Source organism: Ovis canadensis, chromosome 9 (assembly GCF_042477335.2).
Source record: "Ovis canadensis isolate MfBH-ARS-UI-01 breed Bighorn chromosome 9, ARS-UI_OviCan_v2, whole genome shotgun sequence".
Taxonomy (NCBI): Eukaryota; Metazoa; Chordata; class Mammalia; order Artiodactyla; family Bovidae; genus Ovis; species Ovis canadensis.
Genome location: NC_091253.1, coordinates 66793197 through 66937375, shown reverse-complemented (window position 1 = coordinate 66937375; position 144179 = coordinate 66793197). Strand labels below are relative to the sequence as shown.

The 144179-nt window shown below is 39.7% G+C and overlaps 1 protein-coding gene, 1 long non-coding RNA gene and 1 other non-coding gene across 3 annotated transcripts; 2 read left to right on the top strand and 1 right to left on the bottom strand.

Annotated features, from left to right (window-relative positions):
• The first annotated feature begins 31966 nt into the window (after positions 1 to 31966).
• Positions 31967 to 54749, top strand: LOC138446230 (uncharacterized). The gene is made up of 4 exons (XR_011259236.1): positions 31967 to 32355; positions 44076 to 44184; positions 45523 to 46573; positions 54334 to 54749. It is a non-coding gene; the product is annotated as an uncharacterized lncRNA (long non-coding RNA).
• Positions 54750 to 74988: 20239 nt separating this feature from the next.
• On the bottom strand, positions 74989 to 104068 carry ZBTB10 (zinc finger and BTB domain containing 10). Its single transcript, XM_069601083.1, has 6 exons — positions 102984 to 104068; positions 92470 to 93358; positions 80101 to 80199; positions 76993 to 77169; positions 76620 to 76792; positions 74989 to 76392 (listed from the first exon to the last, which is right to left on the bottom strand). Exons 1-6 carry the CDS (start codon positions 103947 to 103949, stop codon positions 76087 to 76089), a joined length of 2610 nt encoding a protein of 869 aa, XP_069457184.1. The 5' UTR covers positions 103950 to 104068; the 3' UTR covers positions 74989 to 76086.
• Positions 104069 to 130255: 26187 nt separating this feature from the next.
• On the top strand, positions 130256 to 130326 carry TRNAE-UUC (transfer RNA glutamic acid (anticodon UUC)). Its single transcript has one exon. It is a non-coding gene; the product is annotated as a tRNA-Glu (tRNA).
• The last annotated feature ends 13853 nt before the right edge of the window (positions 130327 to 144179 follow it).

The following is a 144179-nucleotide window of genomic DNA, read 5'->3' as shown; positions in this document are numbered from 1 at the left end:
CCTGCCTCCAATCCCTCCCAGCATCAGAGTCTTTTCCAATGAGTCAACTCTTCGCATCAGGTGGCCAAAGTACTGGAGTTTCAGCTTCAGCATCAGTTCTGCCAATGAACACCCAGGACTGATCTCCTTTAGGATGGACTGGTTGGATCTCCTTGCAGTCCAAGGGACCCTCAAGAGTCTTCTCCAACACCACAGTTCAAAAGCATCAATTCTTTGGTGCTCAGCTTTCTTCACAGTCCAACTCTCATATCCATACATGACCACTGGAAAAATCATAGCCTTGACTAGGCAGACCTTTGTTGGCAAAGTAATGTCTCTGCTTTTCAATATGCTATCTAGGTTGGTCATAACTTTCCTTCCAAGGAGTAAGCGTCTTTTAATTTCATGGCTGCAGTCACCATCTGTAGTGATTTTGGAGCCCCAAAAGATAAAGTCTGACACTGTTTCCACTGTTTCCCCATCTATTTGCCATGAAGTGATGGAACCAGATGCCATGATCTTCATTTTCTGAATGTTGAGCTTTAAGCCAACTTTTTCACTCTCCTCTTTCACTTTCATCAAGAGGCTTTTTAGTTCCTCTTCACTTTCTGCCATAAGGGTGGTGTCATCTGCATATCTGAGGTTATTGATATTTCTCCCGGCAATCTTGATTCCAGCTTGTGCTTCTTCCAGCCCAGCATTTCTCATGATGTACACTGCATATAAGTTAGCCACAAAAAAGAATGAAATCTTGCCATTTGCAATAACATGGATGGACCTAGAGGATAAGTGAAATAAGTCAGAGAAAGGCAAATACTGTATGATTTCCTTTATATGGAATCTAAGAAACAAAACAAAAACAGACTCATAGATACAGAGAATGAACAGGTGTTGCCAGAGGGGGAGGAGGGTTGGGAGAGAAAAGAAATAGGTGGGAAGGTTGAGGTACAAGCTTCCAGTTTCTAAATATATGAGTCCTGGTTATGACAAGTACCATGTGGGGAATTCAGTCAATAACTATGCAGTATCTTTTTATGGTGACAGATTGTATCTATACTTACTCTGGCAATCATTTTGAAATGTATAGAAATATTGAATTACTATGTTGTGTAACAGAACTAACATAATATTGTAGGTCAGTTACGCTTCAAAAAACAAACAAAAAACTCATAAGAAAAAAGATCAGATTTATGGTTACCAGAGGCCAGAGACCTAGTGAAAGGAGAGGGCTGGGTGAAGGCAGTCAAAAGGTGCAAACTTCCAGTTATAAATAAGTTCTAGGATATAATGTACAACAGGATCAATATAATTAACACCACTATATGTTATACATGAAGATTGTTAAGAAAGTAGGTCCTGAGTGTTCCCATTACAAGGAAAATATTTTTTTCTTCCTTAATTTCACAGCCATGAGATGAGATGAGATGGTAGATGTTCACTAAACTTTCATGATGTTTGTAAGTCAAATCAAGCTTCCCAGGTGGCGCTAGTGGTAAAGAACCTGCCTGCCAACGCAGGAGACAAAAAAGGCGCAGGTTTGATCCCTGGGTTGGGAAGATCCTCTGGAGGAGGGCATAGCAATCCACTCCAGTATCCAAGCCTGGAGAATCCCACGGACAGAGGAGCCTGGTGGGCTAGAGTCCACAGGGCCGCAAAGAGTCAGACACGACTGAAGCAACTTAACACGTGCACACACACACACACACGCACACACACGTAAATCAAATCGCTACACTGTGCACCTTAAACATATACAGTGCTGAATGTCAACTCAGTAAAACTGGAAGGAAAATTCAATTAATTAATTTTTTTTAATTCTTCAAGATTCAAATAAATGAATGGTACCTTGATTCACGTCGACACTCCAATTCCCTGGGATTCAGGTGACAGAGGGAGGAACTCTAAACTACCCCCTCAGAGTTAAATGAAACAAGATGTGTGAGCTACACCATCTTCTTCCAGGAGCAGAACTCCACCTGCCACCCTGGGCGGGAGCTGCGTCATTTAGCAGCTCCAATAATTCAACATGCGCTTTGAGTGAAGGTGTTAGTCTCTCAGTCATGTCCAGTCTTTGCAACCCCACGGACTGTAGCCCTCCAGGCTCCTCTGTCCGTGGGATTCTCCAGGCAAGAATACTGGAGTGGGTTGCCATTTCCTTCTCCAGGGCATCTTCCCAACCCAAGGATTGAATCTGGGTGTCCTGCATTGCAGGCAGATTTTTTACCATCTGAGCCACCCAGGAAGTTTTTGAGAGCTCTCCCAAAAAAACAATAAAACAGGGACTTCCCCGGTGGTCCAGTAGCTAAGACTCCGTGCTCCCCAAGCAGAAAGCTCAGGTTCAATCCCTGAGCGGAGAACTATATACTGCATGCCACAAGTAAGACCCAGCACAGCTAAATAAACAAATATTTAAAATAATAATAAAAGAGAACTGAAAGTATATTTTGTTTGACATGGACAGTTCTGTTTTCTACCATTTTCCATAAACTGAAATGCCCACAGGAGGGGTTGTTGCTGTTTCCCAGAGTATAGGTGATCCCGGTGAAGTCCAGAAAAGAACACAATTCACCCAAGGAACTGATGCTCCCTGAGCCAGCTGCTCCTCCTCACTGCCACTCTCGAAACCATCTTTTCATCCCGTGTGTAAGTCAGGCAACAACCACAGCATGGCGCTGGAGCAGAATGACCGTAGCTGAGCAATTGCCTCTCATGAAGACAACATCTCGCTGTCTCCTTGTGGATTCCTGATATAAGAAGTCATCAATCAGTCAGCTGTCTTCATCATTTGGGGTTAAAAGTAAATAAAATGTTTCTCAGTATTGCTTGTCTTCCTCTTATTAGAATGTTATGAAATATTTCCACCAATTACCCACAGTCCTGTTAACCAGGCCACAGTCTGCCGTTCACATCTGGAGGGGAGGATATTGGTGAGAAGAGTTTTAATTTAGTTAAGAGTTTTCTTTAATGAATCTCATTTTGGCAGGAGGAAGTCATGACAGGCATTATAATGCCATCTAATCTGCCACAACCATTTTCAAGTTGCGTTTTTCCCTTTCTTCAATCAATTCCATTATTCCTTTCCGTTCAACATCCCCAAAGGGTCAAGCCCCCGTAGCTAGAAAAAAATAATATATTGAGCTGTTAGCTTTTCTTTAAATGAAAAATGTTTCATGTTGCTTCATCTTAATTTACTGTTTTTTTCCTTCTAAATTATGCAACTTGTGCCTGGCTAAATGTAGCCTAGGTCTAGCTTAAATGCAATATTTAATATACACAGTCCTAAGGCTTTGCTGCAAAGCAAATTAATTTTCCAAGGAAATTGACAAGACTAATAAGTCTCCATTGAAGCCACGTTCCAATAAGTGAAGCTGAAATCGGTTATATAGGTCTCTTGGTTTCTTCAACTCATTTCTGTGTTGCTGAATTTGTTTTTGTGTGTGTGGAAAAAATTTCTTTTTCCAGAAATGAGGTTTCCTCAGATAGAAGAGTAAAAAGCAATGGTATGTTTTAAATACCACTCAGCTGCTTTCTTGCTTGCTGTAAAACCTGGACAAGTTGCACAAGCTCTATAAACCTCAGTTCCTCACTAGTAAAATGGGGCTAAAATAGTACTGACGTCATGGGGTTATCGTGAGCATTAAATGACAGCAGATCAGTATCAGGCTGAGTGCCACACTCAACCTCAGAATAGTCATTCAGTAAGGTTACTGCTGATAGTCTATTATTATTATTCTCTTTAACACTAATAAGGGAGGGTTTGGATTAATTAAAGGCAACTATTTTCTTTTCTCTTAATATTCTTTACCCTAAATTGTCAGATCCTAGCTTTCGGCTTTATATAGGCTCTTCGGCAACTAGATTTTTGGATGAATTTGTAGGGTGGTTTATAGAGACACAGACTTGCTTTGCCGGTTTAGGAAAGAGAGCTATTATTCAGGGAAATAGAGCAGTTCATGCACTGGTAGCATACCATTGTACTGTACATCAAAAGAGAAATATTTTTTCTGTAATCCTTTCTATAAAAGCAAAATAACAGTGTTGAAGCATTAAAAGTATTATAGAAAACATCACCCCTTTAATCATTTACCAATGTCCCCAAACTAAGGGAGGAGGGGGACAATCAAGGAGCACGAAGTCCTGAGTCTGAATTCCATTTCTGCTTCTAATTGGTGACCTTGAAAAAGACTTAGGACTTCCCCATTTGGGGGTGAGAAATTGTATTAATGTATTTGAAAGAAAGCTATAAATTTTAAGTTATAATATCTGAAAGAAATGTGACTTTATTAACAAGTATGATAATTTGCCACGGCTTATAAAGAGAGTAGGGCTTCCCAGGTAGTGCAGTGGTAAAGAATCCACCTACCAATGCAGAAGACACAAGAGATGCTGGTTCGATCTCTGGGTCGGGAAGACCCCTAGAGTAGGAGATGGCAACCCACTCCAGTATCCTTGCTTGGAGAATTCCACATATAGACTGGCAGGCTACAGTCCATGCAGTTGTAAAGAGTCGGACATGACAGAGTGCACACACACACACAAAGAGAATAAAACTATTTTCCATGTTGATGTTGTCTCAGATTTTTGCACTATATTTCAAGAGGAAGATGGCTTTGCTGTGCACAAGACCATGATGCCCAGGGTTGCCTGAGCCATCGATCTAAGCAGATGGAAAAGAATTAATGGATTCTCAAAGCCAGCTTCACCACTGCAGGTGTCATCAGGAAATTTGCTGCTGCCTAAAGACAGGGACAAAGATAATAAAACAGAGAGAAAGAGAGAGAGAGGAACAGTCAATACTCTTAGGCCACCTCCTGGGGGCAGATAACCCCCTGTGTTATCTGGGTATGAGTGCAATCTGTTAATAACATTCCCTAGGTGGTAAGACTGAAATTGTGGATTTGTAAAGAGTGTTAAAATGGAACTCCCTCCAACCCAGTTTAAGTTTAATTATAATAAAATAATCTCTAATTTTTTGCATCATTCAGACTCACACAGACATCTGTGTTTCTATAGCAGTTTCTCTATTTCTTCCTTTAAAACACTCTTCACTTATTATCAAATCTCCCTTAGGAGCATATGTTGGCTTCCTAAAGGTATTTCTTTGACAAGGAAATTTCAGTTTAGTTTAGCAAACTGCTTCCCAAACTCTCACCTAAAAAGAAATTCTTTTTTTTTTTATAAAAAAGAAAATTAAAGGAAAATTAGTCCTGTAATGAAGTCTAGAAATTACAGTGGTATTTAAAATAACGTCAGACAGTTTGGTTTTCTTCGTCAAGGAATGAATATTTCATGCATCATTGTGACTCTGAAGAAAATATACAGTGATCCATAAGGCCAGATCAAAGTAGTCTATGTGTACCTTAACTTATATCATATTGCACATCAACTATACTTTAGTTTTTAGTGGATTTGTACAAAGTAGCTTACATGGGAAAATGACAGAATGAAAAGCTTGCGAGCAGTCAGAAAGATCAGTAGGTGTGTGTTGTAACCAGCGGGTAGCCAGACCTCATGGCCACCTGAACCAAAGCAGCTGACTCACTGTCCTCACACCTCCCAAGCCTGAACATCCATTTGAGGTCCTACTAATAATAACTTCAAATGACAGTGGCTCTTGGCATCCCCGGTGTGATGCCAGGATGCTACTGCTCCTCCCAAATCTTCCCCGGTTATTTCTGGGAGCCTTCAGAGTGATGCCTCAGGCATGTCCTATCAAATCTACCCACATTTCCCTGGCCCTGCGGTCGCTTCAGGATGTCATAGGTATCATGTCATCCTTTGCTGCTCCCCAGTGTGGGACCAAAAAAGGCCATGTCAAGACCTTCCCAGAACCACAGTGCATGAGATATCATGTCACTGCTGGGTCCTGGGGGGGTGGGGGTGGGAGGAGGGCAAACACGGCCTCTTGTTGATTTCAGGGCACCTCTCTGTCACTCAGGCCTGAAAACTTATGGCAAGATTCTCTTAAAATCACCTAAAGAAGGGTTCTTTCAGCTTCCAGCTCAACTTCTTTCTCCAGTGGGGCCTTCCAACTAGGACAGGGGCCTAGATGGAGAATAGACATACACCAAGGCCATCTCTTTCCACCGTCCTTGTTTTCATCCCTCCTTTCTCTCTGTAAAAGAAGAGAGAGAAACAAACAAAAACTCTCTCCTCCTTCACTTAAAAAAAAAAACAACAAAACGGCTCTAGAGTATCAACTCTATCAGTAAGGATAGGCCAAGTTGTACAGCAGTAACAAACCAAAATTAACAGTGGAGTGGCAGCAAAAGTGTATTCCTTGAGCCTCCTGTGTGTTCACTGCAGGCAGTCAGGGGGTGTCTCTGCTCACCTGGGTTACCTAGGAAACCAAGCTGATGGAGGTATCGTCTTAACATGCTCCCCTGGCTCCTGCGGCCCAGCAGCTGCTCCAAGTGACACAGTTCAGTTCAGTTCAGTTCAGTTGCTCAGTCGTGTCCGACTCTGCGACCCCATGAATCGCAGCATGCCAGGCCTCCCCATCCATCACCAACTCCTGGAGTTCATGGACTCAAACTCATGTCCATCGAGTCAGTGATGCCATCCAGCCATCTCATCCTCAGTCGTCCTCTTCTCCTCCTGCCCTCAGTCCCTCCCAACATCAGAGTCTTTTCCAATGAGTCAACTCTTCGCATCAGGTGGCCAAAGTACTGGAGTTTCAGCTTTAGCATCATTTCTTCCAAAGAAATCCCAGGGTTGATCTCCTTCAGGATGGACTGGTTGGATCTCCTTGCAGTCCAAGGGACTCTCAAGAGTCTTTTCCACCACCACAGTTCAAAAGCATCTCTAAATGCATTTCATCAGCCAAAGTGTCATGGATGTGCCTGAACTCAAGGCAACAGGAAAGTACAATCTTACCATGTGCTTGGAAAGAAGAGGAGCAGAATAGCTGTGAAAAGCCTGATACCATCAAGTAAAGCCATTCAAATAGCTGTTGACCCCCTGTCAGGGGCACACACAGCCAAACTCTGAACCCAGGTTGGGGCTCAACCAGAACCCTTGCCATAGTGAGGAGATTGGGGAAGTCACTTACTTTGGGAATTCCAGAAGTCACCCTGACTGTGTAGGTGCCTGTTTTGTAGGCCCTGTGTAACCTGTGGGACCAGGAGGGCCCCATGAAACTGGGAAGAGAAACCCTGCCATATTCAAAAGCTTATTCTCAAAGCCTCCCCAAAGTACAGATGTTTTATTTAAAAGTAGAATTTTATCCAGAAAAAGCGATGTATTTTTTTACTTCCTAGAGCATGTAGCGAAGCCGTCACACAGAGACTTGTGAGTTATCACTCTGTCGTCCAGCATCTATCAAAATCCAGGCACTGTGGTCAAGTCTTTAATTACACCGCCTCTTATCTTCTCGACTACCCTTTAAGGAAGATACCCCATTTTGTGGTTGAGAATTAAGGAAATTAATAATTTGTTCATGGAGCATTCCCTGGTGGCCTGGTGGTTATGATTCCACACTTTCACTGCCACAGCTTGGGTTCAATCGCTGCTCAGGAAACTGAGATCCTGCAAGCCTAATAATAATAATAATAATAATAATAATAAATTTGTTCGTGTTCATCATCTCGTGTCTTGCTTCAGTTTGCTCTCATGGGTACATTTTGTCCTTCAACAAGCCCTATTTTGTTCTTCCTTTCTTTCTCCCTTGGTCTCCCCATTTTATTTGTTACTGCTTTTTGCTTGCTTGTTGTCCAAAGCACAAATAACCCCACCAATCCCAAGCTTTCCTCTTGATTGATTGGCATTTTCTTCTTGGGCCTCCTGTTTGACTCCACCCACTTCATCCTGATAGTGCAAGTGAAAGACACCTTCTCGCCATCAGCTGCCTCAGAGCAGGTCAGCCTCAAGTCCACCAGGCTCCCTTGCGTGTCAGTGGGACATCTAAGGTACAAACACTTGAGGTGAGCAGGCCAACCACTAATGTCTAAAGGGCCAGCCAGGGATTGAAATGGCTCACCAAGCTGTCAGTGGCGAGGACTTGGGAGTAGGAAGGAGGGGAGGAGGTCTGGCAAGCCCACAGTGAACCCAGAGAAGGCAAGACTGATGGCGACACAATAGGAAATCCGCACTAAGTGGCCAGATCCAACTTTCATGAAAAGTCATAAACCCAGACTGTTATATATGAAATTCCTCAATCACTAAATATCAGCTTAAACTTAAAAATATTTACACATGTCATTTTGGAATGTATACCATTGTTCTGGGTAACTTATTCAAAATAAAACAATATTTTAAAATATATCTGGTAGAGAATGAACTTACGGTTGCCAAGGGGAAGAATGAGAGGAGGAGATGGTTGAGGAGTTTGGGATGGACACGTATACACTACTATATTTAAAATGGATAGCCAACAAGGACCTACTGTATAGCATATGGAACTCTGCTCAGTGTTTTGTGACAACCTGGATGGGAGGGAAGTTTGAGGGACAACGGACATGTGTATAGGTATGACTGAATTCTCTTACTGTCCATCTGAAACCATCACAACATTGTTGATCGGCTATACTCCAATATAAAATAAAAAAGTTTTAAAAAATATGTCTGCAAGTAAATGTTTGACTCTCCAACTTTCAGTGTGCGGCTCCTCTTTTGAGCAATGAACAAATGATGGAGTACAGGCACACATACACACATACTTGAAAACATCCACAGCAAGAAGTCACTTAGGACATTTAATAACAGAACAGGGTTTTAAACATTACCCATTAGAAAAGAAAGTAAAATAAAAGTTAAGAGGTATGAGGAAAGCCATTTCACAGAGAGGAATAGGAGATCAGAAACTCAGCAGCCAGAAGCGTGAATGCTGACCCTGCCAGGACACTATGGGGCCACAGAGAAGTGGCAGGGTGCTACTTCCTCAATGTCTTCATCTTGAAACAGGTTTTTTTTTTTTTTTAATTAAGACCAACTTGCCACAAAGGGTTTTGCAAAACACAAATAAAAACTTAACCGGACTTTCACATCAAACTTCCTCAGATTGATTACAAAAGCAACAGTTCTTGGAATTTTAGACAGTTAGGGGTGCAAAAGACCCTCATTGGAAAAGACCCTGATGCTAGGAAAGATTGAGGGCAGGAGGACAAGGGGGCAATAGAGGATGAGATGATTGGATGGCATCATCGACACAATGGACTTGAGTTTGAGCAAGCACCATGAGATGGCGAAGGACAAGGAAGCCTGGTGTGCTGCAGTCCACAAGGTCTCAAAGAGTCGGATAGGACGCTGCAACTGAACAGTAACAACAAAGGGATGCAAGGTCTTAGGAATCACCCTGAACCATGTACTCATTTTACACCTGAGGGACACAAGGCCTGGACCAGACCACACTTCCGGAAACCGTACAAGCTTGCCAGAGAGAGGGAGCAGGAATAGAACCAAGATGGAAAGGGCCTGGAAAAAGAGCCTCAGGGGATGCAAATGTGAAGGCTGATTCACCCCTTACAAAGAGTATAGCTCTCGCTGTCTCCTCCCCTGAACATCATGGGGAAAATACCCTGTCTCAGCCTGCAGGTAGGAAAACTGCCAGGGCGAGAAGAGATAAATGGAAGAGAACTTTCGCAAATCGGAAGGCATTATTCAGTTACCAATTTAGCTTGCTTCCGTTGTCTCCATTGAGCTCCCACCCGTCTTGCTCAACCACAGCCTTTATCCCCCTGTGCTAAAAATGCCCATCAACCTGCACATCTTCCCCAAGTTTCTGAGCTCTCTCAGGGCCAAGGGCTTCATCTAATTGTGTTTAGTGCAGCCAGAAGTCCTCTGATGAATGTTTGCTGAATGTGCTGTGCTGTGCTAAGTCGATTCAGCCATGTTTGACTCTGTGACGCTATGGACTGTAGCTCACCAGGTTCCTATTTGCTGAATGTAGAAACCTCTAAATTTCCAAATTTGCAACCCCAAAGACCAAAGTTAAACTTAAAAAGGGTGCGCTTTTACAGTCTCACTATTAATGTGATTCTTCGCATTCCCATTGGGCTGCACCCCTTCAGGTTCCACTGTCCCTGGGATTTCCCAGGCAAGAATACTGGAGTGGGTGGCCATTTCCTTCTCCAGGGGATCTTCCTGACTCAGGGATCAAACCTGCATCTCCTGAGTCTCCTATATTGGCAGGCGGATTCTTTATCACTACTAGCGCCACCTGGGAAGCCCCTAATCATAAATTTCTAAGTAAAACCTGTCTGAGAAATATTCACAACTTATAGATCTATAACACAATAGTCATTTTGTGGGGACTCTAAGAGTGATGTGGAGGGGTTAAGGGGTGGAGGGGATTGGGAGGGAGACAGAGAAAGAAATGACTATAATTCAGGATGTCTCAAAGCCCCTAACTTTCCAGGTTCCTGTCTTTTTGAAAATTATAGATCCACCTAGAATTGAGCTTTCAGGTCTAACTAACACCTGTATGTCTGTGGAGTTAGTCACCTGACATGATGACAATTCAGACATTCACTCCAGTGTCCAAGACCTGGGTTTCTGATGGGAGTCCCAAATTAACCTGCTGCTAAGTATGGACATTTGCAAAGCTCCCTTTTATGTAACTAAGCATTAACGCCTACTTTATCTCCTACCACATCATCTGCCACAGTCAAAAAGTGGCAGCATAAATTCAAATTTCAAGGAAATTAAAAAATATATTGCACAGGAATTCCCCTTTAATGCATGACCTTAAGAAAATTCTTTTGCCTTATGTCTTCTGGATAGGGTAAACGGGTAGAGAGAAGAAAGAAATGATTGAATTTCTATGGCTCCAAAAGGCCAACAAAGATAATTTGGGTAGGTACTATCCTGTACTTACTTTGGCCTCCTGATGTGAACAGCTGACTCATTGGAAAAGCCCCTGATGTTGGGTAAGATTGAAGGCAGAAGGAAAAGAGGGCAACAGAGGATGAGATGGTTGGATGGCATGACCGATTCAACGGACATGAACTTGGGCAGACTCCAGGAGATGGTGAGGGACAGGGAAGCCTGGCGTGCTGCAGTCCATGGGGTCACAAAGAATCGTACACGACTTGGTGACTGAACAACGACAACTATCCTGTACCCTACACATTTTGCAGCACTTCGAATTCAAAGATCTTGGTAATTTTTCAGATTCAAATTCTGAAAGTTTGAAATTTTTATTAGTATTATTCTCACATCGAAAGAAGCAATGTTTTCTTTACCAGAATATATGTAAAATCCTCCCTCTCCTGCAAATTTTCTGCCCATCTAATAATCAGCTTTTACATAGTACCTATTTATATGTTCTAGACAAATGTTAAACTACTTCGAAACCTGGAAATTTTTTAAAAACGTAAGAAATAATATTTATTCCAAACAGACAGCAGTTTCCACTGTGAGCAAATGCAAACCATGATCTTTAAATCAGAAGATAAAGGGAAAATTGATACAATTACATTCTATCCCAGGGAATTTGGGCTTTATGCTGCTGCTGCTGCTGCTGCTGCTGCTGCTGCTGCTGCTGCTGCTGCTAAGTCGCTTCAGTTGTGTCCGACTCTCTGCGACCCCATAGACGGGGCCCACTGTCTCTGGGATTCTCCAGGCAAGAATACTGGAGTGGGTTGCCATTTCCTTCTCCAATGCATGAAAGTGAAAAGTGAAAGTGAAGTTGCTCAGTCGTGTCCGACTCCTAGCGACCCCATGGACTGCAGCCTACCAGGCTCCTCGGTCCATGGGATTTTCCAGGCAAGAGTACTGGAGTGGGGTGCCATTGCCTTCTCCATTGGGCTTTATAAATAAGCCAAATAAGTAATATAAACCTCCTTAAAGATTCATCCAAGGCTTATTAAGCATCTACAATATGCCACTGTTTTGGATGTGGAGGATTAGCAACAAACAATGCAGACGAAAATTCCTGCCCTTATGGAGCTTACATTCTAGCAGCAACAGAAACAAACTTCTGAGTAAACTTATAAGTGAAATAGATACTATAGCAGATGTTAACAAGAGCTGTGTTTGACCGCATTCATGGCTCTAATTCTTTACCCTACCTCTATCTGTTCCCTCTGTCCTGTTTTCTGCAGTGAGCTAGGCTTCCTTCTTTCATTGTGACTTGATTTGATCAAGGCTGGCCATGTGACCTGATTTGGCCAGAAGAATAAGGTAGAAGTAACAGGGTGCCAGCTCCTGACTCTAGTGAAACACAGACCACCAGAGTCCGTGATTCCCACTCCCTTCTTGCTCCTCTGTCATTGCCATGGAAGAAGGTGCCTGAGATGGTCTGCCAGTCTCAGAAGGATAAAAGACATGGAGCAAAGCTGTTTCAGCTAAACTTCTTCAGCCAAACTTAGTCTAAAGCAGAGCTCCAGGAGACCCTGAGGTGCATGCTTAAGCTGAGCCAGCATTAGCAGGGCCACCAACATGCCCGACCTAGAGGAGCTGACCTTTTATGACCCACAGGTGCATGAGCTATACTAATAAACAGCTGTTTTTCGGTGTTTTGGGGGGTTGTTTGTTATACCTCAATAACTAACCAATACAAGTACTAACAGGTAGTCAAAGTAAAGAGCGATAAGAGTATGTATGTGGTACTAAGGGGGGAGTCCATTTCAAATAATTTTCTTGTATATAGTTATTTTTAAAATATATTATTCTAAAGACACTCCCTTTCTAAGAATTGAGAGGTTCTTATATTCATTACCTAATATCCTCATCACATATTTGGCACTCTCATCTTAGTACCACTTGGGTCCAAGCAAATAGGAGGCAGAAAAAAAACATTGCTGCTTTGTTTGGTAGGAGAAGCAGAGCAGAAATTAACACCCATTTCCAGTTCCAACCCAGCTGCACATTCTTGGTATTTCTCATTTGAAGTACAGTGTGTGAACTCATATTCTTCTTTTATGTGGCATGCTATAGCTCTTCTAAAATCGTACCCAGAAGCACTCTTTCCTAATTTTTCCCAGTCACTTCAGGTTTAAAGGCAGAAGTTTTTTTCCAACATAAGTCTACCAGCAAGTTTAGCAGATAAAACTCTTCCAACACAATCCTTGAAGTAAGGAGACCACGTTTCAAAGGTTGTTTTCAATGTTTTTTTGGAGCATGTAGGGTCTTAGTTTCCCAACCAGGGATCAAATCCACATCCCTTGTACTGGGAGTATAAAGTCTTAACCACAAAGCCTTTCCAAATTAGCTATCCTACCTTCTAGCAAGGTGAACACTGGTTCCATTGATCACTTTGGCCTTCTTCCTGAAAAGGTGACCAGAGGGTTCCTGCCCAGCTTTGATTTCCCATTTCATACAAATTCTAACCAGTCCCTTTCCATTTCATCACAAAATGAACACTCTGATGGAAATGAAGTCACAAGTTTCGGTTCAGGGTTCAGGAAGACTCTAGTGGCTAAAATTGGCTCCAAAGCCCTGTGACTTTCCTGGTGGCTCAGTGGTAAAGAATCTGTGTGCCAATGCAGGAGACACTGGTCCGATTCCTGGGTCAGGAAGGTTCCCTGGAGAAGGAAATGGCAACTCACTCCAGTATTCTTGCCTGGGAAATCCCATGGACAGACAGGCTAGTCTATGGGGTCGAAAAAGAGTTGCACACGACTTAGCAACTAAACAAGAACAACAGACTTGAGCTGAAGTTGATGAATGCAGGCAGAGGGGAAAAAAATTCCTCTCCATTCCTTGTCTTCTAGGGAGTTACCTGTTGGTGGCTCCAGCGGACTGGTGGAAAGGTTTGAGAACGTCTTGATTAAGGTATTTTCAAGGGCTCCTAAATCTACTGTCTTCGTTTCCTTTTCCTTCGTTGAGATCATACTCCAAGAGTTGTTAAGATCTTAGGAAAATCACTTAACCTCTCTGAGATTTAAATTCCTTACTGGTAAAATAAGAATTGAAGGTCCTCTCTGGTCTTAACAGTCCTATCATTTAAGTATACATTTAAACTACTGATCTCAAACTAGCAACAACTTTCAGTTTGCTACAGGCTATAGCAGCTGGCTGAGTTATTTTAATAAAGTGAATTAGATTAGATCTTTCATGGATCATTTTGAAGTCCTAGCAGTCCTCCTCACCCCTATTCTTATGTTCAACCTTACAACTTTGACAAGGAACAACCAAAAAGAACAGTAAGGATTTCAAAATTCTCTTCAGGTCCAACTATTGGGCTTTTTCGATTTCCCAACAAAGTGATAAACTATGAGTTCTCTAAGAGAGGATCCTAAGTCTTCAGCAGGACACTTCCATTCTACCATCTTACTGTTGTGCCCAGGCTGATAAAAATTTCCTCTGTGAACTGAGTTTCTGAAAGCCTGACCTAATAGCTACCGGTTCTCAATCAATTGCTATTCACACGCAAACATCTGCACACATCAAGTCAATTTAAACATCACGCTGTGGGGTCCTGACACGATGACAGAACCACCAGCTGTCGGGGCACCGCCCTGAATTGGGGACACAAACCCCATTTTCCTATGTAAATTGGCCTGGGCGCTGCTTCGGCCCCCCAACAAAAGGGGACGATCCTTTTAAATGGGGCCATCTGGCTGTCCCCCGGCCTCAGAGACACCTCCGGGATGGGAGGTAGGAATAGGGGGAGCGGGAGTGATCTTCTGGGGGCCACAAGGTAGGTCGGTAGCACGCAGCTGTCACCCCGACCCCTGGGGTCCGATCCCCAGAGGTTGCGGACCAGCAGATTCGCCCGCCGGGTCCGGGGCGTCTGAAGGTCTGGCAGCGCACTCCCGAGATGGGGGAGGGCGCGCTTTGTTCCCGGGCCCCAAGGGCGCGAGGCGCCACGGCCTCGGGCAAAGTCACCGCTCCGTCCCCGGGCCCCAGGGCAGCTCCCGGCGGGCGGCTAGCAGCCGCGGGCGCCTCCATAGCAACCGCGTGGGAGCTCCGCGAACCGGGAAAGAGGAGCCGGGGAGGAAGGCGGGGAGCAGAGGAGAGGGATGAGGGGGGAGGAGCGGAGAGGGGAGGGGTTCCAGGGAGGAACCGAGGAGAAAAGAGTTGGGGAGGAGGGGTCGAAGAAGGCGCGGGCGGGGGGAGCCCAGGAGGAAGAGGGAGGGATGGGGAATGGGCGAGGATAGGGATCTGGAGGAAGAGAGGAGGGGAGCGGGGAGGAGAGGGGAGCAGGAAGAAGGGCCCAGGCGAGAAAAGAAGGAAGGGAGAGGGAGCGTGGGTGGCGGGCAGGGAGGAGTGCGGGGAGGAGTCCGGAGCCGCCGGGATTGGGCGGGGGGGGGGGGGGGGGCGCTGGGAGGGGGAGGCCGGGAGGAGGGGAGCTTGGAGGGGAAAGGAGCCGGGGAGGAGGGCGCGGCCCAGCCCTCCGGGGCACAGTGCCCCGGGGAGCTCGGCGGCCGAATTCCTGCCCCCGCGCCTCTGGGCAGGAGGAGGGGCTGGAGCCAGCGGCTGAGCGCTGGCGCGGGCGGGGACAGCGGCGGGTGGGCGGGAGGCCGCGCGGGGAGGAGCTCCAGGGGCTGGGGGTCCGCCCACCCCAGCCCGCGAGGAGCGCCCCGGGAACGAACCAGGACTCTCCCCTTCCCCTGAGGCTAGCGGGCCCCTCTCCAGCTGCGCTGACCTTCCCAGCCCCCGAGAGCCGCCCGCAGCTCCCCGGCCCCAGAGCCGCCCGCAGTTTTCCAGGGATGAACAAACCCTCTTCCCCAAGGGCTGTAAACCTGAAGCGCTCTCCCGAAAACAAAGTGCTTAGCTAAGACTTGCTCTCACCCAGGGTTCTCACCAGAGAATAGTGTGTTACAAAACTATTAGAAAGTTGATGCGGAGCTTAGAGTCCTTTTCTCCCTACCCCAGCCCCCACCCACACCCCCAAAAGGAGGGGCCTGTTGGAAAGGATGTATTAAGGAAGGAAATATTAAGCTTGAGAAATTGACAATCTGGATGGAATGCTGACGTCCAGCTGAAAAGTTTGGGGAAAAGCCAAGTCACAAACACATCAGCTTTCTTAAGTACTCTGCTGAGCACCAGCTTGTACGAGACATTTCACAAAGTTGGCAGAATGGGCTTGATCCTTGCTCTCCAAAAGCTAACCACAAAAATGGACTACCATTACACTCTGAGAAGCATTTGTGAATAGTGAAAAGCATTTTGAATAATACGTCTCATGACGGAGCATTAAATGTGCAAAAAAGAAAAAAATTTAGACAGTATTTCAAAAAAGTCAATAGATATAAGTGCTGTATATTTTAATTTTAAAAACCATTATACAAAGGAAAGGAAAGGAAAATAAACGTTGGGACATTCTCAGCTAACTTGGCCTATGGGAAAATGAAAATAAACCTAATTGAAAAAACAGTGCTCACCATAAATAGGTTTAGCTTTGCAGGCAGGGAACATGGTTTAAGAAGAAAAAAAAAAAAAAGCCAGCAGAAAATTCACCAATCAAATGTAAGATTGTCCATGTTTCATAAAACAAAGGTCAAAGAATCCTGTCAAGCCTTAAAGAACACTTTCTGTGTAGATAGCCAGGATTTTGGTTTTGTTGTTTGTTCTGAAAACCCTAATCTGTAACTCTTGTTTTCAGGTATTACTCAGAGGAATATTCTTTGGTTTCTTTTACCCACATATTCCCAAATTAGGTATCAAATTAAAAGAAACAGGAAAACTTGTAGGTTTGTAATTGTACAATATCCCATCTGGTTTCAACTCTTTGACCAAAAAGAAAAGATGAAAACGTAGGCAAACTTCCAAGTATGTCTATTCTAAATGCTAACTTATTTTGACATAAAACGAATGACTTCGAGTCTTTACTTCCCAGCTAGTTGGTATGTAATAGTTTTTGAGAGTTCACTGCATTCCAGGCATTATTCTCAGCAATTTATAGACATTAGCATTTTATTTAATCTTCTTAAACATAGAAAGTAAATATTAATATTATCCCATTTTATGGATGAAGAAACTGATGCTTAAAGAGGGCATAAAACAGGTGTAGATCCTGACAACTGTAGTCGGAAAGGTTGGGATGAAGACCCACCAAGCCAGCTGTCACTGAGCAGTTTGTTCCCTGACCACACATTCCTCACGGGTGGGATTTCTCTTACATCTCATCTAGAATAAGATTGAATATAACTACGGATCAATATGTGTATGGGTTAACTGAATTTCTCAATTTCATCTAGTTTTTCTGGCATTAGATAGGTAAACTCACAAGTTATTATTTTCTTTATTTCTTAAGTGTTCGTCTAAAAAATCTTGGTACTATATTGTAAACTTCAGAAATATAAAAAGCAGCAACCTACCAGGCCCAAACCTACTAAGTACAAATTGTTAATGTAGTTTCACATGAGCACTTAAAATTGTGGCAATATGTGAAAGCATATGTTCTGAGTTTAATGATAAACCAAACATTTTTAGTTGTTTATACCCTGTTGCTTATACTTTTTTTTCAGTAAGGAGTTTGATGTCCTTTATTCAAGAGAAAACAATCCATGAATCAAGGAGTACTGTGCCTCATAAGCAGAGGAATATTGCTTTCTAGAGATGTGAGACAAGAGGGAGTTTTATAGAGAGAAAGAGGTGATATAGAAACACTGCATGATTAACTAGGAGATCAGGGATTTCCTTAGAAAGCCTGAAAGTCCTGTTTTCTAGGGTAAGTTAAGCTAGCTAAAGCTGGGTTGGAGGATTATGATAGATATATGTTAGGTTTCATTAACAGGGGTTTCCTGTAAGTGCAGGCTGACTTAAGTTTAGGTTTGTGACATGGGCTGGGCCACTGAGTTGGCCTCCATTTTATGGGTGCCAATATTCAAATTAACTTTATCAATTCCCCCTTTCGATCAATTTTCTCAGTTGTAGTCAAAGTTTAAGGTATTACTGCCACTTTGAGCTACAACTTGTTGATGTTGGAGTCAGGTTGAATCTCCAACTGGAAAAAAAAAAGGTTGGAATATCAAAGTCTTATTCTCTTAGTTGACTTTCTTCATCCCATTTTTGGCATTCTCAGCAGAGGGAGATCATTTGGTCATCAGCAACAGCATGCATGCATGTAAAGCTTTCGAGAGAATACAGCAAACCAGAAAGATGATTACAAAGACTATACGCAGAATAATACCCAATGATTGGAGGGCACTCTCAAGGCATGGTCCCAATGACCCAAAACAAGCAGATCAGAGAAAAAGTCTGCTGAAGGAGTCACTTTTTTAAACCAAGTGGCTTGCTTAGTGACTTTATGTAGCTTGGTCTCAACGTCTCCAGAAACGTAGTAGCTGTTGATCACAGCACAGATGGTTACCTCTGTGCTCAGCTAACAGAAAATCAAAGGCTATCCTATCATCAAGAACAACTTTAGCTGGACAGTCTAGGGACTTTTATTTGCTTTAGCAGCAAATTCTTCAGTATCTTTAAGAGTTAAGGAAAGATTGCTGATTATAGCCTCATTTCACTTAATTTTCTATTCAAGGGTGGAGGCATCTAACAGAGGAAGTGAATTTTGAATCATAAATGCCCCTGGTATTTCCAGTTTGAGTCTGTGGCTGGGGGCTAGAAAGATGACAGCCATTCTTGTTGTTATATCATGCTCAGTTGTGTCTGACTCTTGGCGACCCTATGGACTGAAACCTGCCAAGCTCCTTATGGAATTTTCTCCAGGCAAGGATACTAGAGTGGGTTGCCATTTCCTTTTCCAGGGACAGCCGTAAAAGCCAGTAAAACTTAAGGGTATATAGACCACATAGGTGGTTTTATTTTGATTACCCTTGCCTTAAGTTTCTTTCTTTATCTAAAACCTGGATGGATGCAAGTTTCCCCACATTTGGGGTTGTCCTATTACTTATACTGACTTGTTTATTTTTCTATCTAAGGTTTGACAACAACCTTAAATTCTTAGTCATCTGCAAATTAGGAGAAATGGATAAGCATCACCTGCACACTCCAAGACATTCAGAGTCTTCTGCTGAATTTAGCCTTTGTCAGGAGATAATGAGACTATACCCACTCTTAAAATGTTTTGCCTCTGAAATCTTTTCTCTTCTTCTGTGTGAATCAGTCCTCCAGTCTTCACATGACCCATCTAGGGAAACAAAGGAAGGAAAGGAAAGGAAAGGAATACAGAAGAAACAAAAGTGGAACATTTGCCACAGAAGTAAGCAAAGACCTTACTTTTTCATATGCTGGTTCAGCAATGCTGGACTCTAAAAATGGGCAAGACTTAGGATGGAGGAGAGATGGGGAATGAGGTGAGAACTAGTAAGAAGGCTAAGGTCCAATGTTTAGGCTAACTAGAAGCAAGAGCTTCTTTTTGGGCTTGGCTTAGAAGTCAAGCTTGAATTTCGGATGACTCACCAGAGGTGAGATAAGATGTCTGTCCAAGAGGCCAGGCCCTAGAAAGTTCAGAGGGTAGAGCTTACTCTCTTTTTCTTTCAGTTCAGTTCAGTTCAGTCGTTCAGTCATGTCCGACTCTTTGTGACCCCATGAATCTCAGCACACCAGGCCTCCCTGTCCATCACCATCTCGCAGAGTTCACTCAGACTCACGTCTATCAAGTCAGTGATGCCATCCAGCCATCTCATCCTCTGTCGTCCCCTTCTCCTCCTGCCCTCAATCCCTCCCAGCATCAGAGTCTTTTCCAATGAGTCAACTCTTCACATGAGGTGGCCAAAGTATTGGAGCTTCAGCTTTAGCATCATTCCTTCCAAGGAAATCCCAGGGTTGATCTCCTTCAGAATGGACTGGTTGGATCTCCTTGCAGTCCAAGGGACTCTCGAGAGTCTTCTCCAACACCCCAGTTCAAAAGCATCAATTCTTCGGCACTTAGCTTTCTTCACAGTCCAACTCTCACATCCATACATGACCACAGGAAAAACCGTAGCCTTGACAAGATGGACCTTAGTCGGCAAAGTAATGTCTCTTCTTTTGAATATACTATCTAGGTTGGTCATAACTTTTTTTCCAAGTAGTAAGCGTCTTTTAATTTCATGGCTGCAGTCACCATCTGCAGTGATTTTGGAGCCCAAAGAGATAAAGTCTGACACTGTTTCTACTGTTTCCCCATCTATTTCCCATGAAGTGATGGGACCGGATGCCATGATCTTCGTTTTCTGAATGTTGAGCTTTAAGCCAACTTTTTCACTCTCCTCTTTCACTTTCGTCAAGAGGCTTTTTAGCTCCTCTTCGCTTTCTGCCATAAGGGTGGTGTCATCTGCATATCTGAGGTTATTGATATTTCTCCCGGCAACCTTGATTCCACCTTGTGTTTCTTCCAGTCCAGTGTTTCTCATGATGTACTCTGCATAGAAGTTAAATAAGCAAGGTGACAATATACAGCCTTGACGTACTCCTTTTCCTATTTGGAACCACTCTGTTGGTCCATGTCCAGTTCTAACAGTTGCTTCCTGACCTGCATACAGATTTCTCAAGAGGCAAGTCAGGTGGTCTGGTATTCCCATCTCTCTCAGAATTTTCCACAGTTTATTGTGATCCACACAGTCAAAGGCTTTGGCATAGTCAATAAAACAGAAATAGATGTTTTTCTGGAACTCTCTTGCTTTTTCCATGATCCAGCGGATGTTGGCAATTTGATCTCTGGTTCCTCTGCCTTTTCTAAAACCAGCTTGAACATCAGGGAGTAAGATTTATTTTTTTATTTCTTTGTCTGCACTGGGTCTTAGTTGTCGTATGCAGGATCTCTGATTGCAGCATGCGGGAACTTGAGTTCCAACTTATGGGATCAAATTCCTTGACCAGTGATTAAATCCAGGCCCCCTGCATTGGGAACACAAAATCTTAGCCCTCTGGACCACCAAGGAAGTCCTAGGATTTACTCTTCCTTATTTCTTCTGCTAGACACGATAAACTGTGGAAAATTCTGAAAGAGGTGGGAATATCAGACCAATTGACTTGCTTCTTGAGAAACCTATATGCAGGTCAGGAAGCAACAGTTAGAACTGGACATGGAACAACAGACTGGTTCCAAATAGGAAAAAGTGTACATCAAGGCTGTATATTGTCACCTTGCTTATTTAACTTCTATGCAGAGTACATCATGAGAAACACTGGACTGGAAGAAACACAAGCTGGAATCAAGATTGCCGGGAGAAATATCAATAACCTCAGATATACAGATGACACCACCCTTATGGCAGAAAGTGAAGAGGAACTAAAGAGCCTCTTGATGAAATTGAAAGAGGAGCATGAAAAAGTTGGCTTAAAGCTCAACATTCAGAAAACTAAGAACATGGCATCCGGTCCCATCATTTCATGGCAAATAGATGGGGAAACCATGGAAACAGTGGCTGACTTTATTTTGGGGGGCTCCAAAATCACTGCAGATGGTGACTGCAGCCATGAAATTAAAAGACGCTTACTCCTTGGAAGGAAAGTTGTGACCAACCTAGAGAGCATATTCAAAAGCAGAGACATTACTTTGCCGACTAAGGTCCATCTAGTCAAGGCTATGGTTTTTCCAGTGGTCAAATATGGATGTGAGAGTTGGACTGTGAAGAAAGCTAAGTGCTGAAGAAATGATGCTTTTGAACTGTGGTGTTGGAGAAGACTCTTGAGAGTCCCGTGGACTGCAGGAAGATCCAACCAGTCCATCCTAAAGGAGATCAGTCCTGGGTATTCATTGAAAGGACTGATGTTGAACCTGAAACTCCAATACTTTGGCCACCTCATGAGAAGAGCTGACCCATTTGAAAAGACCCTGATGCTGGGAAAGATTGAGGGCAGGAGGAGAAGGGGACGACAGAGAATGAGGTGGTTGCATGGCATCACCGACTCAATAGACATGAGTTTGGGTAAACTCCTGGAGTTGGTGATGAACAGGGAGGCCTGGCATGCTGTGGTTCATGGGGTTGCAAAGGGTTGGACACGACTGAGCAACTGAACTGAACTGAACTGAACTGAATTGAGAAACTGGAGGGGAAAAAAGAATGTTTGGTTGTGGCCAGAGCCACTTTCCGTGATGACCTGTCCCAAGGAAGGGGGAAGGGGGGAAGGAAAGAAGGGGCCGATGAGCTCTACCCGAGCAGATGCTATGGGCCAGTTCTGTCCTTCTGCTGAGTGACTGCAGTTTCAAATCTTTGTGCTTCTTTTAATTTTCTAAAAAGATTTTCCTTTTAGGAAAACACTTTTTCATTAACTTTAGTCCAGGGGGTAGTTTTTTGTTTTGTTTTGTTTTTTTTCCTTTTACAGAATTTAGCGGTGAGGGAGAATGCCCTGTGACTCTTTTTAACATGTGTGAGAGAGGTTATTATCTCTTTGCTTAAAAATTCTGATATTCCCACCACTGGCAGATGACATTTCTCAAAACCAAAAGTGAAATTTCCCAATAGAGTTTCAAGTGTGAATAACAATTATTAGAAAATAAGATTGAAGGGATGGCGGAGGAGAGAAAGATGCTTAAAATTTTTCACAGGATTCTAGTTTTTGTCTCAACAGAATTAATTTTGATTGAATTTATAAACAACATTTCGCCATAATGTCATTGCATGCCTTACTTTTTCTTTTATACTCACAGCTGAGGTCAAACAAAAAGAAGACTATTTAATCAATATAGAGTTTGGGTTAACCAATTCAAATTAACTAGATGAAAGTCTAGGATTAAAGCATTAAACATCCACTGAACAGAATACCTAATTAGTATTGATCACCAAATAATTCTAAGCACATGTGCTATTTACATAGAAAGGAAGCAATATATTTTCTTAGAAAAATAAAAGCAACAACACTATATGTGGACCTCATTACCATGAGGAAGAGAGGAAAAACTTATAAAATGGGGCTTGGGACACTGTCACACTAGAAAACAAGTTTATTGGGCAAAACACATTATTTGGCGGAAGCTGTAATAGTGTCCAGAGACAGAAGATAAGACTCAGGATGAGGGCTACGCTAGGAGAGAAGTCTGAGTGGACAAGAGTAATAGAGTGAGTGTCCACATGGGCTTCTCTGCTTGGATAAAAAGAAGAATAGCTGGCATTTTTTGTGTGTGTGCAAGATGCTGGGCAATAAAGTTACATATATTATCTGCCATCCTTATATTGACCTGTAAGACTCTCTTACCCACTGTATTACTACTATTGCACAATTGTATAGGCTGCCGTGGTGACTCAGACAGTAAAGAATCTGCCCACAATGGGGAGACCACGGTTTGAACCCTGAGTTGGGAAGATCCCCTGGAGAAGGGAATGGCTACCCACTCCAGTATTCTTGCCTGGAAAATCCCATGGACAGATGAGCTTGGCAGGCTACAGTCCATGGGGTCCCAAAGACTTGGACACGACTGAGGACTAACACTGACCCATTGTACAGGTGAGGAGTCTGAGGATGGCATAAGCTGGATAACTGACCCCAGCACACCCAGGACACAGATGGCAAAGATGGAATTCCCTCTCCTTTTTCCCTCTTCACCTTCTGTCCCAGTGATTAGTGTGCGTGTGTTGGGGGGGTGGTGGGGAGGTGGATGGAGACCCCCATGGAAAAGAACACAAGCACAAGGCACTTTTCAGCTATTTAGAGCTCTTAGTCTTGTACTTTGTGTTCCTCGTATCACTAGGGGAGGCATCAGAGCTGGGGGTATTGCTAGCTTTCCTTATGGAACGAACTTTTTAGGTAATATCATCTCTTTTACCGAGAATTGGGTGGAAAGCAGAGGTTATCTCTTGAGCATCCAAGACATGCTTAGAAAAATCCAGAAGACTGACTGTAGTTTTCAGTATTGAACCAAAAGTTTTGGCTGACCTAATGGAACTGAGAGGGTGATGACTGCTTAGGAGTGAGTTGAAGAAGAATGGGAGAGAAACATTCGTAGCTAATCTACTAGCTGAAACTTGAAATAAGGATGGAGGATAATGTTAATAAGTTTATTATTAAATCTAATCAAACGATCCTCATTTTGTGGTATGTGCTTATTTGGAAATCATTAGTGTATTTCTTTATGGTCTGAGGGAAAATCAGGGATAGAAGCACTGGGATGGAGGAGGAAAGTTCTCCCCGAGGTGCTGACTTTATTTAGCAGCACCTCCACCTGTCTTTAGTGAGCTTCCCCTGGGGCTCAGATGGTAAAGAATCCACCCCTGCAATGCAGGAGACCTAGGTTTGATCTCTGGGTCGGGAAGATCCCCTGGAGAAGGAAATGGCAACCCACTCCAGTATTCTTGCCTGGAGAGTCCTATGAACAGAGGAGCCCAGCGGGTTACAGTCCGTAGGGTCGCACAGAGTCAGATGGAACTGAGGGACTAACACTTTCACTGGTTAAGAAGGTGCCAACCTTGAGGAGAGCTGGGAAGGAAGAGAGATGGGGAAATGGGGGGTGGGGCTGGTTTGAGGCAGCTTGTGCAAAGACCTTGTGAAACTGACAGCTTCAATTTTTCTGGGATTCCACCCTTTCCTCTGCTGTCTAACAACCAAACTTCCAGAACAAGGACGTGTTTTATCTTTACTGATCTTCCCCATTAGCCTAAACTAGACAAGAATGTTGCCGCCCCCTTTTATATGATGCCTTAACAATGTTTACCCAGGGAGTTTACTGTTGGGATTCAGGGCCATGAGCATATTTCATGGCACCCAAGGGCAGGTGCACCCTGGCCCAGAAAGGACTTGGTTCCAAACTCAAAGATCATCAGGAGTGAGACAGAATGCCTTCCCCATTTCTGCCTTTTGTTTCTATTTTTCTTCAGGAGCACTTACCTTTTCACCTCTGCAGAACTGTTCTGCTGCTCCTCTGAGCATGTGATCAGTGAAGTCAGAGAAGAGTTTAATTTACATCACCTTAGTTCCAGGAACACTACACACTGAATCTCATAGCCAAATGTGAGGGCAAATATGAGACTGATCAACTCAGTCACGTGTCCACCCCTGAGCCAGTCACCCAGAGTTGAGGATGACGATTTCATACAGGGAGGAAGGTCCCTCTCTGAGAAAGGGCTTTGAGATGAGCTAGAAAAGCAGTTTCCTACACAGTCCCCACATCATGTTTTAAATCCTCATATCTTGACTTCCATCTTCTAAAAAGTATGCTTTTTTCCCCTTTTTCCATGTTTATTGCTATTCATTCTCATTATTTTAAAAATAATAATAGATGTGTTCTCTACTTTCCATAGCCTCAATTTCACAACACTTTCATCCTTCCATGAGATAGACCACAATCTTCCATGAATCCCCCCTCCATTCTTTTTGTTTCTGGCTTAAGGGGCAGAAGGAGAAGAGGGCGTCAGAGGATGAGATAGCTGGATGGTATCACTAATGCAATGGACATGAACTTGGGTAAACTTTGGGAGATGGTGAGGGACAGAGAGGCCTGGTGTACTGTAGTCCATGGAGTCGCAAAGAGTCAGACACGGCCAGGGGACTAAACAACATAAGGAGCAGCAAGGAAGGCTGAATTATGGCAAGGCAACCAAGTACAGTTCAGTTCAGTTGCTCAGTCATGTCTGACTCTTTGCGATCCCATGAACTGCAGCATGCCAGGCTTCCCTGTCCATCACCAACTGCTGGAGCTTGCTCAGATTCATGTTCTTTGAGTCACTGATGCCATCCAACCATCTCATCCTCTGTCATCCCCTTCTCCTCCTGCCTTCAATCTTTCCAAACGTTGGAGTCTTTTCTAATAAGTCAGTTCTTCTCATCATGTGGCCAAAATACTGGAGCTTCAGCTTCAGCATCAGTCCTTCCAGTGAATATTTAGGGTTGATTTCCTTTAGGATTGACTGGTTTGATCTCTTTGCCTTCCAAGGGACTCTCAAGAGTCTTCTCCAACACCACAGCTCAAAAGCATCAATTCTTCGGTGCTCAGCTTTCTTTATGGTTCAACTCTCATATCCATACATGACTACTAGAAAAACCATAGCTTTGACTAGACAGACCTTTGTTGGCAAAGTAATGTCTCTGCTTTTTAATATGCTTTAAGTTTGTCATAGCTTTTCTTCCAAGCAGCGAGTATCTTGTAATTTCATGCCTGTAGTCACCAACTGCAATGATTTTGGAGCCCAAGAAAAGCCTTCCTCAGTAATCAGTGCAAAGAAATAGAGGGAAACAATAGAAGGGGAGAGACTGGAGATCTCTTCAAGAAAATTAGAGATACCAAGGGAATATTTCATGCAAATATTGGAACAATAAAGGACAGAAATAGTATGGACCTAACAGAAGCAGAAGCTATTAAGAAGAGGTGGCAAGAATACACAGGAGAACTACACAAAAAGGATCTTAATGGCCCACATAACCACAATGATGTGATCACTCACCTAGAGCCAGACATCCTGTAATGTGAGGTCAAGTGGGCCTTAGGAAGCATCACTACGAACAAAGCTAGTGGAGGTGATGGAATTCCAGTTGAGCTATTTCAAATCCTAAACAGTGATGCTGTGAAAGGGCTGCACTGAATATGCCAGCAAATTTGGAAATCTCAGCAGTGGCCACAAGACTGGAAAAGGTCAGTTTTCATTACAATCCCAAAGAAAGGTAGTGCCAAAGAATGTTCAAACTACCGCACAATTGCACTCATCTCACAAGCTAGCAAAGTAATGTTCAAAATTCTCCAAGGGAGGCTCCAACAGTACATGAACCGAGAACTTCCAGATATTCAAGCTGGATTTAGAAAAGGCAGAACCAGAGGTCAAATTGCCAACATCCATCGGCTCAAAGAAAAAGCGAGAGAGTTCCAGAAAAACATCTACTTCTGCTTTACTGACTATGCCAAAGCCTTTAACTGCGTGGATCACAATATACTGTGGAAAATTCTTCAAGAGATGGGACTACCAGACCACTTGACCTGCCTCCTGAGAAATCTGTATGCAGGTCAAGAAGCAACATTTAGAACCAGACATGGAAAAATGGGCGGGTTCCAAATCAAGAAAGGAGTACGTCAAGGCTATATATTGTCACCCTGTTTATTTAACTTATATACAGGGTACATCATGCAAATGGAGGGCTGAATGAAGCATAAGTTGGAATCAAGATTGCCGGGAGAAATATCAATAACCTCAGAGATGCAGAAGACATCACCCTTATGGCAGAAAGCGAAGAGGAAGTAAAGAGCTTCTTGATGAAAGTGAAAGAGGAGAGTGAAAAAGCTGGCTTAAAACTCAACATTCAAAAAGCTAAGACCATGGCATTTGGTCCCATCACTTCATGGCAAATAAATGGGGAAACAATGGAAACAGTGACGGATGATCCCTGGGGCCGGGAAGATCTCCTGGAGAAGGAAATGGCAACCCACTCTGATATTCCTGCCTGGAAAATCCCATGAACAGAGGAGCCTGGCAGGCTACAGTCCAGTGTCACAAAGGGTCAGACACAACTGAGCACACACACACACAAGCTTCTGTTGTTTTTTTCTCATTTATCTTAGAGATCATCTAATCCAGTCTATTAAGAACTAAAGGTGTTAAGTGCCTTGCATGGGGTCACACACCTCACATGTGGCAAAACTTTCTGTACAGATGTTTTTCAGTTGTAGCATGCTGCTTTCCACCCAAGTGTATCAGGGACCAAAACACAGGGCAAAAAAAAGGAAGAGCAGGAACCTCACTACCAGTGTATGTCTCAGCTCAGGGCGGGCAACCTTTAGTGATGGGCTAACTCTGCCGTGGTGACTGTGCCATGGTGCCACAGTGCCGTGCAACTGTACAGATGTTTCCAAGGGCAGGACTTGGGATGATCAGGTCTCAGCATGTGGTGTTCTTCTAAATCTTCTGCTTTCTGGAGAAGGTTTGTTCCAGGAAAGGTCAGTGATGGGTGTCTGGGCTGTGGTTCACTTCTAGGGCACAATGTTCCCTCTGCTAAAAGAGCTGCTGCAGCATAGAAATGAGATATCTTGGAGCAATCACATGAAAAATGACTCTCTCTCTGGGTCACCATTACCAAATGAAATGGTTGGATAAGAACTAAGGGACTGCCATGACCACTCACAGGTCTAAAATCCCACCGTTCCATGATAAATATATTAAAAGAATAGGAGAAATTCATCAATAATAAAATGCAAAAGGGGTAGATAGTACTCGGACTAAATGCAATTTTTAAAAATCCAGGATATTTCAAAACCAAAGCCTACATAGTGAACTGCTTAAGAATTGTAAGAAAATGCTCTTGTAACCACTGTGTAAAGGAAAAAACAGTCTTAACAATAAATAATTTTTAAATTATGAAATGAAACACTCTATGTTAAATCTTTAAGACATAACCAAGTTATACTCTTCTATAGTTTACGGAGCTCTTTAAACATGGATTATCCTATGGTAGTGATCCTGTTCTGAAGCAGACAAATACCCTTTTTACAAGCAAAGACAGTGTGAGTCAAAGAATTATTTAATATGTCTCAGGCAAAATACATGCTGATGTGTCCATAACCCAAGGTTTCAAGAGAAGGGCAAAACTGACATTTTTTTAAAACAAGAAAAACTGTTTTCTCCAATAAGCCTACTTTTATTTTGATTTTTCAAAAAGGCTAGCCAGGAAATCTCAACTTTATAGTTAAATGTTAAGGCAGTTATGCAAATCAAGGATATATATGATTTTAAAATTATACAGTTTTATGCTGACATATTTGAAAAACATGAATAAACTTATTTCCCTCAAAATTGCTATTAAATTGACTAATATTAGGAAATTCTGTAGGTATAAAAATTGATAAATTTTCTTCCTGTTTGCCAATTTGAAAAGCATCCATTTTGAGAATGCATGTTTGGGAACCTGTGTGTGCCTGTGTTTGTGTGTGTTGTTTCTCAGTATGTGAATGTATCTGCGTAACCATGTTGATGGGTGGGGCTAAGTATGACTGCTACATGGAGCAATGAAGAAAGATCTGGCTTTCGTTATGTAAGAAAATATATCTCAGTCTTTTAAAAAATGAGAAAATCCCAATGTATTTACTTTCTCATGAAGAAATTCTTCAGAAGGAGTCATGAGGTATAGAAAGGGTATGATTTCTAGACAGCATTTTCAAAAGTGTAGTGGGGTAGATAATCTCATGTAGCATATAAATAAAATTTTTATTGACGTGTATCATGAATTTACAATGTTGTATTATTTTCAACTGTACATCAAAGTGATTCAGATATATATATATATTCTAATTCAGATTGCTTTCCATTATAGGTTATTATAAGATATTGAATATAGTTCCTTGTGCTATACAGTAGGTCCTTGTTGTTACCTAGTTTATATATAGTAGTGTGTATATATTAATTTCAAACACCTAATTTATCTCTCCACTGCCCCTGAATACACTTTTTATGTGAATAATCATGCACAGATTTTTATCATTCACCCCTCCATACACCCACGTCTTATACTCTTCCTTGGTCACTGGTTTTATTTACAGCATTTATTTGGTCCCTCATGTCTATCACCAGAATCCCAAGCCCCAAAGGTCACTTCTTGCTCCCTACTCCCTACTGAACTCTCTGCACCATCTTTTCTGAGCCCATCTCCATACCCTCCCTAACTAGGGGAACTCTTGCCCAAGTCCTTAGCAATTCACAATAATGTATCAGCCAGAAATCCATCTAGCTGTCTTTTCTATAAGGCAAAGCCACTCCCTATGAACCCAGAGTTATAGGTGACCGTGAATTACTTGCTTCCTATTTTGGTTACTTCATGCTACAGAACAAATTACCCCAAACTTAGTGACTTAAAACGGCAACCACTTTGTTTGCTTTCTAGATATTGTGGGTTGACAGTTCAACTGGCAGTTCTGTTGGTCTCTTTTGGAGTCATCCAAAGGATGGCTGGAACTGGAGGAGTGGGGAGACAGCCCCCTCAACCCAGGAGGCAGGCAGGCAGGCTGAGTCTCTTCTCTCTCCATGCAGGTGATATGGTCTCTCTGTGTGATAGTTGGGGCTCCCCAAAGGAAATACAAAATGGAAATCACCAGGCCTTCGTAAGGCCGAGGCCTAGACCAGGCACATCCTCTCTGTGCATCTTGTATTAATTAAGCAGTCCCAGAATTAGCCCATGGGGTTTCCCAGAGACTCAGCAGTAAAGAATCCACCTGCAATGCAGGAGATGAAGGAGACTTGGTTCGATAGCTGGGTCAGGAAGGTCTCCTGAAAGAGGGCAATGGTAACTCACTCCAGTATTCTTGCCTGGACAATCCCATGGACAGAGGAGCCCGGTGGGCTACAGTCCACGGGGTCACAAAGAGTCCGACACGACTGAAGAGACCGAGCTCACACACACATGCACAGTCAGTCTGTAGTCAGGGTAAGGGGAAATAAATTCCACCTTTGAGGGAAGGGAGGTGATGACAGAATTTACAGTCATCTTTAATCCACCACAATTTCTCAAACAAAAGAGCTTCTTTCAGTTTCTATGCAGAACAAATACTTTGAGAGTTTCAAAACCTATTTACTATTTTTGGGAATAAACTTTAGTTTCTTTGGTATCAAAAGCACGACATTTCCCAAAAGCAGTGTAAAACTGAGGTTAAGAGCTGATTCAGACAGATGGTGATTATAGAGTAATGTACACATGAATACATGGAAATACTACTTGCCTTTCAAACAACACTGAAATCCAAGTTTTACCACCACGAACCTTACTTTATAGATACTCTCAAATTCTCCAACTTCCTAGAAATTCAAATTAATTTGAAATTTTCTGATCAACCGCTTCTCAGCCTTTTGGCTAAGATCAAGTGTAAAAATTTCTGATTCGTGAAAACATGTTGCTGTCCACACTTCTAAAAGTTAGAAAACAGATAATAAAAGAAGTATCAATAAACTGGTTATATATAAATAAGGGAATTCTTTTTTCCACCTCAGAGTATCAGGATACTTTCAAGATAGGTACCTCTTCCATCCTTTTAAAAAATTAATTAATTGATTTTGGGTCTTCATTGCTGCACATGGGCTTTCTCTAGTGATTAGCAGGAGCTACTCACTAGTTGCGGTGTCTAGGCTTCTCATTGTGATGGCCTCTTTTCAAGGCTCTAGGAACTCAGGCTTCAGTAATTGCATCTCCTGAGCTCAGTACTGGTGGTACATGGGTTTAGTTGTCCCAGGGCATGTAGAATCTTCCCAGACCAGGGATCAAACCCACGTCCCCTGCATTGGCAGGTGGATTCTTAACCACTGGATCACCAGGAAAGTCCTCCCTTCTTTTTATTTAACCAAAATGCATAAACTTACTTTAGGTAATGAAAGAGAATCTACGAGAAAGAACAACAGTGAGAACAATTCAAACATCACTCACATTCAATTTGGTAAATATATTGTACTTATGTTTTCAATAGCTGGCTGTATGAGAGTGGTTTCCAAGCCCATTCTTTTAGCTGTGTGGTGGAAAACTGCCAACTTTGCTTAAATTCTCCTGAGTGGTCACTCCCTGCAATTCTACTCAGGGTAGAAATAGATGCTGGAGAGAATGGCCTTCCCTCTGGCCTCTTCTGTGACTTGTCTGGTTCTGGGGTCAATAAATGTTTGGGTTCAAAGGGCTTTTCTCTTCCCAAAGTAAACAGAAGGAATGGAGATATGAAGAGTGCAAGTCACTAAATGGGAATATATTGTCAGCTTACTGTAATTTACTTTACCCATTTGCTGGTCATTTTTTACTCATGTCATCATTCATTGTATTTGTTATTGCAGGTGTTAGGTGCAGCACTGAAGTAAACAGACAGAAAAACAGCCTACTAGTCACTTACAGTGATGTGGGAGTTTTGCCAACCCAAACATGTATCCGTAACAACATGATAGCTCTTTACACCAGAGCTTTATAAAGACAACAAAAGGAGTAACTGACGGTGGTAATGATTGAACCGACACTACAGAATAAGAACTACAAACATTTTACACTATCTGGTTGATATATGACTACAAAAAGATTCATTTCCAATCCCTCTTTACTCTCGTAAAAATCTTAGCCAGCTGTGCAACAGAATACCCCCATAAGTGAATTCTTCCTAAATTATTCAAGTTCTCCTGGTCCCTACACGGGAGCCAGCTCCAGCGTGCTCCTTGAGAGGTCTCTCTTTAGTCCCACTGAAGGTAGCTTACTTTGGGGAGGAAAATCTCCTATACATTGATACTCTTGGGAATTGGCGGCGAATTCCGGTCCCTCATTTCCAGCGCCTGGGGAATGACTTCCTGCTCGCACCAGGCTCTGATCTCGCTCCTACCCCCTCTCATTCTGAAACTGTCCAGGGGCGCACATGGGAGGGAGTTTTATTTCCTCCCAGAGCAGAAATGGGGGCCAGGCTAAAACGAGATTTCCCCCTTGGGCAGAAACACGGATGCCCCACGACTGTGTGAAATCCTAACTCTCTCCCTCTCTGCTCCAGCCACACACACCCGCGGGACTCGTAGGAGGTCACTGTTCAACCATCTTGCCGGCCCGAGCATCTGGGCCGTAGCGTCATCAACACCCGCCCACAGCGCGCCCGAGGTTGACAAGGTCACGGAGGGGAGGCTTGTAAAAGCTGTTCAACTTGGTACCGTCCACGCTGAGCGCCTCTCCCTCGACGGCAGGGTCTCGCAGGTAAGCCTAACATAACCTAAAAGAGGAGAAAGAATGAGAACACACACAAGCCAAAAACAGATAAATACAAAATCTGTAAGCTGCACTTTAGAGGGAAGGAGCTTGGATATTTCCAAGTAAGCTTGGGGGGAAAAAAAATCTAAAATGCCGAGCAAGCATCGGGCGTGGTTTCAGTAACAAATGAAAAAAATAAAATACAAGTAAATTGTCCTAAATTAGCTAATTACTAAAATCCAATCTGAAAAAGGTTTGCGATTTAAACCAAAATGAACTTTTAAGTTACTTTTAAAGTGTAGGGAGACTAGAAATGGATAAGGGCTATTAAGGCTTAAAACTAGATAGAATACAAACCCTGACAGAGAGGGAGGCAAGGCTTTACATTTCTGAATCTTGACCAAAATATGCCTACAGTTTTACAAGAAAATATATTTTTCTGCTATAAATTTTGTTTGGCATAATAGAATGCCCAAAAGAAAAATATTATTATGTATTTGGAAACTTAGGTGTGCAATGATTTCTTTTATACAAGGCGAGATAATGCCATCTTAAATCTTCAGAATACAAAATGAGGCTTTTAAAAAGAGTGGTAAATCGCTAACAGAAAGAGGCTTGGTGAGAGAAATCAACATATCGGTTAGGGTACTGAATGCACCGCAGCCTATGCTGGTAGAACGCCTACACGTTTGGTTTATACTGCCTTATTAGGTGGGTTTCTAGAACCTCAGGCATTCACTGGAGTAGTTTGCCTGTCAGTCCGTCAGTGACATCCACCAGGTTTTGTGGTTAGAGCATTGACAGAGCGCCTTGGGTCTGCTTTTCTACACTTATGATGACACATTCTCCCCATGAAAGTGTTTTGTTAATTTTTTCTCCCCTCATAGTTGACTTTTATGTGTTTTTTTCTTGTTCTGCAGAGAAATACAGGATGATAAAGATACTAATTTTAATTCCACTTTTTAGTTTTTATACTTGTGTGTGTGTATGTTTGAATAATACAAGGCTAAAGTGATACTATTGTCATTCTAATAAGGTCATTTAAGCAGTTACCCAACATTGTGCCTTATAGTTGATTAAGTAAAAGCGTTAGGACAAAATCTACTAGTTTTAAAAAAGAAAAAAGTACATTTCCAACAGATATGTGTCTATAGGTGTGTATGTATATATATGATAAAAGTGTATGTAAATAGATCTTCTTTACCATGACAACTTATTACTGATGTTTACTCCTGTCAGATGTCATGATCAGGTAAGCTGCATTGCCCTAAAAATGTAAAACACAATTGCAAAATTCTCCCTACTTCCAAAGTTTCATCCATTATGCCTATTTGTTTCTATGTGTAAAATATGAATCTAATTCAATACCAAATATTTCCAACAGCCTTTACATACATGTCTGCATAGTGAGTTGTCTTAAGTATTTACTGTAAGCATATTGCTAGAAATTATCTTTGGTTTTGCAGCCTCGGGCTCCCAGCCTCTAAAAACAAGCAACAAGGTTGCTGCTGCTAAGTCACTTCAGTCTTGCCCACTGTGTGACCCCACAGACGGCAGCCCACCAGGTTCCCCCATCCCTGGGATTCTCCAGGCAAGAACACTGGAGTAGGTTGCCATTTCCTTCTCCAATGCATGAAAGTGAAAAGTGAAAGTGAAGTTGCTCAGTCGTGTCCGACCCTCAGCGACCCCATGGACTGCAGCCCACCAGGCTCCTCCATCCATGGGATTTTCCAGGCAAGAGTACTGGAGTGGGGTGCCATTGCCTTCTCCAAGCAGCAAGGTTAGTTGCAAGTAAAAGTTAGAGCCCTGAGCACTTTAGAGAAGCATTCCCTAAAGTCTGTGCTGTGGACAGCAGTGAGAACTGATGTGAAAGCCTGTGTTTGAAAAAGGGGGGAGGGGAGGAGGTAGAATTCCTTGTTGAAAACATTTTGGGAAACATTCTGTATCCTCCCTGTTGGAGATTCACAACATACATTAACATATTAAAGACTCTTACATTTATGCTCAATTGCTTTTCAACAAAGGTGTCAAGGGAATTCAATAGGAAAAGGGTAGTCTTTTCAACAAATGTACTGGGACAATTGGATATCCATGTGCAAAAAGATATATTCAAATGAAGTATCCCACCCTATTCAAACTCCATCTAAATGTTAGAGCTAAATGACAAAACTTTTTAAAAAGAAAACATAGGAGTAGATCTTCATGACTTTCTTAGAAATTAAAAACAAAAATCACAAGCAGTAAAAGAAAAAAGTTGATAAGCTGAACTCCAGCAAAATTTAAAATATGTGTGCTTAAAAAGACACCAAAAGAAAATGAAAAGAGGGGCAAAATATTTGCAAATCATATCCAGAATACCAGGAAACTCTTGCGGTGCAAGAAAACGACCTAATTTTAAAATAGGCAAAAAATTTGAATAGAACAAAGATACATATGAATGACCAATAAACACATAAAAGGATGCTCAACATTATTAGCCATCAGGGAATGCAAATCAAAACCACCGTTAAATAACAGTACACAGCCCATTAGGATGACTAGCTGGTGAGTGTGTGTAGGGAAATTAAAACTCTCATACACTGCTGATAGAAATGCAAAATAGTGCAGCCATTTTGGAAAAACAGTTTGGAAGTTTCTTAAAAAAGTTAAATGTAAATTCATCGTATGATTTAATCCGAAATATATACCCAAGAGAAATACAAAAAGTTGTTCAAACATAGAGTATGTTTATGCTGTATTCACAATATCCCATAGTGTTATTCACAATATCCCCAAACTGGAAACAATCCAAATTTCCATACACTCATGAATGGATTAAAAAAAATATGGTATATCTATTTGAAATACTGTTTGTCAGTAAAAGGAAATGAAGTCCTGATACATGCTACAAAGTAAATCAGCCTCAAAGCCATGCTTAGTGAAAGAACCTAGACACAAAAACCAAATATTGTATGGTTCCATTTATATAAAACTTTCGGAAGAGGCAAATCTATAGACAGAAGGTAGATTAGTGGCCGCCTAGAGCTGGAGGTGGGAATTCAGAGTAATAGCAAATGTGGGAAGAAGGGATGTTTTTGAGGTGGTGAAAATGTTCGAAACTTAGATTTTAGTGATGGTGGTGCAACTCTAAATTTGCTAAAAATCATTTAGTTGTACACTGAAACAAGTGAACTTCATGGCATGTAAATTATACTTCAATGAAGTTGTTGTTTAAAGGAGAGGGTGTTCTCTGTTTAAAACAGTTTGAGAAACACTTTACTTCTCACATCTTGGAGATTCACAACATGTATTAACATATTAAAGACCAAGGAACGATATAGTAAAGAAACTTATTTAATTTTTTAATCCAGCATAAACCAAATTTATGTGACCACAGAAACTTTTAAAAATTACCTCAATTAAACCTTTTCAAAATGAATGTTGAGGGAAACATAATTAGGAATTGCTGAAAGTATTTCCCTTTATTCTCTATCCCTTGACTTCTCTAAGCCCTTATGGCCAAATAAATGGCATACGCTTGATTAGTTCCTGAGATTTTTTTTTTTTTAGCAAAAATAAATATAGTTTATATAATTAGTGAGTCCATACAAACTAGCAGCTGGAAAGGCCTCCCCCCTCCACCATGACTGCCACTGTGTGTACTGGCTTTCTGCTGGGGTGTCAGGCTGAGATTAAACAGTAATTATAATTGAAGCTAATGCAATTAATTACACAATTTTGAGTTGTTCCAAGTTAATTCCACTACTAAAATTACATCATAAAATTAGAGCATTATGAAGGATTACTGTCAAAAGTAAGTGTGAGTCAAGTACCTGACTCATGTGTGATTTATCTCCAGAATACTTGGCTCATATTTGAAATGTGCGTAAAGTCGAATGACAAACATGCACTCAATAGATTCGCTGTAGTCCTTAGTTAAATAATTGGTGTAGACTGTACATCTCTGGGCTTCCCAGGTGGTGCTAGTGGTAAAGAACCCTCCTGCCAATGCAAGAGACTTAAGAGATGCAGGTTTGATCCCTGGGTTGGGAAGATCCCCTGGAGGAGAGCATGGCAACCCACTCCAGTATTCTTGCCTGGAGCATCCCATGGACAGAGGAGCCTGGTGGGCTACAGTCCATGGGGTTGCAGACTCAGACACAACTGAACCAACTTAGCATGTACACATGTACACATAGAGCCCTGAGCCTGGAACTACCACTGGGGAAAAACTGGAAGCTTTGGATGAACATGTCTGCTGTTTATGAAGGGGAAAGAATGATGTTGCATAGAAGGTAAGGAAAATTTGATTAGAACTGTTTACTTAAGGAAGGAGAAGAGGAATTTTTTAAAAAGCATTAACAAGGTGTATTCTGCAAACAACTATCCCATCCTTTTTTGTCAGAGAGAAATGACTGTGGGATGAGAAATGGATAAACAATTTTTATACCCAGTTGATATTAACAAAGAACTAGTACAGCCACATATCAGGACTATGAAATGGATTTGCTAAGAAAAAAATATTTTTTAATGATACTTTCAGGAAAAAAATGGCTTCAAGCAAGGCACAGATAGTGTGATTTGTCCTTTGTTTCTATAGTAAATATATGCCAAAAATAATGATATTGATGAGTTTAAATGATGTCAGCCAGAATTTCAATAATACTGGTTTTCATATTTGAAAATGAATATGATTTTGATGGAATTATTTTGAATTCATGCAGGGTAGGAGGCAAAATGAACATTTTAAAACAACACTGTATATAAATCTTGCATTAACCTATTATTAGTTACTTGTAACTAGAATCTTTTTCAACAAGTGTATACTGAACCAGAAAACCATAATCATCCAAGATTAAATTTACTTAAGCAAGGAGAGAAAGAACTTCTTTTTGATAATCTCTAAAATCTGAATTTGTATTCCAAGTATACGTATAAATTATAGTTTCATATTATGAAAGAAGTTCAGTTCACTCGTTCAGTCATGTCCGACTCTTTGTGACCCCATGGACTGCAGCACGCCAGACTTCCCTGTCCATCACCAACTCCAAGAGCTTGCTCAAACTCATGTCCATCGAGTCGGTGATGCCATCCAACCATCTTGTCCTCTGTCGTCTCCTTCTCCTCCTGCCTTCAATCTTTCCCAGCATCAGGGTCTTTTCCAGTGAGTCAGTTCTTTGCATCACGTGGCCAAATTGGAGCTTCGGCTTTAGCATCAGTTGTTCCAATGAATATTCAGGACTGATTTCCTTTAGGATTGACTGGTTTGATCTCGTTGCAGTCCAAGAGACTCTCAAGAGTCTTCTCCAACACCACAGTTCAAAAGCATCAATTCTTTGGCACTCAGCTTTCTTTATGGTCCAACTCTCACATACATACACGATTACTAGAAAAACCATAGCTTTGACTAGACGGACCTTTGTCAGCAAAGTGATGTCTCTGCTTTTTAATATACTACCTAGGTTGGTCATAGCTTTTCTTCCAAGGAGCAAACGTCTTTTAATTTTATGGCTGTAGTCACCATCTGTGGTGATTTTGGAGCTCAAAAAAATAAAGTTTGTCACTGTTACCATTGTTTTCCCATCTGTTTGCCATGAAGTGATGGGACCAGATGCCATGGTCTTTTGTTTTTGAATGCTGAGTTTTAAGCCAGCTTCTCTCCTCTTTCACTTTCATTAAGAGACTCTTTAGTTCCTCTTCGCTTTCTGCCATAAGGGTGGTGTCATCTGCATATCTGAGGTTATTGATATTTCTCCTTGCAATCTTTTTTTCTTAATTAATTTATTTTAATTGGAGGCTAATTACTTTACAGTATTGTAGTGGTTTTTGCCATACATTGACATGAATCAGCCATGGGTGTACATGTGTTCCCCATCCTGAACCCCTCTCCCACCTCCCTCCCCATCCCATCCCTCAGGGTCATCCCAGTGCTGTGGCCCCAAGCACCCTGTCTCATGCATCAAACCTGGACTGGTGATCTATTTCACATATGGTAATATACATGTTTCAGTGCTATTCTCTCAAATCATCTCACCCTGGCCTTCTCCCGTAGAGTCCAAAAGTCTGTTCTTTACTTCTGTGTCTCTTTTGCTGTCTTGCATACAGGGTCATCATTGCATCTTTCTAAATTCCGTATATATGCATTAATATGCTGTATTGGTGTTTTTCTTTCTAACTTAGTTCATTCTGTATAATAGGCTCCAGTTTCATCCACCACGTTAGAAGTGATTCAAATGCGTTATTTTTAATAGCTGAGTAATACTCCATTGTGTATATGTACCACACTTTCTTATCCATTTGTCTGCTGATGAACATCTAGGTTGCTTCCATGTCCTAGCTATTGTAAAAAGTGCTACGATGGACATTGGGGTACACGTGTCTCTTTCAATTCTGGTTTCCTTGGTGTGTATGCCCAGCAGTGGGATTGCTGGATCATATGGCAGTTCTGTTTCCCGTTTTTTAAAGAATCTCCACACTGTTCTCCATAGTGGCTGTACTAGTCCCTGCAATCTTGATTCCAGCTTGTGCTTCATCCAGCCCAGCATTTTGCATGATGTATTCTGCGTGTAAGTTAAATAAGCAGGGTGACAATATACAGCCTTGACATACTCCTTTCCCAATTTGGAACCAGTCCATTGTTCCATGTCCAATTCTAACTGTTGCTTCTTGACCTGCATACAGATTTCTAGGAGTCAGGTAAGGTGGTCTGGTATTCCCATCTCTTTAAGAATTTTCCACAGTTTTTTGTGAGAGAAGAGCAGGCCAGAAAGGCTGCAGATACGTAGCCCCAGACCACTTGGGAAACCTAGAATACCCCCTTTCTCCCAACCACTTCAGGTTAATTTGATTTTTGTTCAAAGCCTAGCTTTTGTTTATCAACATTTGTCTCTAAAGTTTGTGGTTCAATTACATCTATTTTGCAAATTCCACTTCTACCACTTACTGGCTTTCCTACGCTAGTTTTAGTTTTTTTTTCTCTCAAAACCAAGATTAGCTCTGACAGTATCACATCTTCATTTATTCTTCATCGCTCTTAAAATCACCTTTACAGACTGTAGAGAAAAATAAGAAAAAATTATTATACTATCATCATGCAATCATTGTTAGCATTTTTAAATGTTTCCTTCTTTTTCCTATCAACTTCTTTTCGTAGCTGTAATCACAATTACTGTTCTATATAATAAGATCTCCCTAGTTGCTAAATGTTCTTTATAATCATAATATGTAAGTGAAGTGAAAGTGAAGTTGCTCAGTCATGTCCGACTCTTTGCGACCCCACGGACTGTAGCCTACCAGGCTCCTCCATCCATGGGATTTTCCAGGCAAGAGTACTGGAGTGGGTTACCATTTCCTTCTCCAGGAGATCTTCCCGACCCAGGGTCAAGCTCTGCATAATACAATATTCTTGACATTCTTTAAAAAAATGTGATTAGGATTCAGATTTGTAGTTTGTTTAAATTAGCTTGCACTTAGAGTTGAAGACAGAAAAGAGGAAGGAAACATTAAAGGGAGGAGCAGAGGGTCTCAGTGTCCAATGCTTCCAACTTTATCAGGGCGGGCATCCCACCTCCAGAGAGTAAGCAGAAAGGCTCATGTTTGTTCAGTTGCATAACTAAAGAAGTACACCCCTGTTGGCCAAAGTCAGACTGCTTGTGAACTTGACAGCTGCCATTTTCAAAGTCAAAAATAGGTAGGTAGATTTAAATGGGAATAAAAGGAAAATTAGGATCTAATTTAGGACTTTCGTTCTTAAAAAAAAAAAAAAAAAAGGCTTACATTTTATCTTCACTGAAACGCCAAAGCAGTTCTACCCAAGGTTAAATGCTGCGGTATTTCATAGATTGAAATGGTTGATAAGACCCAAGTTGGTTTCTTCAATCTCATTTTTCAGTGCTTCCTCCCAAATAATGTATTTCATTGTTAATATAAAAGTGCACTGTTGTACTCTCGAAAGAACTTGGCAGTTCATAAATAAAGAATAGAAAAAAAATATGCAAATCTCTGCCAGCCTCCAAGTCCCTTAAGGTTAATTTAACTGTCACACGTAATTTCTCAGGAAAGAAAGCAGCCTATGTCCGTGAACCAGCCAGTTAACTCATCCATGCTTGTGTTGCACTTTGCACTCCCGTGTAATTTTTTCAGCACAATATGATTTACTGTGTCAAAGGCATTGATGAGGTCAGTAACCATATTCTGTCCACACTGATTATTCAGTTAGTTTAGGCAAATCGTCCCACAGCAAGTTAACAGGTCCTTCGTTACAAGATCACAAAATACCAGCATTAGATAATTAAACTTCCCATACCTATAACATGTTTCTTAACATATTAATAAGACATTAGAAGAGGTTGTCACAATCATTTGGTAATCACTGAAAATACTGCTTTCTGCCTCCTCCCGTAGGAAAAAAATCCAGGCATCACAAATGCATTTTGAGTGTTTCTGTTTGAAATTTAATGGGCTCTAATTAATTTTCCAGGGACTGTTTGTCCTAGTTTGGGCTCATCCTGCTGTTTCTATTTCCATGATGCTCCTCCATACACCTGGATTAAGAACAGGAAATAGAAGAGGCGGGGAGGGTTCTGAAGGCCCTGAGCCTTCCCTCCATTTCCATTGGTGTGTGAACTAGTGAACTGCTTACTTATTGCTGCATAGCAAGCTACCTATTAGTACAGGGAAGTACAGGATGTAGTGTGTGTTCAGTGGTGTCCGATTCTTTGTGACCCCATGGACTGTAGCCTGCCAGGCTCCTCTGTCCATGGGATTCTCCAGGCAAGAATACTGGAGTGGGTTGCCATTTCTTTCTCCAGGGCATCTTCCTGACCCAGGGATTGAACCTGCGTCTCACATGTCCCCTGCATTGGCAGGTGAATTCTTTACCACTGCACCACCTGGGAAGCACATACGTATGTATAGGAGGCTTAAAACAATTATTTTGCTCCTGAATCTATAATTTGGATAGGGTGCAGGGTAGATACCCTTTTCCTTCTTCTTGCAGCATCAGTTGATGACAACAGCTCAGGGCCAGGAGCGTCATCCAGAGATTCACTCCCACCTCTAGCAGTTGATGCTGGCTGATACTGGGACTTCAGCTCGGGCTGTTGGCTGGAACACCTGCGTGTGGCTTCTCCGTGAGCCAGCTTGGCTTCCTTGCACAATGGCCAGCTTCCAAGAGCAAGTGTCCCAAGAGGACAAGGCAGAAGTCCAAGGCATTTTCTGACCTACCTTTGGAAATCATATGGCACCACTTTCCACTATATTGAGGCCATCACAGAGGTTGACCAAGGGTTTGAGAGGTGGGGACACTGGCCACACTATTTGATGGGAGGAGTGTCACCTTCTCACCAAACAAGGAGTGTAAGGGATGGAATATATCATGGTGGTCATCTTTGGAAAAGAAAATCTTCCACAGTTGCTGAGTAAATCATTCAGATGGAAATATCCGCTTTAAAAAAGGACCTGCTTTTGAAAATATTTAGGTACTACTATTGGTATCTAGGTACCATTATGTAAATATTGGCTCATGTATAGTGCTGAGCAGTATCCTAGAAGCTAGGGAGTATGGCATTATCCTTACCTTTAAAGAGTGTGTAATCTATTGGAAGAGACCTGAAGTAAATAATTACAATTATATGTGTAAATGCAATAATACAGGTAAATAGTAATACGTTTGTAAAAAGAAAATTCATCTCATTCTTGACCTTCGCCTTGTCTCCTCCCCCTTCTTCACTCCTTTCTCATCACTGGTAACTACTCTAGTTTCATCTCCAGGTTAACTTCTCATATAATATATCTGAATAAGTCATACTTGGCTTAGTGACACTTTAATGACATGCCAAAAATTATGAATTAGTGCCTAATATATTTTATATGCAATATCTAAATACCTAATATTTCCACAAGACATTTGAGTGTTGGCTTCCAAAGCATTATTTACCAATACATATGCATTGAATAAATGAAAAATAAGCCTTTGTCATTGTTCTCAAATAGCATTGTCTCTCAAAGTATTAAAGTGTTCTCAGTTACTCTGAAAAAAACATTTAAATCGTGTCTGTGTGAGATCAAAGAAGGCTGTTTTGGATTAAAAAATAAATGTCCAAAATTTTTTTCATCTATGCATTTTTAACATGAGTGAAATAGTTTTATGCAAATAGTTCTGAGACCTTTTTCACTTACAAATTGATGGACATTGAACTGTTACTGCTTATGGACATTAAGATGTTATAAACAATGATCTCTCTAGGTAGTAACTGTGGATTGTTTTGACTTTTCTGTAGTTTTTAGAATTTCATTTTGGAAGTAATATGAAAATATATCCTGGTATTTGGTATTAGAAAAAGATACCAAAGTGCAGATGTATACGATAGCCAGATACAGGTTGCTGCTGCTGCTGCTGCTGCTAAGTCGCTTCAGTCGTGTCCGACTCTGTGCGACCCCATAGATGGCAGCCCACCGGGCTCCGCCGTCCCTTATTATATAAAAGGTGGTTCACATTTGGTTACCATTCTATCTCCCATTTCATTTCAAAATGTTTGTTTCTAAGGGGAGTCTTCCAGGAAAAAGCCTTCTGATTGGTCTACTCTTCACTTTTACTCCAACTGGGCAAACAGTATAGGAGTGAGGGAAACATTTGAATAAACAACTAAGAACAGATTGGAAATAGTGTCCCTGTTTGGACAACTTTTAAAGAAAACCTTCATGCACATGGATTTATTTATCTGTTAGAGAGCTTAGATTATTTTCTTGTCTAAACATGTACCCTGTGGGACTTAACCGGCAGTCTAGTCTATTCTGTCTTCCAGTGCAGGGGGGTGCAGGTTGGATCCCTGGTCGGGGAGCTAAAAAAGACCGAAACGTAAACAACAGAAGCAGTATTGTAACGAATTCAATAAAGACTTTTCAAAAAAGTGTACCCCTTGTTGGCAGTCAGGGTAGTGGTTACCTGGATGGAGAGAGAACAACTGGTAGGGGTCTGGAGGTGTCAATCTTCTGGGGTGCTGGTAATGTTGTTTCTTAAAAGGGCTACATGCTGCACACAGAGGTACTCATTTTGTGAACAGTTCATCAAGCTGTACACTTTTGTTTCCTGTACGTTTCTATGTATATATTATTCTTCAAGTACAAGTTTAAAAATAAAGGGCCACACATGGAAGATGATGTCATTTTTGCAAGCCCAAAGGAAAACAAAATCCGTGAAATAAAGGGATGAGGCAGGACTTATAACTGAAGAAGTAATTTCAGGACAGCTTGCTATCTCTATGTCATTCAAGAAAAAGAGAAAAGGTAGCTAATGAAAAACTGCCCACCATATCAAATAATATTTTTTTTCTCTTTGTAATAAATTTAATAATATTGCAGACTTTGAATGTTATGCTTTGTTTTATCCATAAAATGGTCAGCAGGCTAGTTACTCTTTCCCAGATGAAATCTTTCACTTCCTCACCCCATCTCCAAATCCACCAACACCTTACTATATCAATTAATCATAACCTATCTTGACCTCTCCACTGGCTCTTTTCCCTCAACCTGATAAAAATACTCAAATCTCTTCCTATTCTGGAAAAATATTTGCCCACAACCAGGCTCCCTCCCCAGTGTTTGCCCTTATCTTCTGCCATTTCCTTCTCCTTACAGTCTCCGTTGCCTCTGTATTTAACTCTCCTTTAACCCTCTGCAACTCACAATGGTTATGTGTGTCTGTTGCACTATTGTAATCGTTTGTGTTCCCCACCCGACATTTTCAGGTTAGCAGCAGTGAAGAGACTGTGTTCATTCCTCATCTATCAGCAGAACCAAATACAGCGGCTTCCTTGCTGAAAATTGCATTCATTGTTACCACCAAGAAACTGTTGAGTAAGTGATTCCCCCAGTGCCGTGATGTCAGGGCACATTTGACCTCCTTCCTCACACCACCACTGCACCTCCCTTGGGGTTTAGATCTCCTCTGACTCGAGTTTCCTTAGAATTGGTTAGTTCTGTGAGCTCTGGAATCTAGCCCGCCCATCACTGTTTTCCTAATAATGGACTCAGGTGCCCAACTCATGGTAGGGACGCCATAGCTATTCCTCTGATAAGTGAAATGAGTGAATAAGTGAATGAATGAAAAAGAAGTATGGAAATAATCTGAAATAGATTGGCAAAGTTCCTGAGCTGGGTCCAGAGAGAAAACCTTTCTGGTTTCCATCCTTTGCTGCACCATAGACTAGGGCAGTATTTTTCCAACTATTCATTAAGATCAACTAGTAAGTTGTGAAATCAACTTTGTGAGTCAAAAATGACATTAAAAGTAATTTTTCTTTCTTGATATTCTTGGCTGTGCTGGGTATTCCTTGCTGCACGGGGCTTTCCTCTGTTGTGGTTAACGGGGCTACCCTCTAGTTGTGGTGCTCGGGCTTCTCAGTGTGCTGGCTTCTCTGGTGGAGCACCGGCTTTCAGGTGCTCAGACTTCAGTGGTTTCAGCACATGTGGGATCTTTCAGGATCAGGGATTGAACCCATGTTTACTGCATTGGCAGGCAGATTCTTATCCACTGAGCCACCAAGGAAGCCCCCAAATGAGATTTTAAAGTGAAATAGGATAGAACAAAACAGAGGGAATAGAATAGGATGAAGTAGAAGGGAATGGAATAGAAAATATTAGTGACTTGCAAATAGTAAAGGAAAGCAATATTTCGTAACACTTTTTCTCTGTTATATGTATGCATGTAAATGCCTATTCTAAACTTTCATATAAAGTATTTTGTATGTGTGTCAGGGTCAAAAAACTGGAAAGCTACTTCCCTAGTAGCCTGTGCAGGATAGAGTTAATGGAGCTTCGAAAGCAGATAGCCATGAGAGAGATTAGGTTATCGTAAAGATCAGCAAAGTTGGAGCTACTTTTTTTTTTTTTTTGGTTATAGTTTGGTATTTTTGGCAGCACAAAGTCTTCTAAACAAGTTAATCTTCAACTCAGAGGCACCGTTCACTTTGAAATGTCCGCAAATGTTTTTTGAAATAGGCGATGGATACATCAGCTGTCTGTATAGAAGTTATTACTGTAGCAACATTGCAAAAAAAAAAAAAGACAAAACACACACATGGGGCTCAATATGGAAATAGCATGTTACATTCTTGTGTGGAAAAATAAAGTTTCAGTACATTTCAGATATACATATATATATATGACATCTATTTGATTCTTAATTCTTTACAGATGTTTTCTGGTTTGCTGCTGCTGCTAAGTCACGTCAGTTGTGTCCGATTCTGTGCGACCCCAGAGACGTCAGTCCACCAGGCTCCCCCGTCCCTGGGATTCTCCAGGCAAGAACACTGGAGTGGGTTGCCATTTACTTCTCCAATGCATGAAAGTGAAAAGTCAAAGTGAAGTCGCTCAGTCGTGCCCGACTCTAGTGACCCCACGGACTACAGCCCACCAGGCTCCTCCGTCCATGGGATTTTCCAGGCGAAAGCACTGGAGTGGGGTGCCATTGCCTTCTCCGTGTTTTCTGGTTTAGGTCTACCTGTATATTTTATTTATCCACTAGTAGTTTCTTTTTCTTTTTTTTTATTAGTAGTTTCTTAATAAAAAGCTCACTTTATTTTTATACTACTTAGTATATCTAATTTCCCAGCTATCCTTCCAATCAGATTGAGCCAGTGACCTTCATTGCAATCTGTTCACTTTCTCTTTGACCTGTATTTAAAATGTGCATTCTGGCACCTATTATTGGGTCTTGCTCTGGACACCCATGTCTCGCAAGAGGCAATTCCCAAAGCATTAGCCAAGGATGGGGGTAATGCGGTGGCTTCCATCAGTACCTTGGTGGGGATGACATCCTTGCCTGTAAAGGCAGTTGTGAGGCAACTTTACCTGAATCATATGGACTAAGAATGGGAGGAAAGATGACATTGGAGATTTTGAGAAGACAAGAAACCAAACTAGGACTTCCCTGGTGGTTCAGTGGTTGAGAATTCGCCTGCCAGTGCTGAGGATACAGGTTCGATCCCTGGTCTGGGAAGATTCCACATGCTGCGGAACAACTAGCCAGTGTGCCACAGCTACTGAGCCTGCACTCTAAAGCCCACAAGCTGCAACTGCTGGAGCCCAAGAGCCCTAGAGCTGGTGCTCAGCAACAAGAGAAGCCACTGCAATGAGGAGCCCGAGCAAGCTCTGCAACTAGAGAACAAGCCCCCTCTTTCCTCAACTGGAGAAAGCCTGCATGCAGCACTGAAGACCCAGTGCAGCCAAAAATTAAATAAATAAGGTAATACATGAAAAAAACCCAAGCCAAAGAAAGGTATCCCACTGGTAGGTCTCCCAGCTTTTAGGTTCTGTCCCGCATCAAGCTGTTATTTGTATTGCTGTCTGTCGAATGCATGAATGAACCCTACCGATAGGGAAAGCTCAGTTGTCACATATTAATATTCTGCTCATTGGAAATGTTTTCTTTTACTATTTCTTAAATTCAGTGTTTCCTGATTGCATCTAGGAGAAAAGAAAGCAAGCATGAGGCAGTTAAGACACAGAATCAGACCAGACAGGTAATTCCAAATACTTTCAGGCACGTGGGAGAGCAGTTTTGTGACATTTTCTCAGAATCTATAGCAACCGTAAAGGAAAGGCAAGGAAGGAGCACTGGCCTCAGGTTGTGAGATTTCTGCCATTGGAACTATTTAAGTGCAAGCCACGTGCTCTTGTTTGCAGTGTGAGGGTGAGAACACCAGCACTGGGAGGCAGTGGATGAGCCCACAGCTGCAAGGCCCTTTTGTCTCCTAGAACCTGTTTCTAGATGTTCTTCCAAAACTCACAAACAGGCAAAAGACTTCAACTTCCTGGCGTGACTAAAGGCGGAGTTATCTATTAAAGACCTGAAGGCACTCAGGGGGCTCTCCGACAGCCACTGATTTTTACAGATGAGTAACATAACTCCCAGAGAAACATAGAAGTGTTTTGCCTTCGCTATTTTCTCCTTGGGCTTTTAGAGACCTGTACAAGAAAAAAGGGTCAAACTCTATAAACTGTATCCGAAAGCCCTGTAAGAATATTCCAGAGAGGGAGGTTGAGGGGAGTTGCTTAATGGGTACAAGAGTTTCAGATTTGCAAGCTGATAAAGTCCTGGAGATTTATTTCACATCCTTTTCTCAACACTACTGAACTGAATACTTTCAGATGGTTTAGATGGTAAATTTTATGTTATCTGTTTGTGTTTTTTTTTTAACCACAGGAAAACAATATCTTACTGTGTGTTTTTAAAAATATTATTTAAATAGGAAAACTTTAAGATTTAAAATTTCATCATTACTCTTCAGTAGTTCCCCAGATTAGACAGGGATTAGAAATCAAATTGAAGTCTTGAAGTCCTGTGCCATGTGGTTGTCATCTTAACAATAACAAGAGTTGCAAGAACCCAGGCACCAGGACCTTAAACAGTCTTATACAAGTTGCTGCCTGGGTGCAGAATACTATTAGTCACCTCACTCGATAAACAGGGAGAGCTGGGTGAAATCCATTAGGGTGCAGTTTTCATGAGTGCCTACTCCATGCTAGATAATGAAGAGTTGAGAGCCAGAAAAGGAATTTGGTAAAATTTATAATCTATAAAGGGATATGGCATAATTAGTGATAATATGATGGCCCCTTTTGCCATTCAAAATAGAGTTAAAAGAGATGAATGTAAATTAGACATTTTCCCCCATTAAGCTAAAGTGCATCATGACACTTCACAAGTTAATTTTCACAATATAGAAAACACCCAGCCCAGAGACAGACAGCACAGGGTTTCGTCTCTTCTATTTCGTAGTGTACCTGGAACAATGCTTGTCATGTAGTAGACACTCAATACATATTTCTTAAATAAATGAGTAGTATGAACTTAATAAATGCTAGCTAACCTCCGACGGTAAAGAATCTGCCCGCAATGCAGGAGACCCAGGTTTGATCCCTGAGTGGGGAAGCTCCCCTGAAGAAGGGAATGGCAACCCACTCCAGTATTCTTGCCTGAGAATTCCACGGACAGAGGAGCCTGGTGAGCTACAGTCCATGGGGTTGCAAAGAGTTGGAGACATTGAACGACTAAACGCTTTCACTTCACTTTCATGTTCAACAATGTCTTAGATTTCCAGCATGAAAAAAAAAAGCTCTCTGAAAGATGTGATCAAGATGACAGAACTGGAACTAACTGCAGGTCGAGGTAATGTGCATAAGGGGACTGTTGCTAAAAATTCAGGTGCAGTAAGAAATAGAGTGAGACCTGTGAAAGATGATACAGAAGCAGCTTTTGGAAACCTGAGACTATGACTGCACGTGGTCGTGCACTGTGTGGATGGATAGTCTCCCACTAACGCCTGCGGGTTTCAGACTTTCTCTTGTGTATTATAAGTGGAGTGTTAGTTGCTTGGTCATGTCTGACTCTATGCGACCCCACAAACTAGCCCACCAGCTTCCTCTGTCCATGGAATTTCCCAGGCAAGAATACTGGGGTGGGTAGCCATTCCCTTCCCCAGGGGATCTTCCCAACCCAGGGATCGAACCCAGGTCTCCAACATTGCAGGCACGTTCTTTACTGTCTGAGCCACCAGGAGAGCCCTTTTCTTAGTGCCTCAACTTATTCAATATTCATTTAACACACATTTAGTAAGTGCCAGGTGCTGTGCTTGCCCTAGAAATATAAATGCCTAAAAACCTAGGTTCTGTTATTTAAGGAGTTCACAATGGCGAGGGCAGGGGGATGCAGACCCACAACTAAATATCATAACGTAATATAACAACACAATGGAGCCACATAGAAAGGTATGATTAAAGTTGTCCAGCGGTGCGAGGAATGGAAGGGGTGGAAGCTTAGAGCAATGGTTCTGACCTGAGGGAATCAGAATCCGCTGGAGGGTCTGTGACCACTTGTATTTAGGCACCCCGCCCTCCTGTACTCACTCCCCCAAGAGGACCCAGAGGGTTCTGCGTAGGGCCCAAGAATCTGCATATCTAACAAGTTTCAGGGGATCTTGCCATCTTTGAAAATCACTGGCTTAGGGTAATTAAATTTAGTTGGCATTTAAATCAGGGCAGGGAAAATAAGACATTTGGCATTCTCGGTTACAACAGCTGATTCAGGTATTGACGAACCCAGAAATCCAGCTTAGAGATGACAGTTCTGCCTGTGTGTTCTTGCCTGTGAGAAGCACCTAAGCCATTGTCTTTCCTTGTCAGAGTGTTTGGCAAAGGAACTAGAGGCTTTTAGAAGTAGAGGCTTTTAGAAGTACTGCTTCTGCGGTGAGAAAATACTGTTGTTAATAAAAGAGAAAAGAGGGACAGGGCTGGCTGGCAGGGGCCCTTGGTTCCTAGGGCAGGGGAGTGATAATCATAATCTAAGGTGTGCCATCTTGATGACACAGTGCTGGGTTAGGGTGTCTTCCTGGCAGCCTGCCAGCACTGGGACTCAGCCGCTGCATGGTCTGAGGAGAGAGAGATTCCCTCCGCATCTCATACCGGTGCAGAATGGGACTCAACCCAATATGATAGAGGGTGTCAAAGATCATGTTTTGTTGTTCAGACACCCACCCCAAGAAATCTCACTTGGACCCCAGAGCACTGAGGCTGGGCCACAGGAGAGACAGGAAACCACTATCTAATCCTGAGCTCAGAAAAAATAGAAATGTCAGAATCTGAGAGACACCTCAAGAAAGTTTCAGGGAAACAACAAGCTTGAGGGACTTAAGGGTGGGGAGCTGGAGGCAGACAGACCTGTGTTTGAGTTCAGCCCTGCACTTTATTTCCTGTGAGTTTGGAAATGTTGTTTAAATACTTTCTTAGCCTGAGTTTTCTTTATTTGTGATTGTTGGACACTGAGGTTGTTTTTAGTTTTCACAACTGTGTACATTACTGTGATCTCTGTCTATACATACATCCTTGAATTAATCTACGATAGTTTAGAAGAGATTCCTAGAAGCTGCATCACTTGATCAAAGGTATGAATTCAATGCACATGGTCAAATTGTTTTCCTGTTTCCAGCATTTTACTTATATTAACAGTATATAGGAGTGCTCATTTCCCAGCATCCTAGATACCATGTTAGTCGCTCAGTTGTGTCTGACTCTTTGGACTCCATGGACTGTAGCCTGCCAGGTTCCTCTGTCCATGGGATTCTCCAGGCAAGAATACTGGAGTGGGCTGCCATTTCCTTCTCCAGGAGATCTTCCCAACCCAAGGATCAAATCCGGGTCTCCTGCATTGCAGGCAAATTCTGTATCATCTGAGCCATGAGGGAAGCCCCCTACATATTATGGATAGTTAGTTAATTAAAAAAAAAACCTTGATTTTATTGATGTTACATGAAAAATGCATCCTACTGTGTTATGTAGCAATGCTGCAAGCAATAATGAGGCTGAATATTTTCCACATATTTATCGGTCATTTATATTTTTCGTCTTTTGTTGTGAATTGCTAGTTTATGGCCTATACCTATTTTGTTTGTATTTTCCCTATGGTTTTAAAAGAATTCTTTACATACAAACAAGAGTAAATTTTTATGTCATAAATTTGCAATCAGTCTTTTTATTTTTATGATGACCTTTTATATTTAGAAGTTTTAAGTTTTATGTGAATGGAATAATTTCTGATGCTCTTTGAAATTGCTTACGGCATGCATTCCTAATGATTTGGAGGGGGGAGCATTTATATTACACACAGTTACTTTGGACCCTTATCCATGGAGGGTTCACGTACAGATACTATAAAATTATAGCATATAGAAAAACCAGAAATGAAGGAAGTCACTCATATATTTGGTTATAGGATTCCATGTTTAATGTAGAGGCTGATATATAAATCAATCCAATTCTTATTTTTTTAGTAATTTCAAATTATTAATATGCTTTTATATACATGTATCAGCTGGTTCTGGTGTTTAAATATGTAAATAAACCAGTTCTTCTACACAGAGATGATGTAATGTTTTTTCCCGGGAACTAGCAAATACACAATATATCAACAAATATTGCATGATTTATTCAAGGTACCACAACAAGGGAAATATGAATGAAGATTAAGAAATGTATGAAAAATTTTTTCCAATATCAGATAGGGTGCTTAAGTGTAGAGGAAATAATATTAAATGCAATTGAGATAACTAAAATTAGACACATGTAGCACTGTGTCTATTATTTTCTTATTCTCCTGTAAGCCCTCTGGCTCCTAGCAATCAGAACTGAGTAAATAATGTGTTGTTTGATATATACATATCAGTAAACATATATAAAAATTAATTGGAATATAATTGCTTTACAGTTTTGTGTTGGTTGATACATACATTGTTAAATGTGATATGGATCATGTAAAGAGGATCCAGAAAAACACAAAAGAGCAGCCTAGACGAATTAGTTCATTTCCAGGCCTGAAGGTAGTGCCACAGCTGAATGGTCCTGACCAGTGGGCTCCTTGTATAAATCATTCCCAGGATGACCGTCAGCACATTGTGAAGAGGATTAAAAGGTTAGAAATGAAAGCTTCAGAAAAGGTTAAAGCCTGGGTTGGAGGGACTGAGGCTTCAGAATTGGCTCAGACCTATTATTTAATTTCATTCTGCCTAAGGCAAATGATCCTACACAGATGACGTATAGCTAATAGTGTTTGTTATTAGAGTGCTTGATATTGGAGGAGTAGAAAAATTTTTTTCCTTTTTCAGTCTGGCCCTTTTTTTGCATTGTGTAGGTCCAAGTTTCCTGTGTCACATGGATCCCATAAAGTAAAAGGTGTCGTGGAGGACCCTTTCCCTTCTTCTCAGGTTAAATAACCTAACATTTTAACCAAGAAAAGGCGCTGATAATGTGAGGATATGAAAGGCTTTCCTTTCCATCCCACCGAGGACTGAGAAAAGGAGGGATTGAGAAAGTGAGGAATAACGTTCTGACTCAGACTGGTTAAATTTGTACATAGATCAATCCTTAAAAAACTGAATAAATTTTAAAAATCTAGGGAAATATTAAAATATACCAACCCTGTCTCCATATTTTAAAACAATCCCCTAACTTGCAGAGAGCGGCCTAGGAAGGGCACCTGTGGCCCTGCTTGAAATGCGTCCCCACCAGTCACTGAGCCCAGGAGATGGGCAGTGGTGCCTGGCGAGGCCCAGAGCTGGGGTATGGAGGAAACGTTCTGGGGAACCGAGCTCAGGGGTCACTGTAATGCACCTCAGAAAGACAGAAGCAGAGCTGTGGTGAAGTGTTTTTCTTAAGTAGAAAAATTTTAATTGAATTGTAACACATATAGAAAAGCACACAAATTTTAACACCAATATAGAGTTAGATGGATGTTTACCAAGTGGAAACACCCATGTAACTATCACCAAGGTCAAGAAATGAAACACAAGATTTGAATTTTGTATTTGTTCACTTATGTCTTCATTCACTTAGGTCTTGATTGGCTTTGTTGAGCCCCTTTTAGGGCCTCTTTCTATATATGTATACGTGCGTGCTAAGTCACTTCAGTCGTGTCTGACTCTGTGCGACCCCACGGACTGTAGGCTGCCAGGTTGCTGTCCATGGGATTCTCAAGGCAAGAATACTGGAGAGGGTTGCCATCCCCTTCTCCAGGGGATCTTGCCAACCCAGGGACTGAACCCATGTCTCTGATGCCCTTTCACTGGCAGACACATTCTTTACCACTAGTGCCACCTGGGAAGCCATTTCTACAGACCCTTACTCAATAAATGTTTCCTCAAAATGGATAAATCATAACTATCAATACTTGTAACTAAAGAGTTCATTTAATCTTCTAAAGAATAAATGCAGAAATCTTTTGCATTTCATGATTTTTCCCTCATTCTAGGACACATTCCTTCAAAAAAAAAGAAAAAGGGTATGAAGTGACCCTCAAAATCTTTATGTCTTCCCACCATTTGTCCATCAGCTGCCTGCTTTCAGTTCCCATGTTTTGGAGTTTTCTTTGTGTCCTTATTTTCTACAGTGCTATATAATAAGGTCAATGGCTTAGTAATTATTTATATTTTGCTGTATTTTTTTACATTTATGTGTTTAGTCAGAAGTAAAGTTTTCAGAATTATACCACAAAATATCTGTGCCAGTGTGTTTAAGTAAAAGGTAATAGATCTATGTTGTTTCCACCCCCCTGCCCAATACAGGCATATCTTGGAAATACTGCCAGTTCAGTTCCAGACCATGCAATAAACAAATATGAATATCGAAACAAAGTGGGTGGCATTTAAATTTTGTGGTTTCCCAGTTCATATGTAATTTGTATTTATAGTATTCTGTAGTCTATTAAGTGTGTAATAGCTTTATGTCTTAAAAAACTGTGTGTGTGTGTGTGTGTATGTGTCCGACTCTGTGACCTCGTGGAGCTCACCTGGCTCCTCTGTACATGGGATTTCCCAAGCAAGAATACTGGAGTGGTTTTCCATTTCCTACTCCATGAGATCTTCCCGTCCCAGGAATGAAACCCCAGTCTCCTGAGTCTCCTGAATTGGCAGACAGATTCTTCACCACTGTACTACCTGGGAAGTCCAGAAAGCAGTGTACTACATACCTTAATTTGAAACTATTGCAAAAAATGCGAACCATCATCCAAACTTTCAGGAAGTAATAGTAATAACATCAAAGATCACCATCCCAGATCACTGTAAGAAATATAGTAATAATGAAAAAGTTTGAATTCTTTCAAGAATTACCCAAATGCGACACAGAGACTCGGAGTGACGAAATGCCATTGGAAGAACGGTGCTGACTGACTTGCTTGACTCAGGGTTGCTACAGACCTTCAATTTGTGAAAAATACAGTATCTATGAAGCACAACAAAATGATGACAAGTAACCCTGTAATTATTTTCTAATGTAATAAATGTTCATGTTAAAAGTTTGAAAACCACAAAGGTTAAGTATAAAGAAACTGATAAATATTAATCCCACCACATAGGAATAACCACTTCAAACTTTTGATCTTTCCAGTATTTTTTTCTGTTTATATATATCAGTTCAATTCAGTCCAGTCGCTAACTTGTATCTGTCTCTTTGCAGCCCCGTGGACTGCAGCATGCCAGGCTTCCCTGTCCTTCACAATCTCCCGGAGCTTGCCCAAACCCATGTCCATTGAGTTGGTGCCATCTCGTCCTCTGTCCTCCTCCTCTCCTGCCTTCAGTCTTCCCCAGAATCAGGGTCTTTTCCAATGAGTTGACTCTTCACATCATGTGACCAAAATAGCAGAGTGTCAGATTCAGCATCAGTCCTTCCAATGAATGTTTTGGGTTGATTTCCTTTAGGGTTGACTGGTTTGATCTCCTTGAAGTCCAAGGGACTCTCAAGTCTTCTCCAGCACCATGATTTGAAATCATCCAAGTCTTTGGCCCTCAGCTTTCTTTATGATCCAACTTGCACATCTGTTCATGACTACTGGAAAAACCATAGCTTTGACTATACAGACCTTTGTTGGCAAAGTGATGTCTCTGCTTTTTAATACACTGTCTAGGTTTGTCATAACTATATGTATTATATATGTATACTTTTTCCCACAAAGTCCATAAACTCTGTCAGTTATATATACTGCTTTTTTCTCACTTTAAAATCTTATGGTTTTGCACTTCTAGTCAGAAAAACACATGAGAAATATAAGTAAAATTAAATGTATGCATTATTCAGTAGTATTCCACCTTAAGGAGACAAGGAAGGCTGTGGAATCAGAGGAACTCTGGAATCAAGAAACATTTAAAGAAGGAAAAAAAAGATACTATAAAGTCCTAATGGCCAGCTCCTAGCTGCAAACCAAGAAAACTCACTTGGTGATTATAAATTTCAATTACAGTAATACCTAAAAAACTAATTTTAGCCAGTTCCTTCACAACTTATGGATCATCCATTGTCAGAGAAGTGATACAATTTCTGAATTAAGTTTAATCTCTTATGGGGAATTAATAAGAATATTTAAGAAATCATTTAAGATATGAGCTAAGAATTTAGACAGTAATCTAAGCTCCTCTAGGAAAAGGAGCTCTCTTTCACAATTCATGGGTTTCTCTGCAACTGATAAGCATGAAACATAGTTTCAAGGCTAACTGAATCTGTTCAAAAGTGAAATTAAATTTGAGCATAATAAATTCAGGTATCAAGACTTGTAATGGGGAAAAGACTGTCATTGTAAAATTTTCTAAATTATTGGAACTGAAATTAAGGCAAAAGCATACTAAATTTGATCCTCTGACAAAGATTTCTTCTAAATAAGTCTCTAAGCAATCTTATAAACAGCTTGAAGACTGGTGTACTTTATGAAAAATATTGAAAATAGGAGACTATTTTTTTTTTCTTTCTTTTAGCCGTGCTTCAGGGCAATTCAGGATCCTAGTTCCCTGACCAGGGATCGAACCTATGCACCCAGCATTGGGAGTGTGGAGTCTTAACCACTGGACCACCAGGGAAGTCCCAGGAGACTATTTTAATAAATTTGAATTGGGGAAGGTTAAAAAAAACAAAAATGATCTATTTGACCATGTTAAAAAATGATCTATACATTTACATTTTAAAATCTACAAAACAGGTAAGATAATAAATGTTTGAAAGTTTTTGTATGTTTATTGTAAAACAGAAACATACCTCTTTTCAGGGAGAGTTTTTTTTAATAGTTTGTTGGGCTTAATTCAAAAATTATACTTCATCAGGGTGGCAAACTGTAAGGATGCAGGCTAGCACTGCTCAAGGCCATTCATGGCTTTAAAGACTCACAAAACTAGATTTAAATTGATTCACGTGCTGTCAGCTAGCATGTAACAGGTTATTTACCTTTCTGACCCATAGTTTTTGTTGCTGTTGTTTTTAACTTTTTTTTTATATTGGAGTATGGCCAATTAACAATGTTGTGATGGTTTTAGGTGGACAGCAGAGGGACTTAGCCATACATATACATGTATCCATTCTCCCCTAAACTCCCCTCTCATCCTAGCTGCCATATCACATTGAGCAGAGTTCCCCATGCTATATAGTAGGTCCTTGTTGGTTATCATTTTAAATATAGCAGTGTGTGCATGTTCATCCCAAACCCCCTCACTATCCCTCCTCCCCTCCCCTCCCCTATGGCAACCATGCTTGTCAGTTTCTGTTTTGCAAATAAGTTCATTTGTATCAATTTTTTTTTAAGAGTTCAGAATATAAGCCATGTCATAGGATATTTCTCTTTCCCTGACTTCCTTCATTCAGGATGACAATTTCTAGGTCCAGCCATGTGGCTGCAAATGGCTTTATGTCATTCTTTTTAATAGCTGAGTAATATTCCATTGTATATATGCACCACACCTTTATCCATTCCTGTGTCAATGGACATTTAGGTTGCTCCCATGTTTTGGCTATTTTAAATAGTGCTGCAGTGAACATTGGGGTGCATGTATCCTTTCAAACAAGGGGGGCTTTTTTTTTTTTGAAGCTATATGCCCAGGAGTGGGATTGCAGGGTCATATGGTATTTCTATTTTTAGTTTTTTAAGGAATCTCCATATTGTTCTCTATAGTAGCTGGACCAATTTATTAATACAGTGCCACCAATAGTGTAGGAGGGTTTCCTTCTCTCCATACCTCTCCAGCATTTATTGAGGATATTTTTGATAGCCATTTTGACTGGTATGAGGTGATAATCTCATTATAGTTTTTTTCATTATAGTTTTGATTTGCATTTCTCTAATAATTAGTAATGTTGAATATCTTTTCATGCACCTCTTAGCCATCTGTGTGTTTTCTTTGGAGAAATGAGTGACCCATATTTTTTAAATCTGAAATGACATAAAGACCTACTACTCAAAGGTTTCTATGGTGATTAAATGAGATGTTTGTATTAGGTCCTGGAGAGAGTACATGGCAAACAAAACATTTCTAAATACGTGGTCACTACTAATAGGCAATATTTCTTTGTGGTAGTCAATTAAAAAACAAATTATAAAAAAGAAGCATATATAATGGAGTGTGGCTTCCACCGACAACACACACGTAAGATCTTCTTCACTATCAAGTCAGTTTTGTCTCAGTAAATCTATAAAGCAATGGGAAATTTTTACAAGGAAAGAGAATTTATAAAATATGTTAGTACATTCAGTGAACAGTTTCTGGAGAAAGTGAAATAGTTGTTATTCTAAAATAGAAATGAAGGTGTTCATTTTGCCTCAGAATTTTATGATTTTAGATTTTGGACAGAAGTGAAAGTCACTGATTTTGGACAGAAGTGAAAGTCATTCAGTCGTGTCCAACTCTTTGCTACCCCATGGACTATACAGTCCATGGAATTCTCCAGGCCAGAATATTGAAGCGGGTAGCCATTCCCTTCTCCAGGGGATCTTCCCTACCTGTGGATCAAACCCAGGTCTCCCGCATTACAGGCAGATTCTTTACCATCTGAGACACCAGTGAAGCCCTCTGGACAGAAACAGGAAGCTAAGTCAGAGGTATGGTGGTTTTGTTTTATTCCTTAGGGATCCTCAGTACTATCAAGAGAACACTTTCAAAGAAGGCTAGTATCTAACAAATAAATTTTGGTGTGACACTCACTGATATCCTTCATGGCAGGAAACAAAACCTGTGAAGGAAAGTACCTGCAGCCCAAAGCTGACGTGCCCCCTGTTTCTGTACAACTGGCAAACCGAGAGAAGGCAGAATGGCTTTACATTTCTAAATGGTTGAAAACTGTTTGGGGGAGGGGACATATAAAAATTATGTGAAATCAGATTGCAGTGTGCATAAATAAAATTTCAGTGGAACATAGCTATACTCATTAGTTTTAAGTATTGTCAATGTCTTCTTTCCCACTACTATGGCAGAGTTGAATAGTTGTGGTAGAGACCTTCTGTATGGCTCACAAAACCAAAAATATTTATGACCCTTTATAGAAAGTTTGCGACTACTGCACTTGAGATAAGCTTAACCAGAAAGCAATGTAGATGGATGATAGTTTAATATTTTTGAAGTGGAGAAGGTTTTTTTAAGCACACAATCAAAAACAATTCGGTTGTTAAAATGATGTAGACCCACATGTTTATTAACATAAAAAGATGTTTGTTGTTGTTTAGTCACAAAGTTGTGTCTGACTCTTTTGCAACCCCATGGACTTGCTCACAAGGCTTTTCTGTCCATAGGATTCTCCAGGCAAGAATATTGGAGTGGGTTGCCATTTCCTTCTCCAGGAGATCTTCCCGACCCAGGGTTCAAACCTGGGTCTGTCTCCTGCATTGGCAGGTGGATTCTTTACCACTGAGTCACTATATTGTTACAAAGGGAAGATTGTAAAACAGAACACATAATATGACCGCACGTTTAAATATATAGAAATAGATCAACCAATAGATTGATGGATTGATAAAGATTAGAAAAGGGTGATAGTCTACATATTTTGCCACCTGTAGGCATAAACATGGAACCACCAAAACACCATTTGTAAATTACTGATATGGTTATTTATCAGCATATATCACTAAAAACCTGGAGAAGGAAATGGCAACCCACTCCATTATTCTTGCCTGGTCAGTTTATAGCTCATGGTACTTGCCACTGATACATGTTTGTAAATTAACATTCAAAAGGATTTTTAATCTCTGTAGAATATTTTTCATGCAGTTAGTATGTCGTAGCATCAGGTAACTGCAGTGGCATGTTTGTTTAAAAAAAATTCAACTTTTAATGTTTAGATGCTTTAATACACAGTGACTTAGAAATATGAAGGGGAAGAAGTTTTTCAAAGAAACACACATAACTAAACCTTTCTCACCAAACCTTAACTGCTTCTAATCACTATTTAATATAACCCTGGTATCATCTCTAGTCTTAATTATGATGTTCCTTTCTGGTAATCTTAATCTTAGCATCACACAATTCTTAGGTCAGGTGTCCTGTCTCCACTTCATGTGGGCTACTAATCCTAAGAAAACTCTTTTGCATAATTCAATCAATGGCTTTGGTTGTCTTTTTTCTTTTTTTAGCAAGTCCTGGTCACCTAGGAATAAAGTGAAGTGAATACGCTCAGTTGTCTCCGACTCTTTGCGACCCCATGGACTGTAGCCCAACCAGGCTCCTCCATCCATGGAATTTTCTAGGCAAGAGTACTGGAGTGGGTTGCCACTTCCTTCTCCAGGGATCTTCCCAACCCAGGGATTGAACCCGGGTCTCCTGCATTGTGGGCAGACACTTTACTGTCTGAGCCACCAGGGAATAGAACAGTTTACAATTGGCTGCTTTATCCTCTCATTTAACAAAAGTAAAAGCCAGGAGAAGAGAGGTACGTGGAGCTCACCATACACTACACGCATAGAATTTTCCAACATCCTCATTAGCAGGAGGTTGGTTTTTTTAAACTCCAGATAACGTCCTAGTTAGTAGCCATAGTGCTTCCCTGGTGACTCAGACATAAGGAGTCTGCCTGCAATGCTGGAGACCCCAGTTCGATTCCTGGGTTGGAAAGATCCCCTGGAGGAGGAAATGGCAATCCACTCCAGTATTCTTGCTTGGAAAGTTCCATGGACAGGGGAGCCTGGTGGGCTACCCCTGGTTCCATGGGGTAGCAAAGAGCTGGACTCTGAGTGACTAACACTTTCACTTCATCCAAGTGTCAAATCAAACCCGGTCACTGTGATTTACTCTCTTTATCACTGCCTAGCAATGTATAATTTTACAAATAATTAGAGATGCATCAAAAATAGCTTTTAGGAAGAAACTTTATTCAAATAAAGAACATTTTTAAGACATATTCAAACATTCTTATGAACAAGGAGTTAATGGGTCCCATGATAATGGGTCACATGAAGGTCATTCCAGTACACTAATGTGTATGCTAAACAAATGTTATATAATTTCACTGACGGGATGTCCATCCATTTAAGGAAATCTAGATTTTGATACCAGTTAACAACAGAAAATGATGTTATTTTTGTGTATTAAAAATTATAAATTACTTGCTACTGACTCTATATATGTACTGCATTGGAAAAATTGGTTGCAACTGACAGGTAATTTCATAGCAAGTTCCTAAATATAATCTTGGATCTCTTTTGACGTGTCTTCAGCAGAAACTACGAGTCATTTTAAAAGTCTTGGACCTAAAAGGAAAAAGTTAAATTGCACCTAGCTTTCTCTGGTAAGAATGGGCACAGCACAGAACTACTGGTTACCTCCTGGCAAGAACAACTGAAAAATCAGCTGGGGGTTGGGCGAGGATGTTCCTTTTATAAATGTTTGGGCATTCACCCAATCCTGTGCCTCTGACATTCCTGGGCAGGGCATGCTGGTAGTAGAAATAGTGAAAGTTAATTCAAACCACTGAATTCTCCACTTTACAATATGGAAACTGGCAGACTTACCTCAATCGTTAAGTTCTCCACCCTCTCCCTCACCACCTCCACCTCACATCTAAAACATTAGGTTAAGAATATAAATTGCTTTAGGTCTTTGTTCCCACAGGCAGGCAAAGAGGAACTTAAAAAACCTTAACTATCCTGATTTGAGGGTTATATAGTGTTTATAACTAACTTATGAATTTATACAAGTTACAAACAGCCTCTATTAGAAGTTGGCAAGAATGAGGATGGTACCATTACAGATTTTTGTTCATCAAATAGTTTCATCTAGGATCAAAGATAATTTGGTGTTTTTCTATAACCAATACCTTAAAGTAGGGTAAGAAGATGGGTCTCCTCTTGAAGGCCAACACCAACGGGTTAGGAGTCACTGCCCATAGTACCTTGTGGAGGATTCTAAGGCTGTGTTGGTGATCAGTAAGAAACACTGTTTTCAGCTATTAGCTCTGTCTGCCTCAGGTGTGGGAGCACAGGGTAGGAGCATACTTACCTAGTACTTGCCACTCTTGATTTAAACTGTTAACTGGCACACCCAGATTTGAGTCAGAGTCTGTCACTTAGTAGCTGTGGTTCCTTGGGAATGTTATTTGATACCCTTAAATCTCAGTTTCCTCTTTTGTAAAATAGGAATAGCAAAAATGCGTAACCTTACAGGGTTGTTTTAAGGATTAATAGATTAACGTTAGAAAATACTTGGAGTCTGACACATAACAAACCTCTATAAACAAAAGCTACTATTACTATCATTACTTACTAATAATATGAATTATTCATGAATGTTTTTAAATTAAGTTGCTGGTTTAAAGTTGTTTTTTTAATTACTGGGCCCTGGAAACATAGCAGGATAAAGTGAAGCTGTTTTAGAGGTTTGGCAGAAGGCCCAAGGGTCCTACCTACTCTAACCCCACTCCCAGGAAGGCATCTTCAAAGACTCTTAGGATCCCAGAGCATAGCTTGAAAATCCCTGAAGAAGGTTATTTAGAAGTGAAAACAATGGTCCTCTTTTGAGATTTGTTTTGCATTTGTTAGCCAGTTAGGCTGAAATAAGAAAGGTCATAGTCAGGGCAAAATAGCCAAATTTAAGGCAGAGAGAAATTCACTAAGAAAAAACTGTTCCTGGAGGTGAAGTACTCAGAATCAAGCAGTAAATTTACATGATTTCCATTAGAATAAAAATTTTTTTAAGTTGGTATTATTTTGGCAAAAAAAAAAAAAAAAAGGATTCAAATTCACGGTGAATTTGAATAGTTTTGTATTTATATTTAAAACATGGCTAGATTTACTTAAAAGAATTTAGCTAGAGAAAAATAACTCCTAAGAGTCAGACGAAGATCAGATGATGGTAAGCAAGGGCTTAAAGCAGGAACTGGAAAAAGTGAGTGGAGACTGTGGAGTAAAAATGCAAACAGGGAAAAGAAATGTACAAACAAAGTGCTCCCTTTTAAAATTCACATTGTAAATAAGTTAAATAGATATATAGAAAATGAATACTGTTACTAGCAATTATAAAGTGTTATTTTCTCTTCAAGGATGGATTTTAAAATAGAAATGCTTTGGTGTGTTTGAATAGCTTATGCTAATTAATCACTGTAGAATACAGCAGCATATATGATAATTTAGATCACTGTTTACCAAAGAAAGAACAAAGGGTCTCTAATAGAGCTAAAGAAACAGACATGAACCAAATGATGATAATTATCTAATATACCTAGTAGACTGGATTCATTAAAAGAAAACACTCTTTAGTTTCCAAAGTTACCTGCTCAAACAAGTGAAGTTCCTATGAAATCCTATAGTTTACTCTGAAACCTTTTTACATCATGTCTACAGATCATGAAAACTTTTGTTAAGGAATACTCTTTTCAATACATTTTGCTTCGTAAGACTTATATAAAAGTCCCTTTTCTAACGTCCATGAGACAGACACATAAATGACTTATACCTTTACTTTTCAGAAGCTTTGGAAAAGCTTTCAACTCTAGAACTAAACTATAAAAGGTCTTAAATATATACCATATTCTGATTATTAATCCTACAATGAAAATACTTTGAATATACTTAAATTATTATGATGGGACTCAATTTCAAGTGCTTACAATTTTCTTTAACAGCATAAGTTTTGCTTTCTGTGTGGTGTGTGTTAAGTCGCTCAGTAGTGTCCAACTCTGTGACCCCACAGACTATACCCTGTCAGGCTCCTCTGTCCATGGGGATTCTCTAGGCAAGAATACTGGAGTGGGTTACCATGCCCTCCTCCAGGGGTATCTTCCCAGCCCAGGGATTAAACCCAGCTCTCCCCGACTGGAGGCAGATTCCTTACCATCTGAGCTACTAGGGGAGCCCAACAGTCTCTAAGAAAATACACCATACCAGATTTTGCCTTTGCAGTTGCCTCACTATTCATCTCCAACAATTAATTATACTAATATACTAATAAAGGTGGAAATATAAGATGGTTGATGACTTATCCTGATGGCTCAGTGGTAAAGAATCTTCTGCCAATGCAGAAGACATGGGTTCAATCCCAGATCCAGGAAGATACCACATGCCACAGTACAACTAAACCAGTGTGCCACAACTATTGAGCCTGTGGCTCTAGAGCCTGGGAGCTGCAACTCTTGAAGCCCTCACTCCCCACAATCTGTGCTCCCAGAAGAGAAGCCACCACAGTGCAACAAAGATTAGCTCCTCTTTGCCGAAGCTAGAGAAAGTACATGTGCAGCAATGAAGACCCAGCACAGCCAAAAATGAATAAATGAATGAATGAATAAAAATATTAAAAAGATTCTATTTAAAAAGCAGGAGATTAATGGCAATATGGTATGTTGGAAACTTTCTCAAATCTGATTTTTCAAGTCTCTTCACTTTCATTATATGCAGAAAATGGACTTTTACAGTGGCCAACTATACAATGCAAATTTATTCATTTTTGCCTGCAAATTACATTGCATCATTTAAGCTTAGTTTTCAAAAAAACTAAAAAACCCCTGCCATTCTGAGGTCTAGATTAGAGTTACGATACTATAAAGAAACTGCTCACATTAAAAGTTTATAACAAACTGTCAGTGAGATGTCAGTGAGAAATGCTTAAAAGGTGAAAACATGCCCCTTTCTTTCTCATATCCACAAATGATGAAAAATTGCAATGAAATTCATTACCTACACAGGCAAAATGTCCTCAGATCCTCAGCTCATATTCCTGTATTTTGTGCTGAAACAAAGATACAGCAGTAACTTTCAAACAGCATGCAGTAAACCTTACAAAATGCATTCTGGATAACTATTTTTATGGATATTCCCAACTCATGTATTTTTAGAGTTCACACACTGAGAAGAAAGATTATGCCAATGAGCATTCAATAATTTTGGGATTTGAACTGGCTACCTAATAAAGACAATATTCCCAGTCTTCCATCTTGGTGACAAAAATGCACCAGGACTGTACTTGGTAACTTCAAACTAAGTATAAAAATAACAAATTAGCCATAATTGTAAATCTATCCTGCTGCTTAGGGAGAGGGATGGCTTGGGCCTGAAGGACCTGAAGTTTTATAATTTAATAAAAATAGTTCTCACTGCTTTTAGAATATGATCTGAAATGCAATTAAAGGAAAAAATTACTCTTATCTCCCTTGTAATACATTTTCTAAAGGGAGTTCAATCATTAAATTTATACAATAAAATTGTATTGCATTAAGAAATCAATTAATTATGAATTCTTAAAAGCCTAGGATTAAGTAACATTTAAATTTTTATATCAAGCTGCAAACAATCTTATCTTGGAGAAGCAAGTTTAATCTTAAGTGTTATATACCAGTGCCAGCAAATTAATATTCTACTTTACAAGAAATATTTCTGGGTACTTTATGTAGTCTTTTTTTGGACATCGGTTTTTCATACTAAGTATTTGATTCTTAGCTCTAAAAATGAAGAATGAAACATTAAACTGGAAAAGAATGAACAGTATGGATTTTTGCCTTTATACTTACAGGACAGAAAACATACTGTTTTCTAGGAGAAAAAACTTAAGGCCCTAAGTAGTCCTAAAATATAATGTACTTTCTTTTCAGTTTCCACAGTTACATGGGGCATTATGTGGATTTCACGTGGCACTGGAAGAGGGAATAAGCAAAGTTCAACTCAACTCAGTTTAGAGAACAGAAGGATCGCAACCTAACACAGATGCTCTGAGCTTGAGATGAACACTGATGGCATCAGTTCAAGCAGAGACTGGATAACAAATGTATGTTTTTCTCAGGTCCCTTCAGTCTGAACGTTTTATTAGTCTGCATAGTTAAGAGATACATACATATTGATATGACATGATCAAGTCAGCTAGACATCATCTCATCAAATTGTGTTTACATGGCCAGCATACATTGAATAGCTTCAAAAAAATCAAGGCTGTAATTTTTCTAAAAGTAACTTTGCTATGATCATGATGAGACTCCATACACCCAAAATGTAAATCTAAAGACCCTCACGGTCATCCACGAGAAACTGAAGAACAGTGATCCAAATTAGAATGTGATTGAAAATCTTCTGTGGATCAAACAATGCAGTGTCATTTCAACAAATAGTTGTAAACTGTGGACAGAGGTCAACCAAGGTTTAAGTCACTGTGATCATTTGTAATTAAGAACACCATGGGCAGAGGAGCATGGCAGGCTCCAGTCCATGGGGCTTTTGCAAAGAGTTGAACACGCTTGAGCAATTGAGCACACACACACACACTCACCGGCCCCCATGGGAAAGAACACTGAGAGAGCCCTGCAAAGAAAAGAATATTGATGCATGCAGGGTCAAGTAAGAGAACAGGTGTGTGAAGGAAATTAGTCACTAACAGTGTGAAATGATGCAGAGGTGGGGCTCTGGCAACTTCATTAGTGGCCTTTAAGAAAGTAGTTTTAAATACTGAATTTGCATTCTAGGGTGCAGTGGGTTGAGGAGTGAATGGGATGCCCAGATAAGAACGCCTGCTGTCATCTCAAATGACTATGTTCTTCTCAGAGTTCCATCACTTTCTAGATATATTTGACACACTTGATGGGACAGTACCACATTAACAGAGCAACAAAACTTTTTCCAAATCTCTTAAAATCGGACCATCTGTTGTGATTAATTTTAACCTTGGGGAAAGACTCTTGGAACTACTTTAGACCAATGCTGAAAATGTGTTTGAAGAGAAATTTTGACTAATAATTGTGCTCAGTTATTTTGTTCATTTGCCATGTACTTGAGTAGACTCAAGTCTACTACAAGAGACTGAGCAACGCAAAGAGAAGTGTCCTCAATGGGGCTCGTAACGGGGAATTAAATGTATGTGAAACAATGACACAGGCTTCTGGTTCAGTATGAGTCTTTAGTTTGGGAAATTTTCTTTAGCTTTATAGAATGTTTTTCAGGTCACATATCTGGGGTCAGTTACTCACAAGCTTAGTATTTTCAAACTGTGTCCAAGATGACTCACAAGTCTAATTGACTTAAGTACACCTTTTTAAAGCGTAGACTCCTAGCTTACATTCTAAAGGCTATGGAAACTCAATGTCGTATATATATAAAAGAATCTTATAACATAGGGTAAAGGTAGAATTAAATGGCAATAAAAGTCTAATTTAGAAGTGTACATACTTTTATCAGCAAGTTAAAATCTCCTCTTCTTAAAGCTCTGAATATATTTCTGAATTTGACATATTCTCTCTTATTTGGGCTTCCCTGGTGGCTCAGCTGGTAATGAATCCACCTGCAATGTGGGAGACCTGGTTTCAATCCCTGGGTTGGGAAGATCCCCTGGAGAACGGGATGGCTATCTACACCAGTATTCTGGCATGGAGAATTTCATGGACTTGACTGTACAGTTCATAGCGTTGCAAAGAGCTGGGCACAACTGAGCAACTTTCACTTTTCTCTCATTTAGCAACTAGGGAATGGAGGGGACACTCTGTATACTGGGATATATTCATTGGATTTCCTGTTAAAATCTTTTTGCTTCATCACAGCCAAGGTGGTATCTAAAACCGTGCCATAGGAGTACTTCACTGGCAGTCCAGTGGTTAAGACTCCGTCTTGCAATGCAAGGAGGGTGGGGGTTCAGTGCTTAGTTGAGGAGTTAAGATCCCACATGTTTAGTGGCCCAAAAAAACTGTGAAAACATAAGCAATATTTTAACAAATTTAATCAAGACTTTAAAAATAGTCCACATTGTGACTTTCCTGGTGGCCTAGTGGGTTTAAGAATCCATCTGCCAATGCAGGGAATGCGGATTAGATCCCGGGTCTGGGAAGATTCCAGCTACCAAGCTTCTGTACTCTAGGGCCATGAGCCACAACTACTGAGCCTGTGTGCCCAACTAATGAGGCTAGTGAGCCTAGACCCTGTGCTCTGTAATGAGAAGCCACCACAAGGAGAAGCCATGCAGTGCAATGAAGAGAGCCCCTGCTTGCTGCAACCACAGAAAGCCTGCGCAAAGCAACAAAGACCCAATACAGCCAAAAACAAATAAATAGAAAATAAAACACAGTAAACGAAAAAAAAATTTTAAGGTTTACATCAAAAAAACCTGTAAAATAAAATGGTGCCATCGAAGTGTTATATCCTGTTTGTTACCCCAGATTTGTAATCCTAGAAAGGACATAATTTATTGATGTTAAGAAGGCACATCCTTCCTCAGTATATATACTGATGGATTTACTGTTTGGCCCTATACAGAAAAGATTTGCTGATTCCTATTAAAGATTATCAGAATCCAGACTGAAAAGCAAACTGTAAAATATACAACACACATAGATATGGAATATGAATTAGATGATAGGAATCTTGAATGAGGTGAGATTAATTTTAGTGATGCATCAAGATGCCAGACTTCCCTGGTGGCTCAGATGGTAAAGCATCTCCCTACAATGCGGGAGACCCAGATTCGATCCCTGGGTTGGGAAGATCCATTGGAGAAGGAAATGGCAAGCCACTCCAGTACTCTTGCCTGGAAAATCCCATGGATGGAGGAGCCTGGCAGGCTATACTCCACAGGGTTGCAGAGTCAGGCACGACTGAGCGACTTCATTTAAATATGCCATTAAAAAAAAAAAGTACATCAAAATTAAGTAGAAATCTTAAGCTATTTAAGAATAACTTGGGGTGGGGGCATGGAAGAATATAGAAGCTTGTGATTTCACCCTTTGAGGAGAGGTGATGTTCTTTCCCTATTCAAAAAATGTGGAATGAACATCAGCCCCAAGTTCCTGCAATCGAGTGAACAACTTTTATTGGATAAGAGAGCTCTAGGTAGAGTCATTTCATCATCTAGTTCCCCCTAACAGTACAGAGACTCTACACTAAGGTGTCCGTTTCCCTGAGTACAGTTGGGTCTTCTGAAAAAAAGAAGAGCCTGTCTAATACTACAGACTTGTCCAGTATAGCTGACAAAGAAGTGGGAGGCACGTAGAAAGTAGTAAATTTTCAAGGTGAAAGTATTCTCCTTTTTATTACATTGAAGAGGAAGAAGGCAAAGTGCTGTGTATGCATTACTAACTTAATCTGCACTATTTTATATTTTCAGCCATTCGACCCTTCCACTAAATCACTCCTTTTAAAAATCACTGAAATTAAAGGCCTCTTTGATCAAAGTTCCCTGATTGTCTAACTTTGCATCTTTTCCCATCCCAAATGGTTGAGAGTAAAATAGTGAACACAGTGTGACCCCATTATCCATCATGGGTAATCATTTTCTCACAAACTGGTATTCAGTATATCTGCTGAACATATGTATGACCAAAGAAGAAGAGAGTCCATTGGCTGAATGGGAACTTACATTTTGAGTATGATATAGGTCACCAGTGGTAACAAAGAAGGCCAGCAAACAGACTAGGGTGCCCCAAAGTCAGTGACCTTCAGAAGGCAGGAACACAGCAAAAGTTTAGGATGATTAATGGCTCAAAAAAACTGCCTTAAGTCTAAGGTAGGACTCCAAGGTAAATGCCTCGAAGCCTATGAAATAATAAAACCTTATAAGGAAGCAAATTTAAGACTACCAACTGAAGAAAAATTATACCTACATATATAAAATTCTAATTGTTTACCTAGAACTAAAGTAATTCTTGGACTTCCCTCGTGGCTCAGACAGTAAAGAGTCTACCTGCAATGCAGGAGACCTGGGTTCAGTTCCTGGGTTGGGAAGATCCCCAAGAGAAGTAAATGGCAATCCACTCCAGTATTCTTGCCTGGAAAATCCCAAGGATGGAGGAGCATGGCAGGCTACAGTCCATAGGGGTCGCAGTCAGACATAACTGAGCAACTAACACACACAAAGTAATTCTTAAAGTAAGTTCTTCACACTTTCTTTGCCACAGAAGTCTAAGACCTTGGGTTAGAATTCTTGGAGGCTGATCCAACTCTCATAATTGCCATTCTCTGGAATGAGCTAATTAATGATTTAAGTGGCAATTACTTGAAAATTTAGTGTGGTAAAACCTGCTTTGGGGAATCACTTATGTCTCTATGTAAATACTACCATCTGTTTAGGAATCCAGGAGCTACCAAAATTCAAGTAGATGACTAAGAGCAAGGGACAGATAAACACATTTGTCTTTCCCACTATAAAATACAAATGCTAACACCCAACATGCCTCTTCACAAATACAAAATATTCTATCAGTAAATAAAACATCAGGTCCACACATCTTCATCTATACCACTGTTGCAGCCTATACTACATGAAGGAATAAACTTCAATAGGGTTTTCTTTCTAGTTTCTTCACATCTTCCTTATATACACTATTAAGATATTTAGATGTTAGTGGTGGCTATGCCAGTCATCAAAATTTTGCAGCAAGTATCTAATCTTGTTGCTTAAGTTATGGAGATGGTGTAGCTTAAAAAAAAAAATCACTATTTGTATTGAGATCTCTATGGTAGTATTTGCCAAAGGTTCGGTTTGGTTATTACATCTTTGGGTATAGACACCTATACCCTAAGTACTTTCCGTAAAGCTAAACATGATTTTCTAAGTTTTAGCTGTGTCCATTTTGGTGTCAAAATGTGCTTCATGAGATATTTATACATAATTTTTAACAATGTTCTAAGAAAAACAAAAGGTTGATAACTACAATGGTACTGAAGGGTCCCTAGGGCCCAGTGTGACCTCACGTATCCTACGCATGGCACAACACAAACTAAAGAAAATTGACTTGAAAGCTGTATGCCATGAGATACTAGCAGGCAAAAGCCTTAAAAATGTTATGTCTTTAATCATTTACTCAGGAAATAATTTTGAGCTCTATGTGCCAGGACTATTATTTGAATATAATTTGTACTCTTTAATTTCAAAAGTTTTCCCAAATGTTAAATATTTATTGAATGAATTTGTTACAGGTAAGATACTGAGTTGAAGAGCCCTGATCTAAAACTGACTGTAAAGTCATTGTAGTGACCTCCCTGGGAATCGATTCTGTATTGGTTAACTCTTGAATCTTTATAAAGTGTCTTTACTTCTAACAATTTTTTTTAATAACTAATGAGACCATTTTATATACTGTCCTCTCAACAACTGTTGGGGATATGTTTCAAGAGGACTGTCTTTGTGTATCTTTCACTAAGACTAAAACATACCTAATTATGCTTGGGAGAGTAGTACTTTATTGCCAAACTGACTGTTGCGGGGGGGGGGGGGGGGGGAGGGTTGGGAATTCAAAAGGTAGTATTAATAGCATGTAAGGCACCATGCAACTACAGAACCTATATTTTATTCACTTTAACTTTCCTGTATTCCATTTTTAAATTTCCTTTAGTTCAGATAGTTATTAAAATTCAAAACAGCTTTAATTTTCTTATCTAATTACAGATCCAATCATTGAATTTCCTACACCATCTTCCAAACATTGGTTTGGATTTTTCGTGAAAAAGAAAAAAGTTCAAGTAACAATTTTTTCCATAAAGCTAAACATGATTTTCTAAGTTTTAGCTGTGTCCATTTTGGTGTCAAAATGTGCTTCATGAGATATTTATACATAATTTTTAACAATGGTCTAAGAAAAACAAAAAGTTGATAACCACAATGGTTCAGGAAAATCACAACCAAAAAAAATCATTTTGAAATTGAAATTTTGGGTGAAGGGGTTGTTTTTTCCCCTCAAGTAATCCCCACTTCATCTTTTGTCCCAATCTTAACCCCTTGGAACAACAGAGAATATTATCTACACAAACCATTAGGATGTATCTACTGCCACATGAGAGTTCTTTTAGAACTTTAAAGACACTAGGAATTGTATGCAATATGGGCATCCCCTCTTCATTTTCCAAACTAAATCAAAACTTTCATATAATAATTAAAAGTCTGGGTATCCAGTCATTCTATGATTTCCTTTGTTCTATTATTTTAACACCATCACCACAAAAAAATGTTTTCTGTATTATTAAAGTTTCAAAGACTTGAAAGTTGTTAACCCATTAATCTGCTAGATATGCAATAAATATAGGTGAAGTAGTTTATCTTTGTTTTTCAACCCATTTCCCAAAGTATGTACTTTCAGGGAAAATATTTCAATGTTTTCTACAACCTGTAGAGAATTCCAAAAGTAATACAGTTGAAAGACAAATGATATGCTGATTATAAATGACTGCTTTCTATTAATTACTAGGAGGTAGTTTGAGCCTTTTATGTACTTCTCATAAAAAGAGATAAACCTTAATATTCTACAATACAAAGGTATCTGAATTATACATAAGTCAAAGTTTAAAAAGGAGTTCCCATACCCAGTTAGTCTAAATTATTATCGTTAAAAGCAATCTGGATTAAATATCAGAGTCAACAAAATTCACAAAGCCAGAAGCAGTTCAGTGCTCACAAGTTTATATTTTTAGGTTTGATAAAGATTCATGTGTATTTTCTAAATACACAGACAAAAAAAAAAAAAAAAACATTGTGGAAGTTTACATACATGTCTTAGGACACTTATACTAGGTAGGTAAATTACATTAAAAATTGGTCTTCGTAAAAGATCTTCCCAAAGAGCTTTTACAAACAGCAGGCAGAAAGTGTTCTTTTGTTTACAGTGTTTTTAAAATGCTGATTCTCCCATCTCATAATGGCCTCAACCAACCCTCTCCTTAATTCAACTTTGTTCTCAATAAGCAGCATACTCCAAATTTTAAGTACCCAATGTCATAAAATTCAGGGCTACAAAACATCTTGTAAAATGTGCTTATCCCTAAAACATTTTAAACTAAATATCTTGAATGGCTCAACTTCACTTGAATGTAGGGATACAGCAGGGAAAAAAAAAAAAACCTTTCCATTTAAAATCCTAAAGTGACTAAGAAAAAATACGCTAGTTCTAAGCATGTATATTATGTACCATAGTTAAGTTTAAGGATCTGGGTGACTGAACGGCACAAAAATGGGTTCATATCTAATTCTTCAGTTAAAAATCATCCTTTTAAAATGAAAATGCTACAGCCAATTAATAGCATGTGCTACACTGAAGGGTATCTTGTTTATAGTCATGTGGTGTAACAATTGCTGTATTAGGAGGCAAGAGTAGTTAAGGACATTTGGGGGAGGAAGGATTAGACAGACACTCAAATTCCTAAGATAGCTGTTTTATATGGAAAATTTGTCTCCATAGCCAGACCACTTTAAAGAGCTAAAATCCTACAAAAGTAGGGGCAACAGAGCCCCCTAAACAGAGCATGGGCTTCAGAATCAGACCTGGTCAAAACCCAGCTCTACCTTGTAGTGACTGTTAACATTAGTTCAATTAGGCAATCTCATGGAACCTTTCCTTGTCTATAAAATGGAGACAATAGCACCTACTTATAGGGGATTTGATAAGGTAAAGCGCAATGGCATGTGCAGGCACTAAAAAAAAGCTAGCTTTTGGAATCATTCAGAAAAATAACTTTTTCCATCCTATGCTGACAATATCCTAAAAATGTATTAAGCTTATTGGTTTTAAATTTTATGGTTTTTAAGACCTATTTCCCATCACACTTTCCCCACTATTATACTAGTCATCATCAGGCCTTTTATAACACATTGTATTAATACAAATTTCTAAGCCCCAATTTTTTCATTCCGCGTTCTCTATTCCTCCAATCCTTTCCCCCCTTGGTTCTCATGTATTATTAAACAACTATGATGTGTCAGGTCACTACTATGCACCAGGCAGTGTTCTAAGTGCTTTACATACATGAATAAACTTCATCTCACTCTTCCTCAGCAAGATGGCTCTACCAAAAAACCAGCTCATGCTTTCCCCCCCAGATTTCAAAGCTATGCATTATTGTTCCATTTTCCCTTATAATGTTTCTTTTCTTTTTTAGCTCTTAATTGCTAGGGTACTGAAATTTAGCAAAATATCTAGTGAATGTGAAAAATAAGGGCCAATAACAATGAAAAAGCAGGGGCTGTACGGAACTGCCTGCCTCTGAGACGCCTAAGAAATAATACATGATATCTTGATTTATATGAGAGGGTCTGTTACTACAAAATGAATAGGAAATAAACAGTTTATACTCTCCCCCTTCATTAAATAAAAGATCTAAAATATTTTTCATTTAAAATATAAGTTACAAGAGAAAAATTCAGCAAATGTGTAACACATAATTCTGCCAGGGCGCCACAGACAAAATTACGAGTATTCCACTGTTACCTCTCTGAGACCAATCATGAGTTCTTAGTATCTATCAACTTCCTGAAACTGTACTGTAAGTCAGAAAAAGAATATACTTAAAAAAATAGAAACATCCAGTAGTATACCTTAGTACTAAACTATTTTTTTTAAAAAGACCCAGAAGGGAAAAGGCAGTCCCTTCAAGATCACGAAACAAAATAAGTTAGGCAGTCAGCAAGTAGAAAAATCTGTCAGTTCTGTTTCTGGTAAAATGTTTACTTTAAAAGAAGAAATTTTTATATAGGCTGAGGCTAATATATTCAAGAGTATAAACATTTTTCCTTTGGATTACCTTTCTAAAAACAAATTCTTAAAGTATCATTATTTCAGTTGACTAAAAATATAGCCAAATCTGTCACAACACAACACAGAAGGTAATGGACAATAATTATAGAATATTTTAAATTAACAGTAACAAGCCATCTACATCAAACCTTGTTTCCAACTAAAACCAAAACAAAAGCACAACAATCCGTAGTGTACCAAGTGTGTATTTTCAATTTACTGTATGCAATCTAACAAAAATTTGGTCATAATTTACCAGATATACATAAACAATTTAAGTAGTAAAGAAAATTCAGTTTAAAGAGAGTAAGTTCATATCTTAAGGAAAAGTAAAAGTACATTAAGAATGTAAAGCCAAGTCCAGTTTCTATGCAATAAGTGAACTGTAGTCTAATAAAGCAGATTTAGGTGATTTTCAGATATATATCTTTTCTCTTTAATATATATTTATATATAGACAGATCTACCAATTGTAAACTATGGTTTATTTTAAAGGAGAGGGATAAATGGGATGAAAGAAATCTTTATACTATACTTACATATTCACAAAGCAGAACATTTTACGTTTAAAATATTTTTCCATTCATAGTATCTTTGCCCAACTAACGTCTACTTTGGACCCCACCAGAATTACATTTTACTTGTTTGTCTAGAACACTGAGAAAAAGATGTACTCTTCAGTCTTAAACAAAAACCAAACCAAAACTGTTCATGTCAGTTTTTCAGTTTTATAGAAACTATGATAAAGTTTAGGTGACAAATGATGCATCTCACCATGTAACTGTACTCTATCTTTGATTTATCCAAGCAGAAGCATCAATGTCTAATGTTAAACCATCCTTCTACTGAAATCAGAGACAGTAAGAAAGCCTGTCTCTTAAAAAACCCAGTCTTTTCAACTTTGATCAGATGGAGCACCAAAAGGATTATGTCTGTCAAAGTGTACTTAGCAATTTTTTCCACATGACTAGCATAATTTAGTTACCTGATATAAAATAGGAAAATATACTCAATTTCTATTTAAAAGAAAGCTGAAAATATGATATCCCTCAATCTTATATAATATACAGTATGTTCCTGATAAACATTGTGCATATTAATATCAATTATGTGAAATGCTGCTGTGAGTCAATCAGTTAATTCATCCATCAGACTAAATAAATCTGGCGATTTCAACTTAATACATCATCCCTTGTATCTTGAAGAATTTAGTGAACAGAATAATAAATTGTAAAGCCTCCTAATATTTTATTTGTAAGACTTTTGCAGATTGTTGAATCATGGTGACTACTAAAAAGACTATATATATATCAAGATGTAGTGATTTCAAGGAATTGAAAAATAAATTAATTATCTATCATAATTTCAAACCCTGAATACCCCATAAGTATGAAACAAAAGAGAATGCACTTTTTGTGTTAATTTTAATGATAAAAGGGCACAGGAGTAAAAACCTGATATTTCACTTATATTGCATAACAAGCTAACCAAACTGGACATGGAGGATAAATTATAAAACAAATCATTTTACTTATTATTTCTATGACTTTTCTTTCAATTAGACTTCTGTCTTTTCAAATAGGACTGAGGTATAGTACACTGGCAAAAATAAAAAGAAGCAAACAAGAGTAGTGCCAAAGTAACAGATACCCAAAACCAAATGCCTTGTCAGAAACGTCATATAGTAACCATTTATCAGATTAGAGCAGCAGGAGAAAGTTACTTTTAAATCATAATCATTTTAGTGGTATTTGTCAACCTCACCATGGTACTTTGCAACATCATTCTTCATTTATAAAGTAGTAAAATTCATGTCAGAAAGGAAGGGGGGAATGGAGGAAGTCAGTTAGTTCATTCCAATAAATTACCTCTCCAGTTCTTATAAACATGCCCATCAGCACAAAATTGAGAAATAATACCTAAGACTAGAAGAGACTTGGTTTAAGTTATGAAGCAAAATAAAGTGAAAAATACAGAAAAGTAGAACCAATGGGGTTGAAAAGGCCCCTCACTGAAAATCTGTATTAAAAAAAATAAAATTAATAAAAATAAAAATAGAAACAAAACTCTACTAGTACAAACTAGCCTGAGTGGTTTGATGGACAGAGTAATTAGGTCAGCTGTCACTGTACTCTTAATAAATGAATTTTCTTCATTCATGTTAAAGTGGCACATGAATGTAAGCTTTTTAAGAACAAGTATTATATTTTCAGAGGATCCAAATACTTACTGTATATCCTATAAATAAAAAATATTTTTACTTTGATAACTGACTGAAGATGTGTGAACTCCATGTAATTCAACCACAAGGTTGTTTGCTGTACAGTCCTGTGCAAATATAAAAAAAAAATTTTTTTTTTGCTATAAGGCTTTGACCCTACAGTTTTCACAGCAATGTAACTACCATCCAGCATGTACCATATTTTGCAAGCCTTCAAGTTCAACAATCCAAATTGTTGATTCATATTATGTCCAAATGCAGCATCCTTGAGGAGTATAGTAGGTCAGTTAGTCATCAAGAGACATACAAACATCTCCTGATTCATCCCATCGAGATGCATCATTCTGATCTTCTCCATCATCAACCAGCTCTTCATCAGCTTCTCCTCCACCGTTCCCCTCATATTCTTCATCCCGAGGGAAATCTGTATCCTGTCCCTGATCTACACCTTCTTGTCCTCCTGGTTGTGATTTATCTGCACAGTCTACACAAACACCATAGCGCCGAGATCCATGTCTTATTCCAACACTGGCTGCTAACATGAAGATCTTCTTACACACCATACATTTGTATTTTTTATCCTTTTTATGCACCTAATTGAAGTAAAAAAAACCCCAATGTTAGGACAGTACAGACAATATAATACATTTGAACCACTCAAATTAAACCTCCCATTTAACAAACAGTAAATACACCATTATCTTTCTGTATGAAGTTCAGTACTGGTTTCACAAATAACATTCATTGTTTAAAGCAAAAATTTGCAGGTAATAGTGTTAAAATACCTTACACACACACTTTATCTAAGTAAGTTACTTACCAGGGAATGTCTTTTTACATGTTCTCTTCGAGTAAACAGTTTTCCACAAATATCACAGCTAAATGATCTGACTCCCGTATGAATGAGCAAATGCCTTTTTAGTGTTCGTCTGTATTTGGCTACATAGCTACAATGAGGGCATTTTAACTTGTTCATGATTAGAGATGATTCACCTTTTGAGAATTAAAAACAACAAAAAAGCAATTATTATACATTAAACAGAAAACTTGTCAAAAGCTTGCCTATTCCTGAGAATAGGGATTATTGTATGGCTACTACCATCTGAGTTTTTTAAAACCCAGAATGTGGAAGCTTTTAATTAATTGATAAAAACAGTATTAAGAGCTCTGTAGATGTTTTAACTAATACTTGCCATTTTCCCAAGTTTCTTGTTTTGGCCAAGATTCAGGCAATAATCCATACTTGAAATCGTTAGAAGCACCTGGTATCAATCCATACTTGTAATCGTTTGAAGTACCTGGTATCAATCCATACTTGAAATCGCTAGAAGGGCCAGCCATCAGGCCATACTTGAAATCATGTGAAGGACCTAATACAATTAAAAAGTGATTTTGATATAATGATGGTAATTAAGATGACTTACTGGAATTAAAAAGATGGATATAAAACTACTTTATCAGCATCATGATAGAACAGCCTAATATAAAATAGTTATATTAAAAAACTGTTATTTAGTCTAACAGTTATTTAGTCTAACTGAGATGGCCTTGTACCTTATTATCCTAATTTATATCCTGGTATTAGAATAAAAAACAAACTGAAGTTTAAAATACAATTTAAACACAGAAGAAAAAATTCAGTAGAGTAAAATACTATTTAATGGTATGTGGAGCCTACATGAAACTACCCTTTGAATTGTTGCTGTTTCTAACGTTTCTGCCACTGAAGACTTATATCACACTGAAGCCCAGCTGTGGAATGGGACAGTCTTCGATCAGTACAGAAAAGATGGGCTAAGGATGATGAGTATAAATATAGGGTAATTACAAAAGTAAAATTCTTATATTATTAGACCCCTACTTGTTGTTTCAGACACGTTGGAGGGCAAGATAACAATGAATCTGGGAGTTTACCAAAATCTCTCTAACTTCATCCTTAAATAAAAATCTGGAAAGTACTCCTTTGGTAATGTAAACATATCCAGAATCCCCCGTAACTACTGCCACGCTATCCCAACTCATCAGCAACTGTTGCCTCTGGATTATTTTCAATAGCCATCAGTTTGTCTCCAAGCTCACACCATGGTGCCTTCCTAGAGCTCATTCTCAACACAGCAATCAGATTTTTAAAAAACTTTAAATCAGAACCAGATACTACTCCACTAAAAAGTCTGCTAGGACTAACGATCTTACAGTGCAAGCCAAAGACTACCACTATACTACAAAGCCTTAACTGATCTAGCCCTTGCTTCCAAACCACTCCCTTGGTTATTCTATTCCAACCACACTGGCCTCTGTGCTATTCCACGTTGGTAAAATGGCTACTACTTCAAACCTTTTGCACTTTGCACTTCCTCTGTCCTCTGCCTGAACACTCCTTTCTAGGATATATGCATAGTACACTTGTGCAGGAATGTAGCAATTTTTCTCCCATACACACAATTTTATAAATGAATGCCTGCTAAATAGGTTTTCTAAGAACTCAATTTTCTATATCTATTTGCCAAATACATTGCCTCTTATAAAAATAAAAGAACTTAAGATTTCCCTCTTAAGGAAAAAGTGAAAGTATTAATATCCACAATACAAAAAAATTCTCCAAGGTATTTAAAAATTGTGATTCATTACTACTACTGTAAATTGTTTTGTACTGGGAATACTTTCACTTACTCTTTTTTAATGTTAGGAAAGTCCTCTGAATCCATAATTACGTATTTTAATTGTAATGCAATACTGCTTTGGGGTAAAGTGAGACACCACATTTGTGTGTGTGAGAAGGAGGAAGGTTGGGAGTAGTAGCCTGCGAAGGTTAATCAATTTTCAGTTTCACACTTCTAAATAAAGTTTTGAGTTTTATGACTCATAGCTCTTGTCCAAATCAGAGCAAAACAAAGTAAGCTCTAACAGCAAGGACTATGCTTGTTTACTATGCTTGTATGTCCAAAACATACACCATCCAGTGACTTCCCTGGTGGTTCACTGGTTAAGAATCTGCCTGCCAATGCAGGGGATACAGGTTTGATCCCTCATCCGAGAAGACCCCACATGCCTCGGGGCAGGCTAAGCCCCTGCACCACAGCATGCATCCAGAACCTCTGCTCTGTAACGAAAGAAGCCACGAAAATGAGAAGCCCCTACTCTCAGCAGCTACAGAAAGCCCATGCACAGGAAAGAAGGCCCAAAGCAGCCAACTGAAAAAAAAAAAAAAACCAGTTTTTTTTAATATAACTTCTTTCAACGGTTAGGAGAAACCACCTTAAGGTAGTTTCTTCAGAGTTATAGCTTAATTTTGGTCTGTGCACACCATATATTCAAAAGCCCCTGTGAGCTTTCTGTAAGGACTACCACTGTTGTCCCAACTGCTTAAAAGATTTCTAAAGCTATAGAAATTGTATCACTTTTTTCAACAAATGTTAATTTTGCCAAGTGCTTTCTCTCTATGGATGCACATGTACACCTTTTAGGTAATATTTGAAAACAACGTGCATGCTTCATCACTTTACCCCTCAACACAGTATCTTTTAGAACTCTTACATAAACTATAGTGCCTTTATCACATCCAAGAATTTTTATATTGTTAGGAATATCATTTAAACCATACTACATATTCACTTTTCCAACTATCCCCAAGCAAATGTCTCTTTCTTATTAGGATCAATGATATAATCAAGACTGATGATTACAACAGACTTTCACCCAGGCATCATGGGATGAACCTAACAACAGTGGCTTACTATCTAATGATGATTTTGAACTACTTCCCCTGGAGGTTGCAAAAATATGTTAGCATGACATTCTATAAAGAAGCTTTCTCCTACTTAATTTACCTATATTATTCTTTGCAATACTCATGGATTCTTTGTCTTCTTGTGCAGGACACTTCCCACAAAGCAGTTATAAACATCACTATTTAGAATTGGTATTTTCTATAGTCATCAACAACCAAACTATTAATTTACATCAAAGCTAGTTAAAATACACTAGTCAACCATTCTGATAATTACCATTCTCGTCCCATCTATACACTAGCTAGAAGCCACAATCTATTAACTTAATTGCTTTTGACAGTTAAGAGCTTTAACATGTCTCCTTCAAAGAAAAAGAAACACCTATTCATGTATTTACCAGTCTTCTAAATTCTATAATCAGCATTAGCTGCCACAGACTGAAAGTGCTTATATTAATACCTACCACTTTCCTTTAATGAAAAGAAACTGCTGTAAGTCCTTAATAAACACATACACATTCCAAAACTTCAAATCCTCTTAAAGGTACTCCTGCTAAAATTCTGCTGTACCTACCAGCATCACCTCCTTCTTGACCAGAGCTGGCTTCAGTCAATAAATTTGCATTGACATTCCTATCACAATCTGGCCCTGAGAGTAGAGCACCATCCAGATCTGAAAAGGAGATACAGAAGTATGTTATTTCCAACCACACCATAGCCAACACCCAAAACACCACTCTCTTCTTGGAAGCGTTTCTTATGCAGACTAAATAGAGAATATTTGCAAGTACTGAATAACTACTATGTGTTTAACACTACAAGGCATAAAAGCATACATAAGACATGTCTTTTAGCCACAGGAATAATAGCACACTGGATCAGAATGAGCCTTAGAGCCAAGGTGAATTAGGCACCCTAGCTCCATCTGTATGACCACATGGCTCAATATCCTCATATGCATCCACCTGTATCATAGATCTGATACAGAAATTTAATCAGTCAACGCAAGCCAAGTATGGTGTCTGATATCCAAAAGATAGCTGCAGCTGCTAGTACTAAGTGCTGCTGCTGCTGCTGCTGCTAAGTCGCTTCAGTCGTGTCCGACTCTGTGTGACCCCACAGATGGCAGCCCGCCAGGCTCCGCCGTCCCTGGGATTCTCCAGGCAAGAATACTGGAGTGGTTTGCCATTTCCTTCTCCAATGCATGGTGCAAGTGAAGTCGCTCAGTTGTGTCCGACTCTTAGCGACCCCATGGACTGCAGCCTACCAGGCTCCTCCGTCCGTGGATTTTCCAGGCAAGAGTACTAAGTGCTAGATGTATAAAATATTACTGTTTCTACACTGGTTCAGAATTAGAAAGATCAATTAATACTAGATTTTTAAAGGAAGATGTAATTCCTACATTTGTAAAAGGAAGATGTAATTATTTCCCTTGAATTTGTTGCATCGCTTCTTTTTTCTACCACTGCCTTAATTCAGAACTCATCATTACTCTCCTAGATTACTCAAACAGTTTCTTGGTCTCCTTGCTCCAAAATACAATACTTTCTTCATTTCCCACAACATTGCCAGAAAGATCTTCCTAAAATACTAAGTTTTATGTTGCTCCTTTACTTAAAAATCTTCAATGTTTCACCAGTTTTTAGTATAATCTTCAAAATTCTTTAATTTACAAGTTTCCTAATATTCAGGTTCTTACTTTGCCAATGCAGGAAATTCAGGTTTGATCCCTGGGTTGGAAAGATTCCCTGGAGAAGGAAATGGCAACCCACTCCTTGCCTGGAAAATCCCATAGACAGAAGTGTGGCAGGGTACAGTTCATGGGACAGCAAGAGTCAGTCACTCACGACTTAGCGACTGAACAATTTATAAATCTAGCATCAGGGACTTCCCTGGTGGCTCAGACGGTAAAGCATCTGTCTACAATGCGGGAGACCCAGGTTCAATCCCTGGGTTGGGAAGATCTCCTGGAGAAGGAAATGGCAACCCACTCCAGTATTCCTGCCTGGAAAATCCCACAGACAGAAGAGCCTGGTAGGCTACAGTCCATGGGGTCGCAAAGAGTCGGACACGACTGAGCAACTTCACTTCACTTAGCATCATCCCACTGCTACGGTCTACTCTTGTGTTATGAATAGAAGATGAATTAGAGACACAAGACAGACAATGAAAAATCTGGCTGTAAAGGGATAGAGTGAGATATTCAAGTTAAGAGTTCGGGTTTTTTAAGGCAAAAATTAAAACATGTTTAAATGCTGAAAGGAAGAAGTCATTTGAAAAAGAGAGGACACTGCAAAGAGAAATATTGCAAAGAGAAGGAATTATCAAATCTTAAGATTCTTAGAAAGTCTGGGATCCAGAAGCATTCAGTATACATACAGAGAGAGGTTTGAAGACAGGCACTTAGAGACTACATCTCTATTGGCCTTTATTTCCTCTGTAACATTAAATGTAGAATGTGAAGTTACTCCCTAGAGTAAAAGGGTTGGAAGTCAGGAGAATAAACAAGCAGTTCACGTGTAAAGAAGGAACAGTAAACAGACACTGATCCTTTCCTGTTCCTTGATAGCAGGGATACTGTCTAGATTTTATTTTCCCAGTATTTATCATAATACATGACTTTAAAAGGCTTTTTCAACAGGTGCTGTTAATTGTTGGCTTGAATAGTCTTCCCTTTGCAACCTGTTATTAAGTTTTAACTTAACATATCTCAGGAGTTCCCTGGCAGACCAGTGGACAGAACTCAGCCCTTTCACTGCTATGGCCTGGGTTCAATCCCTGGTCATGGAACTAATATTCTGCAAGCTGCGTGGTACAGCAAAAATATAAGAGGAAGAAAAGAATAATTTTGTCAATTTTCTGGTATATAAACATCCATAAACCATAAATTAATTGAAATCTAATGACTCTGCTTTCCTTTGATAAGTTTAATGGCATTTCAACAATCAATGAGAAATCCACACACCACATGAAGAATAGCCCCAGCTCACTGCAACTAGAGAAAGCCTGCATGCAGTGTGGAAGACCCAGCAGAGCCAAAAATAAATATTAAAAAAACTTCAAAAAAATTAAAATCATTCAAACAATGTTACCCTTCCCAATATCTTTCGGAAAAACTCACTCTAAAGTGTGTACAGGGCATTTCTTAAAATTCTGCCAAGCAGGTTTGTAAATATAGGGTGTTTCTATTTCTGTAACATTCTGCAGTTATTTGTTGAAGGCTTTCCTCAGCTAGTTCTTAATGGACACGTCATGTTTCCTACCCTATCTGTGAAATATTAGGGTTTCGTTTGTGATCTTTAATCCTACATGGACACTAGTAAAGAATGTTCACCTCAATCTAAAACGTTAATAGATGGCAAATAAATTCCTTCTGAGGTCTTTTCAATAGCTATGTATGAATGTGAGAGTTGGACCATAAAGAAGGCTGAATACTTAAGAATTGATGGTATTTTCAAGACTCTTGGGGGTCGCTTGAACAGCAGGAAGATCAAACCAGTTAATCCTAAAGGAAATCAACCCTGAATATTCACTGGAAGGCCTGATGCTGAAGTTGAAGCTCCAGTCCTCTGGCCACCTGATGTGAAGAGCCAAGTCACTGGAAAAGATCCTGATGCTGGGAAAGACTGAGAACAAGAGAAGAAGTGGGCAGCAGAGGGTGAGATGGTTAGATACCATCCCTGACTCAATGGACATAAGTTTGAGCCAACTCCGGGAGATGGTGAGGGACAGGGAGGCCTGGCATGCTGCAGTCCAAGGGATCACAAAGAGTTAGGCACAAGTTAGCGATTGAACAACCAACTGTTTCTGTGTATAAGAACAAGTCATATCCATACTACAGATATTAAAACCCTTTTGAAAGGCGTAAACTACTTGGTTCTTGATATCAAAAATAAATCTCAAAACAAGTGAGCTCCTCCAGGTTGACAATAGCTTTCATAAAAGCACACCTAACTTAGTAATCACATGCTATCACTGCTGCATCTTATTTCAAACCATCTGGAAACTTATTTGTAATCAGCTGCTGCTGCTGCTAAGTCGCTTCAGTCATGCCCAACTCTGGGCGACCCCATAGACGGCAGCCCACCAGGCTCCCCCGTCCCTGGGATTCTCCAGGCAAGAACACTGGAGTGGGTTGCCATTTCCTTCTCCAATGCATGAAAGTGAAAAGTGAAGGTGAAGTCGCTCAGTCGTATACAATTCTTAGCAACCTCATGGACTGCAGGCCACCAGGCTCCTCCATCCATGGGACTTTCCAGGCAAGAGTACTGGAGTGGGGTGCCATTGCCTTGTCCGTAATCAGCTGAGTTGATGTGAATAAGATAGAAACCAGGCAACCAACCATTCATTTGATGTAAGAATCATATTCTGCTTTGCCAGGAACTCTTTGTATTTATTTTCTCAAAAAAGCATAGGACTAAAAAATAAACTCTAGGACTTTCCTGGTGGCTCAGTGGTAAAGAATCCACCTGCCAATGCAGGAGACATGAATTTGATCCCTAGTTCAGGAAGATCCCACATGTCACTGAGCAACTAAGCCTGTGCACCGTAATTACTGAGCCTGTGTTCTAAAGCCAGTGCTCTGCAACAAGAAGCCCTCGTATTGCAATGAGGAGTATCCCCTGCTCCCTACAATTAGAGAAAAGCCTAGGTGGCAACAAAGATCCAGCACAGCCACAAATAAATAAGTACATTAAAAAAAATAAACCCTGATAAATGACATTCATGACCTTCCTATGGAAATCCTTCTCAAATGCATTTGCCAGTGAATATAGGTGATCCTCCCCCTAAATGAAACAAAGAATACACCCCTGATTTTATGCATAAAGTCCTTTTGTATATGCAATCTACATATACACAACATATTAACTTCACTACATATTTATGCAGTAAGAGCATTCTTATTCTCAACCTTAAGAGGAAACTAAAGCTACTGCAGAGTGCTGCACTATTCTTCAACAGGATTACACTGCCTCCTGACAACATGAGCACCAAACCTGGCACTAAAGCAGGTAATTAAAAAAAGGTACAACTGCAATGTTGGAAATGAGAATGCAGAAGTATACCCATCCTAATTTATATTCACTTACCTTCCTAGTGATACTTGATACCATTCAGTGATACTGCTAAATCAAAAAAAAACAAAAAAAACAAAAACCACCTATCTATAAGGACTAGACTTCCCCAGTGGTTCAGTGGTTAAGACTGCGTTTCCAATGCAACGGAAGAAGGGAAACAGGTTCGATTCTGGTCAGGGAACAAAGATCCCATATGCCATGTAGCACATCCAAAAAAATTTTTGTAATTTAAAAAATAAACAAAAATCTATCAGCATTCTGTGGCAAACCAGCCTTCACTTTATTAATCTCTTTATTTAATAAAAAGAACTCTGAGTTATTTCCCTGCTGGTCCAAACGCTAAGACTCTACACTCCCAGTGCAAGGGGCCTGAGTTCAATCCCTGCTCACAATCACACACGCCAACTAAGATCCAATGCAACCAAAAAAAAAAACACCAACTTCAAAACTTTGAATGTACCTAGTTATAAGCTGTCATTGTCCTTTACATACATTTTTGTCTATCTTTGAAGCAACTTCCACCTCTGAATTCATTTTTTATTCTTCTCTGACATCTCATTCATGAGTTTTTAAAAACCTGATTACCAACCAACGGAAAGGATGACATGGTAAAAATCTTGGCCTTTACCTTCTCTTAAAATTTTAACAATCATTAACTTTATTTTCTCCACAAGAAAACTAATAGCAATATTCACCTACTTCACAAGGTTGCTATGAAAAGTAACTTCAGTAAATAAAAATAATGTACAAATTATAAAGTGGAACATAAATCATGATGTCATTAAATGAGGTTAATCTTGGGACATGTGGTTATAGGTTTCTCTTGGATCACAGAGGACACAAGCGTCACTTCCAAAGCATCTAGTGCTTTGTACAGCACTTGCCTGTAAGTGCTCAACAAAACTATGTTGGGAAGGAGGTCTTCCTGACAGTTTGTTTTCCTGACCGTTTGTTTTTGGTTCTCAAAATTCTGCACGAGTCAAGTACAAACTAATCCAGATTTTCTTAAAACACAAATATTCTTGAAAAGAATGACATACGAGAGCACATCAGAAATCGAGGTTACAGAAACAATGACAGCTCCCTCCTACAAAAACTCAGTAAGATCTATTCAATTTTTGTTTTCATGTAAATATATACTAGCAAACAAATTTCTCTGAAGACAGTTTCTGAGGACTAAGGCTAATAAACTGTTAGACTTTTTTTCCCTTCGTTCATTGCAGTCAAGGTTTTTTTCCTTTTTCAGTGATGAGTAAATTCAGTTGCAAATTTATTATATAAAGCACCCTTGACAGTTCTACGGCAGCTGAGAGACTCAACAAATTGTAGTTTCCCTTTACCCCCCAACTCAGTGATGATTCAAGGGACAGACGAGACTAGGCTCCACTGTTTCTTCTTTGCTTCTATTCAAACAAGGTTGTTATTTCTTTCATGACCGGGCCTTAACAGGTCTCTTCAGGACTTTCTCCACTCCAATCCATGAATAATACCTTCCAAATGCTTTTATGTTAAAGGTAAATAAATAAACAAGATTGCATCTCTAACTGAGAACCTCTCACTGCTCACAGTCTGTGAAATAGAATTCACAATTTATTACCATGTCAGAGAATTACAACCTGGCCCTGACCTACTGACCCCACCTCACTATCCCTACTACACTCCCCTTTCTATTCACTTACTCCCTTCAATTCTTGCCACTCTGCACCCTCTTCTGGCAAACTCCTACACAAAAGATCCAACTCTGTGAAGCTTTCTTCAACTCTTAATGAGAAATCAGGAACCTCCCCCACTGCACTCTGCCATACTTCTGATTTTAACATTTACCACACTGCACGGTTTCTACCTCACAGCCATCCTATTGTGAACACGTTCTCAATCTTATAATAGCAATATCATCTAACCTGTTAGCTCAGTTTCGTGTGGACTTAAAAATTTTACTACCAAATTTCCTCTTATGAAGTGGAAAGTCATTTTGGGGTCCCAGACAAGTAGTATTTGGTTATAATATGACACTTCTGGTCACCCCAGAATATTAAGGCTATATCAGAAATAAAAAATTCAGTCTTAAAAAATTCTCAGGGGCTGACATTAACAGGGTTTAGAAAACTTAACACCCTCAGCAGGTAGAAAGCATTAAAACTGATCCACAAAAGGCTTCTTCAACATCCAGTTTCAGTCTGACCAAACAAATTCTGTTTCCTTAATGCTTCTAACTTGAAAAGAATCATCATTAATGCAGCCACCCCTTGGATCAAGTATGGCAGAGTGGGATGGAACGGAACACTAGGCAGAGGAAAATAAAGGAGAAGGAAAAAAAGATGGCAGAATATTCCTACTACCATACAGTTACTCATTATCATCCTTTTAAGACTAAATATTGAAGTGTTACATATTAGTATGGCTTACAGTCCATTAGCTAACGGTGGACATTTATTTTTTAAAATGAGCATCAGCCCTTCAAATTACCACTGACTACGCAACTGTAACAGTTTCTAAAGAAAAGTGACTTTAAATCACTTGTAGCTCATTCTTCATAATATACTCAAAAGGATGCCTGAAAGGTAGGGCAGTACATCTGGAATCCCTTAAGAACTAATCCAGGCCCATAAACCTGCTATGTGGAATGTTTGGGTTAAGATGTAGGATACATACATTTTCAGATTTTAGGAATGTAATAACTGTGATACCCCCAGAGGGGTCCAGGGTGGCATCCTGTAATCAAAATGTATTTCTGCAACAAAACATACAGATGTTCACATTTAAGGAAAGAAGTAAAAAATACAAATTGATTTTGCTACCAACTGAATATCAGGTTTTGTTGCCAAAATGCTTTTTTAAAAGCTTTGGTTAATTTTTATAACCTTCAAGATTTCATATTATAAATTTTTCTTTCCTTCTAATTATCAGACATTCTGTATGATAAACTTAAGGCAAGTTAAGTGGCAGAACCAAGTCCAAAGTCCAAATCTTCTTTACTAAGTCTAGGTTCCATGGTTTTTACACATTTTAAGTAGTTCATACAGTAACTTTATATGACATGGCCAAACTATGGACAAGTCTCAAATCAGATGGCCAATATTCAAAGCTGTAAAAATATTTTAAATTAAAACAAACAAACAACCCCCACCCCGCCCTGCCCAATCATTTAAGAAAGCATTTCAAGAAACTTCCCTGGTGGTCCAGTGAAATGTCTGTCTTGCAATGCAGGGGACACTAGATTGATCCCTGGTTGGGGAACTAAGATCCCAATGCTACAAGGCTACTAACCCTATTCTGGAGTCCTCATGCCTAGTCAGATCCCACACAACTAAGATCCGACTCAGCTAAACTAAGTAAAATAAAGAAAGAAAGCATTTCAAGATTCTGGAACCTCTGAAGTGATCCCCTGTATCAACTGTCACCCAAAATATGTAGGGGCCTAAGTACTGGTTGGTAGACAACTTCAGTAGAAGTAGTAATTCACTACTTCAAATGTGACTCATTAGGGTATCTTAAAGACATATAGTTTGAGCATTCTTCTCTCAAAATAGTTTTCTATACACTTGAGTTATATGCTTTTCAACCAAAAGACAATTACACAAATTGAAGATGTTACAGCCTAAACTCTGCTTGTAAGGATCAATAAAAATTCACAAATGCCACAAAACAAACAAAAAAAAGTACAGATGAGAGAAAGGAGCTTTTAGAGTTTACAAACTCTAAATTATATCCTTTGATCAAATAAAACCACCGTGCATCTGAGTATTTGTACATCATTATGAAAAATTCAATTATCTATATGAAATTTTACCAGCTTTTATTAAAGACAATTATATACCCTACTGCTGTATTTACTAGAAAATGCGTTTCAGAAAACTGTCTTGATGTCATTTATATGAAACCCCACTGGAGAAATTCGTTTCAGAATTCAGTACCAGAAAGCTTGTCATCCTGTAGAACTTCTGTTTTCTCATTCTGAAGGGCTGCTTATTATCTTAGAGCCAATAAAAAGCTTAATTAGGGTAACCATATTAATACCCCTGACTGCTGCTGCTGTTGCTGCTAAGTCGCTTCAGTCGTGTCCGACTCTGTGCGAACCCACAGACAGCAGTCCACTTAGGCTCTCTGTACCTGGGATTCTCCAGGCAAGAATACTGGAGTGGGTTGCCATTTTCTTCTCCAATGCATGAAAAGTTAAAAGTGAAAGGGAAGTCGCCCAGTTGCGCCTGACTCTTAGCGACCCCATGGACTGCATCCTACAAGGCTCCTCTGTCCATGGGATTTTCCAGGCAAGAGTACTGGAGTGGGGTGCCATTGCTGCTTATTATCTTAGAGCCAATAAAAAGCTTAATTAGGCTAACCATATTAATACTCTTGACCAGCACACTGTTTTATTGCTAAAAAATTTGTATTTGTTTCTTGTCAGAAATTTCAAAATCTTACTGAATGCATATATATACAAATGTATTACATGAAGAGTACAGTTATTTACAATGGCTACAATGTTCTAGTGTGACTGGCAGAAACAATACAAAAATACAGACTCAGAAAGCCCATGTTCCATGAGTCCAGAGTAGATAAAAAACAGGATTAACACCTGACTTGTTCTAACAGTATAAATGAAAACACTGTGTAAGACAATTAAGGCACTGGTTACTCTTGCCCTTATACAATTTAATTTTTAATCTTAGATTTACATGTACAAATCAAAAATGATTTGAAGGGAATCCCAGCAGAGTCAGATAACAGGTATACTAGCCTAAGATTTTTAAAGAAATACCATTAGGAATATAATCTCTGATAAACCTTATCTCAGTATCTTACATTTCTTTATGAAACACCCAAATATCACTTTCAACAGTATATGGCAAGACAACATTATTTATAGCCTACAAACAGTAGGCTTAAGAAACTGGGAAATCACTGTTCCTACGAGAGAGCCACAAATCCAAACATGTCAAGCACTGCTTGTGGACTAAATGCATAATTCACCATGACTTTCCTGATGATTGGGTAAAGAATTTTAAATTCTTTAAAAAAAAAGTTTTAAATGAGCCTCAATTTTTTAAAAGACTGGGTCACTAGTTTACAAATTGCCAAGGTTTTAATGTTGGCAGTCCTAAAGATGGAACCTGCCTCTACTTTTAGTAACTGAAAGACCTTGGTAAATACAGACCCACTATGTTCTTTCTTTATTGCTCAGAATTTGCCTGGAGAGTTCTAGTCAGTTCTGTGCACCAACATTTCATCAGGGTGAAACAAACTGCCTATGACTGTTAAGAAAGATGTAAAAAGAGTTTGGAATTCACAAGGCAGGAGGTACAGCACTTAGCCTAAAAGAAGGGGACTTCAGGGGAAATTTTTAAATGTTAATACCTGAAGGGTTATCAGGTTGATATAAGAGATTAGAGGTTAGGCTCAGATTATACTACTAAAAATGGCAGAATTGGGAAGTTAAAGAGAAGCAAATTCTAGCTCAATATAAAGTAACTTCCTTATAATCATACTCATCCTACATTAAAACAAAAGGTCAAGCTGAGGCTATCAGACCACCTATCAAGAATCTGGTACAAAGTACACTGCACTGGAAAACTGATTTTTAAAAAATCTTAATCTTTAAGGGGGACTAAGATGACCACCACAGCTATATTTTTATGTTTTGTCATTTTTCAAAATAACCCTATAAAAGTGACATAGTCTAAGGAGGAAACTGAGGGCAAGTATTTAGCTTAATTTGGTTATGGTAACATAGTAAGTAGCAGAACTCATTTACAAAACCTGATTCAATTTGGGCTCTTTCCTCTATCAGTGACTCACAGCACCATCACCTGTAGAACTGACAAAAATCTCAACTACCAGGCCACATCCCAGACCAATAAACCAAAATCCCTGGCAGGGATAGTCAGGCATCAAGTTCCCAAGCAATACCAAGATGCAGCCATGATTAAGATCCACTGCTCTACACCAAGGGTTGGCAATAAAGCTCTACCTGAACACACTTCTGTTCATTTGTTTACATACTTTCTATGACTGCTTTCAGGCTACAATAACAGTTAAGTAACTGAGTTCACGACCAGCAAACCCCAAAATATTTACTGCTTGGCCCTTTACAGTAAAAATTTTCTAGCTCTGTATCATATCATGTTCTAGCTCTTATAGGATTTTCTGCCACTGAATGAAGGTGGATTCAGAGGCACCGAAAAGTTGTTAAAAGTTTTAACAGCGGGAATGTAGCACTGATATAATCAAATTTCAGTTAAGCAAGATTCATCAGATATTAAGGTGGCATCAATGACATAATAGAATTATCTTTTATAAGCTATCAAAGATAAAAGCATATTAGACTACCAAAAATTATGATAGACCTAGTACACTGATACAACCTCAGCTAGGAGTTGCTTGCTAAGATGATAATCACCAGTAATGCTATTTTTGAAAGTATGCACTGTGGTTCTAATTAACACTGTTTTTCTTCTCTTTGAATCACTCCAATTATGTGTGGCATTAGTTTTAAGAATGAGGTTAGCTTGGTTAGTTGTCAGTCAACTACTATGCAAAAAAATCTTACTCCTTATATTCCATGTACCTATATATATTTTTAAAAAATACACTATAGGCCTCCCACCATACTGTTAACTGAGTAAATTCATGCAGTAGGAAAAAAAAAAAAAATGCAGTTCTAACTCTGAGAACTGATTCGAGATCTTCTACATTAAAAATTAAGCCAAAACAAAGTGCTGCTAAGTCTATCATTAATAGTTTTAAGAAACCACCTCTGGGATTTTATTGCTAAAGACTGGACAAGTTGGAGGGGAAAGCTCAGCAAACAGTATTCATTCATTATACATGTATACTGATTTCCACATGATTTCTACCAATGAAAACTAAACCCAAACCTAAACAGCCAGGAAAACCATTTCACAGGATTATGGCACTTTGCCCTTTGGGAACTAAAAACAATGATTCTTTTAAACGGAAAGCACTCCATCCCCAGGTGATCACCATCACATAAATCAAACAGAGATCTCTGAGGCAACACAAGCACTAAATGATATATGACAGCGGTGGACATGGTCAAGTCTGGGCTCCACAAAGGAAAACCTCAAACCCACTGGACTACTTCAAATAAAAGTAAGTTACACACAGACAATTAAGTTAAAGTTTCAAATCTACTTTCACTCTTCAAGGATGGTCTGCCTCACTTCATTTCTCAAAAAAAAAAAACAAACCCCACACTATAAGATGTGATATGCAAAGGTTCTTATAGTAAAGAGAAAGGTCTCAGAGGCCTCTTAACTAACGCAAATGAGAATGAAAATGAGGAAACAGTGGGACAAACTTAAAATATTCCAGTTTCTGTAAGATTTATGGGGAGAACAGAACAGTGAGTAGTTCCAAACAAAATAGAATCCCATTAACTTTTGCAAAATTCTATAAAACAAATATTTAACTACAAAAAATTGAGAGTAAAGAATGCTAACTAAATCTCAAAAACGTTCTGAAATGACAAACCAATCACATATTACAACCAAAGATTTTATCTTTTCCAGCACTGAGTACAAAAAGTGAGCAGAGGCTACAGACCAGGAAAATCAAAGAGCTATACATAGAGTCCACATGCCATAAAACGTGGGCCAATTCCTGATTATTTAACACAACCTTTGAGAAACCTATATATACATGTGTAGAGAAAAAACTCAAGATATACCAAATCTTACATCTGATACAAGATTATATAAGATGTGATTGAGTCATTTTTTACCTATTACAAAGACTCAAATTTACTATTTCTTATGTATATTACTTTAATAACACATAAGATTATATCCAACCAGAATGAGAATAAAAACCGAGACACCTCTGTATACATTCAATACAGTATTTACCTGGTTCTTCCTTGATGAATGACAAATCTTCCTCTGGATAGGCAACAGGTGGCTGCATCACTGAGCAATCTTCTATATGTGTTTCATTATTAGGTGGTATATTATAAACAAATCTCTTTGTAGCTTGGGTTTTTCTCCTTGTTTTGCCAGTCTCTTGAATCCCCTGGGAGCCCATATTATTCCAAATAAACACTTTTGTTTGACCTTGAGACTCATTTTCTGTCAATTCAGGTGAACCATCCTGGACCCAACTACTGTCATTCATTTGGTAGTTTTCTATTTGGCCCTCGTCGACATTACAACCATCATTTTCAATTTTTACGTTACTTGCCAAATTGGTAAGATTTCGTGTTGCCCAAAAACTGGCAATTTTTTGATCCCGTGATGAAGACAGGCCATCTCTGTTAACTGGTTTTCTATTATTATAGTCCACAACTACAGACTCTGGAGCTTCTGATTTAATGCTTATATTTAAGGCATCTTTAATGAAATTTCGGCAAGTTTGAACAACTTCACTCATTTGAAGATAGCTGGCCACTGTCATTACTTCAATGGCATTTTGGCTTGTGAGCACCAGGTTACCAGAATACAAGAAGTCCAAGATGACTGAAAAACCTTGAACTGCAGCAATATCTAAATGGGTAGTATTGTTTTGGTTAGGGCTTTCTTTGTTTGAAAAGCAATATAAAGTCTTAAAGAAACGGCTGCCTGCAACCAGGATGTTCTTATGAGCTTTAAAGATTTTTCCGCTCACCACAATGCTGACATCACAAAGAATACCTTTCTTCCTCTGTTCATTTAGTTGTCGAAGAAGTTGATAGCAATAAGAGTTCTCATTTGGCCTACTATTAAAGTCACAGTACCCCTCCTCTGATGGTATTTCTGACTCCTGCAATAGATGGAAAACATTAACATTAAATTTTATTTACTTTTTAAAGCCTCCATACCAAAGACAACAAATCATTATCAATGTAACTTTTTAAAACCACTATCTACACTAATCTGTTAGCAATCATTACATATTTTGAGACTGAGGTGTTCATAATCTAAATATTAAGAGAAAGGGTGTAAACAGCTTGCTGCAATCCACTGCTATCATTTAAAAAAAAAGAAACATCCTGAGGATTAGAATTTTATTTAAAGAATACTGTGTATCACATATCATGCTATCTTTCCAAATATAGCTGAAGACATGGATTGAGAATTATTTAAAATTAAAACAGGGAATTCCCTGGTGGTCCGGTGGTTAGGACTCCACCACCATTGCCCAAGTTCAACCCCAGGTTGGGGAACTGAGATCCAACAAGTCAAGTAACATGGCCAAAAAAAAAAAAAGAAATGAAAATAAAGAGTGATTGTTTTCTCACGTAAAGAAACATTCGTGAGAATCAAATTAATCTGCCTTATCTCTGTAACTGCTAAGAACACAGTAGTTTTTCTGGTTTAACTTAAAATAATCAGATTAAAATATGCTCAGCATCTCATTCTATTTAACATTATTTAAAAAGTGAATTTTAAAAGTCTTGGCAAATACTGAGTCAGACAATTTAGGTCAACAAAGTTAATCATATCTAACTATGCAGTCCATGGGGTCGCAAAGAGTCAGACATGACTGAGTGACTGAACTGAACTGAAAGAGAAAGTACCATAAGACTCTAATTTTAAAAAATGTGCTTCAAACTACAGGAATACCTAGTTATATAAATCCCAAATCAATTTTCAAAATGACATCTCTTTAGGATCATAAAACTACCCATCAGGTAAAATTCCTTAACTCCAAATAATTAATGTTTATAATCTTCCCTGTTATCAATCTTTTAAATATTCATTACAGTTCAGTTTAGCATCAGTATTAAGTTACTGTCGTTTCCTATAAAATAACAGGATATCGACAGCAAGAATAAAGGAATGTGATCTAGATTTTGGAATGCTGCCTACACTGGTTATTAACTGTGTGTCCTTTCTTAAACTAATAAAGCAGTAAGTACCAGGAGTGTTTCTAAATAAGAACTTCAGGCCCTACTCACAGAGTCACTAGGCCGGTGGTGGTGTCGCTAAGTTGTGTCTGACTCTTGTAACCCCACTGACTGTAGGCCGCCAAGCTCCTCTGTCCATGGGATTCTCCAGGCAAGGATACTGGAGTGGGCTGCCATTTCCTTCTCCAGGCACTAGATGGGTAAGCTCCCTAAATTAGGCAGGTGTCTATTCTTTATTAAGTGTTAAAGATTCATTATTTGCTTTGGCACAAAATATTAAATACAAGTTGTTACTATAAAATAATAAGACACATATATACAAGTCTATGAGTAGACAGAGTCTGGGAAAAATCCAGAAAAGATACATACTGGATTGTTGGATGCTGGGAGGACTAATATGCTTGGAGAGAAATAGAGAATGGGGGGCAGAGGGAAGGGTATAGGGAACAAAGTTGTTAGGACTGCAAAACAATTCTCATAGAATACTGTAAATGGTGCTGAGATTCCAAGCAACCCCACATCTCCATTTAACCCCATCACGTGTGCTATTCTATGCTCAGTTTCTTCAGCTGTGTCAACTCTTTTCACGTCCAACTGACTCTCTTCTACCTTATGGACTGTGTAGCCCACCTGGCTCCCTTGTCTATGGGATTCTCCAGGCAAGAATACTGGAGTGGGTTGCCATGCCCTTCTCCAGGAGATCTTCCTGACCCGTGGATTGAACCTGAGTCTCCTGCACTGCAGGCAGATTCTTTACCACTAGCTTCACCTGGGAAGCAACCTCATCATGGGTATAGCTTAATCACACAAACATTAGGTTCCATTCTGAATTCTGTATACAGCAGATCACACATATAATAATCCTGAAACTAAACCAGATTACACGATCCATTTAAGAATTTTCGTGTTGTTTCCAGGTATGAAAAGTCAACTGAAACAGAATAAAAATGCCAGAATTATAGGACACATCAGTATTTCACAGCAATAATGAAACATTACAAATAATCCTGCAAATCTGGAGTATATGATCACTACAGAACGAAGCAAAGGAAGCAGAGAATTCCCTTTGCACTTCCAACTGACCCTTGGCAGCATCCCTATCACTTCCCAGGGCCTCATTAATTACACTTATACTCTAACCCTACCCACACATTCTTGCTCTATCATACCAAAATGTCCCATATTCTAAATCAGTTATTTTCTCCTTCTATTAAGACACCCAATCGTAAGCAAAAACTGCTAACAGCCACAGATGGGAGTAAAGTAATCAAGTAATTCACGATTAAGTCCCAAATTTTTGCTTCTGGGGGCTGGAAGAAAGAAGTGAGGTAAAAAGATATTTTATCTTGTATATCTTGTATACAAAACCAGTATGCTGTGAAGTTTCTAGCTACTTAGCAAAGGGATGGGAAATGTTTAGGACTCTATATGGAGAACTAAATGAATGTCTTAAGTTGTTACTGCTATAATTTTCTATAGACTCTTAATACTGTGTAAGAGGCTATCTAAATAAGACTTTTTATTAATTTGCTTATTATGCTCTCTACTCACTACAGAAAATTTCCAAACTACACTGCTCTATGATGCAGGCTTAAAAATAAGCTTTGCTGTGCGTGCCATATCTGCCCAGCAAAGCTCATTTGGTTCAAAGTTCTAACAGATATTGTAGTAACAGTAAGAACAAAAAATTTGGCAGTACATGGTAAAGTGTCTGTGGAAGCAGTGAATGAGCCTTTACAAGCCAAGAAGTGCTTAAAGTTTATGCATTAAGCATTTAAAAACACTTTAAGAAGGAGGTGGCTATGTCACAGCAGTCATCTTAGGCCATGGTCACTGTGTTCTGAAATTTCTGGGCCAGTCCCAATTTCTGTAATTCTCTGCCATTATCACACCAAGTGTCCTAATTTTCAAAAATAACTTAAAGACAAAAGCCTATCCACCAAAATATTTGTCCATTCCACTTCTGACACAAGCTAAACAGCCAAACACACCATCCAACAACTATTTTTCTTCATTACTACTGTAACAGAATAGTAATGTTACAAACAGCCCTAGCAATTTCTCCTCCAGTGCTGATCAGAGCACCATATGCCATGTTTCTGTAGCACATATTATATACACTCTTCACAAAGAAGAGTTTACCAGTCAAGAGCACATGTACTCTACAAGGGGAGTATTATTTGAGGATATGGGTAAAATAAAGCAAGATAAGCACTGAAATAAACAGTCAATATTACTTGCTAAACCAAATAAATTCCTAGTTACTAAAGACAAAAATAACAGTTGGTCCCTAAGAACTCAAGTCATCTCTATCTCTGTCTCTGTGGTTCCCTCTTTAACATTCTATGTCCATTCTTAGTATATTGATAAACATGAGATACCACTGATAAAAATACACTGATAAAAAGGTTTAAGTATTTCCAGAACTGATTTTTTAAAAGACTAGTTGGAAAATTTTCTATTCCCTTTCCCAAAAAGGAAAACACAACTTAGCCAAGCATTGGTTTAAACTAGATAAACAAGGAGACTAAGGAAACAGACATTCAGATTTAAAAAAAAAAGTGCTACCCCAAAGATTCTATAAATATGAAGTCTCCTGTTATTTTTATCTGTGGAGATGCCCATAAGTAAAATTATTTTTAGAGACCTTAATTAACTCTTCCAAAATTAAGAAAATATAGAAGCATACATTTGGTTATCTTCAAATTTATTTCCAGAGAGGCCAAGAGTAAATATTTTAATCAGAGAAAAAGCTGCTAAAAGCTTGAAAAATCTTGACTTTACTCACTTATTTAATAAGCATTACGTGAATGCCTGTATCAGACAGGTTCTACACTGGGAACCCAAAATGATTTAGTTCCCTGCCTAAAGTTTAATACTGAGCAAGATTCTTAAGATACTGAAGAGCTTTAAGAGAGCAGACAGGTGGTGCACCTAATCCAGTTTTTGGGGGGGTTTGGGTGAGATCTTTTTTTGAAACAAATACCTGAGCAGAGACTTGAAGGATGCAAGAGTGGAAGGAGAGGATGAAGAGTCTAAGCAAATGAGACAGCATGAGAAAGAGAACCAAGGATGTATACATCCTCACAATTCTAGATTTATGCAGAACTTCAAGGTGATCCAAAAAAGCCCAAGAAATGCAAATAAGCTCTTAATGTTTTTGGAGCCAAGTGTCTATAACTTGTACCAGATTAGAGAGCTCTGAATCCTGCACAAGATTAAGGACCACCGGTATAGGTGCCTACAGAGCTTTAGAATGATCTGACTGAATTAACTGATAAAGAGATGACTGTGGTAGCTAAGTGGAGGGTAATTACCAGGGGATGACACTGGAAATACTGTGACCAGGGCAAGCCACTGTTAGGTGTGCAGCATACCTACAACAAATAAGGACCTTAACTAGGTAAGACAGGTAACAGTGATGGGGGGAGGGGAAGTGAGGCAGAGCGGGGGAAATTCCTAAAGTAAAACCCAAACTTGAGTGATTACTTAGATTTCAAGGCAGAGGTGTGGAGGGAGATCATAGGGTGTTCACAGCATTCCAGCTGGGAGAACTGGATAACACCAGCTACTGTAGAGAACCCAAGATCACACTACCCAGTCTCCCCACTCTTCTGAGAGGGACGGGGGAGAGAGAAATTCAGCTGAAGTTAGCTATCTGAGGTCAATACACAGATGATTAGAAACTGTTACTGGATTAAAAAAAAAATCAAGTACTTAAGTCCCTACCCAGAAGTCCAGTCTCCTTTTGATAAATGGATTAATAGGAAAAAAAGATATTCAAACACAAAGTATAAAATGAAAGCATTAAAAACATAAAAATCTTTTGCTGCAGCAACCCACTGGAACGGTATATTAAAAGAATAAAAATATCAATGTCCATTTACAAACCCAAATTCTAAAACTCAAACTCCATTTCTAGTATGAGGACAAACAAGGCCACAGTAAGCATGATGCCAAATAAATGCATACTAGTAGCACTGACAAATTATGTATGTCAGTAGATAAAGAAAGGAATATCTCCTTTGAAATCAGTATCTCTTCTCTGATCTCCTTGAGTGATGACATTTTCTCTTGCAATTTAAGTATTAATACTATCCCCAGAAATTGTAAATCTATAGGTCTGGGGTAGATGTCTTCAGGTGATTACAACTTCCAGCCAATTTTATGTGCCAAAAATATGCTCTATTACCAGCTCTCCTCAAAAACCACATACATACCAACAGGTGCTTCTACACATCAACTTACACACATTTCATCGTGGTTCTCCCCTGCTTAAGCTGCTAAATGGTTTGCCCAACAGAAAAAATACAATCATTTCAACATGAAAGGATCATCCATAACCTGCAGTCTACCCACTCAAACTTTATTTTTCATCCTGCTGAATTAAATCATCTACTTCTCAGACACATCAAGGCATCAATTTCCATTATGCTCAAGCTGTTACCAACTGCAATGCCTAGAATGCCCTCCCCTCTTCAACACTTAGTCATTTAACACAAGTTAGGATCCAATTCTACAAGCTTCTCCCACCCTTCACAAATAGGATGACGACTTCCTTTAGTATCTTAACCGTAACTTGAATATATTTCTAACACGGTAGCTATCATTTTACTGCAATGTCTCTCTCTCCTTACTAGAGTACAAGTTTCTTGAGGTCAGAAAAATGTCTTATTTACATAGGTTTATCTTCAGTGCCTTGGAATCTACCTAATAGGTATATTTTAAGAGGGAGAAAGAAGTCCCTAGGCACATCATAAAGTATAGTCAAAAACACATTGGAAAAGGAATCCGCTTTTAAAAATACAACAAATGACTGCTAGAACCTATATAAACATTACACAAATCGGTTATTTAATGGATCGTAGGCTCTGTGGTTGTCTGTAATATCTATTAATCTTTCCCAGTGAGAGGCTTTCAGTCTTTCTTCCAAAATCCTTTAAAAAATTTAATTTTTGCCAAATGCAAAGAAGGCTGGTAGCTCTGTCTCACCTTTGCTTTTGCTGCTCACCAACATATTCCAATTAGTAATTTTAATCAGATCACTGATCTAAATTAAGTATTTACTTTCTGGAAAGGTTAACTTAAGTTTATAACAGTTAACATACTTGAACACATGTTTTAGGCTTACTAAACTGGAAAGAGTTGACAGAATGTGTGATTTAGGCGATGAAAATTTCCCAACTGGGTAGAAAGTGATCTGAACCAAGATACAGTGGTAATCAGTGTTATTAAAGCAATTTTAAAGTCCTCTGGGCCAAATGGTCAAATCTTATATAAGCTAATCACTGAACCAGACTCTCAAGATATATATAGTCAGTTGTTACTCAAAATAGAAACTATATGTTGTCCCTTACATCCTTATAAAATACAAGGATCTTTCAGAAATAGAATGCTGCAGAACAGATTCTGAGAGCATCTGCAGACTTCTTGCATGAGCAATCCTTAACAATCAACATCAAAATAACAGAATATCAAAGGTTTTAAGAATGGGCCCCTGGGAATTCCCTGGCAGTCCAGTGGTTACTTCCACTGCTGGGGACACAGGTTCCATTCCTAGTCAGGGATCCCGCCCACAAGTAGCAAGGCAGGCCCCCCACCTCCCCCTCCCCTGCAAAAAAAAAAAGAATATGCCACAGTCTCTTGGCCACCACCATGATCTTTCCCTTTACAGAAATCATAATAAAAAGTAAAGTAACCCTTATTCACATACTAAGATTTGGCTAAACTCCCCATGAAAACAGACTCATTAAAATTAAAGAAAAAAAGTGGAGAGGGGGGATAAAGGGAGTGAACTGTGTCCCAACTTCAAACTTAATTCTTGCCTGAGGAACTACAAAACTATTTCAGTAATTTTAAGGCAGGAGAAAGCTCATGCAAGATACTCTTCATGAAGATGAGAAAAACTGCATGTGCAATGAGAATGTTCAAAGAACCTGAATGGCCAAAGTCTCTAAAAGCATGAAAAAAACTGGTTTGTTCTCTAGAATCAAGAGTGATTCCATGAGATTCCATGATTCCATGCAAGTGGCTTGCAAACTGAGAAAACTGGTAACACTGAGACATGAAGTGCCAGTTCCCCCCACCCTACAGAATTAGCTATTTCCAAAGAAAATAAGTAATGGTGATAATAAATAATGGTTATCATTTACTAAGTGACTAGGTGCTGGCATATACACTTTGCATGCATGAAGAAACTGGAAGTTAACTCATTTGCCTGTCAAGAAAGAGGATTAGGACTCAGGTTCCCCTACTTTAAAGCTCAAGAATGCTCTTACAGACTGTGTTATACTGCCTCCTGCAGGTAATCAAAAGCTGCAGGGCAATGAAAAAAAATAATTAACTGCGCATAGGAAGAAATAACTAAGTTCTTGAACCTGTCACTCATGTATTAACAAGACAAAAAGATCCTATAGGTGGTACCTGGGGTCAATTACAAGGTAATACCCCAAACTAAGCTTAGAATGTAAATAGAAATGATTAGGATCAGTTCAGAGTGGAAACATTCAAAATCCAATCAAGGGAACCAATAAATAGCCTTAGACAAACAGAATGACTGACTAAATTGTATTATTCTCAGTCTAATGATATAATGTCCTAAGAGAAAGTAGTTGGTCTGCAGATTATATTGTAAAAAGGGAGTTTCAAGGGGGCAAAGGGTAAGGGAGGGATAATTCAGGGATTAAGTTTAGAAAAGGTTTTACCTAGGGATGAATTCCCTAATCCAGATATATGCCGAGGGGAGAGGAATACACCATGCTAAGTCTATCATAAGGTTATCCAACTAATTCCCCGTTCCTCTGATTTCAGGTTCACTAAGCAGCTAATTGTAATAATTTGCACACCCATTCAGATCTGCCTACACAGACTACACTGAAGAGTAACTGATCCACTGAATTAAGAAAATTCAGTTTGATTGTCCTTTTAGATTTTTCTAAATAACCAACTCATCACAACCAACTCATCACTTAGAAAAACATACTTTCATTTTCACAAGCCCTCCACTTCATCATACTACTTAACTTCAGGAATATATAACGCCTCGAAGCCTCTAGACTCCTCTTCTGTAAAATGGGAACAGAATAATTACTTGCCAAAATAAGGGACATCTGTGTTTGGTCACAAAGCTAGTAACTGCAGAAAGCTGAGATGTGAACCTAGATTTTATTCCAAAACCTTTTTTTCCTTCCTCCATTGCAACATTCTTTATAAAGGCTAGTCTCATTTATAACCAAAAACTGTAAGACTTGGGACAATTTACTTAACCTTTCCGGGCCTTACATCTTTAAATGACCTTCCTTGTAGGGCTTAGGCAACTAAAAGTTGTGAAAAAAAACTGTTGCCATTACCCCCCTGAGAAAAACAACCCTATGCCTTAATGTTAAAGTCTCAACTTCTGAGAAATTTCTGGGCTACAGGGTTATTAGACAGTGCCTAATTAACTCCACTAAAAGTGTTCTAAACAGCAAGATCACTCCAACACACAAAGGGACTAGTATCTGAAAGGTGACTTTCTGAAATCAATGCCTGGCTACCGATACAAAAGAATGAATTCCATCTACAACCACAGGTTGTCTTAGGAGGACTGATTAACATCTGCTTGGCTTGGAAAGAGATTATCAAAATGATAAGACTATTATCTTTAATCCAGAAATACTAAGACAAGATTTAAGAAGTACCATTTACCTGTTTAATAACTAAGAACTTATGATTTTGGTAAATACATTCTCTACCAGTTCGAACCAACTAGTTGGTAGAAGTAACTTTACAGTCAACATTTCAAATATCCTAAGTTTAAAGTAAACTACATTTAAATGAAAACTTTTTGAAAAAGGGGATTACAGAAAATCTCAGCATAGAAATCTGGAGAAGGAAGCAAGTAAAAACTACCACAATTTACCAAAAGCATACCTTTGGAAAGAGAAGTTCAACAAAAAGTTTAAGGAGATGAATTTAGTATAATCATTCACTAAGTCTTATACAAATAGCTTCCTCTACATTTACATACTACTCTCTCATATTTCACATTATCCTGACATGATAAAAAGAATTTTCTCGGTTGCATGTTCTCCTAAAAGGGGTAGCGTCAAAGGTTAAGGAAAGAGTTTAATTCATTCTTCAAAGAGCTACCAGATTTGACTTCCAACAGCACGCTAAAAGACTACCAACATTAAAGCAGCTTTTCTAAAATCACAGCTAATAACATTCTAACCACAAAGCCAACCTTACAGGGTTAAAACCTTCAACCTCGCTTATTAAACTTTCCTTCTGATTCAATCTGACGGGCAAAGAAATCTGAGTCATGAAAAAAATTAAATCAAATTCAGTGCTATGATTAGAAAATTGTCATTCCTCCCCCTCCCCCCAACTCCCCCGGTTAACTTTTGAAAACTTATTCCCAGGCTTTCGAACCCCCCACGCCTAAATTCCCTACACCTCTCTCCTAACAGGAAAGATGTCTTCACCCAGTAGAGTGAGTTTTAGCTGATAAACCTTTCCCCCAAAGATCTGAAAAAGCAGGAGCAACATATATCGTACCTGGGCGTTGGCTTCGTGGAGTTTGTGCTCGGTAGAGACGTGGTGCCTCAGAAGGAGGGTTTTCTTGTAGTTGCGGGTCCCTCGCGAAAGCTCGTCGTGCCCCACTGGGGGCAGATCCCCGCTTCCTCCGTCCTCGGGGGGCTTTTGGCACCAGCCGCAAGACATAAGGCCAGTATCCTTGGAATAGCGCAGCCAGGGAAAATCTTTGAGCCAGGAGGTCTGGAAAGAGCAGTGGAGCTTCTGCATTAGGGACTTGGGCCGCGCGAGCGGGAAGTGCTGGACAGTCTCTCCTTCTCCAGCTCCCACACCGCTGCCCTCCGCTTCGTCCCCGCCATCGCCGCCCGACCGCCTGCTGCTGCTGCAGCTGCCTCCTTCCGCCCCGCTGCCGTCGCCCAGGCTCGCCCCCTCCTCTTCGTCCTCGGTGCTGTCGCTCAGGGACGCGCCGTCCGGCATCAACTCCTTCCCCTCCAGCGCGTCCAGCTCCAGCTCCACGGCCGCCGGCCCTCGCCCATTGAAATGCCTCAGGGGCCACGCCGAGGTCTCGGGGCGGCCGCGGCTACTGCCATTGTTGCCGAGCCCCCCGCCGCCGCCGCCTCGAAAGGCCAGAGTCCGACGGTTCCTTTCCGCTAGCAGGGGGCCCCCGGCGCCACCGCCGCCCAGCGAGGTGGGGCCGCCCGCGTCTTGGGGGAGCAGCAACTCCTTGGTTTCCTCGGCGGCGGCGGCAGCCCCGGCGGAGGCCTCCAGGTCTTGGGGCTCCAGGCCCTCCAATTCCACTTCCTCGTCGGCCCCCCGCCCATTGAGCGGCTGCGGCGCTGGCGGCGGGGGCTGTCTTGGCTGGGGCTGCTGGGGCCAAGCCGAGGCCTCCCCGCCAACGTTATTGTTCGCGGAGCCGCCGCCGCCGCTGGCGGTGACCAACCCGCCTCCTCGGAACGCCAGCGTCCTGCGGTTCATTTCACTGAACGACATGGCGCGCGCCGCCGCCGCCGCCCGGTGCCCCGGCTCGCGCCCGGCCTCGGGCCGCGTCCCGCGCGCTCCCCGCCGCTCCCCCTCCGCTTCGCTCCCGCCCCCACCGCGGGCGTTCCGGTCTCGCGGGGCTCGGCCTCGCCCTCCCGCCCGGCTCGCGCTCGCTCCCCGGGGCTGCCTCACGCGTCCGCCGCCGCCGCCGCCGCCGCCCGCCGGGCCGCCGCCTCCTCGTCCTCCACCCCCGCCCCGCGGCGCTCCGGGCAGCGTCCCGCGCGGAGAAGGGGGGGGCGGGCGGCGGAGAGGTGAGCAGCGAGCCGGCGCGCGTGGGGCCTTCGAAGTTGAGAGGCGGAGTGCGGGGAGACCCTCCGCTGCCCCCTCTTTAAAGCCGCGCGCACACACCGACCCTCCAAACAAGATATCCTTCCTCCGGCGCGCCGAGGGGTCCCGACGCGGCTGCCGGCTTCCGAAGCGCTGAGGGCGAGAGGCACGTTAAACTGCCGGGCTCCGCCACATAACGAACCGACAATAAAGCCGGCGGAGCGTTTCCGTCCGACCAGGCCCTGGCGGAGGTCGAATGGCAAATGAACAACGGACCGTGCGCCCACAATGCACCGGGGTAGCAGTAACCGCTGGAGGGGGAAAGGGTGGGGGCCGGGCGGGGGGAGGGGGCTGGGCTTGGGGCTGGGCTGGGGTGGGGTGGGGGCGCCTGGGGACCGGGAAAGGGGCCGGGCCGCGCCTCCGGCCTGGGGGCGGGGGTGCGGCCGCGGGGGAAGGAAGTCGGCCGAGGGGCGGGGGACAAAAGGCCGGGCGGCGGGCTGGGGGGTCTCGGGGAGGGGGCGGGCGTGTGCAGCCGGGGCCGGGCTCCGCGGAGGACAAACAGCTGGCGAGTGTCAGGTCTGGCCGCCTCCCCGCTGCCCGCACGCACCTACCCGCGCCCGGGACGCACATTTTCCTTCCCTCGCCACGAGTTCACCTGGGACTTTGAGAAATAACTGTACGGTGGGAGCTGCTCTCCAGCCTTGTCATTTGCTGAGGTGGGGTGGGTGGGGGCGGGGGGTAACGGTGCCCGAGGAAGTGAACTTATTTTTGTTCCTTCACAAAGACTGGACCAGGCTGTACCTTTCGGGCGAGGAGGTTACAACCGGGGGCACCTCCTCGTCTGCTGCATTGTGTATTCGATGCAGCAGCTCTGGGCGATAATCATTTCACAGAAAATGCACCGCCCCGAGTGTCTTATTGCTGTGATGAAATGGAAATTTAAATAAAAGGTCGAACACGTGCGTTCAGTGGGAAGTATTGACATGGGTGTTACATCACCAGCAGCCAATCAGATAGCTCCAGTCGTGTTTATACTTCTACAACCACCTTGTGAGTATTACAGTATGTCATAACGTTATAAATATTAGGCAGGGTTTTCCCCAAGAGTGGGGAGGAGTCGGCTCACACAGACGCTGCGTGCGACTCCGAAGAGCGTGTGTGTTAAGACAAGGATTGATTTTTAAGACTTTGGGTTGTTCTTTTTTTTTTTTTTAACTGTTGACACTGCACATGGAATTTAGAGTGATTAGAAAAACAGATGGAGCTGGAAATGAAACTCTTACAATAATAATCGTAGTCAACTTGTTCAGAAAAAGATTTTCCAATTTGGAGCCCTTATACTCGTATTTTAAAGTATTTTTTAATGTGCTAAATTTAGCAAATTCTAAAGTGTTGAGATTCATTTTACTCTTTGAAACCTGAAATAAACTTTTAAAAACAAGTTAAAAGTAATGTGAAACAAATCTTAAATCATTTTTATTCAAACATTTCAGATTAAAGAAAGATATTCTCAAACTATGGAGGAGCTTTTTACTGTTTTAATAAATATATTAAGAGGACTAAATAAAACAGTATTAAAAGGTTAATCACAAACATTCAAAATACGTTCAAGATAATTATTGAGGAGGGAAAAAAAGGACATGTTACTTTTTACATTAATGTATGTCAGGATGTGCATGGGGAAAAATGGGAAAAACACACAACTCTACGGTTATAGATTATCATGTGTTAGAGGCTTTAATCTTTTACGTTATATGTTAATGGAACGTTATATGATTTAATAAAGAGTATGTGTTACAACGTGTTACAATATTTAGGCTCTCTAGTTTAATGATTCTGTTCTCTTCAGTAATTTCTATTTTTAAAATAAACAGTATTTAAAACTTTGAATATGGTATTTTTTTCAAGATTAAAAAAACAGATTATCCCAGACATATTATAAAATACTATTTGCCTTAAGATTTTTGAATAGACTAAACCCATGCACAGCCATATCCATATATTGTGTAGTTTGTATATTGTATAGATTTATTCATATCAACTTTTACTTAATTCACTGTAATTTTAGTATCTGTAATAAATGAACTGTGTTGTATGTCAAACAAAAAATGTTAGTTCTACCTTATAGATGAAATGTAATTTTAATGTAAAGAATGATAGTACTAACCTGCCACAAAGAGATTTTGGCTTTTAATTATTTAGTTAGTAATGATCAGATTGCTACATATCCATGTTGTCACCTGGCCACCAATGATAAACAGCCTGAAACTGCAATATAAGTCCTTAGATTGGTACAGTTTGTGGATTAAAAAAAAAAATTGTCCTGCTTCGTTTTAGTTGTTGGAAAACTTAGGACAGTGGAATCTCTGATGACCTAATTTGTATGTTGGAGAAATGAGAGGGTTCTGCCCAGTTGGCTATATGTATTATGTACTATATGGAAGAATGTTATAATAATGCTGTGCTTTGTCCTTAATGCATTTTTTAAAATTCCAGGCACTTTGCAAATAAATACAGTATTTATTCAGTTTTAACTCTCACTCCCTTCTCCAGAAAAAGAGGGAAGAGTTACTGAAGTTAATTGCTTATCCAGGGTTAAGGTGATGGGAAGTAAGTGTTCTTAAGAATTTTTTTTTCGGCTTTAAAGATTTTTTTCCATTCCCAAACTGTTAAACTCGTATCTTTGTTGTTGTTTTTTCATCTTATTTGCCTAGTACATAACAGGCAATATATATTTGTGCTAGTATGCTAGGTTTGTTTGTTTGGTTTTTTTTTTGGCTGATTCTGGTAGCATCAGAATTGTCAAAAATTAAGTTTTTAGTTGTGTCCAAAGTTTATTTTTCTCAGACATGTAGCTTACCTTCTGTTTTGGAAAATTCACGTCATCTTCTGTCTGGAGATTTGGTTAAGTGTGCACTGATTAGGGATGAACAACACTTGATTCAAATAAATGACTTAAATACTAGGGCCACTGACCTCCTCACAGCCAAACAGTGTGAGTGTATGATGTATGAGTGTGTGTATATTTTTATCGTTATATATGTATAAATATATATTCAGTTGTCTTCTTCTTAACCCTGAAGGAAGATCGGATCAGAAAGAAAGTTCAAGAGGATAGTAATCCACAGATGTTTCAGAATACCCTGAGCAAGGGAACTTTAAGTAACAGAAGGGGATCTCCTGTTCTGTAAACGGAGTTTTTAAGAATTCCCCCACCCCTTCCAGTCTCCCACTGGCAGGCAGGGATCTGTTCTCTCCTCTAGCCCCTATATTTGCTGTTGGGGTTCTACCATATTTAAGGGGATTCCCCCTTATGCTTACCAGGGGAACCCCTCCAGAATGGGGCATCCCCAGCCAATGTGTCCCCTAATTTCACTTTAGGCTGTGTAGAACTGCTGCAGGTTACCTTGATAACTCTTCCCCTGTAACTCCTTGATGAGGCTAAACTCCTCTACCTGGTTCAGCTGATCTATGATGACCAAACTTGGCTATTCTTTATTGCCTTCAAGAGGCATTTTTGCCTCCACAGCCCTTTGCCTCTTTAGGTTCTAGGGACAATATGCTGTGATTCTGTATGTGGCACTGACGTGTATCATCCACCAGAATAAAGTCGCTGAGAATAGAGACTATGTATTATTCACTCTTACTCTCCCCTACCCCAACCCCAAACCAGCTCCAAGTAGGCAATTAGTAAATATTTATTGGATGATTATCTTCCCCCACAATCTGTTTTAGTAGGCCACTTCTCCTTTTGTTTATTCTTCTTTCCCTTAGATAACTAAAAAAATGTTCTTTTTGAAGATATTGAGCTACTGTTTCCATTGCATTTACATTGAAAGCAACAATCATCATATGACACACAATGGAATATTATTCAGCCCTTAAAAAGAAGGAAGTCCAGCCATTTGCAACAACATCGGTGGGCCTTGCGGACGTTGTGTTAAGTGAAATAAGCCAGACATGAAGGGAAAAATACAGTGAAATCCAGATGAGGAATCTAGTGAAACTCACAGAAGCAGAAGGTGGAATGGTGCCACAGGCCAGGAGGAGAGGGAAATGAGAGACATTAGTCAAAGGTTACAATTTCAGTTATACAAGATGAATAGTCTTAGAGATTACTGTATGGTATAATGGCTATAGTTAGCCTGTATTGTACACTCAGAAGAGGATAGATTTTTAAGTGTCCTTATCACAAAAATGAACTTGGGCAAGCTCTGGGAGATGGTGAGGGACAGGAAGGTCTGGCGTGCTGCAGTCCATGGGGTCACAAAGAGTTGGACACAACTGGGCAACTGAACAAATCACAACAAAAACAATAAACAGAATGGACGGTAGGCAACTTTGGGAGATGATGAAAATGTTTATGGCACAGATAGTGGTAATGGTTTCACAAGTATATGCTTATCTCCAGACTCATGAAGTTGTATATGTTAAATATGTACTGCTTTTCATGTATCAATCATACCTTAATAAACTTAAGCAAAAGCAATGATAATAGTAGTTCAATATAAATAACATTAGCACCATTTTCTATGTGGCTTACAGTGAATTACAATTTACAGAACTTCCTTATGAGTTAAATCAGGGTAGGTATTATTATTCTCATTCAACAGATAAGGAAACAAAAAGGTTAATTGACTTGCTTAAAGTTACTGGCTGAGGCATATCTAAGTTGAATATAAGGGTAATACCCTCTAGTCTAAAGCACCTTTAGCTACTAAAATACAAATGGTACACTTAACAATGTATCTGCATAATTGGATGGAGAAGGAAATAGAAACCCACTCCAGTATTCTTGCCTGGAGAATCCCAGGGACAGAGGAGCCTAGTGGGCTGCCGTCTATGGGGTCGCACGGAGTCGGACAAGACTAAAGCGACTTAGCAGCAGCAGCAGCATAATGGGAAGCTGTACTAAAATTTAAATATGTTTATTGTTCAAATACTAGAAAAAGGTTATTATGTAAACACAGTCTTCCTTTTTTTGTGCATAGCCAAAAGAAAATTTTGATGTTTATGAGTTGGACTTGGCCTCTTTTTGCTTTTAGTTTTTAATATGTTTTAATATGATTAATTTTTTTTGTATTTTAATGGGATACCTATACCATAATTGATATAACCAGTCTTCCATTGTTGAACATTTCATTGTTTACAGTTTTCGGGTTTTTTGCAGTTATAAACAACTCTAGTGAATACCCTTGAAACTAAAGCTTTGCATCTTATTTCTCTAGGATAAATTCTGAAAGAATTTCTGGCAAAGGGAATCAACATTTTATAAAGTCCTGTACTAGCAAAACTATAAATAAAGTACCAAAAGAAAATGTTATTAGGGGGAGGTATTTCTGTAATATTGGGGAGTGAAAGACTTAATTCTAAGCAGAATACAAAGGCCAGAAACCTTAAAGGAAAAGATTGTCAGAACTGACTATATAAATTGTAAAAACCTTTGTTTTCCAAAACCATAATAAAGATTTTTTTTTTTTAAAGCAAACTAGGAAAAAGAGATCAGGCTATATATGACAAAGGCTTAATATCACTATCTCCAAAGGGTTGTCATAAGTCAACAAGATAAACATACCTAGTAGAAGATTAAAAGAATGTGCAAAGGACATTTACTCGAAAATCATGTAAGAAGAAATACAAGTGGCTAGTAAACTTATGAGAAGATGTGCAGAATTGGCGAGGTGTCAGAGAAAAGTGATATATGCATTGGCTGCATATATCAAAATGTAAAATGTGTATATATCTTTTTACCCAGCAACTTCAGTTCTAGGGACTTATCCTTGGCAAGTATTAGAATGTCTGTGCAAGGATGTTCATTGAATCACAAGGATTATAAACCTAAAACACTTGAGCTTCCATCAGTGTGGGGTTATTTACATACGTTATGACACATGCCTATAATGAATTATTGACCAGCCATTAAAAAGGTTGATGTGGTATTATATAACCCAAGTCGTCTTATTGAGTGAAAAAGCAATAAGTATATTAACAAATATAATAGGAGTGATTAATTGGTACAATTAATAGCTACTGAACACCTACCTAGTCTTTATTAAGCCATGCTCCTGAGTACATGTAAGTTTGTATGTGACTATAGGTATGAAAAGTGATTAAAAGGATGAACTCTCCATTCTGTCTTATATACTGAAAGTATAATTTATGTTGAGTATATAATCGGAAAAATAAAGCTAACAGTTACCTCTGATGATATGTTTTCCCCCAGGACTTCTGGAAAATATTGTTCTTTCTTCTTTCTCTTCATTTATCTGTGAACCAATTTTACCCTGCCTCCAAAAAATAAACACAAAGAGTTGAAAGATTTAAAAAAAAAAAAAAACAGTGATTCTTTCCTTCAAAAATTCCAGATCCCTTTAGAACATGATTTATTTTTGAAAAGCTTGTGTTTACATGCATATACATTCAGTGAAGCCTCTATCTCACCAAACTTTCTAGCCCTGCCCTCTAATCCCTTCTTACTGTGAGGTCAGTAATCTTTTTAAAATGCCAATCTGATTTTATCACTCCACCAACATTAAAACCCTACAAAGGTTTTAATTATTTTCTGTTGGTCTACGTATCAAAACACGTGAGAGGGCTGCAGAGCCCAGCAAGGTCTGGCTGCCTTCCACTTCTCCAGCCTCAACTACTTCCTCTAACTCTCTCTTCCAAAAGCTAGACTCCTCCTGTCCTTCAGGTTCGCTTTGATCCCTGTCTGGCCTTTGCACTGTTCCCTCTATAAACACTCTCCCTTCCCTTCTTCTCATCAACCCACATTCATTCTTACATCACTTCCTCAGGGCAGCTTTCCCTGACTACCCACACTTCCCAACATTCCGATATCCTGTTGCACGTTCTCCCAGCACTGTTACATCTCTTTCACAGCATTTGTCACAACTGCAGTTTTTAAAGTGTTAGTCGCTTAGTTGTGTCTGACTCTTTGTAACCCCATGGACTGTAGCCCACCAGGCTCCTTCCTCTGTCCATGGAATTTTCCAGGCAAAAATACTGGAGTGGGTTGCCATTTCCTTCTGCAGGGGATCTTCCCAACCTAAGGATCAAACCTGGATCTCCTGCATTGCAAGCAGATTCTTTACTGTCTGAGTCACCAGGGAAATACTATGTTGTCAAAATCGCAGCTTTTAAATGTGTATAATTATTTGATTATCACATACTCCTCCAATAAACTGATAGCTCCATGTGAGCAAGGACCATTTCTGGGTTTGCTCAATATTGTATGTTCAGCATCAAAAAGCAGTGACTCTGACATAGCAGACAATCAGGAAGGATTTGTCAAATGAATCAGTAATATATCAGTGCGCAGACTGGCAGGCACTAGGTACTTACAACCTTGAGTTTTCAACAAAAGACTAAAACAGATTTTTTACTGAATAAGCTGGTAGAACAGAAATATGGTAGGGTTTAAGTGTTGGTAATATTTGTATGTTACACAATGTAAGGCATTTCCATAAAATATGCAGTTGTAGACAGATTGGAAATTAAAAAAAATTAAAACTAGTGAATAGTAATTTCAATTTAAGCTACAAGATCATTAAAACATATGCAAAACTACTTTATCTGTGAAGTTATGCTTTTAATCTAAAGTCTAAATTTAATGATGATGGTTGGTGGTGCTCAGTTGTGTCTGACCCTTTGCGACCCCGTGGACTGTAGCTGCTAAGCTCCTCTCCCAATGGGATTTTCCAGGCATGGCTTGCTATTTCCTTCTCCAGAGGATCCTCCATGGAACTCAAGTCTCTTGTGTCTCCTGCATTGGCTTGTAGATTGTATATCACTGTGCCAACTGGGAAGCCCAGATTTAATGGTAGCTAACCCTTTGTGGTTGCAGTGTCTTTATTCTGGTTAATCACAGATAGGAGTTAGTTCACTCTAATCTCAGAGAGAAGTAAAAAGTAAAATGCCTCTTTTGTGTATGTGAGTTATAAAAAAAAATAGGTTCTTTTTACAATATGAATTTTTAGGCTGCAAAGGATGAGAACAATGGGGTAGGAGGTTGACATTTATTTTTATTGAAAACTACGGATTACTGATTTTGTAGAAGATCCATCCCAAATATTTAGTTTACAAATACTGTTTGGTTCATAGATCTTCTAGGCTGATTAAATAACTAGGCTCTGTTCGGTAGCCATACATTCCGCACTAATCCACCTCTTTCGTAAATTCATAAGTGCAAACCAATTACCTTCAGAAGGGTCAGGTAAGGAAATATGGAAAGCAGAAAGATGCCAAGGCCATAAAATACAGTGCCATAAGCAAATAACCTAAAGCGGGACTTTCTACACCACTGCAGGCAGCAACTCTTAGGAGTCTTACATTCCAAATAAGGTAACTCCCTTTTCCCAGAATCTGGTGGTAATGTCAAGGTCAGAAAATACCACACTTTAAAACTACAGCAGAGAGAATCAATATCAATCATGAGATCTGTTTTTACAGAAGAAACATACCATCCCAAAGCTGTGATTAGGGTATCTTCAAGATTGAGGGTACATCCCAGGATTGGAATGTAACTACTTCAAAGAAAACACTAATGCTTTCAGGTCTAGCTAGCCCAGTGACCTTCAAACTGGGGTGTGCTTAGCCCTAGAGGTATACACTGAATTTCCAAGGGATATGTAATCACATAGGGCTTCCCCGGTTGCTCAGTTGGTAAAGAACCCACCTCCAATGCGGGATACCTGAGTTCAATCCCTGGGTTGGGAAGATCCCCTGGAGGAGGGCATGGAAACCCACTCCAGTATTCTTGCCTGGAGAATCCCCATGGATAGAGGAGCCTGGTGGGCTGCAGTCCATGGGGTCGGAAAGAGTTGGACTCAACTGAGCTACTAAGCTCAGCACATGTAAGCACTTAAGGCAGGCTTTCAACTTCCACACACATTTGTTTTCCAAAACTGAGCTGCTGGAGATCTTTCCTCTCAAGCTGGTTTTCCTTTCCCACCTCCCTTTGCCCAATCACCCTTCTTTCCCTTCACTGAAAGAGGCAAATTGCCCACTCAACCCTGATCTTCCTGTATTATTTTGCATTGCCTTATGATGGAAAAGGAACACCAGAGACAAGCTGAAAAAGTGAATATCCCTAATTATTTGGTAGCCACACCTTTGTAGCACTAATAGTTTCCAGCTTTTGCCTTCAACAGAACTGAAGAAGGCCCTAATTGAAGTGTCAGTTGATCATTAAAAATAATTTCCTACGATCGATCACAAGGATTTTTTTTTTTGGCGTGTATCTTGTCATTCAGTTGCTCAGTTGTGTCTGTTCTTTGCAACTGCATGGACTGCAGCACACCAGGCCTCCCTGTCCCTCACTATCTTCTGGAGTTTGCCCAAGTTCATATTCATTGAACTGGTGATGCCATCCAACCATCTCATCCTCGGTCACCCCCTTCTCCTCCTGCCCTCCGTCTTTCCCAGCATGAGGGTCTTTTCCAGTGAGTCGGATATTTGAATCACATGGCCAAAGTATTGGAGCTTCAGCTTCAACATCAGTCCTTCCAGTGAATATTCAGGATTGATTTCCTTCAGGATTTTTTTTCTTTTAAATTTTTATTTATGTGGCTGTGCCTGATCTTAGCATACCACAGGTATGCGAGACTTTTTTAGTTGCGGCGTGGGGGCTCTTTGGTTGCTGCCTGTGAACTCTTAGTGTGGCATGTGGGCTCTAGTTCCTTGACCAGAGATTGAACCTGGGACCCCTGCATTGGGAGCACGGAATCTTAGCCACTGGAACACAACTGGCTTGCTCCTTGCAGGACTCTCAAGAGTCTTCTGCAGCATCACAGTTCAAGAGTTTAAAGAACGTTGTGATGTAGTTAAAACTCTTTCTATTCCCATCATCCGTAATTTTTTTTGTGAACAAATGTTCTCAACACATATTCAAAAGAAGGAAAAAAGGAATAAAATGTATGACAAACCCTTTTTCACTCCATGTTCAGCCACTCAGTCGTGTCTGACTCTTTGCAACCTCGTGGACTGTACCCTACCAGGCTCCTCTGTCCATGGAATTTTCCAGGCAAGAATATTGGAGTAGGTTGCCATTTCCTTCTCCAGGGGATCTTCTGGACCCAGGGATCGAACGTAGGTCTCCTGCATTGGCAGGCAGTTTCTTTACCACTTTACTACCTGGGAAGCTAGGAAACAAATTATTAGTATATTAATTAATTGAAAAAATTTGGTTAAGAAATGTATTTCCAAAAGTAAAAAAAAAAAAAAAGAAATGCACTCCCAATGATTTTTATATTATATTTAATATTAATATATTTATGTTCCTTAGACCAAATGTGCACACTAATAATTATAATGGTACCTCATTTCAGGATATTTTATAACATTTAAGGATCATATATATATAACCTGCCTGCCAATGCAGGACACGTAAGAGACATGGGTTCTGTCTCTGGGTCAGGAAGATCCTCTGGAGAAGGGAATGGCAACCCACTCCAGTATTCTTGCCTGGAGAATCCCATGGACAGAGGAGCCCAACTGGCTACAGTCCATAGGGTCACAAAGAGTCAGACATGACGGAAGCAACCTAGCACGAATAGGCTTCTAAGTATAAATGTTATAAAACTGCAGGGAAGTAGAATGGAAATAAAGGAATAATGTAAATTTTCCAGCTGTTTGTACACATATTTTTAAATTACCTTTCTTTTTTCACTTCACTAGTTTATTTTTTAAATAGAAGTGTAGTTGATTTACAGTACTGTATGTTTCAAGTGTACAACAGTGATTCACAGTTTTTAAATATTATAGTCCATTTATAGTTATTATAAAATATTGGCTATATTCCCTGTGTTGTGTGTTCATGTATTTTTATTTTTTAACTTATTTATGGCTGTGCCGGGTCTTCGTTGCTGCTGCTGTGAGCAGGGCTGCTCTCTGGTTTGGGTCCTCAAGTTTCTCACTGCAGTGGTTTCTCTTGTTGCAGAGCATGGGCTCTAGGCATTCAGGCTTCAGTAGTTTCGGCGTGTGGGCTCAGTGGTTGCAGCTCACTGGCTCTAGAGTGCTGGCTCAGTAGTTGCGTTGTACGAGTTGGTTGTTTCACAATAAGTGGGATCCTCCAGGACGAGGGCTTGAACCCATGTCCCCTGCATTGGCAGGCAGATATTTTACCACTAAGGCACCAGGGAAGCATGTTCATGTATTTTTAAATGAATGATGGTGGATGTCAAATAAATATGATATAAAGATTCCATTGGATTTTTTAAGATGATATAATTTTATTTTTGTGTGTCAATATTTACAAGGATACATAATTTTCAAAATTATTTTGGTGAAAAATACTTACATCGTTTAACATTTCCTAAAAGCTATTTTTCACCAGTTGGTGGTGAAATGAAATGTAAAGACAATCTTAGGTAACATCTCATAAAGTTGAATTTGCTTATTACCCTGAAATTGTACATATTTCTGTGATATATATATATATATTGAAATTAAGATGTTAATGGATGGTAGCTTCTTTTAATGCTCTTTTTTGCCACCCAAAATATTTAAAAAATGTTTTTACTCCCTTGCAAAATTCAAAACCCTGAAAATAACTACTGGTTAGCAGAATGTAAAAAGGAATATATTATAAAATAGAGTATTCTGGAGTTGCTGAGAAATGAAGACAATCAGTTTACCACCTAGCTTAACAGACATAGCCAACAATCATTTTAAAGGCTTTTCTTTTCTTTTTAAGTGTTTACACATGCTAAACCGAAATTTATGCTAAATAAGATTGGCCCAACCCCCAAGAAACTCACATTTCAGTGAATGAGATATATATGTGAATTAATGGTTATAATGGTTAAGTATTAATAGGGATATGTATCAATACAAATTGCTATGGAATCATGGCAGATGGAATGAGTGAAAAATTGAATTGCTAAGGAATATAGCAATACCTGGAGATACCTGATGCCTTGAATAACAGGCAAGCTTGGCCTTGAAGTACAAAATGAAGCAGGGCAAAGGCTAACAGAGTTTTGCCAAGAGAACGCACTAGTCATAGCAAACACACTTTTCCAGCAACACAAGAGATGACTCTATACGTGGACATCACCAGATGGTCAGTACCAAAATCTGATTGATTGCATTCTTTGCAGCCCAAGATGGAAAAGCTGTATACAGTCAGCAAAAACAAGACCGGGAGCTGACTGATTCAGATCATGAACTCCTTATTGCAAAATTCAGACTTACATTGAAGAAAGTAGGGAAAACCATTAGATCATTCAGGTATGACCTAAATCAAAACCCTTACAATTATACAGTGGAAGTGACAAATAGGTTCATGGGATTATATCTGATAGATAAAGTGCTTGAAGAACTATGAATGGAGGTTTATAACATCATACAGGAGGAAGAGATCAAAACCATCACCAAGAAGAAGACATGCAAAAAGGTAAAATGGTTGTCTGAGGAGGACTTACAAATAGCTGAGAAAAGAAGAGAAGCTAAAGGCAAAGGAGAAAAGAAAAGATATACCCATTTGAATGCAGAGTTCCAAACAATAGCAAGGAGAGATATGAAAATGAAAGTCACTCTGTTGTGTCCAACTCTTTGCAACCCCATGGACTATAAAGTCCATGGAATTCTCCAGGCCAGAATACATGAGTGGGTAGCCTTTCCCTTTTCCAGGGGATCTTCCCAACCCAGGCAGTGAACCCAGGTCTCCCACATTGCAGGTAGATTTTTACCAGCTGAGCCACAAGGGAACATAAGTGATCAATGCAAAGAAATAGAGGAAAATAATAGAATGGGAAAGACTAGAGATCTCTTCAAGAAAATTCAAGATATGAAGGGAACATTTCATGCAAAAATGGGCACGATAAAGGACAGAAATGGTATGGACCTAACAGAAGCAGAAGATGCTAAGTGATGGCAAGAATACACAGAACTATGCAAAAAAGAAATTAATGACCCAGATTACCATGATGGTGTGATCACTCACCTAAAGCCAGACATCCTGGAAGGACCTTAGGAAGCATCACTACAAACAAAGCTAGCGGAGGTGATGAAGTTCCAGTTGAGCTATTTCAAATCCTAAATGATGATGCTGTGAAACTGCTATGCTCAACATGCCAGTAAATTTGGAAAACTCAGTAGTGGCCACAGGACTGGAAAAGTTCAGTTTTCATTCCATTCCCAAAGAAAGGCAATGCCAAAGAAAGTTCAAACTACCTCACAATTACACTCATCTCATGCGTTAGCAAAGTAATGCTCAAAATTCTCCAAAGCCTTTGACTGTGTGTATCACAATCAACTGTAGAAAATTCTTCAAGAGATGGGAATACCAGACCACCTGACCTGCCTCTTGAGAAACCTACATGCAAGTCAGGAAGCAACAGCTAGAACTGGACATGGAGCAACAGACTGGTTCCAAATAGGAAAAGGAGTATGTCAAGGCTGTATATTGTCACCCTGCTTATTTAACTTATTATATGCAGAGTACATCATGAGAAACGCTGGGCTGGACGAAACACAGCTGGAATCAAGATTGCCGGGAGAAATATCAATAACCTCAGATATGCAGATGATACCACCCTTATGGCAGAAAGTGAAGAGGAACTAAAAAGCCTCTTGATGAAAGTGAAAGAGGAGAGTAAAAAAGTTGACTTAAAGCTCAACATTCAGAAAACAAAGATCATGGCATCTGGTCCCATCACTTCATGGGAAATAGATGGGGGAACAGTGTCAGACTTTATTTTTTTGGGCTCCAAAATCACTGCAGATGGTGACTGCAGCCATGAAATTAAAAGACGCTTGCTCCTTGGAAGAAAAGTTATGACCAACCTAAATAGCGTATTGAAAAGCAGAGACATTACTTTGCCAACAAAGGTCCGTCCAGTCAAGGCTATGGTTTTTCCAGTAGTCATGTATGGATGTGAGAGTTGGACTGTGAAGAAAGCTGAGCGCTGAAGAATTGATGCTTTTGAACTGTGGTGTTGGAGAAGACTCTTGAGGGTCCCTTGGACTGCAAGGAGATCCAACCAGTCCATTCTGAAGGAGATCAGCCCTGGGATTTCTTTGGAGGGAATGATGCTGAAGTTGAAACTCCAGTACTTCGGCCACTTCATGCGAAGAGTTGACTCATTGGAAAAGACTGTGATGCTGGGAGGGATTGGGGGCAGGAGGAGAAGGGGACGACCAAGGATGAGATGGCTGGATGGCATCACTGACTCGATGGACGTGAGTCTGAGTGAACTCCGGGAGTTGGTGATGGACAGGGAGGCCTGGCATGCTGCAATTCATGGGGTAACAAAGAGTTGGACACGGTTGAGTGACTGAACTGAACTGAACTGAGGGAATATAGATCCCTTGAGCAGGGTTTTGAGATATAGATATGACTGTAATCAAAATAAAAGAAAATTTATCTTACTGGTAAGGAAATTGTAAATAGCTCAATGTGTATGTGTACTACAAAAATGCCTGAATTGAGATTTGAAAAGAAAGGAGTAGGAAAAATTAAAAAAAGAGTTTGTACTTTATCCTGAAAGCAATGAAAGATTTTTCAGCAAAGGAATGACTGAATCAGATATTTCTTAATTAACATCTAATTCCTAATGTTGACTCATCCAACAATCTGATTTTTTACGGGGTCTCCTATGTAGTCACCCAGTAGGAAGATATTTCCTTATTAAAGAGGTAGGTTATCCTGCCAGATAAATGTTCTGTTGAAAATGATGAATTGTCAGTCTCTTCTAAATTTGATTGGTTTGAGGTAGTGTCCGAAGTCTAATAGATTTTTAAAAGATATTTCTATTTATTTATTTGGCCGTGCCAAGTCTTAGTTGCAGCATGTGGGCTCTTTTTCAGTTGTGGCATGGCAACTCTTAGTTGCAGCCTGTGGGATCTTAGCTCCTCAACCAGGAATCGAGCTCACTTCCCTTGCATTGGGAGTGTGGAGTCATAACCACTGCACCCCCACTGAAGTCCCCCTAATAGATTTTAAATATAGCAGTCAAGCCCAGTTTAGGGATCCCCATACTGGAGTTGGAGATCTGAGGTGGTATTTTTGAGATCTATAGTTATTGCCACCTCTTGAAGTCCTGCCTAATAAGACTTCTAACAACCCTCTGTATAGTACCCTGAAGACTACACCCCCATCAGCCTCCTAACTCTCAGGTATACTGAGAATTCCACAATCACAATGGCAATAATTTCATAAAAGATGATGTCATACTTTAAAAATCCTTAACACAACTTCCAGAAATGAAGAGGAAACTCTTCTAAACATTTGTGATCAACTAACATAAAAGGAAACTCTTCTAAACATTTGTGATCAACTAACATAGAAGGAAATGGCAACCCATTTCTTGCCTGGAGAATCCCAGTGTTCTTGCCTGGAGAATCCCAGGGACGGGGGAGCTTGGTGGGCTGCCGTCTATGGGGTCACACAGAGTTGGACACGACTGAAGTGACTTAGCAGCTACATAAAATTTGCCTTGAAGTTTGAGTTATAACTCTTGACACAAGAACCATTAAGAATAACTGTGCTGTTGTATCTGTGTTCTCAGAAGGTTTGGACTAGACAGTGTGGGTGGGGAAGTAAAAATTCCTAAGTACCTTTGGACAGACTGCTCAAAGTAGTCACACTACAGTGGCTCAGTAGTGTTCTGGGCATGTACAAAGATAGTCAGCGTAAACGAGGCAAGTTTTTTTCCTGTTGGTTCAATGACAATCAAGTTATTAAAACTGTGGCTTGATAATATTTTTTTCACCCTTTGGGTTGTGTTTCCCCAGGCCAGTCATAGTCAGTGTTGTGCTCTGCTAAGTTATTACGCCTCACTGGTTAGTGAAACAATCAGGCTCACTGAACAAGTACAATTCAGGTACCGCCCACTTTTTTCTTCTGTTTTTTAAGTACCCTGATCTAACAGCTGTGGGATTCTGTTGATGACGCTTAAATGTTTCAGGATTTTCAAGTTTGCTCAAGAGACACATAAATGATCTATTCGTGATTCAGAGATTTCTTTCTTCTCACCTGCTGCTCAGTAACGGCACTTTAGTTAATATGTTTACATCTACAAAGACATCTACCAATGATGGGCAGCAGTCACACATGTAGTTTTACTGCAGAGGACTTCAGTGTTCATATTGTGAAATTTGGGAAAATCACCTATCATCTCCCGATCCTGTTATTTACTCATTTGTAAAGTGGAGCTAATCATAGAATGGTAGTAACCTCATAAATCTGCTTCAAAAACGTAATAAGATGATATATGTAAAGCACTTAACTCAATGTGGGGCAAACATCAACCAACAAATTAATTTACTCAACTGTTCAAATTCTTATTGCATGCCAGGTGCTGCACTCAGTACTGGAGATAAAATGACAAGCAAGGGCAGACACAGTTCTTGCTCTCATGAAGCTGACAATCTAAGGCAGGAGGTTGGCAATTAATTAATCCCAAAAAAACAAAAGTATAGAGAAGAGTGGAGACAAGAAGTTGGACGACATGATACTTTTGGAACTTAGAACAATTTGACTTGACTCCCAAGGGTAATTGAGCAAATTTCTCTGGGAACGTGTCTCTTGAGTGGCCAATAGCAGGATGGTGAAGAGTTAACTCAGTGACATTGAAAAGATGGCTTTCCAGGTTGGAAAGCAAGCCTGAGTGGCTGGAGCAGCTGAGGGGGGAGCAGGATGGGAGATAAGGTGGGCTTGAGATGAAGTGGGCGGGATCCATTGTGTAGCAGTTGTCAGTTTGTCTTTTTGATAAGAACAATGAGAAGCTGCTGACGGGCTTTTGAATGAGATGGGAGGGAAGGGTAGCATGAAAGTACCAGGAGCAGATTTGGATGTTGAGATCATCTTGGCTGTAGAAAACGTATAGGAGTAGGACTAGAGGAAATAGAAGCTATTAGAAGAGATGATGAGGGAATTTCCTGGCGTTCCATTGGTTAGGACTCCTCACTTCCACTGGTGTGGGTTCAATCCCTGGTTGAAGAACTAAGATCCTGCAAGCTATGAGACATGGCCAAAAAAAAAAAAAAAAGATGATGAAAGTTTGGGCTACGTTGATCATGGTAAAGGTGGAGAGAACTGGACATATTTGAGAGAGATTTAGGAGGAATAATTCATGGGAGTTGGTGATGGATTGAATATGAGGATTAAAAAAGAACAAAGTATGGTGTCCCTGGTGATCCAGCAGCTAAGACTCCATGCTCTCCAATGCAGGGGGTCCAAGTTGGATCCCTGGCCAGGAAACTAGATCTCACATGCCTCAACTAAGAGTTCAAATGCCACAGTTAAAGATCCCATGTGCTGCAACAAAGATCGAAAATCCTGTGTGCCACAACTAAGATCCAATGCAGCCAAATAAATAAATTAATTAAAAAAAAAAGTTTTGAGGATCACTCATAGGCTTCTGACACCATTCCCCAAGATGGTTAGTCAGAATAACAAAGTTTAGGGGTAAAATTATGAATTCATCCTTTTGGATATTTGATTTAGAGGGTTTTTTTTTTTTTAGATGTTCATGGCTAGAGCACATGGGGTATATATGTATCATAAACAAGTGTATATAAAAACACACACACACTTGCATTACACATCATCTGCATCATATAGGTGGTGACTTTCTCACTTGTGAAATGGGCGTACTAAACCTGCTTCAGAGGAATCTTGTATGAAGAACATAAAGTAGCTAAGTATACGTGAATGACTGTGCTAAGCTACAAGAGAGTAAAGACATGGTCTTGGGTTCAGTACCAGAAGAGTAATAGGGAAATGCCTGAGAGGGCCCTACAAGCAGTCGTAGAGGAGGAGCATCCTGTATCCAGTGTGATGTGAACAGTCTGGTTTATATACCACATCTGAAGGTCACAAGATCTGTTAGTGAGCTGCTTAACTGAGATGTTTTCTAAATAATCAGTTATTGAATCTGAAGCCTGGAAGGCTTTTTTTTTTTTTTTTAATTTATTTGGTTTCACCAGTTTTTAGTCGCAGCACTCTGGATCTTCAAGCTTGGTTTCGGCATGTGGAATTTTTAGTTGCAGCATGTGGGATCTAGTTCCCCGTGTTGTGCTGTGCTACGCTGCTTCAGTCATGTCCGACTCTTTGTGACCCATCAACCGTAACACACCAGGCTCCTCTGTCCATGAGGATTCTCCAGGCAAGAATACTGGAGTGGATTGCCATGCCCTTCTCCAGGGGATCTTTCCGACCCGGGGATCAAACCCATGTCTCCTACGTCTCCTGCGTTGGCAGGCGGGTACTTTACCACTCGTGCCACCTGGGAAGCCCAGGGAAGTCCCTGGAATCCTCTTATTCATAATAACTTCAACATTAAAGTATTCAAAGAAAGTTTTCATGGAAATTCATGAACGTTTATTGAGGGTTGCAAGTCCAACATGGTAAGGTCAGAGAAAAATTCCTGGAACTGAAGTGTAGAAGTTGACCACAAAAAGAAGTGGGAAGATGTATTCTAGGAGTGAAGAGTACAGGAACTTTAAAAAGCACAAGTACATAAAAGCACAGTGGGATGAAGGAAGTGAAATTATCTTGGGGTTAATAACATTTGGGACAGGAGATGATACTAGCAAGGTAAAGGGACCAAATAATGGAAAGCAAGTGAGTAATGGAACCCGTTAGGAGCCTGTAGACAAAGAAATGACACAGTAGGCTTGCTTTTAGATAGAAATGGTCGACCATCATATAGACCAGAGAATGGAACTGGAGATTCAGAGGTTATCAGTTATGAACAAGTAAAAGAAGTCTGATGTTCAGGAGACATGTAGAAAGTAGTCTAGCCTGGAAATACTTAGAGATGAATAATTATCCAGAATAAATGAAATAAACAGAAGAGAACATGTAAAGTGAGAAGAGAGAGAAAATTTAAAAAGGACCCAGTGAAACACATCATTTAAGGGAAAAGTGCAAGAAGATCTCGAGAATGTCTCTCATCCAGTAATCATCATTCTCAAAAAGTTCTTCTTTATATCTAACTTAGATCTGTCATGCTGTAATCAAAGTCTGTTTCTTCTGTCCACTCTCCAGTTGAGATAGAAAGCAGCTGTTCATCATCTTGTATATAACAACCTTTCCTTTGCTTGAATACTGTTATTAAGAAACCTGGTAGTCTTCTCTAACTTAGGCTAAATAATTTCTAGCTCCTATTTTTCCAACCCTTTAATCATCTCTGTGACTCTCTGTTGAATCTCTTCCACTCTTTCCACAAACCTCTTTAACTTTGGAGTCCTTGGCTGGACCTTGTACTTTCAAGACTCACTTTGACAATTATGGAAGAACCTTCTTAAATTTCTTATATGGTAGCTTTATATATCCCAATGTCATGCTTGGATCTACTCCATGTTAAATACAGGATTTCTAGTAAACCATCTTATTTTGGCTATTTATGTCTATCTAGCTAAATTTTGGTATTATTAATGCTCAGTCCATTTTGACAGTATTGTTTCAAAGAGAGAATTCTCAATACCGGTCTATGACCAAATGTTATAACTTATCTGTCCTTGGTCTCAAGGACATCAGTTTAGGCAGGAAGTAAAAGCTTTGTATGCCATGCACTTGCATAGGATGACATAGATTAAGAGCATGTTCTTTTTCATATCCCCTTTTTTGTTTAAATGATGAAGTCAGATTAAACTCTAAATGTGAAGGAACCTCGCTTACTTCTCTTATCCCATGTGTGTCTCCCTCTCTCCACTGTGAGCTCCTTGAAGGAGGAGCCCAATCTGGCTGTCTTTATATTCTCAGCCCACTTTTAAATGTCAAGGAAAATCACATTGGTGCCTACCTTAAATCCAGTGTAGAAAAGGAAGCTTAGACTTCCTTAGTGGTCCAGTGCTTAAAGAATCTGCCTGTGAATGTAGGGGACATGGGTTCGATCCCTGGTCTGGGAAGATTTCACATGCCACAGGGCAACTAAACCCATGCTCCATAACTACTAAAGCCCACATGCTGTAGAACCCATGCTCTATGACAACAGGAGGCACTGCAAAGACAAGCCCAAGTACCACAAATGGAGAGTGGCCCACATTCGCCGCAACTAGAGAAAGATTGCACACAGCAAGGAAGACCCAGTACAGTGATTAATTAATTAACTTTTTAAAAAAGAAAAGGAAGGTCTTGACCAGCAATGGATCTTGACTTCCATCTTGCTTGTCATCTCAAATTGATAAGTAATTTACTTATTCCTGAGCCTTGTGATTAGAAGGACCCTGAAGTGCTGTCATGGACCATGAAAAACTGCTGTGGCCAACTGAAACTGTTGGGACTTAGAATTGTGAGCTGCTCTAGCAAACTGTTTACTATGGACATAGGGCACAGGAGAAGAGGTCAGGGCAGCCCATATTTGCCACTAAAAGCAATGACAAGACTATGCCTTCATTCCTAGACAATGTCTTGGTCCCACACTATTCATAGACTATTGCTATGAGAAAGAAAACGGCACTTTCTTCCGTTTAAGGGATCATAGCAAAAACAACAGAAAATCTTGGAGGTCGTGCTCCTATTTTTAAAAAAATCTTTACTCCCACTCATTTTGTCCAATTGCACAAGACCTCTTTTTAGTAACTCTTGGAAATTGTGTCAGTGCTAATTTGCATGGTTGCCACACATGGCTCTGAAATGTCATTACAAGTGTTTTGTTCACGATTCTTTCCTGGAAGTTGCTCAGAAAATAGTTTTGATTTAACTTAAAAGTCAATGAAAATAATAGAGATGGAGTGAGTTTTTTGTTAAGTTAATCAAAGAATTCAGCTGCCACTTAAAAATTTCCACAAATAATCTTACGGTGTTATTGCTAATTATTACCCTGACAGCGTATTGTCAAAAGATGTAGTACTAGACAAAGAACTCAATGACTGGAACTTTAGTGACGTCTTTGTCAAATGGATAAAGTTTGGTGTAAAAGCTGACCTAAGAGGTGGAGCGAACTGAAGAATTAGTATGTTGTGGGTATTGTCCGGTCCCTGGAATGTAAGAAATGGTCCTGGAAAGCTGTCAGTACATTCCATTTTAGATGCTTCGGTTCATTTGCTTCTCTGCTTTGTTGTTGTTTTGTGCTTCTTCACTTAACATGAGCCTCAATGTCTAGACTTTGGAGAATAACCCCAAAGATAGTTAAAGTAATGATAAGTCAAGTTGGTTGATCCACTCGTGATAGGTGCTGCATCTAAAGTCTACAGTTAATAGTGAGATAAATGCTCTAAAAGTGTAACTTCAGGGACTTCCTTGCTGATCCAGTGGTTAAGACTTCTCCTTCCAATGCAGATGGTGGAGGTTTGACCCCTGTTTGTGGAGCTAAGATCCACACGCCTTGCGGCCAAAAAACCAAAACAGTTAAAAAAAGAAGCAATATTGTAACAAATTTAATAAAGACTTTAAAAATGGTCCATATCAACCTTTATTAAAAAATAAATAAATATCAGTGCAACTTCACAGTGAGCTGAGAAACATTCCACCAACTCTATGTTCTTTCTGAGTTACTTGAACCATTGACATGATTTTGAATATCACTTGGTAATGACACCAAGTCTGCAGCTACACCTCAGGACTTTCTCCAGAGTTGCTGTTTGCTACAAGAATGCTCCTTGTACACCTCAGATTCAACAAGTCTCAAATTATTGAAGTCATCACTTCCCGTCAAACCTCCTTCTTCTGTAATCGATATTGTGTTTGGTATTGATGCTTCGCTCCACAATTGTCTCTAACTCTTCTATTTTCTGTATTTCCCACATTCAACTCACCAGAGTCTTTCTAATTACTTTCCTACTTAGTTCTTGAATGCTTTTCCTGTTCTCCACCTCTGCTATCACTGGCCTAGTTCTCTCTCATCCTGAACAGTGCAACAGCCTCGTAAACAATCTTCTAGTCTCAGTTCCAGCTCTCTCCATATCATATCATTTTGAATTTTGTGACCTGGCCCCCGTCTAACCTTCTGCTTTTTCCCTCATCATCTCTGTATGTGTCTTGTCTTTCACCTTCCTCTCTGGCAATCATGCTGTTTCTTCTCTGTCTCTGTGTGGAACACCTTCCCCGTTTCAACCTTCTTCCTCATCATTTGCTTCATTCTTACTTGTTCTTTAATAAAACCAACCTCAGTTATCACCTCTTCCTAGAAAGTCCTTTTCTACTACCTACCTACCTTCCTACACACACACACACACACACACACACACACACAGACACACACGCACGCACACACTCCTATTTTTTTTGCCTTCATAATACCTAGAATTCATGTCTATCATCGCCCTTAGCACATTTTATTAACCTCCCTGTGTATGGATTTTTCTGTACCACTGTGCTATGCACTCTCTAAAAAGACATCATGTCACATTTTCATTTGATTGATCCATAGCACACTAGCATAGTGCCTCGCACTGGTAATCTTTCCATAGATGTTGACTAAAAAAATGACAGTATCATTATGAGTATATGCAATAGAACACAAGTAGAAGCAATGATATCATCACCTTGAATTTGCAACAGATTAACTGAAATGGATAATACAAAATACAGTGACTAAGCAAGGACAATAACTCTCGATATACTTTCAAGTTCCTTAAAAATCACTGAAGCCTATAATGCTGAAATGAATATAGTAAACATGAATACGTATAATTGCTTAACTTTAGTGCCAAACTCTCATAAATGACTAAGTAATGTATTTAAACATTGCTAGCCAGATCAGGATTGTTAAGTAACACACTTATAAATGAAAGTATTTAGACTGAAAGAATATATATAAATTTGAAGAATAAATATATATACATATATGTATATAGGAGAAATGCAAGCCCCTCTAAGAAGGAAAATCCACAAAAATTATTATTATTTTTTTACTGTTATTGAAAACACAGGACTACTAGAATCATCAGTGTTACAAGAATAGAAAGAATGACTAGTTATGCCCCATTCTTTCCTTCAATAAAATAGATCACTTAAGTGCTAAAAGCATACATTTTTTTCTTCCCATAGTATTATACTATTTCCATTTTGTATGAAAAAAATTCAAATATAGTCCATAACATTTTCATTTTTCTAAATTATCTCTTAAGCTTCCTCTTACCCCCCTACTCAAAAAATTGATAGCCAAGATTCTAATATAAAATGCACAGGACAACAATTTCTCATTTGCGGGTCTCGGAATCTCTGCCTTTCTTTGCCTAGTAACTTTCCTTGTTTATTCTCTCAAGTTCATTACTTTTTTCCCCCACTAACATGTTTCATAGTTGTTTTTGTTTATTCAATTATCTACATATGTACTTGTGCAAGGATTATACTGAAAAACCTTAAATATGACAAGACAACTACAACATTAAACATCAGGTTTGATACCTTCCTTGATATTTTTGTCTTTAAAAAGAAAATCATGGAAATACTTCTTTGCTTGGTTTGGAATACCTAATGAATTTTAACAACACATTCTTTGAATATCTTGGTTGTTGTGCATTCTCTTTTTACTAGAAAACAAGTTCTTCATATTTTTTCTCCCTGAAAATTATGCAAACATATGAGCATGACTTACATACCTATCTGCCAGTCTGGTTGGTTAGTAGGATTTTTCAATCATTGTTAGTGCCCTTGAGACTTCAATGAGAAAACACTCAGAGAGACCATAGTTGCTTGGTTAGAACTCTTTCTTTTTCCATTTAATGTTATCACAGATAAGTTTAAGATGAGATTGTTTAAGGTGAAACTTACTTTTCATAGCTAAAGTACAGTCTGATTAAAAGGTATGTCTTCCTTGAACTCACATGAAGCAAAAAGAGGCTCTGTCTTCTTAAATATGTGCAACTGTGCCTTCTGTTCTACTTTCTAAAGGATGTAAATTTCTTCTAGCACTCACTCTCTTTCAGTTTGATAAAGTCAAAACTCTTCAGGGATTCAAGAATTTCACACAGGTTCATGTTTCTTTCAACTCAGTTTTATAGTCAGAACAACAGTTCTGTGAGTATCATACCTCCTTAACAAGTATGTAAGCAAAATAACCAATCAATGACATGAGAAGGACCATGTGCTTTAAAATTTTCTTTGTAATAGTTTAAATATGTTATCTTTGGATATCTATTGTTTTGTCTACCAAGTGCTCATTCTTCTGGTTCAGGCCCTTCGTCAATTTCTAACAGAGCCTCCAAGTTCCCACATGTAGTTGCTAGCCACAGAGGTGAGCATTTGAAAGAATCTGGCACAGTGAATCCCAGATATTTGGAACCTCTGATCTAGAAAATAAGGTCAATCACTTCCTAATCATTGTGATTGTAAACTGTAAAATTTGGACCGTGCCAGTGGTAGCACAATGGTCTAAATGTGGTCTTTCAGCTTGAAGAGGCTTCCGCTGTCCGACGATGGACAATTTAAAATCAATTAAAACAATAAATATCATGGATTGAAGCAGTTCAGTGTTAGAATCCATGAGTTCATAATGACACAAAAAAATACTGATTGGTTACTTTTGCTGGAGAACCAACATTGTTTTGAACACTAACTTATTGTTGTTCAGTTGCTAAGTCATGTCTGACTCTTTGCGACCCCACAGACTGTAGCACGCCAGGCTCCCCTGTCCTTTACCATCTCCGAGAGCTTGCTCAAACTCATGTTCATTGAGTCAGTGATGCCGTCCTACCATCTCATCCTCTGTTGTCCCCTTTTCCTCTTACTCTTTCTTTCCCAGCCTTTCCCAGCCTCAGGGTCTTTTCCAATGAGTCGACTCTTTGCCTCAGGTGGCTGAAGTATTGGAGCTTCAGTTTCAACATCAGTCTTTCCAATAAATACTGAGGGTTGATTTCCTTTAGGATTGACTTGTTTGATATCCTTGCAGCCCAAGGGACTCTCAAGAGTCCTCCAGCACCACAGTTCGAGAACAACAATTCTTCAGTGCTCAGCCTTCTTTACGGTCCAACTCTCACATCCATCCATAAATGACTACTGGAAAAACCATAGTTTTTACTATACAGACTTTCGTCAGTGAAGTAATGTCTCTGCTTTTGAATATGCTGTCTAGGTTTGTTATAGCTTTTCTTAAAGGAGCAAGCGTCTTTTAATTTTGTGCCTGCAGTCACCATCTGCAGTGATTTTGGAGCCCAAGAAAATAAAGTCTATCACTATTTCCACTTTTTCCCCATCTATTTCCCATGAAGTGATGGGACTGAATGCCATGATATTCATTTTTTTGTTTGAATGTTGAGTTTTAACCTCACTTTTTCACTCTTCCTCTCTCACTCTCTTCAAGAGGCTCTTTAGTTCCTCTTCGCTTAAACACTAGCTAATAAAGAAAAAGTCAAAGATTTATCTCACCTTCCTTGAATTTACTGTGTATTAGGATAGCTATGTCTTCCCTGGTGGTGCCTGCTAATGCAGGAAACTTAAGAAACTTGGGTTCGATCCCTGGGTTGGGAAGATCCAGTATTCTTGTCCTGGGGAAACCCATGGATAGGCGAGCCTGGCAGGCTACAGTCCATGGGGTTGCAAAGAGTCGGACATGACAGAAGCGACTAGACACACACACAGGACAGCTAAATTCAGTGAAGAAAAATTTGTAGAGCTGTTCCAGCTAATAAAAAGAAGGAATGGCAGACCAAGTTGCATTCATTTGCAAACCCCTACTGGGTTATGCAATACAATATCTACTAGCCATACATGGTTATTGAACACTTGAAATGTGTCTGGTCTAAAATGAGATGTGATGTAAGCCATGGTGTGCTGGTAAATGTTTAATAACTAGCTCTCTGAGGTGGAAAAAAACCCCACTTTTGGTGTTTGTTTAGAGTGACTACTACCTCCATAGCCAGTTTCAAGCCACCAAAGGGATGTCATGAACGGAGTTGGGAGGAGATGCCTACAGTTGGCTCTCACAGGCTTGTGTGAGCGGGCTCTAGCACCCACTGGCTGTGAGTGGAAAAAATACGAAGACTTGGTATGAAATTAAGAATATAAAAGATTTCATTACACACTTAAATGTTGGAATGGTAGTATTTTGATATATTGAATTAAATTACGTTTTAAAAATTATTTTTATTTCAGAAATTCCCTGGTGGTCCAATGGTTAGGACTCAGCATTTTCACTGCTGGGCCTGGGTTCAATTCCCATTTGGGGAACAAAGAACCCACAAGTCGAGTGGAGTGTCAAAAAATATTCTTTTTTTTAAGTAGGGGCACTAGAGCACTTAAAATTACATATATGGTTCATATTATATTTCTCTTGGGAAGTGCTGATGTAGACAGTGATCCTCACTTACTGTCAACATATCAGGTAGATAGACAACCAGATATTATGCGACTTCTGATGGAAGAACATGTCACCATCTATGAAGCAACTTTCTCTTCTCTTTTCTTTTTTTTGGCCACACCATGCAGTTTGTGGGATCTTAGTTCCCTGACCAGGGACTGAATTCAGGTTTGGCAGCGAAACCACCAAGTCCTAATGACTGGACCACCAGAAGAATTCCAGGGGTGGTCTTTCAAAGACCCAAACCTGTACAAGGTCAATCCCTTAGGATAAATTACTAGGTTAACAGGAAATAATGAAGACAGAGAAACATGTTAAATGACATGGGGCTGCAGCCAGCAAAATCTAGGATGTGGAATATATTATGGGACCCAGTTTCTTCAACAAATACATTGCAGAGAGGGAAGAAGAGAAATGGAGGACAAATACCATGTAATATCACTTATATGTGGAATCTAAAATATGACACAAATGAACTTATCTACAAAACAGAAACAGACTCACAGACGCAGAAAACATACCTATGGTTGCCAGTGGGGCAGGGAGAGGGGGAGGGATGGAATGGGAGTTTGGGGTTAGTAAATGCAAATTATTATGTATACAATGTATGGACAAGGTCCTACTGTATAGCACGAGAAATTATATTCACTGTCCCAGGATAAATTAAACCGTAATGGAAAAGAACATATATGTGTGTGTGTGTGTGTGTGTGTGTGTGTAACTGAATCGCTTTGCAGTACAGAAGAAATTAACACAACATTGTAAATCAAGTATACTTCAATTAAAAAAAAAAAGAGAGATGGAGGGAGAAACTATACAGTAAAAGAGATTTAAGAAACTATCAACCAACACTCTCCGACATACATCACAGAAGGATCCTCTATGATCCACCTCCCAGAATTCTGGAAATAAAAGCAAAAATAAACAAATGGGATCTAATTAAAATTAAAAGCTTCTGCACAACAAAGGAAAATATAAGCAAGGTGAAAAGACAGCCTTCTGAATGGGAGAAAATAATAGCAAATGAAGCAACTGACAAACAACTAATCTCAAAAATATACAAGCGACTTATGCAGCTCAATTCCAGAAAAATAAACGACCCAATCAAAAAATGGGCCAAAGAACTAAATAGACATTTCTCCAAAGAAGACATACGGATGGCTAACAAACACATGAAAAGATGCTCAACATCACTCATTATTAGAGAAATGCAAATCAAAACCACAATGAGGTACCACTTCACAATGGCTGCGATCCAAAAATCTGCAAGCAATAAATGCTGGAGAGGGTGTGGAGAAAAGGGAACCCTCCTACACTGTTGGTGGGAATGCAAACTAGTACAGCCACTATGGAGAACAGTGTGGAGATTCCTTAAAAAATTGCAAATAGAACTACCTTATGACCCAGCAATCCCACTGCTGGGCATACACACCGAGGAAACCAGAATTGAAAGAGACACATGTACCCCAATGTTTATCGCAGCACTGTTTATAATAGCCAGGACATGGAAACAACCTAGATGTCCATCAGCAGATGAATGGATAAGAAAGCTGTGGTACATATACACAATGGAGTATTACTCAGCCGTTAAAAAGAATTCATTTGAATCAGTTCTGATGAGATGGATGAAACTGGAGCCAATTATACAGAGTGAAGTAAGCCAGAAAGAAAAACACCAATACAGTATACTAACACATATATGTAGAATTTAGGAAGATGGCAATGACGACCCTGTATGCAAAACAGGAAAAAAGACACAGATGTGTATAACGGACTGTTGGACTCAGAGGGAGAGGGAGAGGGTGGGATGATTTTGAAGAATGGCATTCTAACATGTATACTATCATGTAAGAATTGAATCGCCAGTCTATGTCTGACGCAGAGTGCAGCATGCTTGGGGCTGGTGCATGGGGATGACCCAGAGAGATGTTGTGGGGAGGGAGGTGGGAGGGGGGGTTCATGTTTGGGAACGCATGTAAGAATTAAAGATTTTAAATTTAAAAAATAAAAAACTATATATAAAAAAATAAATAAAATTTTTTAAAAAAGCAAAAAAAAAAAAAGAAAGAAACTATCAACCAAGTATAATTTGAAGATCTTACTAAGATCTTCATTCAAACAAACATACCATATGAAAGAAGCTCCTTTATGAAACTTATGGTCAAACTAGAAATTTGAATGCTAACTGAATATTTGATAATACTAAGGGATCATTGCTAATAGTTTAGATGTGATATTGGCATTTTTGTTATTTTTTTAAGACTTGTGTTTTAGAGATATAAGCCAAAATGTTTATAGATATGATGATATGATGTCTGGGATTTGCTTCAAAATAATACAGGAGAGAATAACAGAGTGGGGCTATATATGAAATAAGATCAGTCATGCTTATTGTTGAAGCTTATCCAGGGTATTATGTCTACTTTTGTATTTCAAATTACCATAATAAAGTCTTTAGGAATCTGTAAACTAGTTAAAAATTAATGTATCTTTATCTGTTGTGTCTGTGCACTGGATTTCCTAGATACAGGAAAATATTTGAGTGCTTAGAAGTAGAAGAAATCTATCCTTTTACAAGGAGTATAATATATATCATGTTCATTACATATATCGTGTAATTTATATGTCAACTTCTCCAATGTTCTGTTTTGTTTCAGAACAATAATATTATTTTTAGAGATTGTCACCAAAAGGTATATTTGAATTCCCATTTTATTCTAGTTTCCTGTGTCTTTTGCTACCTATCAGTTTCTGCTTCAAATTTAACCCTTCTGCTCTTATCTATCCTCATAAAGTATGAGCTCTTAAGAAAAGAGAAAGGCAACAGTTTTGGCAATCAGATTTAATATTTGAATACCATTTATATTCTGATGTAAATAATCTCTTATAAGACTAGATTTATCTAGTCAAAGCAAACCAGCATACATACTGGTTTTTCCAGTATGTATGGATATGAGAGTTGGACTGTAAAGAAAGCTAAGCGTCGAAGAATTGATGCTTTTGAACTGCGGTGTTGGAGAAGACTCTTGAGAGTCCCTTGGACTGCAAAGAGATCTAACCAGTTCATCCTGAAGGAAATCAGTTCTGAATATTCGCTGGAAGGACTGATGCTGAAGCTGAAACTCCAATACTTTGGCCACCTGATTCGAAGAACTGACTCATTTAAAAAGACCCTGATTCTGGGAAAGATTGAAGGTGGGAAGAGAAGGGGACAACAGAGGATGAGATGGTTGGATGGCATCACCGACGCAATAGACATGAGTTTGAGTAAACTCTGGGAGTTGGCAATGGACAGGGAGGCCTGGCGTGCTGCAGTCCATGGGGTTGCAAAGAGTAGGACGTGACTGAGTGACTGAACTGCAGGGGAAAAAAGTTATGAAACAACAAGAAATTTTAACATTGGGTATTTGATGATATTAAGACATTGTTAATTGTTGAGTTAGAGAGTGAAAGTCACTCAGTCATGTCTGGCTCTTTGCGACCCCATGGATTATACAGTCCATGTGACTTCCCAAACAGCAATACTGGAGTGGGCTGCTGTTTCCTACTCCAGCCTCTTTTTGCTTGTGAAAGAAAGTGAAGTCGCTCAGTCGTGTCCGACTCTTTGTGACCCCATGGACTGTAGCCTACCAGGCTTCTCTGTCCATGGGATTTTCCAAGCAAGAGTACTGGAGTGAGTTGCTATTGCCTTCTCCAGAGGATCTTCCCAACCCAGGGATCAAACCCAGGTCTCCCGCTTTGGAGGCAGACGCTTTACCATCTGAGCCACTAGTGAAGGACCCGATTCAAAACTAAAACAGCTCCAACTAATAGATAAACATACTTTTAATCTAACATCCTATGAGATCTGAAGTTTTGTATGTATACTAGGAGCAGCTTAGGTCCTTTTCTGAAATTGCCACTTGGCTCCCAGATGACCTGCCTCTCAGTTTAGGTAAGGAATTTGATGTTTAGCTTAGAATTGAGGAACCTTCCTTTGTATTTTTGTTTATTCAATGATTGATTGATTGTTAACTTTAAAAACTTTAACTTGACTGCTTTACGAGTTCATCTAAATTAAAAGATTCAAAGGTGGCTTTGGTACTTTTAGGACATGTATGTCTGAAATAAAGGTACTTTGTTTTTCAAAAGTCTCTAGACCCGTTACCTCTGAAGTTTCATGATCTATTGAGTTACAAGAAGATATTGATATATTTTTTATTTCTATTTATTTATGTGAAAAAAAAAAAAGTGAAAGTCACTCAGTCATGTCTGACTCTTTCTGATCCTATGGACTGTTGCCTGCCAGGCTCCTCTGTCCATGGAATTCTCCAGGCAAGGATACTGGAGTGAGTAGCCATTCCCTTCTCCAGAGGTACTTCCTGACCTAGGACTCGAACCCTGGGTCTCCCTCATTGCAGGCAGATTCTTTACTGTCTGAGCCTTCCTTTACTGTAAAATAAAGCTTTACAGTAAAATAATTACTAATATTTAATGTAGAGATTGACAATATTTTATGATTTATAAACAAATACAATTTATGGTGTTGTTTGCCAAAAAAATTTTTTTTACCCATAAAGGAGCATTCTAGCCCCAACCCTACTCTCCACAGGAGGGGCAGGGACTCTGCCATAGTTCCAGGGTCCTTTCTCCTAAAAAAGACAAAAAAAAAAGTTTAGGAATCAGTGTTCTACGCCGATGAGTTTCAAACCTTGCTTTCTCACAACTGCCTGTTACAGCCCAGCCCAGCCCCATTTTTCTAACTGCTTACCTCTTCAAATTGAACTTGATGATATTTGCTCTCCATCCTCTTCCCATTTTGCTTGGGGTCGCAGTGTCATTAATTAACACCACCTTCTTACGTAAAAATATGGCCAGTCATTCCAGAAACATTCCCATGCCTCATGTGCACGCTTAGCGGCTTCAGTTGTGTCTGACTCTTTGCGACTCCATGGACTGTAGCCCACTAGGCTTCTCTATTCAAGAGATTCTCCAGGCAAGAATACTGGAATGGGTTGCCATGCCCTCCTCCAGGGGATCTTCCTAACCCAGGGATCAAACTTGCTTTGCAGGTGGATTCTTTACTGTTGAACCACCAGAGAAGACCATGGCTCATACTCTAATGTAATCAATCACCAAATCCTATCTATTCTACCTCTTGAATCCATCTAGTTCTCTTCACCCAATGAGAGGTATTGTCAAGTCTCACTTATATTCTTATGATAACCCCTCCTAAGCAGGTTTTCTGCATTCAGGTTGATTTCCTTCCAATTTGTTTTCTATCAAGCATACATAGTGATCTTTTAAAAACACAAATCTGGTCTTGTCTCTCTCTGGTTTAAAATCCTTTACTGTCTCAAAATAAAGCCCCAAATCTTTAAGTCCATATGTGATCCCTTTCATTCCACCCTCCCTGCCCCCACTCTATTTACCATGCTCCACCCAAAGTGGTTCCTTTCCAATTTTCGAATACCATACTGCTTTCTTCCTTGAGATGAAATGGTGTGATGTTGCATGAAATGCTCACTTTGATTTGAATGCTCATACCTACTTACTTGCCTGACAAACTCCTCTCTACCTTTTAGGTTCCAACACAAGACTCAGCTGCTAAGGACCCTCTAGAGTAGCTCAGGGTCTCCCACTGTCAAAGTAGCCTGTGTTTTTCTTTCAAAGTACATATGCATTAATATCTTCCTGCCCCACTACCCAATAAAGTCCTTGAGAGCAGGAACAATATCCTCAACATGGCATAACATCTACCATCAAGTACAAATGTCTATTTGTTGCATTCATGAATGGACAGTTATCTTTGTGACTAATTCCTTCCTCTGCTCATTTTCCTAAATGACTATTTTAAGTATGTATGTGTGCATGCTAAGTCGCTTCAGTTGTGTATGATTCCATGGACTATAGCCCACCAGGCTCCTGTATCCATGGAATTCTCCAGGCAAGAATACTGGAGTGGGTTGCCATGCCCTCCTCCGGGGGATCTTCCTGACTCAAGCATTCTACAAATAATTGTTCTAGGTACCACTCTCCCTCAAATGATTTATAGTTCTCATTTGTTTCTCAGAATATCACTTATAACAAAACAATTAATAAACTTTAAGGTTTCTCCCTGAATTTGAGTTCTAGTCACTACACCGTTTGTGTGTGTTCAGTTACTTCAGTTGTGTCCAACTCTTTGTGACCCTATGGACTGTAGCCTGCCAGACTCCCCTGTCCACAGGATTCTCCAGGCTAGAATATTGGAATGAGTTCCATTTCCTCCTCCAAGAAATCTTCCTGACCCAGGGTTTGAACCCATGTCTCCTGCATCTCCTGAACTGCAAGCGGCTTCTTTACCACTGAGCTACCAGGGAAGCCCAGTCACTACCACTACCACTACCATTTACCAATTGTGCAAATTTGAGGCAAGTTAATTAATTATCTCTATTGTAGAGGGCTATTATGAGGTTTCAGTGCTAGAAGGTGAATAAGCCCTCAGTAAAGTTCATACCACCTAGTTGGAGCTCCATGAATGCCCTTTTCTATCTGGCCTCAGTGGTTAAAGAAAAGGACTCCATCCTCACTCCAGGGTGTAATTCTATATTATATCTTCTCCCTCAGCACTAATCAGAAAGGTCTCTGAGCTGAAATTCAAGAGATCTCTCGAATTTTAATTCCTTATTCACTTAATGAGTAACTAAGTTTTCTGTTTGGTGAGTAAAAATTGGATCTGGGTTCTGTTAATTTAAGCTACTATCTGTGTGCCTAACAAAGGAGAAAATTACAATTTTCCATCAGTTTTCTCCTCTCTTTCCCACAACCATCAAATAGGAGATCAGTTTAGCAGCAGGATATGCAGTTGATTCTAGAGCCAAGAAGCCCATCCATTAAGCTGTTGGACCAAGACAGGCACAAGGGCTAAAGACAAGGACTAAATATGAGGGGAGACAGAAAAGAGACATACCAAAGGGGAGCCTTTTCTTTTCTTTTCTTTTCTTTAAGCTTTTTATTTTGCATTGGAGTATAGCTGATTAACAATATTGTGACAGATTCAGTGACAGCAAAGGGACTCAGCCATACATATACATGTATCTCTTCTTTCTCAAGCTCCCCTCCCACACAGGCTGCACGTAACACTGAGCAGATTTCCATGTGCTATACAGTAGGTCCTAAAGGGAGGCCTTTCCTGGTAATCAACCTGAAGTAGCTACTCTCTACCTATCATTTTGTTCTAATTCTACATGAAGCCCTAACCATTATCTGACATTTTTCATCTTTGCTTATTGACTGTCTCCCTCCACTAGAACATAAGCTCAAAAAGGATAAAGACGCTTGTCTGTCGTATTTACTATTACTATATACCTAGCACCAGAACAGTGCCTGGTATAAAGTAACACTTAATGTTTATTTGTGGGATGTATAAATTGTTATTGTAAATGGGAACCAACCAGAGAGAATCAAAAGCTTGGTTTCAAAGAGTTTCTATTGCACATTTTCTACCCACCAAGCTCTGCCTTAGGTACCAGGCATTCACCAGAACAAGATGACCATGGTCTCTGTACTCATGGATTCAAGAGGGAAAAGATCAAGTAAAACCGGAACAAAGCAGTTGCAAATTGTAACAAACATTATGAAGAAAACAAAAGAACAATAAAGAAAAACTTCCTAGAAAGTTGAGTATGATACTAGTTTAGCCAAAAAATGAGAAGGAACTAACATAGCTAAGGGTAGAAAGTGAGTTTTTTTTAAAGTAGAACAGCAGGTTCAGAGACCCTAAGACATGAAAGGCTTTCTCATGTTGGAGGAACTGAAAGAAGACTTGCCAGGATTGAAGGGAATGAGAGAGGAAAATGGCATGAGATTGGAGGTAGTAGTAGCAGTGAAGGTTGCTCAGTCCTGTTCAACTCTTTGTGACCCCATGGACTATAACCCACCAGGCAACTCTGTCCATGGGATTCTCCAGGCAAGAATACTGAAGTGGCTTGCCATGCCCTTCTCCAGGGGATCTTCCCCACCCAGGGATTGAACCCTGGTCTCCTGTATTGCAGGCAAATTCTTTACCACCTCAGCCACCAGGGAAGAATGTTGGAGATAGGCAGGCACTAGATCTGAGGACTTTAAAGGCCATAATATTATTCTAAGGATTAAGGTTTTAAACAAGGAGGGTTTTAAACTAGGGAGTGGCATAATGTGATTTATTGTTCTATCAGTTGCTTGGAGAATGGAATAAAGTAAAAGTCATCAACTGTAACCCAAGACAGCAATGGTGAAGGTCTGGACTAAGGAATGGCATTGTAGGCAGAGAAAGAAAGAAACATACTTGGTTTGGTTTTTTGGTTTTTTGTTTGTTTGTATGGCTTTTAGGAATCTTAGTTCACTGACCAGGAGTCTAACCCATGCCCCCTGCAGTGGAAGCATGGAGTTCTAAACATTAGATGGTCAGGGTATTCCCACTTAAGACATAATCTTGGAGGTAGAGATTATAAAATAGTAAATTGAACAAACTTAGTCAAGTACAAAATATTGGGTGTGCTCTGAGTTTTACTATCATTCCTCTGAGCCTTTTTTTTTTTTAATTTTATTTTACTTTACAATACTGTATTGGTTTTGCCATACATTGACATGAATCCGCCACGGGTGTACATGAGTTCCCAATCCTGAACTCCCACCTCCCTCCCCATATCATCTCTCTGGATCATCCCAGTGCACCAGCCCCAAGCATCCTGTATCCTGTATCGAACCTAGACTGGCGATTCATTTCTTACACGATAGTATACATGTTTCAATGCCATTCTCCCAAATCATCCCACCCTCTCCCTCTCCCACAGAGTCCAAAAGTCTGTTCTATACATCTGTGTCTCTTTTGCTGTCTCGCATACAGGGTTATCATTACCATCTTTCTAAATTCCATATATATGTGTTAGTATACTGTATTGGTGTTTTTCTTTCTGGCTTACTTCACTCTGTATAATTGGCTCCAGTTTCATCTGAGCCTTGTTGAAAGGGTAGCATTTAGTTACTCTGCTACCAGTGGGGCTTCATTGTATATGCTCTTTATATCTGTACTTGCATCACCAGTCTTTGTTGTTGTTGTTCAGTCACTAAGTTATGTCTGACTCTTTGCAACCTCATGGACTGCAGCATGCCAGGCTTCCCTGTCCTTCTCTATCTCCCCAAAATTGGTCAAGCTCATGTTCATTGAGTCGGTGGTGCCATCCAAACATCTCATCTTCTGTCACCCACTTCTCCTGCCCTCAATATTTCCCAGCATCAGGGCCAACTAAATCTACTCCTTTAAAAAGTTTACCCCTCTCAGACTTCCCTGGTGGTACAGTGGATGAGAATCTGTCTGCCAATGGAGGGAACACAGGTTCAATTCCTGGTCAGGGAAGATTCCACATGCCATGGAGCAACTAAGCCCAGGCACCACAACTCAGAGCCCAAACTCCAGAGCTCATGAGCCGCAACTGCTCAGCCTGTGCACCACAACTTCTGAAGCCCACGCTCCCTAGAGTCTGTGCTCTGCAACAAGAGAAGCCACCACAGTGAGAAGCCTGTTAACTGCAAAGAAGAGTAGCCCCCCTCGTGAAACTAGAGAAAGCCCGAGCACAACAATGAAGACCCAATGCAGCCATAAACAAAAATAATAATTTTAAATAAAGTTTACCCTGTTCTTAAGTTCTCAATTTAAAATTCATTTATTCAATAAATAAATAAATCTATATAGGTAAATGGAGAAATAACTCCAGAAAGAATGAAAGGCTGGAGCCAAAGCAAAAACAATACCCAGCTGTGGATGTGACTGGTGATAGAAGCAAGGTCCGATGCTGTAAAGAGCAATGTTGCATAGGAACCTGGTATGTCAGGTCCATGAATCAAGGCAAATTGGAAGTGGTCAAACAGGAGATGGCAAGAGTGAACGTCGACATTCTAGGAATCAGTGAACTAAAATGGACTGGAATGGGTGAATTTAACTCAGATGACCATTATATCTACTACTCTGGGCAAGAATCCCTTAGAAGAAATGGAGTAGCCATCATGGTCAACAGAAGAGCCTGAAATGCAGTACTTGGATGCAATCTCAAAAATGACAGAATGATCTCTGTTCGTTTCCAAGGCAAACCATTCAATATCACAGTAATCCAAGTCTATGCCCCAACCAGTAACGCTGAAGAAGCTGAAGTTGAACGGTTCTATGAAGACCTACAAGACCTTTTAGAACTAACACCCAAAAAAGATGTCCTTTTCATTATAGGGGACTGGAATGCAAAAGTAGGAAGTCAAGAAACACCTGGAGTAACAGGCAAATTTGGCCTTGGAATACGGAATGAAGCAGGGCAAAGACCAATAGAGTTTTGTCAAGAAAATGCATTGGTCATAGCAAACACCCTCTTCCAACAACACAAAAGAAGACTCTACACATGGACATCACCAGATGGTCAACACCAAAATCAGATTGATTATATTCTTTGCAGCCAAAGATGGAGAAGCTCTATACAGTCAACAAAAACAAGACCAGGAGCTGACTGTGGCTCAGATCATGAACTCCTTATTACCAAATTCAGACTTAAATTGAAGAAAACAGGGAAAACCGCTAGACCATTCAGATATGACCTCAATCAAATCCCTTATGATTATACAGTGGAAGTGAGAAATAGATTTAAGGGCCTAGATCTCATAGATAGAGTGCCTGATGAACTATGGAATGAGGTTCGTGACATTGTACCACGTCCATGAATCAAGGCAAATTGGAAGTTGTCAAACAGGAGACGGCAAGAATGAACGTCGACATTCTAGGAATCAGTGAACTAAAATGGACTGGAATGGGTGAATGAGACAGGGATCAAGACCATCCCCATGGAAGAGAAATGCAAAAAAGCAAAATGGCTGTCTGAGGAGGCCTTACAAATAGCTGTGAAAAGAAGAGAAGCGAAAAGCCAAGGAGAAAAGTAAAGATATAAGCGTCTGAATGCAGAGTTTCAAAGAATAGCAAGAAGACATAAGAAAGCCTTCTTCAGCGATCAATGCAAAGAAATAGAGGAAAAGGACAGAATGGGAAAGACTAGAGATCTCTTCAAGAAAATTAGAGATACCAAGGGAATATTTCATGCAAAGATGGGCTCGATAAAGGACAGAAATGGTATGGACCTAACAGAAGCAGAAGATATTAAGAAGAGGTGGCAAGAATACATAGAGGAACTGTACGAAAAGGATCTTCACGACCCGGATAATCACGATGGTGTGATCACTCATCTAGAGCCAGACATCCTAGAATGTGAAGTCAAGTGGGCCTTAGAAAGGATCACTACGAACAAAGCTAGTGGAGGTGATGGAATTCCAGTAGAGCTATTTCAACTCCTGAAAGATGATGCTGTGAAAGTGCTGCACTCAAAATGCCAGCAAGTTTGGAAAACTCAGCAGTGGCCACAGGACTGGAAAAGGTCCGTTTTCATTCCAATCCCAAACAAAGGCAATGCCAAAGAATGCTCAAACTACCACACAATAGCACTCATCTCACACGCTAGTAAAGTAATGCTCAAAATTCTCCAAGCCAGGCTTCAGCAATACGTGAACCGTGAACTCCTTGATGTTCAAGCTGGTTTTAGAAAAGGGAGAGGAACCAAAGATCAAATTGCCAACATCCACTGGATCATGGAAAAAGCAAGAGAGTTCCAGAAAAACATGTATTTCTGCTTTATTGACTATGCCAAAGCCTTTGACTGTGTGGATCACAATAAACTGTGGACAATTCTGAAAGAGATGGGAACACCAGACCACCTAACCTGCCTCTTGAGAAATCTGTGTGCAGGTCAGGAAGCAACAGTTAGAACTGGACATGGAACAACAGAGTGGTTCCAAATAGGAAAAGGAGTACGTCAAGGCTGTCTATTGTCACCCTGCTTATTTAACTTCTATGCAGAGTACATCATGAGAAACGCTGGGCTGAAAGAAACACAAGCTGGAATCAAGATTGCCGGGAGAAATATCAATAACCTCAGATATGCAGATGACACCACCCTTATGGCAGAAAGTGAAGAGGAGCTCAAAAGCCTCTTGATGAAAGTGAAAGAGGAGAGTGAAAAAGTTGGCTTAAAGCTCAACATTCAGAAAATAAGATCATGGCATCTGGTCCCATCACTTCATGGGAAATAGATGGGGAAACAGTGGAAACAGTGTCAGACTTTATTTTTGGGGGCTCCAAAATCATTGCAGATGGTGATTGCAGCCATGAAATTAAAAGACACTTACTCCTTGGAAAAAAAGTTATGAGCAACCTAGATAGCATATTCAAAAGCAGAGACATACTTTGCCGACTAAGGTCCGTCTAGTCAAGGATATGGTTTTTCCAGTGGTCATGTATGGATATGAGAGTTGGACTGTGAAGAAGGCTGAGCGCCGAAGAATTGATGCCTTTGAACTGTGGTGTTGGAGATAACTCTTGAGGGTCCCTTGGACTGCAAGGAGATCCAACCAGTCCATTCTGAAGATCAGCCCTGGGATTTCTTTGGAAGGAATGATGCTAAAGCTGAAGCTCCAGTACTTTGGCTACCTCATGCAAAAAGTCGACTCATTGGAGAAGACTTTGATGCTTGGAAGGATTGGGGGCAGGAGGAGAAGGGGACGACCAAGGATGAGATGGCTGGATGGCATCACGGACTCGATGGACATGAGTCTGAGTGAACTCTGGGATGGTGATGGACAGGAAGGCCTGGCGTGCTGCGATTCATGGGGTCGCAAAGAGTCGGACACGACTGAGCGACTGAACTGAACTGAGCTGAACTGAGTTGAATATATAAATAGATTCAAAACATAGTTTATAATTTTCATTCAAAAATGTAGTCATTCCTCAGGATCTTCGGGATTGGCTGTAGGACGGTTTCCACCACCACCTATACCAAAATCCAAGTCTCATAAAATGGCATAGTATTTGCATCATATACCCCGCTTACATCCTCCTAAATACTTTAAATCATCTCTAGATTTCTATGATACCTAATACAACATTGATGATATGTAGAAGTTGCTGGTACATGACCAAATTCAAGTTTTGCTTTTTGGAGCTTTCTGGAATTATTTTTCTCCTGCATACTTTCAACTCCTGCAGAACCTGAGAATATGGAAGGATGACCATATACTTGCTCTGTAAATGACTCTTTAAATACAGTAGAAGCTCCTTTATGAAACTAAGGTAATTACGTGCTAGCATAAGCAAAGTATATTGATGGAAAATAACAGAACAGAATTATAATTTACACTGGAATTTAAGTTTCTTGTTTAGTTGCTGAGTTCTGTCTGATTCTTTTGTGACCCCATGGACTGTACCCCACAAGGCTCCTTTGTCCTTGGGATTTCCCAAGCAAGAAGACCGGAGTGGGTTATCATTTCCTTCTCCAGGGCATCTTCCCAACCAAGGGATCCAACCTGAGTCTCCTGTATTGGCAGGCAGATTCTTTACCATTGAGCCACTAGGGAAGCCCAATTTAAGATTATGTCTAAATGTTGTTGTTCAGTCACTAAAGTTGTGTCTGACTGACTCTTCGCAACCCCATGGACTGCAGCACACCAGGCCTCCCTGTCTCTCACCATCTCCTGGAGTTTGCCCAAGTTCATGTCCACTGACGGTGATGCCATCCAACCATCTCATCCTCTGTTGCCTTCTTCTCCTTCTACCAATAAATAATAACAAATTAGCTGAGTTAAGAATATTAAGAATAACCATTGCATAGAAACGTCTTTGATTTTAGAATTTGTCTTT

Excerpts from the sequence above, each read along its gene's own strand:
- ZBTB10 (XM_069601083.1), bottom strand. The coding sequence starts at position 103,949 with ATGTCGTTCAGTGAAATGAACCGCAGGACGCTGGCGTTCCGAGGAGGC. Across the intron at positions 77,170-80,100 it reads TCAAGAAGGAGGTGATGCTG|GTCCTTCACATGATTTCAAG; the intron begins GTAGGTACAGCA and ends TAATTGTATTAG. Across the intron at positions 76,793-76,992 it reads ACAAGAAACTTGGGAAAATG|GTGAATCATCTCTAATCATG; the intron begins GCAAGTATTAGT and ends AATTCTCAAAAG.